This window comes from Caloenas nicobarica, chromosome 7 (assembly GCF_036013445.1).
Source record: "Caloenas nicobarica isolate bCalNic1 chromosome 7, bCalNic1.hap1, whole genome shotgun sequence".
NCBI classification, from domain to species: Eukaryota; Metazoa; Chordata; class Aves; order Columbiformes; family Columbidae; genus Caloenas; species Caloenas nicobarica.
In genome coordinates this window covers 20,239,695-20,377,133 of record NC_088251.1, presented here as the reverse complement: position 1 = coordinate 20,377,133, position 137,439 = coordinate 20,239,695, and the positions used below count along the sequence as shown (strand labels likewise).

Genomic DNA, 137,439 nt, shown 5'->3' with positions numbered 1-137,439 from the left:
ATGATCCTTCCTGCAGCAAGATTTCCATCTGAATTATTAGGAGATTTGCTTGATTAAGGACTACAAGATGTGGCTTTTGCTCCAAAACTTCAATTTGGTCTATTAGCATTGTGGGTTTTTCTCATTCAATTAGAAATACTAAATATATATTAAAAAAAATGAACACGACATGTACTGCATCTTACTGTTCTCTCGCAATAATTATAAACCTGTATCCAAAACACAGTGACATTTAGTACTTTTGTAAAGGAGCTAAATTAAAGCAAGTGGTGACCTTTTCCTACCGCCTGTAATAATCAAGTATGGCTCTACTGGCTTCCTAATCCCCCTCCATACCCTCCTTCCAGATTTCTCCTGGAACAGGGTATTAGAGGCTTGAAAGAAAACAAGGAATTGTGGTGAGGGAAGGGGAATGTGCTGTGGTGCTTGTGGGTGAATAAACAGTGCAATTGAAAATATTTTGATTAAATGGAGATGTGTATCTCAGAGCAGAAGAAAGCATGAGCTTATTCAACTTGCATTTTTATGAGGTGGTTTATTTCTGTTTATCATCACTGGGGGCTCCCTGAAGTTTGGTTACAATTAATTTTCAGGAGATGCTCTCATTTGCTCATCAATTATTCAGGAAATCAAGGTAGCCCAGCCATTTACACCCAGAAAGGAACCTCTGCCACAAACCTGCCAGTTACTGTAAGCAGCTCCTTTAAGAGAAAACTTCTGCAAAAACACAAGATACACAAGGAGTGCATCAGATCAAGCAGAAATACACATCTAAAGCAGAAAAGAAGCTGAAATTTTGAAAGATACTTTTAAAAACCCTTCTAATGAATATATATACACAGAGCCAAGGCAAATGATGGATCTTTTTCACGTGCCATCTCCTACAGATGTTTTTTCTCTAGCAATGAACCACACATATCAAACTCTACCTGCAACAGGGGAGATGCTGGGTCTGACTAGGGATCTACAATTCACTTACAAGGCCTTCTATATCACTTGTAGTTCTTTAATAGTTTCAAGTTGCTAGTCATATCGGTTCAACAGGTGGCAACTTCCATGCATGAATTATGGTTTCCAGTTCAAATTTTCCCATTTGAGTAGATGGAGAGACCCAGTTATTTGAACTCACAGATGTTGCAACAGACCATCTCCCTTGGAGCAGAGAGGGGGCTACAGTATAGTCAGCAAAGACAACAAAAGGTGAGCAAGCGTAGGCTTGAGTGACTTGGCAGAGTGCCACTCAAACACCACCAAGATGCCCTGCCAACTCTTTGTAGATATAGTACATATAGAAACCCTTCTGAAATTTTCCAGAAAGTTTCCACATGACTGACATCTTCTACAGGTCAAAAAAAAAAAAAAATAAAACAACAGACAGTTCATTATTTCACCTCTCTGTTCCCAAGCAGACCAAACAAGAACAAACACTGACCCATCAGCTTTTCTCACAATACAGAAATTGTCATTTATGGCCACCTCTGCATTTTTGTCCTTTGGATAAAGGATTTCATTCCTCTGTACCAGAATCTGTCAGCACACGCCAAACAACAGTGACGCATCTAAGTCTAAATACTCAGCACTATGTGCCTGAATACCTACAGCTGAGCAAGCTATTCATTTGGTAAGCCAAATCTGGAGCCTCATTCTGCTCACCCTCAAGAAATGCTCCATCATCATTCCACTGCTTAGGCTCTCGCTCTGCCATCCACAGAAAGCCTGGTGACTCGGAAGTGACTCTTGGGCAAAAGAAAATGGAAGGCACTACGAAACAGGAGTACAAGAAAAGAAGCTTCCTTAAAATTAGGAAAGATCTTTTTAAAAAAAAATATTTGAAGTGAGATAGCCATAGAGGAAAACTTCTTTCTTCTTCCTTCATGTTGCTTGAGTTCTGCTAGCATGGGAGGGAACTCACTCATCTTTAACATCAGTTGTAATGCAGGGTTTACTAGACTGAACGCCCTCATTCTGGTTGAGAAATAGTTCTCATTTCAGCCTTTCTTTACTTCCTTAAGTTTCTATCTGCTCTCTCCATGTCACTATGATGAGAGAAAGCTGAGTCCAGTCCCAAGCAATCATTTTGAGTATGTATTTCAACATTGTTGTGGTTAATTAACTTGTCAGATAGCAATCCAGGAGCAGTTGGATATATAGATCCCTCAGGCATGCTGCGTGTTTTGTCTTTGCTGTATCTCTAATTATAACCATAGTTGTGATTAAAATTCTGAAATTCACATTTTTACACCTCACTCTTTCTTTGCCAATCCTAACTTTCATTTCAGCCTCCTCTCTCTGGCTCTAGCAGTAAAGAAAACAGACATCAGTGCTGGGGAAAGCCTGCCAACACAGGAGTGAGCCAGCGCTGATCCCTCTTCCAGTAACACGTCCTGGCTGAGCATGTCCAGGCTAAAAAGCCATTACAGCCAAACTTACACATCCTCAAAAGCAGCTAGTCTCACTAAGTACTAAAATGAACAGCACTTTCATCAGAAGCTTCTTGAACAGACAGTCTTTAGATTAATGGAGACATTGGAAGCAGGTTTAAAACTAGCTTTTCCTTATACTAAAGGGCATTTCTCATGCTTAGTTGCACTAATAATACATAACCCATTGAAATGCTCTTCCTGTCAGAGACCTATTGGGGACCTTGCAGTGGGGGAATTCAGACCAACAAAGCTGAAAGAAAGAATAAAAAAAAAAAGAGAGAGAGGTAAGAAAAGGGGACAAGGCAACATCAAAAAGGACTTATGCAGGACTTAAGTATCTAATCCCAGACTCCCCTTGCATGGTTGCCTCCTAGCACTTGAGAAAACTCAATTTGACAGATACCTACTTTTACCACTTCACAATGCCCAGGTGCCCTGAGCTGCACCACTTTATACATCCATAACTGTCTCTGCTCAGATGGCGCAGAGGAGCTGAGCATCCATCCCTGCTTCCTCCTGCTCTGCACTCAGAGACAGGGCTTTAGCTCAGCCAGGTGGCAGGAATCACTCAGTCATCCGACACTTGGTTTCCAAGTCTCAGAGATGCAGACATATACCATGGTGGTTCCTGCCATCTTGTAAAACAGAGAATGAAGTGGGGTCCCCTTAATTAGTTATCACTCTGATGCTTAGCTTCTACCTGTGGGCAAGACAGTTGTGATTCTGAGCAGGATGTCTTTCTTACTAGGTGACAGCTGCATCCTCCATGAGGGAACACTCCCCATCCCACCAGCTGAAGCCATGACACTATTCAGGGAAGCACTCAGCATGCTCGGGGCACTCCAGGGCAAGCAGGGAGTCCTGGTTCTCTCTCTGTTGCCAGAAATGCTTGCATAGATCACTGCTGAAGTGCCAAACACAACTCATCTTGGGGGCAGGAACCACAGATCACAATTCCCATCTTCCTCATGAATGCCCTAAGTATTAACTTGCAGTCCTGCTGCTTTTTTGTCTCTTTATATTCATGCTTTCTCTCTTTTAATTAATTTTTGTTTGGTAGCACACATTCAAAAGGAGAGGGGAAAGGAGGTCTTCCAGGATAAGCGATTACCTTGAAAATAGGACATGTGGATTCAAATTCTCTCAGGTTAAGAAAGGAACTGAATATAAATTCCCTGATTTCTTTGCCAGGGCTGTAACCACCCATTGCCATGGGAACAGTGCACATCGGACACACCCAGCAAGCCATACCCTGTGCATTGAAGGAATGGACCTTGGAACAATCCCCAGGGAGAGCCAGGATCAGGCTCCTGCAGGAAGGCTTCTCCCTGAAGCTCAAAGCCCACAGTAGGACATTTCACTCGGGTAATTATCCAGGCAACTTCTTGCTAATCATATAGACTTTGCATAACCCTTTCCTCAGGCTTTCTGACTGCTAATCTAAAATGTTAAGGAAAAAAAAAACCAAAATCAGTGATTTTGTCTAAAAATTGGTATGGTAATAATGACACTTTCAGGATTGAGCCAATACGTACAAGTGCTACACTGACCTCATAGTGCAGGTAAAATGGTCTTATACCTGATTTAGTTACTTTTTTTGGCTGAAAAGTGCGTTTCCCTTCGTAACTTCTTTTCAAGTGATGCTAGTATCAGGTCTGAGTTACTTACAGCAAGTCAAACTGCAAAAAGGTTGTCTCGGGGCATGACCTTTCTGAAAAAAATGCCAACAGATGCTCACAAGCTGGGCTTAGATCACGTGCTGAATTTTGTAGGCTGCTTTGAAGGTGTCAAATGATGACCACTTCAGGCATCCATAGTAGAAGGCCTAAAGGCTGAAGAGGCTGTGACCTTGCCAGTTTTTTAAGCCCTACGTGCAAAAGATCAAAAGCAACTGAAATGACAATTATTGTGTTATGTCATGCTGATTCAATACACAAATATACGTATTTTCACTTCAGCTTTTCCTATGCTTTGAGGAAAGTGCAATTTACAATTAAAAACCATACAAACAAAAAACTATGAAATTAAATTTTCTGTGTCCAAAAGCCAAGTTTGTTCTGTTTTGCTGCTTTTCAATTCATTTACACTAACAGGATTTTTAGAAGTTCAACATACCACCGTTGTCCTGTAATGATATTTTTACAGTATGGTAAGATGTGTTGCCTTATTTTTCTCCTTGGCCCAGAGTACATAATTCAGCATTGCATGTTTCACGGTCTGAGTCATAAATGTTGAAATTGATTACACAGAGGCTTTGGAGCAGTCTCTCATTTTGCTTGCTTAAAGATCCACTGAAATTTGTTGAGACATTCACAATTCCCATGAAACCCAGGCTTCTAACTTGAAGCTTTTTATTTTTTCCCACACACTGTCAGGACAGTGACTCCAAGGACACAATACATGTTCAGAAATCACAAGAGCACTGAAAACCCCAGATATTCACTTCTCAGAAAATATGTGATGAACATTGCTTAAGCTGGCTTTCTTCTAGCAGCGAGCAGGTATTACCAGTACACACGCATATGCTAATTCTCAGTACGCTGCAACCTCCATGGCAGTTCCTGTTCCTCTGCCCACAAAGAATGTTGGTATTTTTTTGTCGTGGTTTAACCTGAGCTAGCAATACAACCATAAGAGCCTCTCACTCACCCCCTCCTCCACTCCCCCCCACAATAGGGGAGAGAATCAAAAAAGGGAAGGAAGAAACTTGGATTGAGATAAACACAGTTTAATAAAATAACGAAATACTAATACACTACTAGTAAATACATATATAAAATAGAAATAAAAGATACTCAAGGCAATTCTTCATGAACACACTTAGCAGCCAGACCCAGGAAATAGCACCTGGTCCCAAAGAGAGAAGGAAGAAGAAAAAAGACAGAAAGGCTCAGAGGCCTCTGCAAAATGGCAAAAGGCTGAGCTAAAACTCTCGATTCAAACTCCCCTGGCTGTGCCCCAGAGCAAGCAAGAGTGAGAGAGAGCGGAAGAACAACCCGGAAGGTCCTGACTCTTCTTAAATGATTAGTATGATGCTAATGGGATGGAATACTCTTATTGATCAGTCTGGATGTCAGTCAAACTCCATCCCATCTCTGCCCCCCCTTCCTCAATGCCTCACACCTATAAGCAGGGCACTCAGAGCATCCTTGGCTTTCAGACCAGAGCAATTAAAAACATTAGCGCTGTGCTGGGTGTTATCTTCTTGTTCTCAAACTAAGTCCAAATAACAAGTGTACTAGCTATGAAAAAGAAAGATTTCTAAATGCATGAAGAAAATTAACCCATTTTCAGTCAAAGCAGCACATTAATGGAGTTTCTGGATGCTGAAATTACCTCTTTTACAGAATCACAGAATGTTAGGGATTGGAAGGGACCTCAAAAGATCATCCAGTCCAATCTCCCTGCCGGAGCAGGAACACCCAGATGAGGTTACACAGGAAGGCGTCCAGGCGGGTTTTGAATGTCTCCAGAGAAGGAGAATCCACAACCTCCCTGGGCAGCCTGTTCCAGTGTTCCGTCACCCTCACTGAGAAGAAGTTTCTTCTCACATTTAAGTGGAACCTCTTGTGTTCCAGCTTGAACCCATTACCCCTTGTCTTACTGTTGGTTGTCACCGAGAAGAGCCTGGCTCCATCCTCATGACACCCACTCTTTATATATTTCTAAACATTAATGAGGTCACCCCTCAGTCTCCTCCAAGCTAAAGAGACCCAGCTCCCTCAGCCTTTCCTCATAAGGGAGATGCTCCACTCCCTTAATCACCTTCGTTGCCCTGCGCTGGACTCTCTCCAGCAGTTCCCCGTCCTTCTGGAACTGAGGGGCCCAGAACTGGACACAATATTCCAGATGAGGGCTCGCCAGGGCAGAGCAGAGGGGAAGGAGAACCTCTCTCGACCTACTAACCACCCCGCTTCTAATACACCCCGGGATGCCATTGGCCTTCTTGGCCACAAGGGCACAGTGCTGGCTCATGGTCATCCTGCTGTCCACCAGGACCCCCAGGTCTCTTTCCCCTACACTGCTCTCTAATAGGTCATTCCCCAACCTATACTGGAACCTGGGGTTGTTCCTGCCCAGATGTAAGACTCTACATTTTCCCCTATTATATTTCATTAAATTTTTCCCTGCCCAACTCTCTAGCCTGTCCAGATCTCGCTGGATGGCAGCACAGCCTTCTGGCGTGTCAGCCACTCCTCCCAGCTTGGTGTCATCAGCAAACTTGCTGATAGTACACTCAATTCCCTCATCCAAGTTGTTGATGAATCTATTGAATAATACTGGTCCCAGAACTGACCCTTGAGGCACTCCACTAGATACAGGCCTCCAACCAGACTCCGCCCCAGTGACCACGACTCTCTGGCTTCTCTCCTTCAGCCAGTTTGTGGTCCACCTCACTACCCGATCGTCCAGTCCACACTTCCTCAGTTTAGCTGTGAGGATGCTGTGGGAGACGGTGTCAAATGCTTTACTGAAGTCAAGGTAGACCACATCCACCGCTCTGCCTTCATGAATCCACCTTGTAATGTCTTCATAAAAGGCTATGAGGTTGGTCAAGCACGACCTCCCCTTGGTGGAGCCATGTTGACTGTCCCTGATGACCCTCTTATCCTTGATATGTCTTAAGATAGCACCAAGGATAAGGTGTTCCATCACTTTCCCAGGGATGGAGGTGAGGCTGACCGGTCTATAGTTGCCCGGGTCCTCCTTCTTGCCCTTTTTGAAGACCGGAGTGACATTTGCTTTCCTCCAGTCCTCAGGCACCTCTCCCATTTCCCAAGACTTGGCAAAGATGATGGAAAGTGGTCCAGCAATGACTTCAGCCAGCTCCCTCAGCACCCGCGGGTGCATCCCATCTGGACCCATGGATTTATGGATGTCCAGATTGCTTAACTGGTCCCTAACCCAGTCCTCATCAACTGAAGCAAACTCCTCCATTGCCCTGCCTTCTTCTGGGGCCTCAGGGGTACGGGGCTCCTCAGGACAGCCTCCGGCAGAGTAGACAGAGACAAAGAAGGCATTCAGTAATTCTGCCTTCTCTGTATCTTCTGTCACCAGGGCGCCCATCCCATTCATCAGTGGGCCTACATTGCCTCTGGTGTTAGTTTTATCTGCCATGCATTTGAAGAAGCTCTTTCTGTTGTCCTTCGCCCCTCTCGCCAGGTTTAACTCTAAGGAGGCCTCAGCTTTCCTAGTTGCCTCCCTACGTTCTTTAACAACAGCCTTATATTCTTCCCAAGTGGCTAACACCCCTTTTTGGTAGCAGAAGCATGCAGTTAGATCCTCCCAACCCTTTCTTCTCTAGGATAAACACCGCCCCTTCCCCCTTAGCTCTCTTCTTCTCTGTCATATGCTCAGGTTCCTCCTCAGTCTCCCATTTTAATGGCTCACCACTGAATTAATCTATTTGTCAATAACTGCACTTGTTCAAATATATATATATTGCTGGTCTTCCTACTGGAAGTAAGCCCAAATACAATATAGTGCAAGATGAAAGACATTAAAGTGCCTTTTTTTTTTTTTTTTTAAGAAGGGATTTTTTTTTTTCCTTGCCTATGGAACCAGTTGCGGCCAACTCAACAAGAGTAATTGGTGCCCCTGTTGAAGTCCACACAGAGATGGAGTAAATCTACTACAGGAAATGCAGGGCTGGTTGTTGTTCTTCATACAGATGTAACTAACTTGATCCTCTACACTAAATCAAATGCCAAAGCAGATGAACATTTGCTATTTGGGAACAGAGATCAGAACTGATACTCGTCTGACTTACCTAAGACACCCCCAGTGCAGGAGCTAGCTAACGTCTAGCTAGCATCTAACAGAAAGGGTGCAGCTCAAGATAATACGGCTAGAAGAAAAAGGGCACTAACATCACCTCCTTCAAATTCTTAATATGCTGCCTGGGGAAAAAGCCAGTGGAAGACTTTAGGAATTTCTAAACATGCTGACTATTGCAATAAGTGTGTTGTGTTACATACAATAGTGCAGATCTTCCATCTCTAAGTACTCTGCAAACTTTTTATGCAACGCTTAATCATTTTCTCTTCTGCAAGCTGACATGTACTGAAGCGGGTGCTCTGGGGCAGATCAAGGGAGCTGATGGAACAACCTCAGCAGCCCACTCATTAGACCTCCTACATGACCAGGACTGGGCAGGCTTTTCTGCACAGCATGTTCCTCTTCCCCAGCCTCAAAGGGCAGATTAGAATACACCTAATGAAGACGGAGAGGAAGCTTCAGCTAGAAGGAAAAAACCTGATTCGTACTTCACCGGGACATGGGTGTGATACATCCATCTTTTATTAAAACACAAGAAGGATAACAATGTTCTGCAGTTCAGGGCCAGAACACAACCCTTACCATAAATAGAGGGTTTCAACATATTTATTAGAAGGATCATCTTTTAAAGAGTTGCAAAACCCTCACTGTCCAGACCTAATGCCCTCTGACATGTAGGGAGACACATTTTTAAAATGCTTTGTCTTATCTCCTAATGAAGGACCATCCCACACATGCCCCATTATAGTTTGCTGTGTTGCAGCTTGCTTTGTGCATGTGTCACACCTCGCAACCCTCCCCTTATTTGCAGCACTATATTTCAATACTGCTCTGATCAATTGGCTCCGTGTAATAACCTTGAAACTTGCATCTTTGAAAAATTATACACCAAAACCACTCTGAAGATGAGAGTTTTCAGGTGGGCTGGAAAACACTCCTTGTCACAGATGAGACTCAGGAGTTTTTAATTTGCTTTCATGCAGTACAGTATCAGTGGGGAAAGAGAATAATGTTGGTATCAGATGGTAAATGAGGCGAAGTATTTTTGAAAAGACTGTATTCCACTCTCTCCCAATTGCACAACAGTTTCATGGGGAGCAGCACATACATAAGGCAAAGCAGTGCCCACCAGGAGAGAAGACATGTACATGCTGGTGTCAGGGCACAGCACAGTTGCCTGGTTGCTCCTGGTGCTGCATATTTGCTCTGCACATTTGCTTTGCTTGCATCTGCAGGGCTTGCTTTGCTTACTGCATGCTTTTGCAAAAGAGGAATGTTGCTGGTGGTAGAGATGTCTATACCATACAGTAAGGTGGGGAGGGATTTGCAGTGAAAATGAGTAAATACTGTTGTAAACCTTTTACACCTTCCACCCTAAGGCCTCAAAGCAATTCCCAGCTGCTGTGTACCCTCAGGGTCTCCCAAGGACACAGCAGTCCTGAGCACAGTGGATCCCACAGTGCTCCCAAAGTGGCTGCTCGACCCCACAGCACATGACTGTGAACCACTCTCTGGTGCTGAGCTGTTTTGGTTTTAGCTCTGGCAGGAAATAGTTCAGTTGCATTAGTGCAGAGTTATTCTGTTCCATGGGCAGCCTCCTAGTCTACTGTAGGAGTTTTAAAGGCTTACTAAGTAAATATCAGATTTCATATTGTTTCATCTACCATTTCCCACTCCAGTCCCAGGGCTAAGACCAAAAGCAGTGATAAAACTTTGCATTTCTGATCAGATTGCTGCCAGTCTCCTTTCCCACCTCTCCCCATGTTTCCAAGTAACAAGTGTTACTGTTTCCCTAGCAGTCACCCCAAGCCCACATCAGCACGAAGCCAAGTGAGACCATGGCATGTCTTCAGGAATAGGAGGAACACAAGTGAAAATGAGACCAAGGACACTCGCAATCAGGGAGAAGGTAGAAACTACTTGCCTGCTCCTGGATTTTAAGAGCCAGGTGCCAGGACAAAAGACTACAGAAAATGTCCTTTACAAATAGAGTAAATGAGAAAGGTCAGTGGTGACAAAGTGGCTAGAGACGGTAACGGTAGCTAATTGGATGGGGTGCTGCCTAGCTGTCTGAAACCCAAGGGTTTGTCTGTGAGATATTTTAATTTTCAGGTGCATCACCAGCCTTGTGTATTATGCTGATATAGTTCATACCATACAAAGATATTTATTTTCCCTTTCTTTTATTATGCATACCTTAAACACATCGTTCTGTTCTCCATTAGATCTTTTTTCTAGAAAAAGTAGGTGAAGGTAGGTAAAGGATAGAGCTGCAAAATCTTACATACCCACTATAAGTGGACACTTGTGAACTTAAAAATATTTTGCAGGTGGACAATTGTTTCAGTGCAAATTTTTTTCATTAGGAAAAACTGTTAGCATTTGAAATGGCCACTTCCAACATTTTCTTAATTGATTTTTTAGTTCAAAATTAAACAAAATTCCTGCTAGAGTCATTTTAGCTTGGCACCTCCAAGTCAGCATCTCTCCCCCTTTCTTAGCACATCTCTGTTCTTTCCCTGCTGGAGATAAGCTGGGGGATTTGCATGCTATTTTCTCACTGACTCATTTTCCAAATATGGCCATTGAACAAATACTATTTCTACAGGCAGCCATCCCCTTCAGATGCTTCATAAAGGAAACTACTCAATCAACAAAGTTAATTTTCACTCCCCCCTGAAGCAGCTACCCACTCCAGCAGATATTCAGAAACAGACTCAAACAGAGCTGGAAACCCACTCAGATTCAAATGTCTCTTGCCAATGTCCTCCTGCAGCTAAGGCTGAAATTAATACTTTATCTATAGTAGGAAGCAACGCAGAGAGCAAGACCATGTTCTGGTGCTTTAATTAGCTACACTGAAAGATTAATAGAGCAGTGACAAGCCCTGGTCCATTCTCACTATGTTTACAGTCAACCCACTTCTACTATAAATATTGTTTTCATGTTGAAACATTCAAAGGTGATATTAACCCTAACTAGGTGTCCCCTGTGTACAGCACAAATTACCGTGCTTCTGCAGTTGGCCCTATGGGACAGAAGAACTTGTCTCCCTGAGTTTTTCTGTTCCCGGAGCAGGTTCACGCTGGAAAGAGAGCAAAGACTTACCTGGGGATCCTGAGGAAATCCTGCAGCTGCGTTACTTCAGCTGAGGTATGGATGCCACTGGAGAGACCCTCAAAACTTCTTGAGTGGGGCCTGTTTTTACAAATCTGCAACCTGTGGCAATGCACAGAGCATTAATCACAGAGGAAAATACACAACACCACTCCTTTTACATCTTTTGTTTGCAGTAAGAAAAATAAGGTTCAATATTGCATATACTAAAAAAAGAACCTTGAGATTTAATCTAGTCTGCTTTACGTGAACATGGTGTTCGTGGAACAAGTCCAGACTTAAAGTGAGAAAACTTAGAACTAGGTTTTCCTCCAGAAGGGTCTTACCTTTTCCAAATTCTTGCTGCATGCAGTCTCGTCTCCCTGATCCTAATGTGTTGGCAAAGGCAGCAGAGAGGTTGACTTCGGTTTGAATTTCTTTGGGAGTTACACTTGCGGAGAAGGGGTACTGACACGCCTAAGCAGAATTTAGTGAGTGCGTTAGCTGGCCTTACATAAAGTTTGGAAGAAGACATAAAAATGAAAGTTTACTTTTAATGTTTAAGAAAAAAAAGAAAAGTTACAGTTATTCTCAGGCATAATATCAAGATAGGTTTTAAACAACTGAAGCAGGTCTCCACAGAGGCAGGAGGCACAGGGGGAAACAAACAAACCAACCAACCCACAACAAACAACAACAAAAAAAGAACAAAAACAGAAGAAAAAGCACTTGGTTATGGAGAAGGGGATTTCATGGGCAAAACAAACATCATGAAATGACTCAGAAATGCAACATCAGTGTAGAGCATGCATCCTTGCAGTTATGGAGTATAATATGAGAGAAGTGTGAATGAACATGATATGAAGGTAAAACCAACAGAAAAGCACTGTGAATAAAGATAGAAGGAAAGAGAACAAAAAGAGAAACTGATCTTTCTACCTACTATCTACTTACTGGGATTTAAAAAAAAAAAAAAAAAGTGTGTTCTTAATCAAGTGCAGCTAACCAGGCCACTTGTAGAATGAAGCTATTCACACACCTAAAATAACCCTCCTGTCTCTACAGCATTAGGAGCCTCACTACCCTAGGCACTGCAGAGCTCTACTTATATTACAGGTGTTGCCATTCAAGAGACAAAATTAGCCATCTCCCAGGGCTTTATCTCCTGGGTCTCTTCTGAACTGGAAGGCAGAGGGAGGCAAATCAACTAACTTGCCCCTGTCAGTCAGGGCAGAGGCTGGGGAGATGCTGCAGCTCCCTGAAAACCATCTGCACTTTCCTACCACCTCACACGAGGTGGGACAGGAATTTTCCAGAGTAGGGATGGTCTAGGGAGGATGCCCCATGCTTTGGTGTTGTGCTAATAAGGAAGGAGTGGTTAAAGAGTAAGACAGCTTTGCATTCAGAAGTTAGCAACTGCACATACCTGTGACACCAGGTTTAGCAGCAATTTCCATTCTGCTGGCAGCAGCACCAGGAAAGCTGGTTGCAAAGAAATTAACCACTGTAATTTCAGGCAGAGCTGTTGCTATTAAAAGGACAAAGACATTTTAATGATGAACAGAGAAAAATCTTGTGTAAGGCCTGTAAGTCAGCACCTGGTTTGATAGGAGACGTAACCTGAAAGGCTGGAAACTGGTAACACAATGCAGGTGGCATCTCAGATGGGACTTCTAGTGCAGAGAACAAACCAAATGGTCACTGTTGCTGATAAAATAAATGGCAAAAGCTCATTAGCTTCTGCTGCTTGAATGAATTGCTAACAGAAGATGGTGAGCAAAATCCTTCTGCAATTTAAACAAATATCTGTGACATGTATCATACATAATGAGTTTAAAAGGTGGAGGTCCAGCATATTCCTACCAATAGTTCCTAAATATGAGTAACTGCTTTGCTCTCTTTATTCCGCTTATTGCGGGAGAGTAGGCTATCAGGTCAATTTAGCTTAGTTTTTCTACATAACCACCTAGCGTAAATGCTATCAAAAGAGTCCAGCTGTATCACTGGTTGAAAGCAGAAGATCCCTGAGATTAAGGATGGTTTTAGAAATCTTTACCACATAAGAGAGCTAGAGCTGCTAAGTGGTGTTTGATGTGTCATCCTGCCTGGGTACGGAGTCATGCTATTGCACGAACACCAACTCCTAAAGGTCAGGGCTGAGGACAGACTGCCCACAGATAGAGTTTCCAAACCTTAAGATAACTCCTACACCTCCGCCCCGGCTATCACAGCTGATCTACAGCAGCTGTCTTCTGCATTTGAGCTTAGTTTTTGCCTAACCACTGTAAAGGTATTATTTACAGTTCAAAATCCTGACTTGGACACATCTGAACCCAGAGAGTGGCTGCTTGACTGATTATTAACAGTAGTAAATTCTACGCCGACAGCTTCTGGCTCAGCTATTGTCTTTGTACAGGAAAAAGACCAGATATTAATGAACATGGAGAACATCTAGAAAGCCTTTTTTTTAAAAAACAAAATTCTGCTTTCTTTGGCTTCTACTTTGATGTACAATACAGTGGGTTATTTTTAAAATATTCTGTAGTTTTTTCTATTTAATAAGACATTTTCTAATCACTGAACCCTCTTATTTGCTGCTGTCACATTCACAGTCTCTCCTTGCCGCTGACGGCCTCTCAGTGCTAAGGGAGAAGGTTGCCTTACGGCCTTCGAGTATTGGGTTTTACCATTACATTTAGAAAAGGAAATGTCTGGGGCTTTTGGGAAATTGTCAAAAAGTAACTTTTCTTTGAATGAAAAGCACAAACTCTCCATATGCATTTCACCCTTGAGAAAAGCACTGGGTGTGGGTGAAAGCTAAACAAGCTGTGATCCATCTGATTCTGGAGAGCCATGGGGGAACCTTTCCGTCCTACCTCTGTTTTCTCCATGTCCCACTCTGGAACGTGGGCCTAGTACCCACCCGCATTGCTCTGCTGATAGCAATCAGCTGTGCTGTGTTGCTGCTCCCCATTCTTATTCAGAATTGCTTTGGCATCTGGGCACTGCTGGCTTGCTCACATATGGAAGTCAGAGGAAATCTTACCACCTCTCTCTATGAATTTTGTAGAAGCAGAACTGGAGCATCTAAAGTGCTGCTTGGAGGGGATCTATGACACTGAGCATTCTTATTGCAACCTTCACAGCTCATCATTCACCAAAGTTGGATTTCTCCTCCTTTTCTAAATGTTACTGATGCATGTTTACCTTCAGCTCCTCGAATTCAAAATGTATATGTGCCTTGTGGTCTGTTGCATTAGAGGTGCTTGTACCCGTAGGCTTCTAGAGCTGTGTATGATTGACCCTGTACTGAAGTGGAAAAAACACGTTTGACTCACAGAATAGATGGAAACAACCATCGCCCTCTGTGGGGACTACATTTGGATAAGTTCTCTTAGCAGCAGGCGACAACCCGCTATGCTTTTACTCTTGGGATGTGGTATCTTTTCTTAGAAGCTATTAATAGTATGAAGCACTATCTAGTGCTTACTTTCTCACAGACATGTTTTATTTATATTCACAACTGTGCAATTCTTACCACATTATTTTCCACCACTACTGCTCCCAAATAAATATTCTTATTCCAGTGGTTGCTTGTGGGCAAATAAAAGCAGACTGGACAATATAGCTGCTTCACAATGGGTGGCTTTCCTTTCCCACGACCTATGCTCCCAAAGTATTTAGCGAAAAGAAACCTGCGAATCCACAGACTGAGTCTTGCACTACATTTCACAGCCCCAGTCTTAGGTTGATGGTGGTTTCTGGCTAGCAATGACTCAAGCTTGTACCTCACCTCAAACCCCACAGCCAGTGCCTATCTGCTGCCAGTTTCCACACTCATTGCACTGCCAATAGTTTGAACAGCGCTGTACCAACGCAGCAACGGTGCTGGCACTCAAGTGGTTGCCTCATTGCTGCTCTGTGGGGTGGCTGCCCGGTATTGCCTTGTGCTGGCACGCTGAGCAATTTCCTCCACACGGTGTTATCTTTGATGCTACATCTTTGGTAATTCTTGGCCCCACCTGCTGTTGTGCAATTGAAAGAGCTGAGAACTACGAGAGTTGAAGACTGAATTTCTTACAGGTCAACTTTGGCTTTAGCCAGCCTCCTCCTGTGACTAGCAGATGACCTCAGAGTGAAGAAAACTAGCACACAGCCCTCTCCGTTGGAAAGAGAAGTAGTCTCTACTACCACGTCCATCCCCTTCTCAAAATCCAGCATATGTTATGAGGAACTTAGAAGAATTTAGCATCTTTTCAGCTTCTTTAAGCAGTGATTATTGTACTTTCCTCATGTTGGGAAATGAGCCTATATTAAGGCTCATAGTGATAACGCATCTTAATCTGTTTCCTGATGAAAGAAATTTTTAATCCTGAGAATTTATTTGCCATAGAATAGGTCTTGGCCAGGAGCTGCAGGGAGAAATGAGTGTTTTGAGGCTGAATGCAGATGGTGAGCAGTTCACCATGTGTGGTCACTGAAAGGGTTTTTCTGGGCACTTTTCTCCAAAGCCAGGGGACAAACCTGAACAGATTTCAGCATGCATTCTGATTTCATGCTACTGTTACCTTGAAAACTTATCTTGCAGTTGCAGCTGAATGTAGTATTATTTCTTGAGCTAACTTTCTCCATTCTAGTTTCACCTATGACCACGTTGCCATGGCAAAGCACTCCTGCATGTGTATGTTTTAAATACACGACCTACAAAGCACTTTGGATTCCTTTGATGTGGTAGGCATCTATTTTCCAGGTGATTTCCTTGTTTCAGATACAATCTGTAAAACAACTGAAGAACATGTTACCAGTAGGCCAATTCATATTTCCACAACAGCATCACTAAAATCCTGTGTACACCTGTTGCATGTTACACATGTGAGCACTCTTTAAGCATTTGCCTTTTCATATGCCCAGGCATCTATGTAACATGTCTTTGGTTTCATGCTGTTATCATGCTGCAATATAATTCCTTGTGGTTTTCATAGTAAGTATAGAAAATGAAATTATTATAGCAGCCTTTGGTTGAAAACAAGAACAGTGCAGATTTGATCCTTCATAGTATAACTTCTCTAAGTTATAGCATTATTTATTTATTTATTCATTCTTGTATTAGCACAAATTTCCACTAGGCTGTCACAATGACCAAACATTTTTTATTTTATCTATCTGTGAATAAATAAAAAAATGTCAGGTTAGATTGGTAATGTCTGAACATGCACATTCATCCTCTGAAAGTATTAGCCAGAGACCCCTTCAAAATAGCAATTATTCAAAAATTGAAAAACAAGTTACATGTTCCTTACCTCAAGCAGATTAGCAACGTTCTTCCATTTATTGGGAAGGTACTCTGGGAGCACCTTTTCACTCTAAGAAGAAATATTCTGGCAATCAGCAGACATGAAAAGAGGGAGTAGGTTGACTGCTGCAAGTTACCGAACTATTTACCTGTACAGATCCATGCTTTTTTCCCCCTTCTTGTTCCAGGGATTTTCATTACCAGAGAGCAACAATTTGAGCTGAACATTTTCAGAAAGAGAAAGGTTACAGAAGAAGTCCATGAAATTGCTGTTTAACGTTATAATGCAACCAACACTGGAGATAAAGAATATGTATAAAAATGCAGGTGCTATTCTGAATGCTGTTTGTTTCCAAGGGGTACCCATTAGAAGTATATCCCTTTCTCCTTCCCTTTTAATGGATTCAGATACATTCTAGAACTCAGGGAAAATGAATGGTGTCCAGATAGTCAATTCTGGATGCTGTACCATAGAAAATCTATGGAACTATTTAATAGATGCAGTATAAAAGCTCAGACATACTCTATACACAATACTATATAGTAGGTTTTACAATAAATATTAGGAAATCCATTATTTTCAGCTACACTAGCACTTCTTAGATGTAAACTAGAACAAGGGACATTTTTTGCAATGATAAAATTGTTTTACATCAAGGCTGGTGACTGTCAAATTGTTCACATGAACCAGAATCAAGTTATTGTGTTGAATTTTGTGAGTCCTGTGGAATTACGCAAGTAGCCCCTTACATCCACAAGTAAATAATTTATTTCTTAACATGAGTCATGAATTACCTGTTTCAGAAGAGACCATTAGATCTGCTGTTCAAAGCCATTTTTCTGCTGGGAGCTCTTCATGAGTGATAAGCTGGTTCACAAATTTAATATAAACTAGCAAAGCACAGGAGCAGCAGAGAACTCCCTGAGCCTGCTTTTTAAGATCTTCAGAAATCTTGATGTGGGGTGCAGCGTAAGGACAAGATGAGCGTATAGAGTAGTCTCTCTACATTTGCATCACTTCTAGTAGTTTATAGGGAGAAGCATAGCAAGAAAACACCTTTAGGAAGTCATCAAGATTAAACGTACCACTTGCAGAAAGACATGAACAGAAAAATTAAAGGAAGAATACTGGCCAGTAACAAGCTCTGCCAGTTCCACAGATGTACTGCGTCATTAAAATCTGTAGAGGCTACTGGCAGCAGGACTGCAAGTCTGCAGGGGCACTGGTACATACATATCATGCATCTTCAATCACTGGTGGATTAAATTAAATCCAAGGAATTTAAAATGTCCCCAAAACTGGTGTTAAGTACAGCTTTTCTTAAGAAGAGGTTCATTATTGTAATTATTTTCCATATCTATAAATGCACTGTAGTTATTTGTGTACTGCAGGAAAGGACAGAACTTTACCTATAAATAGTTTAGAAAAGGCAGACAGAGTGTTTTTGAATATAAGAATGTTTTCTCTTCCTGTGTTAGTTTAGTGGGATAGATGCCAATGCTTTTATGAATTATGAATGCAACAGTCTTCTATCCAAATGAAGATGTTGGAAGTCTGCCACTGGAACGAGGTGCTCATATTACATACTGCCAGCACATTTCTGTTTCTTTAATGAAAACTAGATTACTAAATCACTTTTATTTTGAAAAACATTACTCTTGCCTAGAATGATGTTGCATAGCGTATTCTCCTCTAGAATAAAAGAGGAAAAAAATGATCAGGAGAGAAAACAATTTGAATCACAGTTCTAGCAGGGAAATTCATATCCTGTGCCCCTGATGTAAATAGCTGTTTATATACCACCTACCTTCCTCCTTCTATAAAACGTAATTCAGGTGTATGACTGATCAGGCATTTGTTACTAGTCCTGTGCATGTGTTTTGCCCCACAATGATTCTCTGTTTAGCTACCTGAAACAAAGTAATTCTTTAAAATAACTTAGTAACTTAATCGCCAACATTTTTAATGGGCATCTTGCTTAAGGAACCATTGCTCCCTAATTAGGAGCAGAATTTTACACTTAAATACGATTCAATTTCTGTTTTGTAAAGAATGTAGTGGCTTTTTTTTTTTTTATCCCAACAAATGTCTCTCAGTCTCAAGAACATTTTTAGAAGAAAGGAAAGTATTAGTCTATGACCTTTTACAAATCTGGAGGTCAAATATGCAACATGAGAAGGGTTCAAAGAATGCCAGCGAGACTGCAACTGCTTCTGCTGCGCAGGTTACAGAGCAGCCAGTGGTGCCACCTGACTGCTCCTTGCCTACCAGGAAACTGCAACGTTACTAACAAATCCCACGGAAAACACATTTCATTTAATCATATGTACATATTGCAATATACTATATATACCTTCACATTTTGTGTTCACAAGCAATCGTTATCTTCTTCTGCTAAAATCTAGAATTTTACAAGAGGATGTAAAATGCTATTTGTCTTGGGTCGTTTTAGTTTAATCGGCAATCCTTTCTGTCATTTCCAAATCTGAACTACATCTCAGATCTCATGTGGTGGTATTGCAAGTTTCACAGCAGCATCTCAGATAAAAGGTATGAGTTTTCTTGAATAACACCTCACCGTTGTTTTGTTTGCAATGACCCAGTATATAGTATGAAGACTGCTAGTTCACACAAAGGGCTCATTTATAATGTTATCTTCTAGCTTCCAATTTGCATACACATTTTGCATTACCCTAGAGTTAAAAAACCCCAACAACATAATAAAGGGTAATCAGAAGTGGACAGTAAAATAAATACTACTGAAACCATATTAACTCCGAAAAACATCAAAAAGGGAGAGAACAAAAAGGAAAAAAATAATCTGACATGACAAAAAGCAGTGAAATTAGGTTTTAAAAAAAAATGTGGCAAAAGCTCTACGGCATTGTTAAGCAAAGAAACGTACTTTTTAAAAAAAGCCTCAAATACACAGTCACACTGTGTAATCCACCTGCTTATATTTTACAACTGGGGTGCCGAATCCAGTCAACGTTAGTGTTAGGCAGGCTTTGCACCCATGAAAATTAATGATAACCCTCTCCACAACATTAACGAGAAAAAAAATAGGCCATGTGAGTACCTTATGATTTTTCTATAAGGCAAAATATTACTGCATTCCATCTCTACTGTGCATTTTTGTGAGTTGATAGTATGCTTGCATGATTAAGATATAAAGCTAGTAAATGTTTTAATTCAAATATTATTACAAACTAGAGAGAAATCAGATAAAACCATAGATTTTTTTTTTATTGCACAAAATAAATTATATAGAAACAATGCAACAAAACAACTCATATTGTAGGCTGCACAACAGATGTTACAACATGAATATATTTATTGCTTTGAGAAAGGAGCAATTCAGTGCTAGTAAGCAGATTAGTTATACTTCTTGCTCATCTAGATTTTTCATAAAATTAATCCAACTGGGCTAGAGGCATCTTGCAGCATACGGGTCAGACCAAATAGTCATTTGTTATCAGCTGTTATAAAGGTGCTGTGGACATCATTTGACATTAGCATGAAGCACTCAATTTAACACCACTGGCACTGAGCCGTACAGGTAGTTACATAATTAGAAAGATTATTACATGTCAGGTATTTTATACACAAGATTCTGCTTACAAATGTTGATGGAGCTTCAAAGAGGCACACCCCACTCTATACCACGAGGCAGGACCATGGAGTTTTGCCAAAAAACCCCTAGTACCAGCACTTCCCTCCCCTAATTGTAAAATTGCTCACTAGCGCTAACTCAAGAGCTGTCTCTGTTTTTCCAGGGCCGCACTCAGCTTCTAAGGATTTTAGCACAGATTAAACAAACAAACAAACATTCCTTTGGTAGAACTGGGTGAAATTTACAGTGCTTTTCTAAATACTTCAAAACACAACATATTTGGTTCTTTAAAAGATATAAGACTGCAATGCTGGTGTTGCACTCATAGCACAAATGGATTTAAGTTTTCAAAATGCTGCTTTGTAGACCCTGACATGTTAACCCCCAATGAATTAATATAGAAATTAGCTCTTCACAAAAATCATAAAAATGGACAATATTCAAATAATAAGCTACATCAAAACCTGATCACTAACAAATCTTTGTGAAGTGTGCACATTAATGAGATAGTGGCATTACACATGTTCATAGTCTGAGTGAAATTCTCTCTCAATTTTACAATTATGTAAGTATTTCCTCAACTGAGTTTATAACACTGAATTCTACTGTTAGCGTACACACTCAATGTTGCAAAACTTATTTACTTATGGGAAGGTTAATATAATAAGATTAAATTTAAACAATATTTATCACCCATGAAAGGAAATTCAGTGAGGAAGTGGGAACTCTGGGTCAAGTCTCAGCGACAAAGGTATTTAAACAAAGTAGCTCCATTGAAGTCAAGCTGAAGAGCTTAACTCAGCATCAGGCCCACAGAGTAAATCCCTGTAGAATGCCACTGAAATAAGTATGTAGATTTTGGAATGTACAATAATAACTACAAATAAATGCTTTTGCCACTCTGTTTAATAAGATTCTTTGCTTTACTGTTTTGGGTTTTTTTTTCTGAAACTGTCTTAATTCACTATGTCGAATCAAAATGCAGTTGAGTGAGGTTTCAAATAGCCAAAAAATATTACAAGAAACAGGTTATTCTGAATTTAAAAGTACTATTTGTACAAATGGTCAGAAACTTGAGTGACGCATGTTCCATGCATGTACCCACCAGTAGTTTCCTTTGGAGGAAAGTAAATATTAAACTTGACTAATCTGGCATACTTTTTCATCTGGGAAACTGTTTTTTAAATACTGTATGTAAAACTTTGTCATCATTTTGCAAAAATTTTTATAGGTATACTAAGATACAACTGAATAACCAAATATACCCCAAAACATCACTTAAAACACAAACACTGCAAAAGATTCTTAGTATTTTTTTATAATTATTATGAAGGAGAAATGTTATAAGGCTGGATGAAGCTAATATCAAAGATGAAAAACAGCACCACCAGTCTAATGTTTTTCAATCAGCTTTCTGATCAGATAGAAAATGTATTATCATACAGATACAACCGAGTAACTTAAGAAATGCATTTAGCCCAGTCGCACTAACTATACAGCTTCACACAGAAAACACATTCCATAAATCAACAGAAAATGCATTTGAGCACAAAAAATAAAAATATGTAAGTGATTCTCTAAGCAGCATTTTGTTTTTTATTTTTTTTTCCAAAACATTAACATAGATAGATATTGGACTGATTAAATATCTACAAGTGCTTTTCCTTTACAAAAATACATATATTCTTAATAGTAGGATAGACTGTCATTAACAATGACCTGTTTTTGTTTTTCACTTCAATTTGAATGATTTATAAGCTAAATTTTACAACCACAAAAAGGTTTATTTGTAATATGATGTTATCACTTTTGACAAAAAGCTTAACACATTTTACATTTTAAAACAAATTAGCAACATAACATCACAATATGTTCTATGAGCTCCTAAGTACTGTGAGGGCTGTTATATTAAGAACTGGTAACTACTGATCAAATGCAAGGAAGCATTAGAACATTATTACTGCTCACCATAGGCTCCTTTCTTATCATAACTTGGATCACAGCTTATATAAGGACACTTAGGCCCCCATCCCAAAAAAAATGTCCATTGAGAGTAATTCTACGTCACCTATTCAGTAGCCTGGAACACCCAACAATTCAGGCTTTGCATGAATTTAAAAAACCCACAAAATATTTTCCTTTCAATAGTTAAGTCTGCAATAAGGGAAAAAATGATGCATTGCTTCACGTTTATTCTAAGAAGCTTGTATTTGAGAAAAAAATACGATCAGTAAGGTTTTAGAATGAAATATTTCAGTCAGCTAAATAATTAAATTGTCCTATTACTTTCCAGTTTAGTTAATTACTATCCTGGAAAAGGAAATCAAGATACTGGGATTTCTTTATTCTTTCTATTTTATACTGCACAAGTAAAATATTCAACTTCTTGCTAATCAATAGTCTCACACCAAGGACAGCAATACCATTTACTAAAAAAATATCTATAAAAATTTGAAAAACATACTTAATATCTTCTCATTATCCTCCAATTCTGCCCTCTCCACCCTCCAAAATATCACTGAGCTACGACTAGAAACCCCAAAAGTCACTTGGTAACTATTTTGTGCTTTGGAAGGTTTACAGGACTGACAGCACACTGAAGTTTTTCTGAGTTCACAGGCCAGGTATAGCAGACCCATCAGCAATACAAGCCTTTGTGCTTTTCTTCGTGAACATGAGCTGTGACTCGAACAGCTACTCTAGGTCTGTTAACTCAACCTTTATGCTACTCCTGTTGGTTTTTTTCCTTTTCTGTTTTGCTTTGTAAACTGCTAGGTGTGCCTAATCGTTTGCTTTGGTGACCCAGACAGCTACCACCAGTTAAGTTCTGCTTGACCGATCCCAGGTGTAACGCTTGACTACCATACTCCAGAAAAGTGTCGATGCCTTAGTCCAAGTCAGTCTCTGGGTGGCTTTACCTTTGGTATTAAATAGGTCCCTTAAAACTATTAGGCAACCAGATTATCCAGAACAATAGTTTATTTTTTTGTAATATTTTTTTTTTAGTGAACAAACTAAATATCTGACAACAAAGAGTGATTTTAAAGCAATTAGTATGTGACATTTTTCAGTAAAAAGGAAACATTTTTCTTTTTACCGCATCAAAATCAGGAGACAACAGCAACAATGTCTGCTATACTCAATATAACACAAAACAGAATTTTAGGAGTAGAATACCATCATACCATATGTGCCTCGCACTTTGATAATAAATATCTTTATTATAACTTCATTTGTAATACGAACCTCAGTGTGTTAACTAGCAGCAGAAGTGCTTTACTCTTGCTGCAATTTTGTATATTGTATAGCAACCTACTCTCAACTTTCACTTTGCTTTCCACTCATTATCATGAGGAAAAAGGAAAATGCACAGTAACTATTTCTGTTCACATCATCCTGTCAACTGACACATTTTTAAACCTAGTTAGAAGGATTTGCTAAAAATATATGTAAAAGTTACTTCAAAGAAAAGTACGCCTAATGGTTCAGATAAAGATGCGAAGTCTAACTAAGCCTCTCTTTGGTTAGAATTAATGTGATTACAAAAACTTCCACTTCTAAACATCTCAAATTCCTGAATGTCTCCTCCATCCTGAGCCCACAGAACTGGGTCTTCCCACCTGTCTGCAGAGCTCCTCCCTTGCACTGCCACACTCCAGAACTGTACTCATCTAAATCACTTACTAGAGAAAGAAACAATGTCCTTACTCAACTGTAGTAGCAAGCTACCTGAATTCAAAAGATGATTTATGGCACATACTCTTGATGGAAGAATCTGTCAGGAATTCATCAATTAATCAACTTCCTATTCTGGAATCTGATGTTTTAATCCAACCTACAGACAGTGTAGACAGTAGTTTAAAAAAAAAAAAAAAGACATAAACAGGTAGATCTGCATATGAAGAAGTATGTATTACCATTATAATATCATCTTTTGGAGAACATTACTGTAGAAGGATGTGTCAGCTGAGGTCTGAAGACCAGACTACCCATATGTGATAAAACTAGTGGTAAATGAGCAGTTGGAAGATTTTCACATTTCTTTTAGGGTGAATCAATGCCCCTATGTCTTGGAATTCATCCTGGAACATGCCCCAGTAGGCTTCAATCCTTCCACAAACAAGTGTCTTCAGCTGAACACCTTGTGCAAGTATTACCTTGTTCGAATTGGTTATAAAGGATTCAAAATGCAGAACTCTGAAAACTTCGCTGAAATCCAAGAGAACTGCTTGATAAACTAAACCTATGAGCTGATCCCTCATGTGCAATTTCTCCTTTGTAACTCCTCAATGTTTCTACGTGTTAGACATGAAATAGGGTGGTGGGGTATGAGAACGTGCAAAGGATATGTAAGAACCCAGAAATACAGGATAGAGCATGCTTGAACAAACATTTTAACTGAGATAAATAATAACAACATGAAGTAAAACAAGAGGGGAATATCCTACAAGACACATGCATTTTAGATGAAATCAAATAGATGCCTTCAACCTTCCTAGGTTAAGTGAAGAAACTGGACCAAGCTCTTGATTTAAGCATTTCTGTGTATATATATTTGCTGTGGATAGGCATTTAAGTCTTTACTGCCTTTGGTCTTTTCCAGGATTAAAAATGAGTTGGATCAGTCCATGCAATTGACCAGTATTTTATGTACCCCTCCATAAACAAGAGTTCAATCTGTTTGAGACTTAAGCCTGGCTTTGAACAACTATCTGTTCTCTAGTATTTCTACCACATGTTCTACCTGGCTGAGGTGGATGGTATTCATTTTGTTGCAAGTCCTTCCAAGAATATTTTTTCTGGGAGGTGAATGCCTCTTGGCATCTTCAGTGACATGAAAATGTAAAAAAAACTACAAATGGAATAATACAACTCAATGATTGGTTCAATTAAAGGACTAAACCCTGGCCTATTTTTGTTATTTTAGAAAACAGCAGAAAAGGAAAAATTGTTTACTTCTCTCACAAAGTCATGTCTAACAATTATACATGGGGGAGATAAGATGGAACTCTGGACCATCACTTTGTCTGCAGTGGAGAACAAGAGCCTAACTTGTATCTAAAGGGAATGTGATCAATCTCTTTTCTCTTACAGATAAACTGGAACCGTTTTCAATAACTGCAGAAGAGAAAATTCAAGTCAAATTGTTGGAGCCTAAAAAAGACCAAGCTTCAGAATTCAAGGGTTCCTCATGCAGAAAATGAAATAATTTCAACATAAAATTATTTTCATACAGTTGCTACTGAGATAGGTCTTTTCAATTTGAAATTATCTAACAACACGTTTCTTTTTCTGCTTGTTTCCTATGAAAGAAAGCTTCTCAATACAGCATGTTTATGAAATATCCCTGCTGAAAATACTAGGACCATAGATAAAATACAGAAGCAAATATTACCCTGCCAAATGCTAATAATGGGCTTAAAAGGTATTCTGTATTAATAATCAGGCACTTTGCTTTATATAACATTTTAAGTAAAGTCAAAATAATACTTTTTAGAATTTTTTTTTTTTGCATAATAACTGCAAGCTGGCTGAGTATGCACAATATACCCAAATTCCAGAAGCTTTCATGTGAACAGTACCTACTATAGTGATGAGTCACTTAGATTATTGTAATAATCTAATTTGGTATTTCATCCAAATAAAAAAATATGTTTATGTGACTAGGCCCTTAGCTACAAGCAGTATAGTAATGCATGATGGAAGATACACTTCGTGATTAACCATCTAATTCCATATTGTTTAGAGATACTACAGGATCTCGCTTGTAAGTTCTCGCTTAACAGTTTGTTACTAGAAAAATGCAGCATACAGCTACGCTCAGCAAAAAGTTGCTTATGGTTTTCATTAATGAGTTACACCAGAGTTAAAAGCAGATACAAGTTTTTCACTTTCAGGGAAAAAAAAAAGCACCAAATGTGCTAAATAAGAAACAGCAAGATTAGGTAGTATTGTGGAATTTTTTAGGTCTTATTCCTCTGCAGCGAGGTACTGCCAATATGGGAAAGCCATAGAAACACAGTGGCAGCAACCCTTATTTTATATGCCCATTCTTTAGAACCATGCAGTGGTGACACTTTGTCATGGAAATGCTCAGAAAGACTGTATACAGTAACCTGCTCTAGGATGGCATATGGTGCAGTTTTAGTGGAATGCTTAGGTACTCATTACACTTTACCCCATCTTTGGCACACAGGAATCTGTACACGCGTTCTGATATTCCTATGCTGTTCAGATATTCTTAATTGGCACAAATGAATTAAATATGCATATCTGTAGACACATGGCACATACATATCATACAGAAGATAAATTTCCTGTAAAAAAGGCAATGCCTGTGTTATACAAGCTGCCCAGTTAAGATATGTACTTCACTGGCACTTCTCTGCTACAAGAACTATTAGTCTATAACAGCACTCGGGCACCGTGCCATCAAATCAGAAATGCATGAAGTGTAGGTGGTAGATCATATGCATTTAATGCCATGATTCTTGTCTGGGAACATTAAATCATATCTGTCAGTATCTCCCATGCTTAAAATGAAGATTTGCCTTCTGTAATCTAGCTTCAAGTTGCATCAAGAAAATACCATGAATTAAACCAATGTCCAACTCTGATCAAGAGAATTCATGGTTCTCTGAATTGTGAATACAGGAAGTCATTAAACAGTCAAATCTTCTATTAGTTGTCATTCAGAAGCAAATACAAAGTACTTCTGTTTCAGGGGTCCTGTCAGGTGGATGCAAACTTCTGTGTAAAGTAACTGAAAATGGATTAAAAATAATGTATTCTCTTTTTTAAAAAAGTGCAAACTTGTCAAAATGGCAAGTGCAATTGTTGAGAAAAAAATTGTCCCCTGAACCAAGAAGAAATTATGCTTAAGAGTACTACCGTTAGTTTTGTGATAAACTGAAACAGGCATTTTATCTCAAGTGAATCTACAGTGAAAATTCTGGTATAAAAACATGTGAAATATATAAAAACTGTAAGGTGTCATTTGTATGTGCATGTAAATATTTACAATTCATATCCTATTTCTACCATACAAAACAACTGCATATACTAAAGAGAACAATGATTGGCAATTAGAATGCATGCTCTGCTCTTCCAAGCTGCTCCATGAGGAGGACTTGTATTAATATATACACAAAGAAACTATTTTTCACTAGAGTCTCTGCAGAGAAGAGCCCTCCTTAATTGGAGTGTCTTCTTGTTTCTGTCAAGTAGCACGTCACAGCCTGGGTGGGCAAAAGGACAAGCGCTTCCTGCAGCCAGCACGTGCACCCCTTCCCATCTACCGCATGGGCAAACTAGTGCCTGTACCAGTCAGCACACTGTGCCTAAAGAAAGGAGTGGCAGGTTCCTGAACGCTTTGCTTCCCCAGGTTCACTGGCATCTGCACAATATGTGCAACCTTGACCTGCAATGGCAGGTTTCCTAAACAGACTGCTACTGACAGCACCTTTATTTCTGTACGTCATATGGGCTCTGGAGTGCAATTGTAGAATTCAACCCAACTATATTAGATTCCTCAAGTCATCAATGTTAGAACTCCTACTAACATTAAAGGGGCCAGATTTAATCCACAACATGCTTATTTCTCCTACAGAAACATACTAATGTACATGAACAAAAATTTACAAAGGAGCCTTGCATCTATCTTTTGTACTTGATCCCAAGATAGAATTTTCACTTTGTCTTATCTAAGTATGTTTAATTCACTCTATAGGTAGCTTCTGAAAAGTTGATTTGGTTCCTTTTTGCTGTATGCAGAAGGCATAAGAAAGTAAATAGTTATCTACAATACTAGGCATGTATTAAGTAGAAATTACATAAAGGTACTGAACTATAACTATCCCCACAAAAACTGAAATGAAAAACTCAACTGACTTTTAAGCAGAGCAAAGACAAAGGAAGACTACAGAAAACATATGCATTACTATGCTCCCTGCAACATTACCAGAAACCTCAATAAACATTCTATACTAGAACCATTACACCTGCAATACCTAAGGCAACAATCACTCTTTATCCGGCACTACCAGGTCTTAGGAAAAAGGACCTGAACAATTATTTTGGTCAGACTGCTAATCTTCAGTATTGCGTTACCTATAATTTTACGGAAATTATTTTATTATGTGACTTTAACTAATGAAAATTTCTATAATGGATTCTAAACTCCAGATAGTCACAAGAGAGATATAATCTAATTAAAGCCATACATTATTTTTGTCTTAGCATATTTTCACCTCCAACCAATCTTAAAAGGAAATGCTTTTTGGGCATTTTTTAATTGAAAGGCAATAATTATGTAAAATTTTGCCTCGGTTGTAAACTTACAGTGAAATTTATTTGTTCCATTTACATTATTTTAAACTTCATTATTATGAAGACTTTATTAGAAGAAATGTAATCTGACCAGAAGCTGTTTTCCAACAATAGCTAGTACCCCAAATTCCAATCTTCAGGGAAACCATAGAAAAGTGCAATCACAAAGGCTGCGATGCTTGTAAGCAATATTAGCAGAATCTATTTAGAAGATTTAAAATTGCTGCTTTGAATGACCATATTCTACATCTCTTGTTAAGGGTGAGTAATCTTCATTCACTGCAAAAGGACTGTTGCACACTCATGAGTGAGCTATACCTGGACCCATGAGAAGCTTATCAGGAAAAGGTAGTGGCCCAATGACCACTTTTCTAAATATATTTTCTATACAAAATATTTTCAAGGTATAATCCTTAGTTATTTGTACAGTACCCTATGATTTAAACAACAATATTCAGTAAAATAGTGTGTGAAACTGCAACACCACATGTAATGAGCACTCTGCCATTTTGCTAGTGTAATCAATATTAGGACCAGAAAATTTTTCTAACACGCAAGCAAAAATATTCCATAGTTTTTGAATTTTGACTGTACACTTCATGATTTTGGCTATGACTTGCAGCACACTTGTAAGATACACAAATATCTTATGCACATTTCAGTAGCAGAATGGCACTTGGCTTGCTCTAATAGAAACAACAGAGATGCAACTGACAGTTTTAAGAAAGACAAGGTCCTTATTTGCATGCTGAAAATCTGGTTGTGTCCCCCTAATCCAGGCACATCCATTCATTGTGCAATCTGTCGATGGGTAAACAAATAGTGCAGGATTCATCTCAGTGGGATCTGGCCCTTTGGTCTAACCGAAGTCAATTCTAGGTCGATACTGAAGTACCATAGGGTAAGACTAAAAACAAAAACAAGAGAAAAACAACAACAAAAACAGACAAGAAAACATGAAGATGTCATTCATAAAAATTACAAGGAAAATGCAATTACAGATTGCCTTAAGAATAACCAGAGCTTATCCCTAAGACATACGTACATGCCAATCAGTTTTATATACATGAATCCACTTCAAGAGTTAAATCCATACCTGTACTCCAAATCTATATTTAATCTCCAAGTCGGTTAGTTGTAGTTATTCATCATTAATATAAAATCCCTGTATCTGCTTTTATGTATTTCATTATTTATATGCTTTATGACATATATACTTTGTGCACTCAAACAGTTCCTCTTATTTCTGTGTTGCTGTGTTTGAGGAAAAACAATCTTGAAATTTTATACTTTCTAAAAGAAAGTCCATTTATGGATTATGTACTTTGTTTTACTTTTCTACGTACGGAGGCTCCATAGCTATACTAGTAGTCAGAACTAGTTAATGGGAGCCAGGCTACTCTGGTATTAAAAAGAAGAGAAAAAGAAAAAAAAAGAAAAAGAAAAAGAAACAGGTGAAATTGCTGTCAGCCGATTTTCAGAGAGATGAGGGCTAACTTTTCCCCCAAATCCAAACTCCTCAACTTCAGATCTAGTGATACATTTTTATTAGTTCTTACTGGAAAAAAAAATGGCAAATCAACTGTTTTGATCCCTGAATTGGACAAAATTGTTGAGGAACAGGTGGCAAGAGTGGGTGGGTTTTCAGAAAGTGCCATGGAATACCTGGGCACTTGTTGCTGGAAGTTCTGTTTTACTGAATGTCTTATTTATTCATTCTGTCAAGTCTGATGTTTTCCTCTTAACTTCATTAGGATACTGGATGTTTTTTATAGCATAAAAATCAGGAAAATCTTATTGTCTCACAACTGTATGGGCCTAACTACCTTTCCACCACAGGGGAGATGAACACAGCTAGTTGAAGTCTGGTTTTATTGCAAATTTGGAATTATAAAGAATTACTACAGAAGCTATTCTTAAAACCAGAAATATTTTACCGCATCCTTCAAATGCAATGCAGATGAACTTCAGTGACCAAACAACAAAGATACCACTGCAGAGACCTATATAGGTTAATACATTTTCCTTACCATGGTAGTGAAATGATCACTAGAACTAAATGTTGTCATACTTGCTGGGGATTTACAAAAAGCAGTGCAGTGAAATCAAAATATAAACCCAGACGTATTCAACAGTAGCAGGAACATTTAGGAGAGAAGACAGCGAGCACCATGTGTAGTCTGCGTGTGCAATTAACCAACACATATTTGCAGTATCATAAATTATTTGGCCTCTGATTTTTTTGCATGACTACCATATTATTTAAATGCTATTTCACGTTTTTCACTTTGGTTATATAAATTGTCTCTAAAAGTACTCTAATTGGAAGTGCACATAGGCAGAGACAGAGCAGTCACCTCACTGAAATTGCCATGTAAACCAGAGAGGCTCAGCATTTTTGCAAAGAGAATTACAAACCAACTGTATAAATAAAATGCACTATGCTGGAACAATTCTAAGTGGGCATGACTTCAGTAGGTCACTCCCATCCATTAACTTCTTCCTCAAGTAAAAATATTATTTCAAACTTCCAAAGTATCTTTTAGAAAGTAGTTCAAATCAAAATTCCCAGTGAGGAAACTGAAATATTGTTTCATATAGGTATGAACCAGTTTGATCAATGGAATTTAGAAATCAGCTGCAGTTTGCAGGTTCTGGATGTTTTGGTTTGTTATATTCTAGAGATGAGGCATTATTGCATCCCTAGTTTTAAAATACATGAAAGGAGTATAGTATTAGAAAAAAAATAACATTTCTTTATTCCATTAAAAAGAATAGAAGAATTGCCATCAAGAGATGAAACCAATGTTTCATTCACACTCTTCAGTTTTGATCCCTTGTCAGTGTCTGCCCAATGCTACTAGTTAGAGGGATGAGATAGGAAGAGGTAGATAATCCTTCCAGGTTGATGCAGGAATCAGCCTACAGAATTAGACCTCTCTATCAAAAAGATAAATAGCCTAATGTAAAGTAAAAGAAACCCGTAAACCTTTTGAATGGATTCTATTTATTCATTCAATAAAGCCTTCTTTGAATGAATGAAAATGCTTGGGCCTTGCTCATGGAGTTTTGGCTCTTTGTAGTGAGGAATTATAAAAACACAACAACTTGGATTACAATTGAAGTGCTAACAGGACCTTAATGACTGTAGTATGTACAGTCGTGAGTGCCTCTTACCTGATAAAAAGTGCCATCCTGTGAGCAGACTTGCGAAGATGAGCAGTTCTGACACCGAAACTGCGAAGGAGATGATTTTCTGATCAGATAAGAGGCATCCACAGCTGGACATACACATTCACCTTTTTTTGTTTGTTTGTTTTACATTTTCAAATGTAAAGCTTAAAATTAATTAACTTATTTAAAACAGGAAAGACTCCTCTAATGAATACATGGATATTTTTCCTTTACTACTCTACCTCTTGCAAGGTCCACGGGCATGGCAGTAATAGCTCATGGTGAATAGCACCAAAGATGGAGGTAATAGATTTACTTGATCTTCATCCAAAAGGAGAGATTGTTAATTAATTACCATCACAACCTCAGTGTTATAACAAGACCCAAAACAGTCAGGGAAAACAAAATCACAGAAGCCTAGATGTTACCAGATTTCTTACCAGCACAATGTAATTTTTACAGGTTTTAGTTGTCATGTCTGACTATATAAAGGAAAAGATGAGCACACACCTGACTATACTACGTGCATGTAAACACAACTTACAAATTTAATCAAGAGTTGTCAACTCTTATGTTTACTTAATGTTAAAAACGGTAGTTCTGAGATTTTTGAAAAATTTTAACCAGCACAAATAATGTCCTTTTTGTCAAGATGATAGTTACTGTTGCTTCCAGACCAATGCAACTGCCAAAAGTCCATTTGTAGGCAAGGCCTGCAGGATTAAACGTCATGAAAGAATTCCATTATCGCTAAAGTTGTTGCCTCAACATTTCCTAATAGTACAGCCAATGCTAACAAAAAGATAGGATGACAAGCCAAACACCCACTGGTTGCAAGGCAGTATTGGAAAAAATATTACTTAAGCTCCCTTATTGGTGCAATATTGGGGTTTCAGCAATCATCAAATTTCACTGCAATATTACTTTCAAATTTGATGAATACTTGCATATATATATATATACACTCTCCAATTCCTACAAAAATCTACCCTTTCCCCTCTCCTGCAGAATAAGGTAAAACTTTAAGAAACTTCTAAATTATTAACTCCACAGTGTGCTTAATCCTCTGTCTCTCTGTTCGTGCCCCGGTGCTTTTTATTCCAAGAAGTATGAAGCTTTTAAAAAAAAGAGAACAGAAAGTTTGGAATTTTCTACAGATCAGTGCATTAACATACATTAAGTGCTTAACCTTAGCTGCACTCCAATATAGCCTCCACTGGTAGACAAAGACCACAAATCTACATATACTACAAAGCAATAAAGAGTGAACAACCACCAACAGCCACACACAAATGAATGTATAAAAGAAAGAAGAAATGGAGATATGACTTATAACAAAACAAATATATATATATATGCAAGGCAATAAAAGGGCTCCTAAATCATACTGAATATCAGATCCAAAAGAAATGTCTTTTAATAAATTAAATATTGCAATTCTAAAACATGCTCATGCAGCTAGGAAAATCTGTTTAGCTGTGTTATCTGTATGTTAGTGTTATACAGCACATCTAAAAACCATGGGTGTAGTATTAACAGAAACAATAATAAAACAATTACATTCCTACAGTAATTATTCAGTGTCACTTTCAGTTTACTGACTGAATAAAACAGATTCTTAATAAAGAACTGCTGGATGCAGATTCCCCAACTACTGTAACTCAGAATGTCACTAAAAGCAATTTTGCAGAAAAAGAACATGTACTCGACTTTTCAGACGCTTGACTTAAAGCTCAGAGCAGAACTTGCATGTAAACTTTGTATACCTGCTCTTTTTAAGATTCAGAATCTACACAATATATGTGCTGCAGGATTTCACTCATAGAGTTTAACATAAGAAATCCAAAAACCATGCAAAAAGCATTTTTAAATAAGGGTTTTTTGAAGGGTCACAGAATATATTTTGGACAAACCTCTGAAAGCATGTATACTCTCTGCAATAAATACACCAAAACATCGTTTATTAATAATGTAACAGCATTTACGTTTTCGCCTCTTAGTCTCCATCTTGTCATATAGATGAATTCCATAGTATGATCCTTCCCCATGATTTCTCCATTGCATAGTACATCCAGCTTAAAATATAACAGAACAAACGGTAAGACAAAGGGATGAAAAATCTTAATGTCTAAATGTACTCTATCAACTACTATCATTATCAGCAATTCCATCAGACATGCATGTCGAACCTGAATAAATACAACATATGGACAAGAAACCATACTGCTATTTTTAATAGTAGTATTCCACTTCATTTTTTCACTTTTGTGTTTTCAATCAAGGTGTGGACAGAAGAAAGCCTGCTAAACTACGTAGGAAATCTTTAGTAGACAATCACTCCCTATATTTATCAATAGTACACCTTATCTGTTTGAAGAGAAAGCCTTGTGCTGTGTTTTGAAGGCATTCTTGCTCTGTCAGCACTCTTTCAAACCCAAAGATACAGAAGTACTGTAGTTTTTTTTTAAAATAAACTATAAAGTAATTTAAAAATTACTTTAAAAATAAATATAAAGTACAAGGAAAATGCATTTCTGAGTATACGAACATGAGTCTTCATTAACTGAAGGCAAAATAAAAAAAAAAAAAAAGTAATGATCTTGCTGTGAAAAATGACTGGTTTAAACTGTATTGTACCATCTTCTACTCTCCACTGAAAAATTCTTTCATTATTATAGCTATAATGCTTTTCTGGTTTTTAGAGGGAAAATAGTAAGCAGATACTACGTAACACAAGCCATCAAGGCACTAGAGAGAGATTGACATAACTAACAAAACTAAATGACAATGGAGTGGCTGATCAGCATGTCATGATGCTGTGACAAACTCCTGTGTACAGCTCTGCAATAACCTGTGTCCTAACCTAACTCAGCCCCTCCTCTGACAAAAGCTGGGATGCTGCCGTTTGTGCTGAAAGCAGTTCATGGAGTCATTGACTCCTTAAGGGAACGGGCTGAAGAAATGGTCTGTGCTGAGGTCAAAACTCCTGTATCCCTGGGAAGAAGGGGAGGCAGAAGTCTCACACTTCCCAACTCCATCCTGCATCACAACTTCTCTCATGTTAGGAAGTCCCCCTAGGGAATAGCCTTAGCCAAGATCAAATCGCTCATGGAGCAAAGACCCTCTCTCCATCAAATTCCACCTAATTCCACAGAAAGTACAAATAAGTATCTACATTTTGAAAGATTCAAATGGTATTGCTCCTCGCTTCATAATTACTGGATAGATTCTTACATCTAAAGAAAATGAAACTGCAGAGTATTTTGGTGTATCTCTCCTTTTTTCCAGTAGCTACTAGCCCAAAACTGTATTAAACGAGTTTTTTATGAGCCACATGGAAAGAGGAAGCATTTATTTTTTACATAAAAGTATCAAAGCCTAATGTACCTGTTCCTTCACAGGTGAGTAACAAACTGAAGTTGCTAGAAGTGTATGAGTCTTTGATCAGCAACTTTAGTCACTGTGATAAAACGATCACTTCTCATTAAAGGGTAGACAATATAACTTGGAATATTGAACACTACTTAGTGCTTGGGCTAAAAAAACATTCCTCAAGTTCAAATATGATTACATTTCATAAAAACCTAATACCTTGCAAGAAAACAAAAATATAAGCATTGTTCTTTCAAATGTACCTCATAAGAACTTGGAAGTTTTAATTTTAAGCTGAGAAACTTTTTGATCGTTCCCACAGTCACTCGAGTAGAACAGCGGATAAATTTCTTCATTAAACCCTAAAGCAACAGTAGCAAAACAAAAACCATGTTAGAAATTTTGGAGCATGTAAGCAATGCTTAGTGCAAGAACAGCTGCAAATCATATTTTTTTCAACCAATAACCAATTTTACTGCACTTTCTTCTAATTCATAATGGCACAATAGGCTCCTTTTTGCTCACTTTTTTTGCAAAATTTACATAATAAACAAGTTAACATAACCCATTTCTGGTTCTAAAGAAATCTCCAAAAGATACAGAAGGGAGGAAAAAAAAAGAAACCAAAACACCAAAACCACCAAAACCCCTAGAAAAACTTAAATAATCTAAGTGTCTGTGTTCGTAACATTAGGGTCAAACAGATGTTAAATTTCTTAGAATTTCTTCAGACCTTGAATGAAAAAGGAAGTAAAAACATCCTCAAATAACCTAGGTAAAACACAGAGAAGCTACGAACCTGAGACATGTTCTACTGGGTGTTTCGAAAAGATGGACCCCGTTTCAAAGATATAGTGATTTCTAATTGGGTCCATCTTTTTGAAACACCCTGTATTAGCAGAGATTCCGTGATCCAGAACCTAATGGTTTTGATTCTACAGGAAAGCTGCGCAAGGAAAGCTGGGCACCTGCGCAAGGGCATCGGTGTCAGATAAGGTTTAGAGCTTAGAAGATCTGAATCCCGGTCATTCAGCATATCTGAAAAGCAGCTTCACACTGGCATGGTAAGATAGCAATCCTCGAGGTACGAGGCAGCTCACCTACACACAGCTTTTAAGGTACCTCTGTGGTATGCTGTAACCTGTTGTGTAATGCAGTTATATACCATCAAGGCTGTAGACTACAAAACTATAATCCAATAAAAGAAAAAAAATCCACTGTCACAGATGGATTTCTGTATGGAATTGTATTTTTTTTTTTTACAAAATTCCAAGATGCATTCAAATGTTTCAAACAAAAGGACTAAACAAGTGTAGAAGTGGAGACAGGTCACCATGTTAAAGTTTCTTGTTAATTGTTATAAAATTATTTGGTTCCTGTAAGATGTTATTTTGCCAACAACTGCACAGATTATCTTTACTACTCACTTTGACTACATTATCTCCTGACTGCCCGTTGTTGCGTAAACAGTCGAGGCAGATAGCAATCTGTGGGTCACTCCTATGATAGTCTTTGTCTTCTTCATTTTCATCACACTCCTCATCTTCTTTGGGTTTATCAGCTTTTGGGCTTTCATCTGTAAAATATTAAGATCATATTACTTAAGTGTAAAACAATGAAGATTCACAGCAACAAACATATTTAAAGGGATACTTCATTTTCAAGAGCATGTTTTTCCTTCAAATTAACCTTATACAATTTTAATTCAGTGCATTCTTAAATTAATCCATTTATAAATCTCTGAAAACAAAGTTTTACTATTGAAATTTTAATGTAATATACGCAGACAACAGATTTCTATGCAAGAGAAAATAACTAGGCTGATGGACCACTAATGGTTATGGCTGTCTACTTCTGTTTGTGTCCGGTGATTAAAACCCTTCGAGATCAACCAACCATGCAAACCTACTCTATGGTGTGGTAGCTCACTATAAAAAATATTGCTTTTAAATAAACAGTGGAATAACTAATCCCAACACTTGTATATCAAAGTAACACGGGTGCTGAAGTCATATTAACCGTCTGTCACAATAAACCACTGGAGGTAAGTTCCTGAAGTGTTATCACAAAATAAACTAAGGGAAGACAAAACTTAACTTTCATCCACTTTTGACCTGGTCTAAATAATGTCATTGTAAAAACTGCACGTGTCTCTCTCCAGAAGGGTTTTATAACTGTAAAGTCATATACTTCCGTATTCCCCTTCAAAAATAAAAAAGTATAAGAAAAGAGGAATGGTCCCCCTATTTTTTGGCAGAGCACATATATCCTACACAATCATATATAGCATGTTATCTCTCTTCACTGATGGTGTTACATGTTCTATTGATTCCTTGTTTAAAAATCTAACTCTTTAGAAAATAATCTCTTACTGTTTTCAAAGATTTAGCATAGTTGAATACTTGAATCCTAAAACTAGCGAGTACATCTACATAAGGTCACAATGTATGCAAATAAAAACCATACAATGAACCATAAAATGGAGTAATTTTTATAGGTTTGGAAGACAGTATACAATAACCCTATTTATATACATTCATTGTAACGATTTTTTTCTGTATGCCCAACTTATTTATATTGATTTAAAACAAAGGTTGCTCTCTGTTGGAATAAAACATTATCACAAGTAACTTGAATAGGCTACTTTTGCATTTCCTGAGAAACTTTCAGATCAAATTCTGCTGTTTTCCCATGCTTACCACAAACTTCCCAAGTCATGTAGAAGAGTTAAGATGAGAAGATAGAATGAAAACTTTAACAATTATCAAGCTATACCTAGGTTTCTAGACACAGTAATTAGCTCACTCTATTCAATTTATGTATTCAAGATGAGTTTTAAACTACATTTATTGCTCTTCTTTCCTACAATTTTAAAGTATTTTAGAATTAAGATTTGTCCAGAAGTCCCCACTAGCTATTGACAAGTTTAGCTGAATGTGTATCATACATCCATCTCGTTCCTATCATCTTGCTATGAACAGAATTCACAGTATCAAACTACAATTTTTTTTTCTTTTTGTGAAAGTCCAGGAAGCAAACTTTTTCAATCAAGCAGGTGCAGTCTACCTGTCACAAGCATTTGCCTGAGAAGTGTCTGCCTATGATTGACAGATTCTTTGGCAATGAAAACACATCCACAACTCTCAACAGTTATTACTGGTGAGTAACGGAGGAAAATTTAGCTGTGCAGTTTGAAAAGTCTTGAAAGGCAAACCAACTTCAGAACTATGTAAAAGAACAAATTTCCAATCATAAAATCATTCCAGAAGCAGGCACAGACACAAAAAAGTCGCATCTTTCAAGGTAGTCTGACAGAAATTCAAATGCTCCTCCATGTAAATAGCACCAGACTATTTACTAAAAAAATCCTTGTAGATATTATCGATGTTTCTACAAGCAGCCTCCAGAAATTAATCAATGGTCCATTGAGGCATGTTATTAAAGTTCAACATGATAGAAGTTTAAAAAAAAAAAAAAAATTAATCTCACCAAAATGGACTCTGTTCTCCAAGTCAAAAGCATCAAGTCGGGAAAAACAAACCAACATCTCATCCAACTCTCCTCCTCTACCCTTTAGGTGTAGATCGGTGTCCCATTTTTTTTTTCTCATCTTCCTTGCAAACCTTGGAATTTACTTTCTATGTTTTTCTCAGCTATTCAACGTCAAACTGATCGCCAGAGAGTCAGTCAATGTAAAGCTGTTTGCCCTCTTCCTTCTCCAGTTCAGACTGGAGAGGACCAGTAAAGCTTTTTTTCTCTGTACCACAGCATGTTTCCAACCATCATCCATGAATTCTCACTAGCAACCACTCTCCTAAGTGGAGTCACCAAGGCCTGAGACGCGCTGTGTGATTTTTATTTTTGTTTTGTTTTTCTTCTGATATGTGAAAATTTTAAGTCCTGGGATTTTTTTTTACAGATCTTAGATGCCAAGGTTGAGAACTGTGCCATGACCTGTGGCACAGCACATAACTGACAGACTCTTTTAAACGAGACTGGCATGGTACTGACAACTGAAACAGTCCCTTCTTACTGAAATTATTCTCACCAAATAATTTATGCTAAGCGAAGGTTCTAAATACTTGTTTATGGCAGAAAATAATTTATATGTTCATAATTTGTCTCAATGAGTTATCACAACTTTCAAATGGTTTGTAGAGCCAAATTTCCATAGCCAAACGATACAGTCACTAACAGAGCTGGATACATCTGTAGCTACTTAAAAATACATTTTGAGAATTAGAGCCTTCCTCTGATTCACAAAACAATCCAGTCACTCAGTAACTGATCTCCATTAGGTTTACTATGAAATTACGGAAGGAAGGTAAGAACCAGAAGAATAAATTGGTTAAAAGTAAGTCACATTCTACAAATTTGAAAATTATATGTTATTTTTTCCTATCTATTTATATACCAGCAAATCATTTTCTAAACAGTCAACAAATGTCTCTATTTCATAAAAATATTATCTCATTATTTTTAAAACTAAATAGGTATATACTACACTGTATGTTGTAGTAAATTAATGTCATTTCTTATAAACTGTCCTGGAGTTCTTAATTTAATTACACAACAGAGAAAAGGACCTTGACCCTTGTAATGCAAATCAATAAAACTAGTAAGAAAGAAAATGAAATGTTATGAAGTTGAAAAGAAGATATTATAATCAAATAAGTGCAGAAGAGTATTCCAAGACATTTACTTGACAGTGATCCTTTACTAAAAATACCTATTCCTTAAGCTTAGCAGAGCCTTTCAAAAATTCTTAAAATCGCCCAAATCGAATAAGCTATGGTATCAAAACCTTGATGTCAAATTAAAGGGGCATAAAACCAGTTGGATGCCACCTCACTTAGCACATCAATAGTGAGTTGTCAAAGTTCATGGGTCAACTACCAAAAAAAAAAAAAAAAATTTGGAATCTATATAAAACAATTGTTGAGCATGTGTGGAAAACAGTTTTACTACTTGTCATAACTAATTCTTGACATCCTCCTACTTAACAGCTGGTTAAATTCAGTAACAGAAAATAATCTGTAAGAAACTCAAGTCGTATGGCATCTTACTGTATTAAGAAAATCAAGAAGTCAAGTAGAAAATTGCATGAGTGTTGAATGTGAGAGCTTAGGGAAATGCAAATAAAAACAACGGTTAAATAGCCAGTGTTTGTAAAACAACTGGTTAATGGATAAGCAGCAGTACATGAAGGCCCAGACTACATTTACACAGGTTTGTTATGAGTTTCTGTAGTATCTTGGAATGAAGTAAAAACAATGTGCATGCATAAGTGTTTGAAGAAACAGGACTTAACAAGTAGTGCTACTTAACATTCAGATTAAGAGAGGGAAAAAAATCATCACCTTGTCCATTTTCTTGAGGTTTGTTTTTCTTCCAAAATTCAATCTCTCGCTGCAGTTCCTCTAGTTAATATCAAAGAAGAGTAACATGAATGTTTAAATCAATATTACCAGTATATAATTAGAAATAGCCATGTTCCCTCCATCAAACCAAAAAGGTACCCAAAACCAAATCAGAGACTTACGTTCTCGAAGTCCAGGAACCAGCTTAAATATAATTTCCTCTAAGGTGTTATCAAGCCTTTCAAAGGGAAAAAAAATATTTCACATTAGGTAGAAACTAGCACTTTAAATAGTTTTAGCCTTTAAACAACAAAAACTTATGAATAATAAAGTGAATTGCCTATTTTTGGCAAATACAAGATCATGTAAAACCCAATTGATTTTAGCTTGAGAGACAACAGCATTAAACTTTATCTCAGCCAACCCTTAAATTGATTTATTTTAGAAATAACCAAGGAATTAATTTTTTAAATGTATAAAGACAAAAATGAAGCAAAACAGAAAAAAAATATACTCTAAAATTTTCATTGTTTTAATTTGTTACATGCAAACAACTGAGTTACTAAAAAGAACAAACTGGGAAAGTAGTATCCAATTTTAAGGTCCAGGTCATGAGTAGTAAGCATGAAAATTATAAACTCCATTATCATATTAAGTGTTCAAGTGCTTCGGTAATAAGACTGTTATAAAAAGCTGAACAGACTATTCCCTACTCATTACAACACAGGCAAACCAATCTTGGCAGGATAAAGAAGACCACAGAGCACCCATGCTGCTCTGGCCAGACAGTTCTCAGTACCCAACCTAATTCATTTAAACTATTTAAATCTGCCATGAGTTTGTCTACCAGACAACAGTACACAGCACAGGCATGTCCTCCGATATCCTCGTATTAGTGCCAGAAATAGCTATTACAGTTCCTTCCAGAGGACACAGAGCATATATCTTTGTTGTTGAAGCTAAAGTATTTTTCCCCCTTTCTCTGAATTTTACCTACTCTCCTATGCATTTAATTTCTCATTCACTTTCCAGTTCCTCCCGCTGTCTCATTTACCCTTTAGTTTCCTCTGCCTCTCACTGTTTCCTTTTCTTTTCTCTCCTCTGCCCTCCACGTCTTCTCTTGTGAACAGTAACTCCCGCTGTCCACAGCCTCAACAAAAACCCACGACAAAACAAAGTATTCAGTAATGCAGCCATAGAAATGAAGTATATATAAAAATTGCCTTAATTTTTAATCTCAATAATGATGCATCTCTCTATGTTAGCATACATACATGTATTTGTACATGTTATTGATAATACACTATAGGCCCGATATAAAACATATGACTGTTATCCATCTTTTGCTCACTAGCAGTCACAAAGGAGGCAGAAGGCTGAATGATTTTAATGTTGAGGAATGAATTTTAATAGATAACAATTATCTGATTATAATAAATACAGGAGCATTCCAGGTTCTATTCTTTACAGAAATGGTATTTGTAATTAAAAGTTTACAATTAGACTTATTACCCAATAATCTTGTTTTGAGTCTAATTCCCTGTTATCCATCAAAAACCAAAACAACAACAAAAAACAACCAAGACCTTCAGCAGGTAAAATAGACCTTCTCTAAATCAAAGCAGCACTCACGAGTTCTTTCTCACCGATAAGAAGAAAAGCAAAATCATTGGATATCAGAGCACTTATCTTCTGATAGATGACAATATAGGTCTACTTTTCCAAATGCTATGCTATCTCTTCTAGTCTCTCCTCTCAATATCTAATGCAACTAGACGGTAGTGCTTTTTATGAAGTTCCCACAGCAGAGCACTGGGAACTTGGGAACCTGCCTTGCAAATGGAATTAATTTCACATTGTAAGCAAGCTCCAATCTTCATAAATTACTCATTAAGAGAAAATAAACGAGGACTTCAAAAGAGAACATCACTACCTTAATTCAAAATCCCACTAATCATTCCTCAGGAAGGTGTAATACATACCCTTTTTTCTACTTTTTTTTTAAATTCCCACTTGTTGCTTCCTAATTTGTCTTCAATGGCCCAAAACAAAAGTGACTGGTAATGCTAACATAGGAAGAAAAACTGTACTTAGCAAATTGACAATGCTAGCAGTAAGAACTGGCTTCGTGCTCTAGTCAATGACTTCATTTTCTTTCAAAAACTAAACAAAAAGAGCTATTTTGTCCTTATGAAGTGTAAATACGAATTAATACTCTCAAAAATGCAGAAAAACCAACACATCCGATCTGTAAGTACAGGGAAACTAAACTTAAACTACAGGGAAAAATTATAGGAAATTATAAAAAGATTCTCAATTTTTGATGCATGTTACAGTGTTCCTATTATCCACATCTATGAGAACTCTAACAAAGATTACTATTTCTGTGGCTCACATCACATAACTCCAAAGTTGGTCTCAGTCATTTAATATACTTCCCTGTTAACACTGAAAAAAGAACATTTGTATTCGAGACACATCTCCTTCCACTCATACATCTTCCAACCTCCAAATCAGCATGTATAGAAAGAAGAACCAAGCATTTTTGTCAGCTTTGTATAGTTTGTTTTTTGACCTCTTCTACAATATTGAATGACTTATAAAATCAAAGCTGCTCTCTGATAGTTACTAATTATTTGGTGTAAAGCAAACTAAGATTATCACTCAGGAAAACTTGCATCCAAAGAAGCATGCTATCAACAAAAAAAGAACCCTGCCTTCATGGCATAACCACCTCAGACCCAACTGAATATTGCTGATGCAGAATTCCGCTCAATCAGGAAAGGGAATTCTAGAATTTAATGCTCTTCCTGGATTTTCCTTTGAGAGCTCCATGTTGAATTTCAGACTTAGGCTTATAGTTCTCACAGACCCTAAGTGCTGCCAACTAAAAGATACATCTAAAAATCTTGCATAATTACAAAGTTAGTAAGAATTGAGTCTATAAAGTAGTTTATAAAGTTTATCTCAAAGATCTCCGTTAAAAATACTACCCAGAGTGTTCAACACCATTCTGAGAAAATGACTTGAACATTCTTGAACAATGATTGAACTGGTCTCTACAGTCAGAGTATAAGATGTATTAAGTTATGCCAGCAACATCCAAAAAAGAGAATTCCATTACACTGCTCATATGCTCTTGTGATTATTAGTTTAGCAAATGTTTAAAACTGTTTCATAAAATACAAGCAGCAAACTAGTAGTTATATGCAATTTGTTGGCAAATAAACCCAACCCAAATAAACCCAATAATTGCAAAGAAAACAGCTCTTCTCACATTTCTGGCTTATGGTCTCAATTTTTCCCACCCTTCTATCAATTCCTCCTTAAAGCATATTATTATTTTACTAAACATCTACTAGATGTTTCAAAAAAAGCATTTTTCAGCTCCTATGAAATAGTCCTGTCAGAATAAAAAACATTTCTAAAATGCTTTTTTTTCTAGTTTATTAGGAGCCTTATGCACTCTGCATAGCAGCTTCTGTTCTAGCTGACACAGCACCTCAGACACTGACAGATCAGAAAAATATTAAAGGGAAACATCTGTATAAAACCTTTTAGCCCCCCCTTCCAAAAAACATTCAGATAACAAAGACTTAAGCTAACAACTGCCTTTACAGTTGCAGAATTTACTCTCTATCCTCTTGGTATATAGTAATAACTGAAGCATGGGAATTGCTCTGCACACACATCTGCATTATAAAAATCAAAGCAAAATATGGCAAACCACAGCGAACACAATGACATTAGGAAATACTACCATCCCTAGTAAATTGCAGATGTAAATATTTCCTTTAACATTGATGTAAAAATATTTCTTCCTAAATTCACATCAGTATTACAAACTAATAACAGTGGGGAGGTTTGGTGGGGGGAGGAAGTATTGGGAGTGAGGGCAGGGACTGGCTTCATCCTTTTAGGAAAGCATGAAGTTCTTCCACTTACGATGACATTTTTTGATCTCTCTGTACTGTACTTGTCAGATGGCCATCACCTTTGTTTTGACATAACATTACTAAAAGAGAATCCAGAATTTCCAGAAAAAAAAATTGCTTAAACAAAGATGTGTTATTGTGATACAAAAAATACAAACTCTCAAGAAAGGGCATTTTCAGTGTCAAAATTTATTTCACGAGTGTCTTTTCTTTAATCTGACAGCAGATTTCAATTTAGATTGGTAGATCTATGCCCTGGAAAGCATTCAGTTATCTGCATGATTCATTTTCTACAGTAAGAAGAAAAAAAGTTGCATGCAGTTTGGAACGCCCTAAATAATTTTAAAAAAAGAAAATCTATAATTTAATTTCATGTAAAGAATAAAAGCTATTTGGTTCATTTATTTGTTCAATAGAGGTATTTATAAATTTATTTTTATTTGTACAATATACCCAGCCTTTCTGTGTCTTTCCCTTACCTTTCATCCTTTTATTATATATGAAAAAACTCAGTTTACCATGTATTGGGAAATGAAAAATTGACAGAATCTATGGCCAAGAACTGTTGATATCTGTATTACACAAATAAGTAAAATAATTCATTCCCTTTCAGGATAAAGATATTAAGATTTTTTTTTCAATTATTATTTTTTGTTCTTCCATTTCAACAAATGTTGTGCAATATCACCTTACCTTAACATTTCTAGTGGATTGGTCTCATGCACTTGGTTGCCACACCTGGGACAGTCATTGCTGTCTTCAAAGTGCTGAACAATACAAGTCTTACAAACTGAGGGACAAAAAAAAAGGAGAGAAAAAAAGCACCTCAGACTAAGATCTAAATAATATTGCTTGAACATGACCTAATGATATCAGCAAACTACTTCATGCATCAAAGATAAAAGAGTGTTATTTTAAAACAAACAAATACAATGTATCTTATCTACTCGTTCCTCAAAGCCATAGCTAGCTCTGTTCTGCAAAGACACCGAGTTCAGCAGAACAGGTTAGACAAGCGCTGCTTTAAAGTATGCAGTATTTTTACTACTTATAACTCTCCCAGCACCATAAAATGCAAAGCCCATACCATGTAGCACATGTAAAGAGCAGATTCTGAGAAAGGGCATGCTGGGGAGCTCTGGCCCAGCAGAGTCAATCGTCACTTCAGATGATTTGAAAATGGCTTATGCACATTATTTTCTTTCCAACAGCATTGATGGTAACTCAAAATACTACTGTACATACTCTTTTAAGAGAAAAGTTCACAGAAATTGTATACAGGTTCAAAGTGGCTGTTTCCCTTTTGACATGGCTCCTTCAAAAGCAAAGACACAACTTACTGTAAACATTTAATACTTGAATCTTATAATGAAAAATCAGGATCATGACTATGGCAGGTATAACAAACCCAAAACAACAACATGAATTTAAAATCCAATAAACTGAAATTAAACTAGACAAGGTGCTACACTAGTGTTGCTTCCAAATGATTAATTGCAGACTGTAGATTTTACTGCCACTAATGAGAAAATGGAAGCCAAGATGATGAGAACAGATATGCCCACTATTATTATTGTGTTACAACATTCTGGATGGAGATAAACTCTATCTTCTGTTTATTATCACTTCAGCTAAACTGAAATGAGAACTGCAAATTCATCAGTAAATGGACTGAAAAAATAAATGGACTGCTGCAATTGCAATATACTTTCTGCTGAAACACTGTAATTTCTTTCATCAATTACCTAAAGAACTAAGAGTACCTCTAAAAAGCTGGTAAATCCTAATTATATGGCAATCTTTAAAGAATATTGAAATTCCTTTAACAAATGTCACTTAACAAGCGAAGCCTATATTTATCTTTGCCTTAGTATGCGCAGAAAAGTTACTACAAATCAGCTGATGCTGATAATGCACACGCATTAAACCTCCATGCAGGTGTTTTTTCCAACTGCTTTGAAACACTAACTTATGGACATCAACTTCATAGCTGTGGTTGAAATTACAATGAAGTTTCCACTTTCAATCTGACAGACAGACATCAGAGCTCGCTGGTTGGCTTTGGTGAGAGATCTCTCCAAACTAAATGGCTCTAGCAGTGCTGGGTGCAGGGCAGATTCCGATGGTCAGAATTTTTTTTTTTTCCATAAATAGGAAGAAGACATCTTCTCCATTAATAAAGGGTGAAGATATGATTTTCAACCATGTTAACTACTTCCATTCTTGACAATATTTCCTTTTCTAGAGTTACCTTATTCCTAAAAATCTCTGCATTGCTTAAATATACAAATTTAGATGCAGCTTAGCCACTATGTCTCCATATAGTCTTCTGTTTGAAATATTTTTAATGTTTTACAGTGATTACAATACATATTGCTATCAATTAAGGAGCCGCCTTCATCATCTGAGCTATGGCTTTCATTCACACGTAGAAGAAATTGGAAATTATTACTGTTCAGAAGAACTCTATGCCACAGGACGGATAACTAGCACACTTATTTAGTCAGATGATTGACTCCTCAAAACCTCCCAAATACTGAACACTGCTAAACATAAAGCCTGCTAAAATCCACAATAATGTAACTTGGATAAATACTTATAATATAAATTAATCTATGGAAACAGATTGAATTCCTCCATCTGAATATATCTATGTGCTTTCTTCATACCTTTTTTTGAGAGAAGATGGCACCCTTGGAAGCCATGTGCGGTCCAAGAAAAGGCCCTGTTTCCCTGAAAATAAGACCTACCTTGAAAATAAGCCCTAGCATGATTTTTCAGGATTTTTGAGGATGCTCGAAATATAAGCCCTACTCCAAAAAGAAGCCCTAGTTACAGTTCATTTAAAAAGTCAATTTAAATAGTGTCCAGGCAGCTATACATGTAAAAAGCAATAAGTTTTGGAGCAAATATTAATATAAAACCCTGTCTTACTTTGGGGGAAACAGGGGTTTAATGATTAATTAAGAGCTTAATCTGGCAGGTAAGAGAGGTCTTTAAGTAGAATATATACAGATAAAACATCATAAGGAATCAAGAATCTTAAGCCAGTCCTATATGGATGTATTCCTTACCCCAACAAATACAGAGATCTGGATCAAGTCTTTGTGTAGCCAGCTCAAATCATGAGGTCATCTTACACCATGAAAAACCCCTTGAAATTGTAAATCAATACTGTAGTAATCTAAAACTACTTTGCTTTTTCTCATGTAAAGCTATGGTGCTATGAGGATTTGCCTGTCAAAACTAAATGTGATTTACTAATAGGAAAGTAAAAGTAAAAAAATACATATAAATTCTAGCACTCAAGAATAATGAACTGATACGTGATACTCCTAGTAGGAGTAGGATCATCAAGCAGTATTTTAAGATATGATAGGTATAATCATCCTCTGTTATTCTCAATATAAAACACTGAACATTTTTCAAAGCCTATCACTTTGAAGTTTCAGAGAATGGGATGAAGTCTAAGTATTACGAGAAAAGGGCAGGAAAAAAAGGAATCTTGAAACACAATTAAATTACAGATATATTTAATTTACCACCTTGGGAGGGGGAGCCAGTGGGCAACGAAACCAAAAAACTAACACTTCTGGTACAGATTAACAAAATGATGTGCTTTCTCTTTACTGTAGGCCACAGTGTCTCAGCAAACAGACAAGAGAAAACAGCTTAACCAACATGCACACAGCTTGCAGAATTTTGAGGTATGTGCTACACACGCCAGTGGAAGGAGGACCCGAATTTCATGATTGTACTATGACACTTTGGATAAGCCACAATAAAAGTTAAATTCACATAAGTTGATTTACTACAGCTGATAGAAGTACTCGTGTGACATATGCAAGTTGGCTGGCAACTATAACATACTACACAATGCTATGTTTTCTGATACAGAGATATCTGGTTCACGTACACTTCCAGATCTTTGTAATCAGCTGAAAAATACAGATACAAGTGTGTGGACTGTGCTGTATGTCATTTTATGCATATCTACACACATAATCTTTCATGAGAAGACTCTTCTTAGGTCAATTTTTAAGTGCTTATTAACAAGGTACCTGAATAAAACTTCATATCGTGTTTTTAAGCAAAATATTCTACAGAAGAAAGTTTATTTAGTTACTGGACCAATTGTTTGTCAGAATTCATCCTTTGCATTCTTCCAAGGATCTCCTCTCTCAAAGTTAAACACTCTTTGATCCAGTGAGCAAAGGAGGGGCACAGGATATGCATAGCCAGCGGAACAGAAAACCCATCTCAGTGATGGCACAGAGATGTAACGAGTCGTTTGGTATGTTTAATGAAGTATTTCATTAGCTACCTTAAACCTGCTTTAAAAGCACTTACTTTTAGGGAAAGTGCATAAAAACAGGACAGAAAACTTGAATGTACCTAACCACCCTTCTCAGAAACTATACATGTGAGACTACTCCATTGTTAATTACCATTACCCAACACAGTCAGACTGGAATGCTTCCTGTTAAAAGGGAGAGATAATTTCATTAAGTAGTGATCAAGAAAGGATTTCTGGGTTAAAATTTTCTGTTTCAAAAATAAGAAAATAAGACAGGTCTGCTAACCCTTAAGACCTGCTGCATGCTATTGACTGAAGAAGGAGCACAAACACAGCACAGCTTGCTTGTCTGAGGATGGGAAGTTTTGCTGCAGTGAAGTTCTTTTGGGATCTCCTGGTGAAAGCATAAGTTTTTGGAGTATATAGTAAAATCTGAAAAACACTCTGCTTGCAAGATTATTGGTCTGATATTAAAAATTCCGTATCTGGTCCTTTTCTTTCACAGAAGGGCATTTCTAAAAGTTCCCAGACTGCATTGGTTGTCAATTTCTTATTGTAAACACTAGAGAGGCCAACTAGAGGAATGCACCAGTTGATCTGCTGTTCATAAACCGGGAAAAACGGTGACGAATACAGCTGCAGACGGCAGGTTGCCTTGCAGTGACCACAAGATGACTGAGTCCAGGATCTCAAGGAAGGATACAAATTGAAAGAGCAGAGTTAGGGTTCTGAATTTCAGGAGATGGGACTTCAGCTGGCTTAAGCAGCTGCTAGTCAGATTTCTCAAGGAGGCTATCATTAGAAAGAAAGGTACTTAGGTGAGCTGTCTGGATTTTTTTTAAAGAAAATGTATTTAGATCTCAAAAGCTAACCAGCTCATTGTACAGGGAATTTTGTCAGAAAAACTGCTTACTGCACAAGAACTGCTTGGTGCACAAGCTTCTTAATTAATATGCAAAAAGAGAGCATATTATAAGTGGAAACAAGTATGGGAAACAAAATGATGTAAAACTATTGCTCTGGCACTTAGGGACAAAATCAGGAAGGCCAAACAAAGCCCAGCCGTAGCTAAAATTGATGAGGGACATAAGGACATTCTGCAAGTAGGCTAGTAGCTGAAGGAAGCTCAGATAAAATGGGAGGCTGTTAATGAATGAGGGAAACAAGTTAAGGAATAGATTATATAGAAAGGTTTGAAGTCTTCAACATCTTTTTTGCCTTGGTGTTTACAGGCAGAGCCTGATCTCAGATCTCCAGGCATAGCAGCATGATTTGGGAAGGAGAAGGATGACCAGCAGCCAGAGAGCAGCCAGTTAGCACCTACTGAGAAAAGCTGGATGTATTCAAATCTCTAGGTTAGGTAGAATTTGCTAAGCTGGAAGCTTCTCACCATAATCATGGTGATTAAGGGACATGCCTGATGACTGGAAAAGGGTAGTATGTTATGCCCACCTTTAAGAAAGATTGGAAGGATGACCCTGGGAGCTATAGCTAAACAGTCTCCCTCAGCTACCTGGAAAGATGGCAGATCACGTCAGGTCCTTTGGAAACAATTTCCAAGTACACGAAGGACAAAAATGTAATCAGGAATAGGCAATACCGACTTAACAAAAGCGCATCATGGTTCAGGCTAATATGTGATCTAATAACAGCCTATACCATTTGAACAGCAGTTACGGCAGTGACGGAACCCAGCTCTTCTTGGTAGTAGCAAACAGTATAACAAGGGGCAATGATCACAAATTGTTGTTTGGTAGGACACTCAGAAACACTTCTTCACTAGGTAAACAGCTTAGCACTGGAAATGGTTCCTGAGAGAGGCTGTGGAGACTCCACACTTGGAGATTCACAACTCAACTATACAGAGCCATGGCTTGACCTGGTATAGTGTTGGCAACTAACCTGCCTTGTGCATGAAGTTGGTCTAGACAATGTCCAGATGTGCCTTCCAACCATTTCTATGACTGTGTAAACAGTCTGATATTTTTTAGAACACCAAAGAATGTTCCTGACGGAAGTTCATTTTCCAAGTTTTGTAAGCGCACGTGGTACTAAACAACAGAGCAACTCAGGAGACAGATAATGGGACACACTCTTTCTCTCACATCTAGCCTGCTTTGACCAGTAGTTCTTAAACATCCTTGACAATGGTGTAACAGACTAGAAAAACGGTCTCAGTCTATAAGATAAAACCATTCTGTTGCAAGTAGCAATAGAGAAACCAAGTACTGAAATTGCTGAATAATTAATTATTTTGCAGTAATAAAGCATTTCCTACCCAACAGAGACAGGAAAGTTTGTACTGCTATTGCCCAAGTTGCACTTATTCTTCCCCGTAAACGGTGGAGTTGTCTGTACAAAATTTCCAAAAATCCCATCAGAAATATCTCTTATTAAAAAAGTACACATTCCTCAGAGCAGAACTTTACTACTTAACATTTTCAGCAACACAGATGATGTGAATTAAGCACTGATTTGGTTACTATTGATCATATTAGTTCCTCTGTGATCACTAGAGAACATGTATGCCAACACATGCTTTTCATCTTAACCAGAGTAACACATTGTATTCCCAGTATCTAATGAATTTATGCTGCTTCTTATACCATTAATATCTGCAGATTTTCATCATTTCTGCAACACTATTTTGAATTACAGCAATTAGTAGTATAAGACAAATACCAAAAGACAGTTAAAACCATTGCATTTTGTGGTAACTATTTGGATATGACTGAAGAACCATACCTGTACCACAAAAAAAAACCCAAAACAAACCCAAAAGTTTAGCTGATATTAGACTTGGAAAAAGTCAGTTCAACATTACTTTTTCTCAAAAGCTAAACTAAAAACAACATTATTATAACAGTAAACAATATTATCTTTGTACTATGAACAACATATAGGAATGATATGTTCTAATTTCTATATTCTTGATATACTGGGACATAACACCATAAAGTAAAAATTAACAATTAAGACAGTAATGTCTGCAACAATACCACGCAGAAATGGCAGGAAATGCTAAGACAAGGCTTTTAACTGATTTTTAGTAAAGGTTTAAAAATAAGAAATATACCACAAAACATATTTTCCCTTACCCTTCTTTTAGAAGAATTCAAATTTTATTTGGAAATATGCCAAATTCTCAAAGTCCAAGCAAACCATCTTCTATTCGGGAATAAATGTAAAAAAAATCAAGCATGTCAGTAATTTAGCTTGTGGAAATATGATGTCTGATAGGACCATTTATATGTTTAATATAATGCATACACACTGATATTTTAGAAGTATCAGGAGCAAAAGAAAACCTGAATAATTTTCCCTGAGTCAGTTTCATTCAAAGAAATCTCCTCCCTAAATAAATATTTTGCCAACTATAAAGTATTTCTACGCATTGTGCCATGGAACACATTACAGAGATATGTAAGCCAGTACTGACCAAACTGGTGTATCCATCATGCACATTGCCAACTAATACACTGGCTTAAGTTTCAAAAGCATAATTATATTATCAAAATACCACACCTGACCTAATGATCTTATTTGAGATCGGCCAGGCCACAGTGATATGTTTTGTGCTAGAGCCTGCACAGTCAGCACTCGCTTTGGGGAAAAATATGGGAGACCTTTACTCCACAAGGTGTTAAGCAGAGTTGACGTGTCCTCCGGATGGCCCAAATGGCAGACCAGTGTCTAGGAAACCCCACCAGAAGCTGTATAGCATTTCACGCAACACTTCAAACACGTAATGCTTCAAGGAAGTATCACTTATGAAAGAGGGACATTTTGCAAAGCATTACTTACAGGTATGGAGGCATTCAGTTACTGTAGTTGGCTTGATCAGGTAGCCTTTACAGATATAGCAGGTGATATGAGGATTGAAATCTTTCACCAAGTGCTTCCTCTGAGTAGCCATTCGTGGGGCAGGAAATGCTGGCAGAGTGCTCGGGGCCAGAGGAGCAAGTCTGAGAAGTGTCGATGCCTGTGGTTCACAAGAGCTGCGGCGCTGCTCTGTGCAGCTGGACTTCTCCAGGCATTTGCTCTTAATTCGGGAGGTCTCACAGGGACATGGCTCATAACTCCAGCGCCAGGCAAGTCATTTTCCTACCTGTAACACACGTGGAAAGAGAGAGGTGTGTAAGCCTGGCATCACGCCATCGGTGACGATGCCCCAGAGGACAAGTGTCGCCATTAACTTGGCGGGGGCACCCAGACTATTATTTACATAACAGCGCTCGGCGGCCGAGGTCCGAGGCAGCGCCCCTGCCCCCGACAGGCTCCGGCCGCCAGCGGGACGAGCTGCCGGGCGCCGCGGGGCAGCGGCGACAGGTGCAGGGGCCGCTGCCCAGCCCCGCCGGGCTCCGCGAGCGCCCCGCTGGCCGCTCCCCCGCGGCGCGCCGCGTTCCGCAGGCCTCGGCGGGCCCCCGCGGGGCGGAGCCCTCCCCGGCCCCAGCGCCGCGCAGCCCCGCGGGAGCCCGCCGGCCGGAGAGGGCAGCGGGCGGCGCAGCTCGGCGGTGGCCGCGATCTCCCCGCAACGGCACCTGCGGCGCCTCCTGCCTCCCCGCCCCCCTGAAGCCCCTGCCGTACCTGGCGCAGCCCAGCGGCCTCGGGCGGGCAGCCACCCAGCGAAAGAGAAAGGGAAACAGCGTGCGCCGCCCGCCCTCTCCGAGCCCTCCCTCCTTCCCTCCCCGCCAGGCTGCCGTGGCCGGTCCCAGGGCGGGCGGGACGGGCGCGCAGGCGCTGCTCCCCGGCCGAGCCCTACTGCGCCACAGCGCGCAGTGCCGCTCCGGAGCGGGAGCCGCCGGGCGGCCCTGGGCGGCCCTGCCGCCGGGGCAGCGGGCACAGCGGAGGGGCCGGGGGGCCGGGGCCGTGGAGGTAGCGCGGGGGGCAGGCGGGAGCGGAGGCGCTGCCGGGCACAGGTAAGCGCAGGAGCGGTCGCAGCGCAGCCCGCGCCCCCAGCCCGCTCTGAGCAGCGCCTTACCCGCCCGGCTTCGGCCCGTAACTGTTTCTTAAAAATAACTTACGCTTCTGCCCTTGGAAGGGTGAAACTGAAACTCTTTTTTCCAATCCTTGCCGTCCCTCATCCCCCCAAGCTTTTAAAAGCAAATACTAAACCACTCGACTAAGTTAGGCCCAAATCCTGTAAACAGTTATACATGTGCATCCCTCTAACCAGGACCAACTCGCCGGAGAGCGATAAACACAAGTTAAAGCTGTCTTCATGGTTCAACACATCTGCTGCTTGCTCCCCTATTCTTTGAAATACACCGTCTTACCCGGAAATTATCCATAAAACTAAATCTGCCTTAATGGTATTTTTCTGTTGCACTATTTCTAAAATGTTTCTTCTACGCTCCCTTTAACAATAACAAAAATATAAGGAAGCATTTCCTATATTAGCTGCAATACCATCAAATTACCTGTGACTGTGCTAGGTCTTTGCTTTTCCATTCTGCATTTGAAATAAAGACTCATTTTGCGTTGGCCTGCCAGCGCAGTCTGCCTTTGATCCTTGGGTATGTGCTGCAACAGCAGAAGGCTTTAATAACTTTGGACTGCGTCTGCCATCCATTCTTACTCCTGGAATATTTACCCTCCAGTAGATCTCCATTTATATCAATTCAATTGCCAGACTGAGTCAGGTGCGTGAAGAATTTACAAGGCAGTGGTGAATGCACAAGAAACCTGACACAGAGTAATTCAACAGAATGTGCATAATTTTCCTGATAAAATGTCCATCTTGTATGAGATTGTTTATCCACAACATGAACAAAAGTTTATAACACTAAAAATCTTTTGAAGCAGCAAGTAGTACAGTTTAACAAAAGGTTGTGTTTTGATGGTTTTGGCCTTCTATTATTAGCCATTTTTTCCTTTATTACACCATAAAATACACACTGCCAAATAAAAGGTTAGGGAATGCTAAACTCTAACAAAGTTGAAAACATAGACTATATATCTCATTGGAATATTTTAATTAGTCACATTCTGTCAGTTTAGCAGAAGTTGACATTTTTCAGAATGAGCACAAGAGTGGCCCTGCTTGAATGTGGACTAAGCATTATACAGTGTTATTAAGCTTATATATGCATTTAAAACAAGCAGCTGCTGATGTTCTCCTGGGTGTTTCAAAATGACTGTGTTTGGCAAAATTTGTTTTAAAAATACAGTAGATTCTAAGTGAGATTTCAAAACATAGTTTATCAAGTGTCCCTATTGGAAAAAAAAAACAACAACAAACCCCTCAACGTTTTCTAAACAAATTTATAAGCTAGGCTCATGTTTACACAATAAGGGATACACAATGTTCTATCCAAGCACATTAAAAACACACAGTTACATAATTTTTTATACTGTGTAACCCATACAGTAGTAATTGCAGACCAGTTGTGATACTTGCAAACACACAGAGCTGATACAGATTGCCCCAAGCTATACTGAAGCCCTTCTTTTAAGGACTACCAGGTAGGTGACAGTGTACATGACAAATTCTTGCCTTGTCTCTCCACAATGTAGAAGCTCGCTCCTGCTGGTACCAAGCTGTATGTATGAGATGCTGAGTGCCCTTAACTCTCACTGAATATGATGAAAGTTGAGGCATTCAGCACCTCTCAAGACCATCAAATAAACCGTGCAGAAGCAGCTCTCATTTCATGATCAGATGAAAGTAGTATAAGAAAGATCCTTACTCCTACTTTATATCATGAGGAAGCAAATTATGTTAATAAATGCTTATGAATTAATTATAATTTCAAAGGTAGTTAACTCCTAGCATTGCATACAACAGGTTTATTTAAAAATATAGAGTGTTAGCATTTTGATCTACTTGTAGCAGTTAAAAGGTAACAGAGGAATAGTGTTTGAATCAAAGTGGTCATTTTCATATTATGAAACAGAATTAACAAAATAAACTGATTTAGAGTAAATATCATGTATTAGTGACAGCAAACATGGTATGACAGAGAGGGTGATTATAGTCCTCAACTCGATGAAAATACATCTGCTCTCATTTTTCCTTGTTTCTTAAACTTCTGACTTTTGTGTCAACTGACTCGTACACAGCAGTTTTCAGTGTCCTCTAATGCAGTAATTTTTTTAAAAAAAACTAAGTTTTTTTTAAAAGTTTTTCTAAGTTGTTTTTTTTTTAAAAAAAAAAACTAAGTCCTTTTTTACATGTATGACCTTGTCTAACATACAGAAAATAAAGCCTGCTTTCTAAGCATTATCAAAGTAGCAGAATAGTTTGTTGAAATCCTGGAAAAACTACTGGATCATCCTAATGTGAGACAGAGTAATTCTTTACATTTGATATGAATAAAATGGATCTTTTTAAGGAACAGCCAGGATGCACAAGAACTTGTGAACTCCAAGCATTTCATTAATTTTACTCATTAATACAGTTCCAACATTTTTGAGAAATACCAATGTTTTATGTCAGTTCTCAAGTAAATTCCAGACAGAAAATAAACATTGCTCAATACAGCCACGTTCTCAGTAACATTTGAAATGAGTGAATAATTTTAATTCTACAAGTAGATTCACATGAGTACAACCTTACATCCCATGTAGGAGTAGTTAGATTTATACAGTTCTAAAATTACATTTGGCCCTTTGAAGGCAACTGTGAGGCTGATGTGGCCCCCGGTGAAAATGAGTTTGACACCCCTGCTATAGAGCTACGCTGGAGTCTGTTTCTAGGCAAGTCACCAGTTGCCCTCCAGTTATCCTAAGAGTTACTTGTATTTTGTAGATGGAAAAATTACCGAGAAATATCTGGACTAGAAAAATCATGAAAAAAACACCTACTTTTCTCAACAGGTATTGTGGAGCAATCTGTGTGATACTTAGAGGGAAGCCACAGCACTCACCTTCCCTGAATACTGAGTCTCTAGACATCTGATGGAAATGCCATTTTATGAATTTTAAAATCTGGAAAACTTCACAGAATTGCTTAGGTTGTAAGAAGTCTCCTGAGATCATCTAGTCTAACCTGTCTGCTCAAGCAGGGTCAGCAGGAGCAGGTTATCCAGGACAGTGTCCAGTTGGGTTTTGAATATCTCCACAGATGGGAACCGCACCACCTCTCTGGGCAACCCGTCCCAGCTTTGACCACCCTCACAGTACGTAAATGTTTTCTTGTGATCAGATGAGGTTTTACGTGTTTCAATTTGTGCCTGTTACCTCTTGTCCTGTCAGTGGGCACTATTGAAAACAGTGACTTCTTCATCTTCATTCCCTCCCATCAAGTATTTTTTCATGCTGATAAGATCCCCCCAAGCCTTCGTTTCTCCCAGCTGAGCAGTCCCTGCACTCTCAGCCTCTCCTCATGTGAACGATGCTTCAGTCCCTTAATCATCTTTGTGGCCTTGTGCTGGACTTGCTTCCTATCTTTCTTGTACTGAGAAGCTCAGAACTGGACGCAGCACTCCAGCTGTTGCCTCATCAGTACTGAATAGAGAGGAAGATCACCTCCCTCAAACTGCTGGCAACTTAATTGAAATTACTGCATATTTACTCAGGTATGAAAAATAGATGAAATATAACCATTTTTGGATCTTTTACTTCCACTGTTAAATTCCCTATCCATTAGAACAGTATCTAGAATAGAACCACACGCTAATTGGGTTGGATGGGACCTTTGGACACCATCTGGTCCAATACCTCTGCTCAAAGCCGGTCTAACATTAAAGTTAAATCAGATTGCTCAGGGCTTTGTCCAAATAAAGTTTGAATATATCCAAGGATGACAGTTCTACAGCCTCTCTGGACAACCTGCCTTGACCCTTGGAAATCCTTATTGTGGATTTTTTTCCTTAGGTCTAGTTGAAATTTTCCTTGCTGCATCTTGTGTACTTTCCCACATATATTAATAATTTACTAGCAGCAAGTAAACTTAACTTTTACTGTCGTCGTCAATGTCTTTGCCCTTATATTGGGATCATGCGTCATATTTCTTTGCTTTTTAGGTAGAGTAGGAACATTGTTTATTGTATAAACGATATTACTCTGCTCAGTGTCAAGACTGTCTTTGATTTGATAGGAAATGATAGGAATTAGGCTATTCTTATCGCCATCTCTAATTTGTTAAAATGATCAGCAATGAGGTTTTGCTTTTCTACTGTGAGAGCTTTTCTTCATCCCTAGTGAGGTCCATATAAGATGCTGTATATTAGCACATAATAGCACTTCTGGGATATATACAGCATTTCTTTCTTTATGCTTACTCTTCTTTTATAGGCTAAAGCAGCAAAGCAGGTTGCAAAATGCTAACATCTGTATTATTATGCCAATAAGTAAACAAGACAAATGCATTCAAGATAGATTCAAGAGTAAGGTAGATTTGTGTCACAAAGCATTCCAACTTTGTTGAACTAATTCCAAGCAAATTTTAAAAAGACAAATTGTAAAGTTCCTACAGGTTTTACAATAATTTGCTGCTAGTAAAGGAGAAGAAATCAAATTAGTGGCTCTACCAAGGGAAAGATGAGCAGATCTGTATTTTTAAATATTTCCTTGGCACACTAAAATACTGATCAGCCATAGCACACGCTGTCTCTTCCCAGCTACAGAAACACAAAAAACAAGTAAGGAACAAGACCGTAGCAGTGGGAGAGGGAGATTTTCACTGCAAGACAAAAAAAAAAAAAAAAATCACAACTGTGAAATAAAATTGGCTAGAAATTGTGACTTGCATGAAGGAGACAATTTAACTTTAGCCACTTGTATGCAGAGGTTGAAGTGAAAAAACACCTGGCTTTAAACATATTATTATCTGACTATTATACTGAGGGAAGATCTTGTGATCAGCTTGGCTATCTCCCTGTGAATAACAGATTTAAGAACTGTGGTTACAGGCTTCTGAGGTACTGCAAATTTAAAAAAGCAATCTGTAGAAACTTCCCAGAGAAAGTGGGACAAACTTTTAAATATCACTGACCAAATTCTTGGTTCAGTTACTGTAGTGTCCAACTGTATGAAGTGTAATCAGCTGTTGCTTTCTGGTTTTTGTTTTGCTTTGGGTTTTTTTTGTTTGTTGTTTGTTTTTGTTTGTTTTTAAGCACAGTAAAGGTACAGTATAAGCTGCCATGTAGCCAAACTGATTCTCCCTGTGAAAATGACCTTATTGACATTATTTTGGCTTCAAAGGCGGTTCATCATTATGGTATAGAGCCTTGCATTGTGCCACAACAATATTTTTTATTCTCTTCAGGTGTAATTGATTTTTGGTGACAAGGTGGAGAGAGAGGGGTTTGCCTTTGAACCACCAGATATTGCTCACAGGGAGCAAAACAACAGCGGGTAGGATACAAGACCTGCAATCAGAAGGCTTTCAAGAATCCATTTGCCTCTGTGCTCAGTTTCAAAACGATGATGTGCAGTGGGGTTAGGAATTGTAGGCAACTAAAATAGTGGTGGTATCCTCAACCTCTTCTGGTTTTGTCTTACAGCAAACTATAGTTTCTATGCACTTTGGTCTTCTGTACTACATCACCTTTAGTTTCTTATAGGGTAGTGAATAAGATGTTTTGTGGTATGTGGTATGTTCTGTCCGTTGACGTGCAGTAGGCGTAATTTCATGGTTACCTGCAATTGTGGGAAACCACGGAGAATGACCAAATAGTCTCTTACAGTCCTATGTTTTATATAAATTTATAGCAATTCTGTATAAGTATTTAGAGCAAGTAACAGTCACACATTTTGGTAACAGCTAAAAGAAGATGCATAATTCGAAACAGCCCACCTTGGTTCTAAATCAGCTGCGCTCCATGCACCACAAAGATCTTGCATCTTCTGAATTACTTTTCTGGTCTCTTGCCAGTTATTTCACTTCCACTGCATAGTTTGTTAGACTTTCTCTGAACTCATGCAAATCACACCTGTGTTGCCTTTTCTATTATTTGTGATCTCTGGTACTTCTTGGCTACTTTGCCTCTATTGCTATCTGATTATATGCTTCTGCCAGTTCAGTTTCCTTTTACTCTGCACTCTACAATAGTATCACCTGCTTATTCTGTGGCTTTTCCAGAGAAAATCTACTTGGGAATTAATGTTCTTTCAAGTCTCCCTGCTACTGCACCATGGGGAAAAATGAAAAATAAATTAGTGACAATCAGAGCCACATTATCAGAAAAATTCAAGTGGTGTAACATGCACAGGCCAGCCTGAATATAGCAGTTGTCTGTGTGGGCAAGACTATGTCTCCTCCATAGATTTCCAGGATCTGCCCACTCTACGTATGTATACTTCCAGGGGAAAGGTACCTCTATACCAGTATAATCATAGATTTCAAGTTTTCTAATCAGGTCTCAATGAAAATGAAGTATATGCTTTTCCACAAGACATCCTAATGGCTATTCGTTATAACTCAATTACCTTTTTTTTTTCCCCAAATCCTTGTTTCTGTCAGCATTATATTGCTTCTTCCATTCTGCATATTATGTGTTATATATTATGTATTTTATACTTTTTATATATATATTACTTTTACTATTTTTTTCCCTGAAAATTTCAAAGCCACTTACATCAACATATACAGCTCAGATAAACAATAATGTGAAGTGTTCAAATACTCTTAGAAGAATGTCATCTTCCAGTCTCTGGGAAATGGAAAACTGTAAGAACCCTCCAGTGACTCCTGCTAAAATTGTTACTAACAGATTTTGTTTCTTACAGTTGAAAACTGGCAGGAATGCAAATCTAATTGTATCACACATGTCAAACAGCTTCACAATTATGCAATCTACTTGCACTGCAAATTAAAAACAAGACTTGCTACTAGATCTTAAATCAAAACAAATTTAAAACTCCAATAAGCTTGGCAAAAGCAATCCTCAAGAAATCTACTGATGCCCATTATGATGGCAGGGCCAGCAAACAAAGAGGCTTGAAAGGAAATAGAAATGTAGCAACCAAATTGCCTCATCTTTTACAAGACAAATTCATGACATTCACAATGTCTTTGGGAGTTAACTACTTCAATCGATTTTCAACAGAAGTTCTCTTTCCAGCTCTTTCAAGAATAAGATCTTTAACTTAACAACACAATGTTGGATGGACTCCATTTCATTTGAACTGCATGGGAAGACTCTCATTCATTGGAACCAACACGTCGTCTGCCAATTAAAACAGTAGGCTTCATTGGAGGAAACCTAACAAAGATACTTGTGAATTTCATTTTTAACTTGTAAAATAAATATTGAATGTTTTTCTGGATAAATTGAGAGAAAATAGAGGGCAGACCAAGATACTCCAACCTTAGCTTCACATCCTCATAGGATCGATTTTGTCAGCAATTTAGCATATATAGAGAGTCAAACTCTGTGCAGCAGCATGTTCCATATGATCCAGTCCATCCAATCATATGACCATTGCCACAGCTGAATTTGGCTTACTGAGTTAAGTAAAAGACATTATCTCTGCCTTTCCCTAAGATTAAGCAAAAAAAGTTCTTTACATATTTTGGACGTAACAGTTCACATTAACAAATTAGAGTTACTCCAGGTAACATTTTACTTAAAGCATTATCTTGAAATATTAACAGTTTTTATCCAATACGCTAATGGAAGCAGATTAAGCAAAACCGATACTTTTAATTGATTCTTCATTTGAATAATACGCCAGTTTTAGGGAGAGACAAGCTCAGGATTCTAGCCAGAAGCTATTCTCAAGTGAGCAATTGCTCCTCAGCCCATAACTTGGCATCACATGCCAATTCTGCAGTCACATTAGCTTAGGAAGCTGACAGTGCTGGTTTCCCAACTTCAGTCCCATGACGGCAGTAAATCATAAAAGTTTGCATATGCAGTGCCTGCATCTCACATTATTATCACCGAGTTTTCTAAAGAAAATATATATAAACCAGTTCTCCAGTATGCAAAAAGAAATGTTTGAATTTTTTTTTTGCAATTACAAAATCATGGCCTTCAGACTCTGCCTGCATGTAAACAGCATATTCTGGGTTGATGTGCATTTAATCAGATTGAGCACAAAATCAACCAAAATCTGTGAGACTATGTTTACCATCCTTGCATCTTGAGCTTCCTTTTTGTAATGCTTGGAAATCTGGGTTCAGCACGGTGCTAATGAGATCATATGGCTTTTAGCTGAGTATGCTACGGCAGTTTGGACTCTCTTTTTAGGGTCTGTACAAGAGCCGGGCTGAGTGCCTCCCAGAATACAAAGAATATACACAATCCTGCTTTCAAAAAGCTGTACTGTCTGCAGAAGTTCATGCTCACATTACTAATTTGTCCAGTCTCATCAACTAGACAGGATCATGAACTACTTTTGTAGAAAAAAATTATGGTAAGAAACATAGGCAGTTCTTCAGGAGTTTACATGCTTTTGAGTCTAAGAAATCGGTTCTTAAGCACAATAATACAGGCAAAGCCCTTCTAGTGATGCAGTTATTTGAGAAAAACAAAATCATGTCTGTTTGAGTCCTTAAATATCTAATGGCACTTACTGAAAATGCTCAAATGGGATCATTCTATTAATATTCTTGCTTTATATTTATAAAAACAGATCTTTATTTCCTCTTCAAAAAGCTGCCATCGAGCAAGAATCAGATTCTTGCTAAATACACTACATTCTCCTGCAGGGGTATCTATACTTAAATGGCAAGTGAACTCTGTTTATATTTCCTATTTAGCCCCCCATTCCATAAACACGAGCATTCATGCTTCACTGTGCGTGCCCACAGCCCATGCACGTCTACAGTCCAACTGATTAAAGTGTGTGACTATCAACTTGTATCAAGCTTAGTATGTAAGTCCAGGTAGCAGTGTACATATATATGTAACGGTTACCTCCTTATATTTTACAAAGGTGTATGAAATCAGCAGAGAGCATGCATCATTCTTTACTATTGTTTCATGCCTCACTGCTATTTCTAACTAATCTGTATTGCAAGATTTCCAAATCCTATAGTCACATCAAACACTAAGAGATGCTAAGATATGAGATTTATCTCAGATATAACACCTCAGCTTGAAGTTGCCAGCTGCCTTTTTTAACAGTATCAACACATTTTAAAAAATAACAAAAAAAAACTTTTCACTTTCAAAATTTTTCACAATTGCTAATGAACTGAGCTGCCTGTTAAATACATTTCAAAAAGGTTTTTCTGAAGTAGATGATAAATCATGATAAGGATATCATACAATATCTGACCTTTCTACGTTACTACAACCTGTATACACTTTGCTGAGTTTTTTTAGATGTGACTATTTTCTTCAGTGCTGTGTTAAGTTTCGGTTCTAGAGGCTTAAAGCTAGAAGGCTTCACCTGTCAATTTACATGGCAAATCTCACTCCATTCCCTAATCTAATATCCTTGGTAGGCATTTAAGAATAAAAGGCATAATACTCTTAAAATATTTCCCTTTATCACAAATGCTTAGATGGGTATATGAATTTTTGACAAGGTATTTGGCTTATGAGAACTTGTTGATACATATAACACATAGCCTGCTCCTGTCATCATCATGCTGTCTATTTTATAATTCACATTTAAGTACAAGACCTTAGTTACCACAGCACAGTAGGAATAAAATTAAGGAGATTTACATTTTCCTGCTGAGAAATCTGGAATGCTGTCTAGTGTTTTATCTTTCTGTCTTTTAAACTTGTCAGAAACACTGGTGCCATCATAACCCTCCATCAGTCAGCAACTAAAATACGTATTTTGGGGCTATGTCTTCCACTAAGCAGCAACTTACCAAAATCATGAGAGGAACTATTGTTACAAAATACATCAAAAAGAGATACCTTCAAATACAGACTACCAATTTACATTTTTATCTGATATATTTTAAATCTATTGTACAAATTTCTTCATTGCATCTGTTGGTCTCTGCATTTGTACCAGTGAAGCAATTTACACCCTACCCCTTTTACAAAAAAAAACCAACCCACACAAAAATAAAACCACCCAAAAACCAACAACCACCACCACAAAACAGTGAATAGTATAAAAAAATGCAAAAACAGTTGAAAACCCTCAAGGCGAAGTATTGAAACTGCTTCCTAATAATCTTATTTTATGTTAGTGTCCCTCAATAAGGACAAAGTAATGAATTTTAGTACAGAGGGACTCAATAACATTCCTGAAAACTACATTTTTGGTACAATTAATGTGGTGCTAACAAAGCCACATACCAAAGATTGTTACAGAGAAGAAAAATGGAAAGTACATAGTTTTGCTGCAGATAGATTACATACAGTCACTTTTTTGATGAAGGAAAAAGTAGCAACATAGTTTGCCTGGAGTCTAGGACCACCTGTCCAAATCTTTAGAAAGATGATTTTTACTTAGTAACAAGGCGAATATTATTAATTTTAGAAAAAAAACATCCTCACTATGAACATGACCTCTTAGAGACGTTATTGTCCAAACCAGTGGCACTGATGGAAACAGGAGCCAATTTAAATGGTACTTAATGCCCAAAGAATAATAAACTTGTAACCACTTACAAGAATACTGTATGTTATTTAGCATAGACAAAAGATGATGAAGATCCCTACTTCTTTGATAAGTGTCTCTTCTTCAAAGCCACATAATACAGTAACATTAATCACACAAGGTATATTGCAAATATTGACAATAAAGAGTGAAAGGTTACTGCTACTCTACCACATAATTTTCTCCCTCTGTTTACGATTTTATGATACAAAGTGCCTGAAGAGCCACTAAGATGATTAAGGTACTGGAATATCTGTCATAGGAGAAGAGGCTGAAAGAACTGAAGTTGTTTAGCCTTGCTCAGAGGGGTTCTTATCCATGTAAATAAATACCTGATGGGGGAAGTAAATAAGACAGAACATGAGACTTCTCAACAGAGAACTCCATCCTTGGCAACTTGTCTAATTGAGCCTGCTTTGAATAGAGGGGCTGAACTACACAGTCAATGAGGTGGCCTGGAAACTGGCTGAACTGCCAGTCTCAAAAGGTTGTGATCAGCAACACAAAGCCCAGCTGGAGCTCAGTCACTACTGAAGTACCCCAAGGGTTGATAGTGGGGCGAGTACTGCTCAACATCATCATTAATGACTTGGTAATGGGACAGAATGCATACTCAGCAATTTTTCAGATGATGCTAAACAGAGAGGAGCAGTTAATACACCAGATTTTTGTGCCACCACTCACAGGGACCACAAAAGGCTTGAGAAATGGACCTATGGGATTCTTATGAAGTTCAACAAAGGCAAGTGCAAAGTCCTGCATTTGCAAGGAGTAGCCCCCACGCCAGTATATGCTGGGGGCTGGCAGGCTTGAAAGTAGGTTCATAGTAGAGGACCTGGGTGTCCTGATGGACATGAAACTAAACATGAGTCAGCAATGCATCCTTGCAGTAAAGAAGACCAGCAGCCACCTGGGCTGCATTATGAAGAGTATTATCAGCAGGTCAAGGTGGTGAGACACATCTGGAATGCTGTGTCTAATTATGGATTCCTCAGTAAAAGAGACATGGACATATTGGAGCAAGTCTAGTGAAGGGCCACAAAGACGACTTGGGGATTGGCACATCTATCACACGAGGACACTGAGAGAGCTTGGAGTGTTTGGCCTGCAGGAAAGAAGGCTCAGGGGAGATTTTGATCATTGTCTATAAATTCTTGATGGAGGATAGAGGGAAGAGTAAACACCACCGAGCAAGAGTCTTCTCAGTGGTGCCCAGTGAAAGGACAAGAGGAAATGAACACATATTGAAATGCAGGAAACATTTAAACATCAGAAAAAAAAAAAAAGTTTTTATTGTGAAGTTAGTTGAATGCTGGAATTGTTTACCCAGAGCAGTTGCAGTCTCCACCCTCAGAGATTTTCAAAACCCAACCAGATAAGGTCCTGAGCAATCTGCTCTAGTCAACCTTGCTTTAAGCAGGGGCAGTGGACTAGGTGATTTCCAGAGATCCTTTCCAATCTCAATGATTCTGGGCTTCTGTGAAATACTAACCAGAATTACTCAATAGGTTTGGAATATGCTCACTACATGCAGTTCTAGGTTACCTGTGAACTGAAAGTGTTAGTAATTCCAGTTAATTCTGAACTGTAGCAGAGGTGTGTGCCATGGTGAATGCTGGGCTCTTGTCTCACAGCCATGACATCGATCCCTGGTAAGTGTGCAGCATGGATACCAGGGATACACTCAAGCATGCAATTGCTCTGTTGCCTCCTTGTCTTCATTGTCCTATCGGATCTATTGTGGTGAGCAGCACAATGTAAACTAAACAAAAGCTACTGGGTTTTGCTAAAGATCATTACAGATCAGTATCATTACATTACACAGCAGCTCTGTGTGCATTCCCATTTCTCTGCGACATGTCTAAAAACTTGACATGGAAAAAGCTTGCTTCTACAGGAGAACAAATCAGAAGAAAATCTAAAGGTTGAATTTAGTAAAGGACTAAACCAAAAGCTGATCAAAATAAATTTTTTGAAAGAGAAAAGCAGATCTACTTTTAATGTAGCTGACTCCCAGTAATTATGGAAGTGAACATATAGAATGTACAACAGCATAACCTAGCCACACAAGGGTCCAGGGCAAGCTGGGTCCCATTTACTGAAACACCTGACACTATTTTTATTGCTATTTAAGAAAGCTGACTAGATTACACTTAGTACAAATATATCCCTTCAGCTAATACACCTTCAGCTGCAGTGGAAACACACCCTTTGAGAGTCCATCTGGTCTAAAAAGCCTCCAATCTAAACTGTGTGAAGCAAATAATACATTACTGAGCATGTTTTACACAAAGAGTAAGATATTTCTAGCTGGTTTCCTAATAAATTTCTGATGTCAGTAACACAGAGAGACATGACTGCCTAGGAATTAAACCTCCAGCTCTTAAATTCCAATACAATGTGTTAATCACATCTTTATTCTTCATCTGAATGTTCATTTGACATGCATGTAAACCAGACATCTAATATCTGAGGTGAGAGATTTTATTTTGAAAAAAATTGCCATATTGAACACTTAACCTACATAGTACCTCATATTGCTGTTGATACTAGCTCCTGAAAATAATCAAGATATCTGCAGTCAGTTTTAGAACAGGATTGGTAAGGGATTAAAAGGTAAGTCTCGTATTTTCAGCATATGGAGGCAAGTATAACATTTTGCAAGCTAAAATACTTGAAGATAAAAAGCTGGATTCTTCAGAATTTCATACCTTATATAGTATGTGTCTGTGTATTTATAGATACGTAATTTTACAGACTTGCAAAACGGGACCAAAACAGGACATTGTGTCTTAATTGCATTTTTGCATTCAGTTTTAAGCAAGAGTAACCGACCACTTAAGATGACAAAGAACCAGACACATCAACTCATCTTTCCTTTTCATATTAACAAACATCTCATGAATGTGAATATCACTGTTTCCACAGCCTAGTCCCAGACAATAACTCCATGGCTTCCTGAAACAAGTTATTTTTATGTCTCTATGATGTAATTAAATGTAGTTTTACCTCTGCTGTGATGAAGAGGTTGTTGGTTAATACACATCTAGTACTGATAGAGTGTTTTACAGCTACACATTCATTATTAAAAACGAAATAAAAATGCACAGTTATGCTCATTTCCAAAGCAGCAGTTAATATGAACAATCACTGAAACAGAAATACTGTCTCACTTTGTATTTGTAATTAACTGAAAGTATTTTTGGTTGCAAATAAAATAACGTTATTACAGATTCAAGTGCACACACATATTATATTCTGCAGTGATGTTTAAAGAGAACATCTCCATCATTGCATTCACAGAATCACAGAAAGGTTAGGGTTGGAAGGGACCTCTGGAGACCATGTAGTCCAACCCACCTCCTAAGGCAGGTTCACCTAGAGTAGATTGCACAGGAATGTGTCTAGGTAGGTCTTGAATGTCTCCAGAGAAGACGACTCCACAACCTCTCTGGGCAGCCTGCTCCAGTGTTCTGGCACCCTCAGAGTAAAGAAGTTTCTCCTCATATTCAGATGGAACCTCCTGTGCTTCAGTCTGTGCCCGTTGCCCCTCATCCTATCATTGGGCACCACTGAAAGGAGTCTGGTCCCATCCTATGGACACCCATCCTTGAGATATTTATAAACATTGATGAGATTCCCTCCCAGCCTTCTCTTCTCCAGGATGAACGGACACAGCTCTCTCAGTCTCTCTTCATAAGAAAGGTGCTCTAGGCCCCTAATCATCTTCGTAGCCTGCTGCTGGACTCCCTCCAGTAGTTCCTTATCCTTCTTAGGATAGAACTGGATGCAGTACTCCAGATGCGGCCTCACCAGGGCAGAGTAGTGGGGGAGGAACAACCTCCCTTGACCTGCTGGTCACACTCTTCTTAATGCACCCCAGGATACTGTTGGCCTTCTTGGCCACAAGGACACATTGTTCACAGAATCACAGAATGTTAGGGATTGGAAGGGACCTTGAAAGATCATCTAGTTCAATCCCCCTGCTGGAGCAGGAACACCACATCCCTTCTAATATACCCCAGAATGCCATCATCTTTCTTGGCCACAAGGGCACAGTGCTGGCTCATGGTCATCCTGCTGTCCACCAGGACCCCCAGGTCCCTTTCCCCTGACTTGTGGTCAACCTGTTGTCGACCAGAACTCCCAAGTCCTTCTCTGCAGTGCTACTTTCTAGCAGGTCTACCCCTAACCTGTACTGGTGCCTGGTCCTCCCCAGGTGCAGGACCCTACACTTGCCCTTGTTAAACTTCATCAGATCCTTTTCTGCCCAGTCCTCCAGCCTGTCCAGGTCTCGCTGGATAGCAGCACAGCCTTCTGGTGTGTCAGCCCTTCCTCCCAGTTTGGTATCATCAACAAACTTGCTGAGGGTGCACTGAGTCTCTTCATCCAGGTCACTGATGAAAAGGTTGGACAGGACTGGACCTAACACTGACCCCTGGGGAACCCCACTAACTACAGGCCTCCAACCAGACTCTGCACCATTGATCACAACCCTCTGAGCTCTGCCATCCAGCCAGTTCATGATCCATCTCACCATGCATTCAGCCAGCCCGCACTTCTTGAGCTTGCCTATGAGGAGGTTGTGAGGGACGGTGTCAAAAACCTTGCTGAAGTCAAGGTAGACAATGTCCACTGTTCTTCCCCTTCTTTGCAGCATGGTTAGAAGTGTACTTGTAAACTACTCTTAATTCCACACATGCACAAGTACTGCACTCTCCCAATAACTAGGAGGGAAGATGTCAAATAAAGGATACTGCTGGCGTCCCCAGTGCATTGATAAGTGGGAGAACAAAGTGTCACTCCTCCTAACTCCTGTAAGCATTCCTATGTGGGAAAATTCTGGCACTACATTATCTAATAAAAATGTTCTAGAAGCATGTGAACACTATTAAAAACTAAAGTGGTCTTGTGGTCTACTGCTCTATTACACTTCTTAGTCATGAAGCCACAAAGATTGCATTATAATCCCATGGATGTTTCGTTATCTTTGGTTAGGTTGTGATGACCACTGCACAGGCAGAAATTGCTCATATAAAAATGCCAAATTTACATTACTTTTTCTAGTCCCTTCCTCACACCTCCCAAACCCAAGATGGTTAGATACTGTAAGTACCTTCTACTCTGTCTAAAGTAGTTTGACACTTCATAAGCATTCAAGCGAACTCTTTACTTCACAGTGGAGTCAGTGACTGACTCATGTCACTAATGACATGTTAGCAGAGATAAAGAAAGAATAAGATTTTCATGCAATATTCAAACGTTATGGAAAGGAAACTGCTCACATGAGGAATGCTAGACTGCTTACATCCCTACAGACTCCATGTCAACAAAAATAACAGCAACCTTTTTGCTCTATTCCCAAAACAGCAGTGCTAGTAAATCTGCAAAACTCTCAGCAGATTCCAGCAAAATTTCGGTTTCTCTAGAGACTAATGCCAAATATGATCTTTCAGATCTCATTTCTCTATAAAAGAAATGCATTATGTTAGACAGGAGTGGGTGGAAACATAAGACATTTAGGCAAAACATCCAAAAGACTCCTGCACAAGAAAATAAACACTCTTGTTTGAGAAAGTTGAGCATTATGCAATGCACAGAACTGTATAAGTAGTCTGTTTGCTGCAGTAAAAGGAATGAAACAGAGCACTTAATGACCTAAGTAGAAATTTGTGTCCAAGACAAACCTAAATTCTTAGTTTTCAATTCATTCAAATCTTGAGCAACTTCAGTGGGACACTCTGCTTAAATATATACCCTGAATATCTTTGATGTGTGGATTTCTTTGTCAGTGTTAGAAACATTCATCGTGTCCCCCATCATAGAAACTATGTGTTCAAAAGCACTACGGATATCTATAAAAGACTGTCTGCTTTGCTCCCGACAAATATTTTGTTATTCAAATGCTATCTATCGCTTTCTATAGTTTAAGTCTCAAATTCTTCCTAGGTCATCCTGCTAAATAACTGTACTGGGCCTGGCTAGGCTAGAGTTAACTTTCTCTATAGAAGCTCATATGGTGCTGTGTGTTAGATTTGTGACCAGAACAATGCTGATAACAGACTAATGCTCTGGCTGTTGCTGAACAGTGTTTGCACAGCATCAAGGCCTTCCCTCTTTCTCACTACCCACCATAAAGAAAATTGAGGGGTGCCCAATATGTTGCGAGAGGACACAACCTGGCAGATGACCTGAACTAACCAAAGAGATATTCCATGCCACATAATGTCATGCTCAGCCATAAAAATGGAAAAGAGGGGAGTTCAGGGAGGGAGAGGATGTGTTAAAAACATGTGACAGATGTTACGCATATTGTTTAACACACTGCTGGGAAAGGTTTCATTTATACGGCAATAAACACTGTGTAAGAAGCCATATAGAATAATGACATGATCTCATAACAGATATATATTTATATCAAGATATTAACGTTTTTTAAAAATGGGAATATACTAGATATAAATGATAGTATTTTTGGGTGCCATCTCATAGATACTTCTTGCTTTTACTGCATTCATAGTAAAGCACCATTTGTATTACTGAATATTCTTAATGGCCTCTCACTGAGCATGAAAATGCTGTATTACATCAAAAATAAAAAACCTCTTAGCAATAGATTTTCGTATAGAAATTTTAAGGATAAAATAGAAATAAAAATGTACAGGCTATAAGTTAGAAGTTGGGGCAAGCAATTTTCCCTATTGACTTCAGGGGGATTTGAACCTGCAGCTTTTGACTCATAAAATAAACACTGCATCACAGTCACACATATGAAAAATGCTATGTAAGGCAGAACTAGTGTAATCTAGTTCTTAAACTGAGTATCTCTTACAGGGGTTTAAAGATTACTGTACATCTGAGGCAAAGCTTGTTCTTGCACACCACTGGAATATAGTACAAAGATGACTTAAAGAATGTGGTTATTGACAAAGATGTTTATCAAATATAACAAAATATTCATTTTCTAGCAGTGGTATGAAAAAATCTGCTAAAATGAAGAGAAGAAGCCTGGAAGATTGGAATCCTGAGAATTTAGGATTCCTAAGCATCTGTTACTTCTACTTACACAACATACACCCTTCTGTTACCTCAGGGAAGCTAGGAGATACACTTTCACACAATATTTCTTTTCTCTAACCTTATTACTTGCAAAATTAATATGAGACACACACTCAAGTCTGGCGTTCTTCTTTCAGAAAGAACTCTTCTGGAACACTGATCTTGGACCGTTCTTCACTTTAGCTAGTTTGCTTTTATCAGTTGTTAAAACAACACATATTTTCTATGTTTATTATTAAAGAACATAAAAATATAAATGGAGAAGGATTTAATACAGAACAAATAGGGAACAGTATTTTTACAGAAAACTAAGCAGATATCTAACTACTTTAAGACCAAGATGTTATGCAAGTACAGTACATAGCTCTCCCTTGTACCCAAGGGCTATCTTTTGCAGAGCTACAGGGCTAGCTGTTGCTTTACTTCCCGTACACATTTTGAATACTACCGATCAAAAAAGAACCTAAAAGATCACTTAAAATTTAAATAACCAGGTATTTCACAAGGGACCCTGTCATACTTTTATAAAGTGCTGACAAACCACACTTGAAAACATCTCATCTGTCTAATACATCCTACCTCCTTGATACACATGCCTCCTCTTCCACTTTTACTGAATTAGCAATCTGAATTCTGGAGAATTTCAGGTAATTGCACGCAGAACATTCTCTGCCAGGGCTGTGCATAATTAAACATCCAAATCTTTACAGTAAAGGTTGTACAGTCAGTCTTTACTGTATACATAATAAGTCAAAAAAGACCACTGTGATCATCTAGTCTGAGCTGCACTAAAAGCAAACAAACAAAAAACCCCCCACACCACAAACCATAGGACTTATTTGTACTAATTCTTACCTGAAGTTCAACAGATTACTTTGACTAAATCATCCTTCTTAATTTTCAAAATTACCAGTGCCAAGCAATCTACCACAATTATTAGTAGTTCCAATTAGTAAAATAATAAGAATAATAATAAATCCTTAATTGTGGTCTGAATTAGTCTGGTTATTATTACTTCATTTGCTAAGCTACAGTCATTTGATTTTCTTTTAATCTTTAGGATTGAAGAATCTGGTTTTTGAATATCAGTTACTTTATCTCAACTGTTTCCATTTAGTTTACCAAAAATAATATTAAGAGATGGCTTGATTACTGGCTGGAAGTGCCACATTAGCTTTCCTTTTACTGAGCTGTGTCTCTGGTCTTTCATGATAAAGCATGTGTCCCACGTCCTGTATCATTCTTTTAGGTCTTCTATATTCCCTTTTCAATTTGTCTGCATCCTCCTTGAAGTGCAATTACCAGAACCAAGTTCAGTATATGAGTAGTGATCATAGCATTAACAAAAACAGAGCAATGTAATTTGACAACTGCTTGATATTCCCCTTGCCCATTCATCCAAGACTACCTTCATTCTTTTGTCTCCCCTTGACACTGGCAGCTGATGATACCATGACCCTTCAAAACTCTTTTAGAAGTCTGTGCTTTGGAAGGGAAGAATAAGGCACTGTGGAAATAGAACCTACAAACAGTTTCTACATTGTGATTTCTCTTTTGCTGTTTATCCTGTCCTTCCATTTTATCTTCTCAGATCTTCGAGGGATCTGGAACATGCCAATGGAAATGTATGAGACTTCTATTTGAACTCATCTTATGTCAGGGAGCTTAATTAAATTTACATGGAATATATTGATTTTAGAATGACCCCCATGGGTTGTTTTCTGCTGTTTCCCTTCATGAACACCTAAACACCGCACACTTATTTCTGCAGTTTCAAGTGAGGAAAGAGTTGGTGGGCTATGAATGCCCAGCCCTCCCCATATGCATTCTTTGGCTTCCTTCTCCTTTGTGATGCTTTTTTGATTCACAGTTAAGCTGTACTCTAGTCTAACATTTTAATCAAATGTCTATTGTAGGGAAATCATGATTATATCACCTTAAAAATATTGCCAGATTATATCTCCATTTCATTTCTGCTGATGCACTGGTCCTTATTCAAGGTTTTGTGTTACCTAGTTAAACCACTTTTGTAACGAGTTTCTCCTCTCTCTGGTCCCTGTCCTTTCTTCTGGTCACCCTGAACACAGAACTAACAAACTTCTAGCTGCAGCATTTTATACCAGCCGAAGTTGGTACTTAGCGACAGTGAAATCATAACTTGAATTTCAGTTCAGTGGGCACTAAATGGGCATTTCTATATAACAGTACCTAGGATATGGGCCTAGAAAACATATGGGGCAACTTTCCAGTCTTCTGACTGTCACTTACAAAGAGAAAACTTTTGAAATTGTACCAGTAAGTCCATCTATAGAAGATTAAAAATAATTAAGCTATTTCTCTTGGATTAGGTGACTGATTCCAGCCAGTCAGCTTGTAATGCAAGCATACCTGGTTTTAGCCTGATGAGCTTTTATGTAGCCAAATTCTGGAAATAATTACTAGACAAAAAAATGCAAATTGAATGCTACAGATGTGAAAAAAGCAGTTCATGTTTTCCAAATTTTAATAAGCTTTCTTGGGTTTTAAACATAATCTGATTTCAAGGGAAAGACCTTTTCTTTCTTGCTTTGTGCAAATTCACAGGTCTAAATTCAGATTTCCGCAATAAGTATAAAGGATTCAAATTGTGGCCCCTTAAATTAGCAGGAACGTTTGCCAGTGCCATCAGTGGAAATACGGAGTCAGAAATAGACCAAGGTATTCTCTGGGTGAATCCTGATACAGTGTTATTTAAACGTGTGAAAGATTTCAATATCTTCAGTAGTAAGAAAATGAATTGCCTTTTGCCTTCACATTGTGGAAATGGAAGAATGCATCTCAAGTATTTACATATAGTTTTCTTTCTGATATTATAAGGAGGAAAAAAATTATACTCAAAACATTCTTAACAGTGGCAAAAAAATCTAGTGCTAGAAAGTTGTCCTGACTTTGTGGCTAGTTTTCATATAAACGACTCTTCTTACGTATAAGACACTTCGACATTTGGATAAAGCATGAAAAATATCTGAGTAGATACCACATACAACAGAGTAGGAACTATGCTAGTCTGAACCTATTTAAACCTATTTTTTCTGGTAAGAAGTGATCATTCCCTGGCCAGCATAGACTCAGTGGACCTATTTCACGTGCTATACTCTATACTAAGTGAGGTTTATCTTCCAGAGCAGTCACCTGAATTCCAAAGATAATATCTAGAATTTCATACCAGAACTTGTACTCCAGATTCTTCTCCACAATCCTTCTGTGATTTCTTTTCAGTGTACACAAGTTTCTTCTTATTCTGAAATTTATCTTCTACCTGGAGTTTCAATCAGTTCTTTGTGCTTGTGAGATAAGCAGAAACATGCAAAGGAAGAAAAAGGAAAAAAAAAAAAAGAGACAATGAGAAAATAAAACCCTGAATACGAAACCTCGCTAACTCAGAAACAAGTGTTGCAGAGAAAAGCACAAGGATAAGACCTAAAAACCAAAAGACTGCAAACATATGTTTACACAGACAGCAACCTCAGTCCCCCAAAGTGAAATCATTTAGCACCTATTTGCTCACAGGAAAATTCTGAAAAAGACTCTTAGCTGTTAAGTCCACTCATATCTTGTGCAGATAATTCTAATGCAGTTCACTCCTGCAGGGACCTCCTAACTATGTAGGTACTTTGAACTGGTACCCTGCAAAGATCTGATCTATGGCCTTTCCTCCGTACAGCCTAAACATCTCCTCTTCCATCTGTGCATGGTCCCCCACCAAAAAAAGTACAATCTGCTAAAGTAACTATACTATCATACAGTTTTATTTTTATGTTGGTAGCACTCAAAAAAGTTCTGGAGCTCCTGCTCTATGCTGTGTTTCTGGGTATACTACAGTGACTAATTTTGGTACATGGTGAGATGAGCAGCAACTGCACAGTGAGCAGTTGGTTTCCTTGGCCTGTTTAGCTCTGTAGCTTATATGGAATCGCTGCTTTTGGTGACCTATTTGCTATAGGTCCAGGCACTGATGCATGCAGATCTGGTGACTTCCAAGTGAGTATTGCTCATGATAACATGTTAAAATGAGCAATCATGGAGTATCAAGTTTTTTTAGTCACTACTTAAAACCTGTGCAGCCCAAAAGATACATAGAGAGAAGTGATTAAAAAGAAAAGTTAGAATAGTTTAGCAGTGAAATTGACATATGAGATGCAATGTAACACTTCATGCAACTCCTGTCAGACATCTGACTGACTAGTCAAAATCATTACTGCCAACATTTTACCACTCACTTTTAGAGTAATACCACACTAAGTTGTCTGATCTACTCTGGCCTACCAAGAGCTCCTGCAGCACAAGCTCCTGAGACATCCAACAACAGAGGATGCTCAGCAATGTTTATGGTTTACTTACTAGTGGGAAAGCACAGGAATCAACATTTAACTGTCAATTACCACTTTCAATGAATGCGCAGTTTACTGCTGTGGACAAAGTAAATCTCACCCACTCCAATAAGCAGGATCAATAACATCCCACTCACTGAGGCATGAAAGAAGAGAAGGTGCTGCATTGTCCAGCTTTAAGAATTGTGGGCTTCTTTATTTTTCTACAGTTCCACTTGTTCTTTCCTAAACTCTGCCTGTCTCTTCCCACAAATACCACATTCAGAACACATCCATAAGATGACTGTCACAGCTTCCGAAATAACAGTTTGTTTGTTTTAGTAAAGTATTTTTAATGAATCTTGTTTGTTTTAATGACAAGAAAAGTTGCAGGCTGGGTGTACTAGCAGTGAGATATGTCTGTGCTGTAAGCTGACTAGAAACCATATTCTGGTGTTACCATGGCACTGAGCCACAGCTAATATACTGTGTCTTGATATTACACTAACCACAGGCACATATCTTCTCAGTTTCTTCAAGCACAAGCAGCAGGAGCTTATATCTGCTTAAAATCACATAGATGTCCCCAATGCCTATTTAGTTTGAGAAATAAAATAGCACCTTTGTACCTCCAAGCAGTACACCCAAATATGTTATAGACAAATACACCTGTATGACTAGTGCCTCTCCTTGAGCTCAATTTGTCTACTACATTTCTTTGTCTAAATATGCAACCTTTAGGCAAAAACAATCTCTCATACATCTCCCTGAAACCAAACTTGACAGAACTCCATATCTAGATAGGGCCTTCCAAGATTAGTACAACTTCAGTAAAAGTTACAGACTTCAAAAGAGTTGAAGAAAAAAAATCTGTGCCTTTGTATACATGAACTATAACATTGGTTTTAATACTATTAATTTATCTAGCATAAAAGGCAGTTGTTATTTTTTCTATTTTCCCCTAGGTGTTTGATATCATACACACGCATACCCGCTCATTCCTGTAGTATTTCAATGCTCCCCAAATAGTAAAAAAAAAAAAAAATCTTTTCCACAACCTATTCAACAAGACAACACTGCTAGCCATAATTTACAGATACAGAAGCAAGAGACATAGAAGTCTAGGTCCAAACTGTCCCAAGTACTTTTTAGTTCCATACAGCTGATGTAAGTTTTAAGGTTCAATTTTTCAAAATGCTCAGGACTCTTAACAGTAAACAGCTCAGTTTCACATCATTTTAGCTGTACTGGTGATGTCAGAACACTAGCAAATTTGGCTATGTGTGTCTCACAAATGTTAAAAAAATAATGGCCACCTGTGAACTCCTGACCTATATTACCTGCTCAGCATAAAATAGTCATTTCGCATCCAAGATGAGCAGAAACTAGTCCTCCAAGGCAGCGTTCAGCTTTCCTAACCTGAGACCATTCTTTGTCTTCCTGCATTCCTCTGCACCCATTCTACACTCTACTGCAGACAACTGCTACTGATAAATCCCCAAACACTTTATAACTGTGCAGTGAATAAGGGGCTGATGGGAAGAAAGCCTTTTAAGAATAGAATTGAAGAGCACTACAATGGATAAATTATGATCACACCAACAGCCTAAAATAAGAAATGTCCTAACATTTTAGCCATTTAGCCTTAAAATAGCTACATTAGAACAGTCTAATTTTTATACTTAACTGTGCCCAAAATACTGGAATCCTACTTCAGTCAGTATAAATCCATGCAGTGTGAGGTGTCAGCCGTCTGAATTCTGCACCTGCCAAACAGACCTCACATATATGAACAAACTGAATCAATACCAAACCAGCAAGCACTGAGGGGAAGAGATGTTCTTTGCCTCTTCTCTCTGCTATTTGCTTATAGCAGATAAAGGAAAAAAAAAAAAAAAAAAGAAAAAGGTTTAAGAAGTATGCTCTCTACTGGTATTGGACCTCTCCCCTCCCCTGAGCAGGGAACCCCTCCAGATCACTCAACATCCATCTCCCCATTTCCCTGTGCCCAGACTCTCCCTGAGGGTTTTCTGACTTCCTATAGCCTCTGCTACCTGCAAACAAAAGACACTTGCAATTCTCACTCCTCTGCAGAGCAGTCACCTTTTCTTTGTCCTTCATTATGTCTGTGACTCTAACAGTCCAAGCAGAGCTAACCTCTTCCTTTTTAATACTTGTATCGGGGTGCACATCGGGATTCAAGGAGGATAATGACAAGGAAAGTGCTACTCAACTACTTGGCTGCAGATGCTGTCTTTGGAAAATGCTGCTGCCAAACTCTCACCAGCCTCTTCTAAGAACATATATAAACTTAGATTTTTTTCTCAAAGGCTTATACTTAGATCAAACACTTCTATTTTCAAAAGAACAGGAAAAAATACTTTCATAATACAAGGGCAATAATTAAGCCAAATTTGAAGTTGTGGCTTAATGATATGGTTACAAAAAATTGTTTGACTGGCCAAAATGACAACTTTTCCCTAATCTTGTTCTTGGAATTATTTAAAACTCAACAATTTTATAAGCAATTCAAGACAAAGTCTATGGTAACTTAACTATGGTAAGTACAAGCAGTACTTGTGGTTAGGCTTTCCTCTGTCTACAGCCATGTTAAATATTGGCATGAAGTCAAATAGATCAACTGAAGTTTAAGTTACAGCGGTTTTCATCAGCTAAGGCTAAATTCTAAATTATTTGTATTTTTATGGATTCTACCTTGGATTCATGAGATCCAAGACACTTCCTTGGAAAATATACAGTAAAAATGACATGGTAAACTGCTATCATCACTGGTAAGAAATATAGGAAATTTCTTTTGTCAGCACATTGCCTGTCAATGTTATCACATATTAACTCCCCCACCCAAGGAGATGGAAACTGTAAATCCAAAGGCCCAGTGTTCAGCAGATCTTTGCAAATATTCTTTATATATTAGGGATGCTTGAGAAATCTAGGTATAGGACAGTTAGATGGGGAAAGCAGGGAAGGTTCTCTACTGTCAAGAAAGAAGTCAGATGCAGAGTCTGCACCTACTACTCCACAACCAGAGAACATCAAACTTGCTCCAGTAACTCATGTCCATGTGACCCAAACCCATTTCTAGTGCAGCAGCCTAGTAACTATCCAAGAAAGGAATACCAGAGATTACCTTACATAAATATTAGCAAACTGCTTTCTTAATGTGCACTGTTCTATTCATGCTGTTCTTCTGTCAATGTAATTGCACACATAGTAGCAGGACATCTAGGTGCCAGAATGAATTCCATGAGAACATTTTTCACCAGAAAATACCACCTCTCTCTTCTCAGTCCTGATCACTAAGTCAAACCTGGAAACAAGGATTCACAGATCTTGTAGATATGAAAAATGAGAGACTTAGTGGTGATACTGCCTCTACCGCATGATGACACTCCAGCTAAAGCCTTCAGTGTTCTGGTGGTAACGACCCATTCCCTTTATGCCCATGATGGAGCACTAACTCACAATTTCTCCCTATAATAATATTCCCTTTGCTTTACAGATGATAACCACACTATTTCCCACAAATTACCTACTTGATGGCCATAATTACAATAAACTCAATGCAGCTATTCCCAACTTGTCCTAAATATACAGTTAACTGAACAGCAGAGCCGATCTAATGGACCAGTTGTACCAGAAAAGGAAAGCACCACTCTGGAGCTTGTCCATTTAACACAGTGGCCCAGCAGAAAACTGGGTTTTATTAGTTTCTTGCTGGGTAAGCTAAACTTAATTTATTTTGGGGTTCAGTGACTGCCAGGGCTCAGTCAGCATTAGAAACAGTAGCAGTACTTCCCCTGTTCAGTAGTGGTGCCTACAGATGCCTTATGAAACCAAACTCTTGGTTCAAGGTTTGCTGCTGTTGTTTGAGACCTGAAGAAAGGATTGTATGCCCAAGAGTTCGTGTGGTTTTCCCTATTGTATTAGTTGATGTAAGAAGAGCTATTATACCTTGAGAAACCAGATGTTATAGAAAAGTGCCTCTGTTACGAGTTTGTCACTGGTTTAATCCAGCTTCATACTGAATTCACTGGGAAAGCTCCTCTGCAATTAATGGAAATTTTGAATTGTAGACTAATCCCATGTAAATTTAGGTTCTATATTTTCAGCAATTAATTCACAAAAGTTAAACATCAATAGCAGATTTTAAACACTTGCCTGTGTGAGGCACCAACTGCCACCGAGTACACTATTTCAAATAAATCCATTTGCATTCTGTGATCATTGTCCACACAAAACACTTGCAAATTTTGGTAAATACATATTTAGCATGAAAGCATGAAAATTTACTTTATTTATGATATATCAAAAGAGTTAAGATGGAAAGCTGGAAAATATTGGTTTGATTAAGCAGCTCTTCAAAATTACTTTGTATGCAGGGAAATTCTACAGCCAGAATCAACCAAGAGTACTTAGTCAAAATATCATTTATATCATATAAAGGATCTTTTGTCTCAGCAGCTAGTACTGATGATTCTTCAAAGAAGTAAATAACAATTTTATAAAACCATGAATGAAAGAAACATCTTTAACTTCATTCAATCCATACATTCACTATTTAAGAGCTGATCTTCCATTTGAAAAAAAGAACTGTGTTTTCATTATGAAATTAATCAAGAGCCTGGTTTCTTACATATTCCATTCTTCTTGAGGGAGGAAATAAATATAATTGCACTTGCTTTAATTACTGGTGGTGCTTCTCTAAGAATCACTCAAGACTTTTATCTCAAGATCATCTACTTTTTTGCGGTAGAGAGAATTTGTCTGTCTGTCAGGTCTGATCAGTAGTAACTAGCCCTGAAATCTATTTTCATAATATTAGGTTCATGCAAAAGGAATCACTGGCTTTGCATTGTTGAAATTTGTCCTTTGATATTGGAATACATTCATAAATAAATGTGGTTATGTTATACATAATTTTAATGAGCTTTTCTTGCTTTATGTTTCTTGCTACTGACATTACTTGCTGTTTATTTTGTATTTATTTTGGACTATGGAAATAATGTTAGACAAAAAGCAAATTTGAGCAATTTTCTTATTAAAGTTCAAAATGGGTCGTAAAGCAGTGGAGACAACTCGCAACGTCAACAGCGCATTTAGCCCAGGAACTGCTAATGAACGTACAGTGCAGTGGTGGTCCAAGAAGTTTTGTAAAGGAGATGAGAGCCTTGAAGATGAGGAGCGTAGTCGCTGGCCATCAGAAGTTGACAACGACCTATTGAGAGCAATCATCGAAGCTGATCCTCTTACAACTACACAAGAAGTTGACAAAGAACCATTGACCATTCTACGGTGGTTTGGCATTTGAAGCAAATTGGAAAGGTGAAAAAGCTCAATCAGTGGGTGCCTCATGAGCTGACTGAAAATAAAAAAATTCGTCATTTTTGAAGTGTCATCTTCTCTTACTCTATGCAAGGACAACAAACCATTTCTTGATCGAATTGTGACATGCAACAAAAAGTGGATTATATACAACAACCGGTGATGACCAGCTGAGTGGCTGGACTGAGAAGAACCTCCAAAGCACTTCCCAAAGCCAAACTTGCACCAAAAAAGGTCATGGTCACTGTTTGGTGGTCTGTTGCCGGTCTGATCCACTCCAGCTTTCTGAATCTGAAACCATTCCATCTGAGAAGTCTGCTCAGCAAATCGATGAGATGCACTGAAAACTACAATGTCTACAGCCAGCATTGGTCAACCAAAAGGGCCCAATTCTTCTCCACGACAACACCCAACTGCATGTTGCCCAACCAACGCTTCAAAAGTTGAATGAATTGGGCTATGAAGTTTTGCCTCACCCACCATATTCCCCTGACCACTCACCAACCAACTACCACTTCTTCAAGCATCTCGACAACTTTTTGCAAGGAAAGCACTTCCACAACCAGCAGGATGCAGAAAATGCCAAACCCCAAAGCACAGATTTTTATGCTACAGCAATAAACAAACTTATGGTGGCAAAAAATGTGTTGATTGTAATGGTTCCTGTTTTGATTAATAAAGATGTGTTTGAGCTTAGTTATAATGATTCAAAATTCGTGGTCCAAACCTGCAATTACTTTTGCACCAACCTGTATAATTTTTGGATTCTATTACTTTAATGTGCTTTGTTAGTACACAAAAATTTTAATAGATATAACACAATGCAAAACGTCATCTGAAAAATTCTGTCTAAGAAACTTACATAAACGGATAACACTGACACATTTTACATCACAAAAAAAAAGTGATAATTTATCTTTCAGGGACTTTGAACACATATTGGAATAATATAATAAACAGATTTTCCAATCTTAATTAATAAGGTGATATTTTACCAGTATCACTTAAAAGAAGAACCAGAACTAGGAAGCACAAGGTGAAATCTTCTGCTATCAAACGGAACTCCAGTGCCTTTTCTTTCTTCTATGCAGAGCTTCAGAATCAGGAAATTAATATCTTGTTATAGGTCACGTCATCAGTGTTATACTGTATAATTACGTCAGCGATTGCTACGGAGACTCAATGTCAAGACTTGGAGAGCTGCTTTGATGAATCAAGCCCTGCAAGGCCCGTAAGCGCTATCACAGTACTGACAAAGCTAAAATATGAATTATGACCATAGAAGTAATTTCAATCTGCAGGTACTTCCTTTCTGCATCACAGATTCGCAGACTATGAAAAATGCAGGGATTAGAAGAATGCCAAGACTGGAAATTGAGACTGTTACATAACAGGAACTTTTTCATGGGTTAGGACACTCAGTGAAAGCTACAAAATAACTGGGGCAGAATACATGTTACAGTTTATGTTCCTGTTTTAGGGCTTCTTTTTAGAAGCTCTTATTTACATAAATTATCCCCATTTTAAAATGACTGAAAACAAAAATGAAATCTCTATAGGCAGATGAAAACAAGAATTAATCCAAGCGAGTTCCCGTACACCCACACTACCTGTATTAATACATACTAAAATACCTTGATTTCTTATATGATGGTACAAACTCTCAAAAAATGTAAATGTTAATGCATATTAAAATGTTTCATTTTATAGTTCTGAAGAGAAATCTCAGCTATTTTACTTCTGCAAATTAATTTGTCAGCTGCAGCCACTGGGAAATAGACGTTACTCTCCCATCTATATGATCATACAACTACTAGTTCACAGCTCTTGCAAACTAAGTTGGGTATTTTCTTGTTTTGGTAAAATGGAATTCATTAGTACTGACTGAAATTGCTACAGAACAATTATATTAGTCCTGAAAACGTAATCCATAAACATTAATGCTTTTGAAGACCATTGCAAAGAGAAATTAATATAAATGTACCAGATGACACTACACTGAAAATCCATATATTTTCTATACTCTGATACAGTGCCAATGTGAAATCACCCTTATAATTATAAGGTGAAGATAAATTGCCTCCTTGTCATTGAGTTATAACCACGGCATTTGCTTACTCGTAGAAGAAGTCAATTGTAGCAATCTCACCTCTCAATAATCCGTGTAAGCAGCCTCTAACTCCACATCTCTCTGAAGGGAACCACGATAGCTCAGGTAGAAAAAGAACTGTATGATTCCAAGTCCAGAACTGAACAAATCTCTACTCAGGGTACCACAGAGTGTTTTGGCTACACAAGAAAATCACTATTTATTTATTTATTTTTAAGAAAGAACAAAACATTCTCAGAAAATTACAACCGACCTGTCCCTTATAGAAGTTCACCACATTTGAGAATTCCTGTGATATTTTTCCTGCTGAACTATGTTAAAACAAAACTGAAATATTATTTTTCTTAGGGCTTAATTTTGCTCTTTTGTTGGTATTCATGGTTTCCTCACAGGAGCTTCACATGAGTCACAAAAATGTGAATCTAGATTTGTTATTCTCTTTCATTCATACTGGTGTCTGTCTGGAGTCATATTTTACTTATAGTGTTGGGTTTTGGACAAACTTCTATTAAAACTGCAGAAGAATTGTTTTGTTTTGTTTTCTTTGCACTGGCATAGAAACACAGTAAAGATTCAGGCAAAAACATCTAAAATGAAAGCTTTTATTTATTACTTATTTCCATAGAGACCAGAAGCCAAATCAGTCAGGATATTGAAGTGCTGCAAATTTTACAAATACAGAATGAATGACAAGGTGTTCCCCAAGAGCTCATTATACAAAAACTAAGCTGTAACAGGTGAACTAAACAAGTGTGCAGGGTGGAGTTTGGAAGATGGGAATAATAAATGGGATGCAAGCAATTCTATGGCAATTACAAACTACGAGCCTCCCTGCTGGTATCAGATTGTACTCACTGATTCAGCTATCTGCTATCCATAAGCACAGAGACATAGTTTTCTGAGAAAGCAGGTAACTGCCAGAAAGTTGCCAGAAACAAGGTATCTTTGTCTGAAAATAATTTTGTAATGCTGCCATCAATAATATGCATAGAATGAATCATACTCATGAATGAGGGAAAAAACACAGCTTCACCATTTAGGTCCCAATCCTATTTCTTGGTACATCTCCCTGACTGATTTAGTGTGCAGGAAGGGTTCTTTTTAACAAGAATTTGCTGAGTAGAAGTGGTATGAGTACCAAGTGAGTTTCCTCCTTGTGGAAGAACCAATACTGATGATGTGCACAAGGGGTCACCAAAGGCATCCCACTTCTGTGTGGAGACCTGGTTCTTCAGCAGTCCCTGCTCCATGCCCATGTGGTACACTCTCTAAAACAACCACGGCAAACTCATCTGCCAGTGAAGACTCAACACAGGAAACAAGTTCTCGAACCATAACAGATTGCAGCAACTCAAAGCCTGGTGCCTCCCTCTTTGCGATGCATCAGTCAGCAATATGACAGTGTCTTAAGGAAGTGAAGATCCTCCTAATAACTTTTACTCTCATCTTTAACCTCTTCTGAGAAAGTAAGTCTTCCCATCTTTTCCTAGTTAGGCACTTTATAAAAATAGGATTATTATGGCAAATAAGCAGGTTTTGTTTTGTTTTTAATTTCAGCCAAACCTCCAAACACATATAAAACAATGACAAACAAAGGAAGAAAATCATTCCATTATAGGTAAGAAATGACCAATGCATAGTTGCAAATGAACAGTTTGGCCAGATGTTAGGAAACCTGCTGAGACATGCATGAATTGAACATTTAATAATGGGATAAATGGTTTCAGCTTTAGGTAACCAGTCAAAATTATTTGTTTCACATGTAAGAACTAATAGTGACAGCTATTGAGATCACAGTGCTCAAGTAACACTACATATCTTTAATTTTAGAAGTGTCCTACACTTAGCAGTGAATAATTTTTATTTCATAAGCAATAATTAAGACAGAGACAGTAACGCAGATATTTCCCACATGCACACATACAGCCAGATATACACAGTCTAGTTATAGCATGGTGGAGCTCACAGCCAGTGCTACACCTGCTCTGCTCATTAAGGGCTTCAGTCTCAAAAGTCTCCAAGTCTCTCAAGCTGGTACTTTTCATGGCACTACATTTACTGGAAAAACGTAAAGAGAAAAACACAATAATGAGTGGAATAAGCTTCATTGTAGGTAATGTCTGAGGCACTACCCACCAACATTCAAGAACAGATTAGCTACAACTCTAATATACAAATCAATATACCTTGGTATAGTATGAACTTTTTCTAACTATTTTCTTAATAGAAAATTTATTGAGATCAGTAATAGAAATTAAACTTCTTCCCAGACAACTGCATCAAATACTTTTAACTGAGGATTTGGGAGCAAACAACCCCCAGGCCACTGAGTACTTTGTGCAAAGTTTTCAGCAGTTGAAGAAAGGATTCTTTCCATCATGAACAGTATGTCTTTCTACAGGAATAGTTCAGAACTTTGCTTGGGACTGCTGCATCTGTCTAGAATGGGTCTTTAAAGCAAAACCTGTCAAAAGGAAGGAATCTATTATTTTTTTTTTTCCATTGGAATGTTAACTATTCATTTCAGTCGAGATACCTGGAAGGACATATGAAAATGCTGTTGGCACCAGTCTTTCAGAGCACACACTCTAAAAAGCAGGTGATAAACAATTTTTGAACAAAGTACTATTCATTTCAAATAAACATTATAACTTCACCTCCTTTTTTTTTTTTCTCTTTTTGATAAAAGGCAGTGCAAGATTTAATATTTATTCATAAATTTATTGTGCTAAGAACAAAGCTTATGTATCTCAACATAGCAAAAACAAGATACAAAGTTCAGACATTCCACTTTTATCTGCATTGTCCTCCACTGTTCTAAAAGTTCTGCTGTGCATCCTACAGTAATCTGCTTATCGATCCTAAAAATGGAGCTGCACAGAAGCAACCTTAAATCAATTCATTTTATCTCACTTTATTTTGCACATTCTGCAGGCTTAAAAGTGAAACCTAGAATTTTTCACTTCTACTTTGAAGCCCAGAGTGCATATAGAACGGGAGAAAACAGCTGGAGCAGTGGTGAGTCCACTTTCAGTATTATTTGTGTTACTGCTTTCAGCTGAGGTCTGGGCGCATAGAATGCCATACACACTGTATGTTCTATCTTCTTTGTAAGGAAACTAAATAAAACCACATAAATGCTATTTGACTGTTGATTTAAATGCACACATAAAGCAGTATTTTTTTCCTGTTTGTTAACTTGACCACCCAATATCCCTAACTTAAGAGAATCTCTTTGAATAACTGAGTTACTTAAATTTTACCACTAACATTCCCCTTTTAAGCATTTGGCTAAAATAAAGGGTATCAAATTGATACAGAAAGATGTTACCATTCAACCACTGAGCCAGGAAAACAGAAATTGAGTGTTTTAAAACTTTCACAGCTCACAAACTAGCCTCAGGAAGCCTAGTAGGTTTCTGACCGCTGTCTATACTTCTTACATCCTATTGCGTACCAGAAACTGACACTAACCTTTCACTATCTACAGCAATAACTATACTCCCCCACAGTTGTGTGTATGTGTATGTGATGATTCACTTGCTTTTATTCCGTGGAACTGATGATTCATTCAATCGTCTCCAGATCACATTAACATACTAAATATGCACATAAAGGAAGCAAAAATCAAGTTCTTAAACTTCGTTATGCTCTTTTTTTTTTTGAGAAAATAAGAAATCAAACATGTAGAGAGGAACCAGAACAGGTTATGTTTCTGCTCAAAGACAAGGTTTGGGAAACACACCCAACCCACGTGTAAAACGAACTGCCGTGTTTGACCGGCGGGCTGCGAGGTGAGCTCCCCGCCCTGCCCGGGCCGCTCCCTCTGCTCCAGTACCGGCTGCGGGAAGGCACGGCGGACCGGTGTCCCCAGCACCGCCCCCGCCACACTGAGGAGTTGTGCCTCTCCTCCGCCGGTGACACCTTACATAATAAGCCAAGCTAATCACGACGGAAGCGAGCCGAACTGCCACGGAGCATTAGCCGGTGATAATTGCCGGCAGGACCAGAACATCGCTAACTAGCCGCCCCGGCGCCTTGCTGGAAAAATCCTCCCCGGGGTGGAAACGGCTCCCGCAGCAGCCAGACGCGAAGCGCCCGTCAGCAGCCGCGCCGCGCGCCGTCCCCTTCAGGAAGCCGCGAGCATCGCGAACGGCATCAGCCTCTCCCGAGCGCACGCCGCCGTCCCCGCGGCCGCCAGCCCCGCCGCCCTGCCCGCGCCGCAGCCGGCTCCCTCCTTGGCGGAGAATTCGCGGAGAAAGTTACTCGGCGGCCCCTACCCCCGGCGGCCCCGCTCCCCGCCGCAGCGCAGTTCAAGAGCAATGTCACGTTCAACAACTTGTTATGACACATGATTTCCCGCCCCCCCCCCCCCCCGCACACATCCACACCCCGCCGCCTGCCTGCCCGGCGGCCCCCGTCCGCCTCTGCCGCCGGGCGGCTCGCCGGGCCCCTTACCTTCCCCCTCGAGAGGCCACGGGCACCCGGGGCGAGTGCGGGAGCGGGGCGCGTGTGGCAGCGCGGGCGGCGCCGGCTGGGCGGGCGGGGGGCGGGGAGGGCGGTTGGGCGGCGGGAGCGCGCGCCTCGCCGGAGGTGCTGGCGGGCGGCGGGGGAGGCTGCGGGGCGGCGCGGGGAGCGGGCGGGAGCGGCGCGGAAGGGAGAGCGGGGGGCGGAGGAGTTTCCCAGGGCTTGTTTACGCATTGCCGCCCCGCTCGGTGCACACACTTCACTCTCTGATTGGACACAAACTGGGGCACAGCCTGGCTCGGGCGCTGCCGGCCGGGCAGCGCGGCGACGCCCGGCGCCACTCGGCTCCAGCTGGAGCCCCCGCTGGGTCGCGCCGTGGCGGGACACGGGGCCGCTGCCGTCCACTCGCCCGTGCCCGCCGGGATGCGCCGGCACCCGCTGCCGCCAGCGGCCCTCCCTCGGAGGCTGCCCGTCCCCCGCGCATGCTCAGCGCTGTGGCGGGGGCGCGGAGGCGCATGCGCTCCCGCGGCTGCGCACGCTCACTGAGGCGGTGAGGCTGACGCGCGGCGGCTGCCCGCTCGGTGCCCTCACCTCCCGCCGGAGGTCGGCGGCGGTTTGGTTTCGGGGAGCGCGGCTCACCTGCCGGGGGGCTGCAAGAGCGGTGTCCGCCCGCCTCTGACGGAGGGAAGACGTATCGAGTTGTCCGCCGTGTGGCGGCCGCGGCTCCCGCGCTCCCCTGCACGCGTTATGTAACGGGCGGTGCGCTCCCGCGTTAGTGCCACCGCGTCTGCCGGGGCAACCGCTGGGCAGGAGCGGCTTCTCCTCGGGGCGGCTCTCCGCGGTGTTTCTATGTGGCTGCGTTCCCCAGACAAAGAGATGAATTCGCTCCTGCTGAAGAACCGGCGCCCGGCAGGTCGCGGGAGCAGCCGGGGAGCGCCGCTGCCCCTTTCGCGCCCGTCACCCGGCAGGTGCATCCTCGAGGGGCCGCGGATCAGGCCGAGCGCAGCCGTCCTAGAGGTTCCTGCAGATCATCACAAGAGCACTACATTACCAATCAATAATAAAAACGACCCTTTCACCTCGTGCTCTTAGCACATTGGATCAGGAGAACTACCAAGGCTGAGTGGTACATGAGCACAGCGTATCGGGTGCAGAACACACACCTTCAGCAAGGTTTACTGTTCTATGAACAACTGCTGCACAGAAATACCATATTATTCCTGTTCGTGTAGACAAAAAGGCCAGTGCAGTAATAGGTATTTTCTCCTTAGTTTATTTCTGCCATGACTCATAGTTAGTAATTTCCAGTGAAATAAATAATATTAACAAAGGAATTAATGAAAACATAACACAATTGTATGACATTACTCATGTATTCATTAACTCTAATTAAGCAACTCACTGTTCCTTGTACTCCCATCCCACAATCAACTGGCAATAAATGTAACATCGAAATATAAGCCATGAGAGCTCTTTGCAATAGGAACCCCTAATTTGCATTCTCAGTACACAGCACAGGGATTTCCCTAAATTTCAGATAGGAAAACTTGATTGAGAAAGCTTACTTGAGATTTAATAGTAAAGCACTCAACTTTCTCATGCTGGTAACAGAGTCAATATTCCCTGTAACCTGCTTTGTGTTGCTGAAGCTATTTCCCTGCAAGCCAGTAGAGCAGCTGGTCAGCAGTCAGGACTGCTGACATTTATAGCCAAGCATTCACCTGCAAGCTAGCACCTTTCACAAGTTCAACTTTCATTCTTAGATGGAAAGCAGGAGCGTGGTTTTGAAAGGTTCACTTTAATCTATCCATGATGCTTTCCAAGTAGCATTGCATTAAAAAAACCCAAACCAAACACCAACACCCCACCCCGCCATTACCTGGGGAAGTGTTCTCTTGTGCCTACTTACATCTTTTTCACTTTTAGCCACTTCAAGCCTTCCTGGGAGCACTTACCAGGATATCTGAGTTTAAGATGCATCTGACCAGGTTGCAGCATCACATTTAGAGATCAATGTGCACTGTCAGTAAATAGATATTCTGAGGCTTTGCTGGTCAGACTATTGTTCATCTTGACTGTCAGGTCAGCTGTTGTTTGTAATTGAGTTTGTGATAATCAGCTAGATTTTTGATAGAGCAGTACATTCCTTTGAGTTTATACTCAATGGAGGTCACACAATGCACAGAATATTTTTAGAGATTAAAAGAAACTTTACTGAAAATAAACTGCACTGTCAATACTTTCAGCTATTGCATCAGGCTCACTGAAAACTCAGACATCCCTGAATTGTCTTACTTGAGTTCTATCCTTAAATGTTTAGGGAGGGATGGAGGGGAGGGGTGTTGGTAAGTAAAACATCTGACTATAAGCTTTCATTGGCAGAAAATAATGAAATTCTGGATCATGAAAGAACAGCTCCAGAGAGAGACAGTGGTTCTCACTGGGATGTTTGTCTGAAAAAAAAAAAAAGGGCAGAAAAATAATATTCCTTCCTGTACATGAAGATACTTGAGCACTCCTTGATTTTACTGGAAAACAAATCCTGCAGTAAACCTTCTGAGAGCTCCCCTGTTTCTGGGAGGCATGATAGTACCAGATTGTAACACTTCGGAGGAGAGCTGTCAGTGGGGAACAACTGATGCCTACACTGGAGTCACAGAAGAAACCATACCAGAAGATACTTGAGGAATTGTTGCAAGTAGAAAATGTAGCTACCAATGATGGTCTAAACATGGCAGGGCAAATCTCAGAGCAGATTAGCTTTCTTCACTAAGACAGCAAGGAAAGCATACAATAAGTCCAACGCAAACCCCAATTCAGTATTAAGACTTATCTCACCAAATGTTCTCTGTCTATCTCAATTATGGATGTGGGTTCCCCCTTTCAAGGTTTTGTTCACAGCCAAGAGGGCCAGAGCTTTCAACATAAGTACATACATATAATACATAATTGTAAATTTAGATGAAAGCTTATCTTCCCACGCGTTTGCTTGGCTCCTAGGAGACACCAAATAGTAGGAGACTAACAATCAAAGCACAAGAGTTCGTACCACTTGCTCGGTTTGTCGGAATGTGAGACAAAGGTCTAAATCCATGAAGTGGCTACAGGCCCTCAACTACAGATTCCAGTTTTATTTTATATTTTAGATGATACTGAATTTTTAGTGTAAATAGCTTATACAGCTTCACAGTAGACTTTGCATATAGCAAAAAAAAAAAGGGGTTGTCTGGTTCGAGACTCAGTTTTCTAATTATATTTCTTTCACTTCCTCTGCTGATTTCTAGTGTAGTGAGGAGCCTTAAACTACTCCCTGGGGCTCTCTTCTTGATCCCAAGCTTTTCAACATGTAGATATTTCCTCAAGATGGTGACTTTTACAAGCTGTCAATTAGTTGTGACTGGAGCAACAGCCATATCTGAATCTCCTCTTCTGATGATGCACCTTTGGAGAACTACATAAATGTGGTTCTCAGCTGTAAAATATGTGGTTGGGAAATATTTTTTAAAACTAAAAATAAGCAAAAATCAACATGATTAACTTGTTTTTCAGCAGTTGCTACATTTAGCATTGTAAGTTAATTTACAAGTCATTAGCAGATTCTGCCTGTCAAATAAGCCCACATAATTTCCGCTGAAGGACAAGCTATAACCTTTTGATATACATTTATCTTTCAGATCCCTGGCTCTCAATTTCTGACTTAATATACATAAATCTCAGTGGGCGCCCTCCCTACCTGCTCAGGAATACTGCCAGAGTACATTTTTCCATTTCCAAAGCTTACATGGGAATCGAAATACATGGCTTTAAAATATCTAGCATTAATTATGCAGCTATCTTATGAGCTAAGACTTCTTGCTAGAGTGAGTGATGAATCCCTCTCTCCCTTTCATCCACAATTTGACTACTAAGCTCTCTTGTTCAGCAGAGTACTAGGGCACTCCATGACTACCTCAATTTGAAAAGAGAGCATCACCTCCTACTAACTCTGTATTTAGAATCAATATGCTATTTTAAATACTATATTATTTTACACTAGGACTTTGCATTTCAGTTTCATTAGCAGTACATGTTACTGTGTCATATGCAAAAGGCTTTCCGAGCAAGGTTATCAGGTATTCACTGGTCAGCTATAGGCACCCTCGGGTTTTAGTTTTACTGAGCACAGCTTAGTGTTACTTCAATTACAGAGGATCTCATAGCAACAGTGAGAATAAATTGTGAATTCTGCTTTTTAGTGGATATTTTCAACTTAAGTATTGTTTTATTTCTGTTGTATAAATACTGAAACACACTAACATATGAATTACATGGCAGAAAGCAAGTGTTCTCTTGCTTTGGGAGTAGACGGAGTTTTCACTCAGTTGCAGAGGGGAAGGAAGAGGTGTAAAAACACCTACTCAGCCTAGCTTCAGCTCCAGCAGGAAGAGGAGCTACCAGATAATCTGTCTTCTGTCAGATGGAATACCTGCCTAATTACAAAGTTGGTGCAGAGCCTACTGTGAGAAAATGCAAGAGTACTTTCTCCTCAGGAGAAAGCTGTTGAGGACAGTGGGTCAAATGGCATGTTTAATATCATTTATTGATGCATTGTAAATATGTGAATAACTGACAAATGCCATCTAGCTACCAGCCAGCATCTGGTACTAAAGACCAACATCTCCAGTGTGGGAGCAGATCATAAGCACAACTACAGCAACATCAAGACTAGACCCTCACCTGGGCTTTCAGCACTCCTGCAAAGGCAGCAGGAGTCTCTACAGACCTGCTCAAGCACTTTGAGGCAACTCACATATCGTTTCCAATCGCACCACTCCAAAAACTTTCTCTACTTCCTTCCATTTCACTATTTCTTTTTAAACTAAACCATCCTCTACAGCCTAGTATTATTACAAAGCATTTTAGTTTTAGTGTCAGAAAGGTGTTTCCCAGTAGCAGTTTGAATTTCATAATTTTATGCAACATGAACTAAGGTATAATTACATTACATGAGAGACTATGACAACATGTCATTTTGCAGGTGGGATAAAATACCTATGAGTGACTACAGGCAATCTCCCTCCAAAAGAGACAAGTGTATAGGCAGGTCGTCTCCTAGTAATGAGCTGTGTTGTTTCACACTGGGGAGTTCTGCTCATAGAGAATTGCAACAGTAGATTTTAATAGACGAAACTGTTACCATTGTTTGAGTGGGCTGGCAGGACAGGACTGATTCCTGTGCTCTGTGGCTGTTTCTGAGAAAGTCTCTCTCCTGTCAGTGAGGAGACAATCCCTTATCAACAGATTCAGAGCATAATAACTGAATGGAGCCAATCCTTTAGCAGCCCAGCAACCACACTAGACACTCTTATGCTGCTGAATGGGATGAATGAAGGAAAGGAGGATGGCAAAGTCTCCAGGAACACTTTTCCTCTTCATTTACAGATGAACTGATGCCCTGCACTTCCCTTCTGTAGCCTGTGGTGTGCAAAATAGCTCACCAGTCAGTTAAAAGAGGAAGCTGCTCAGGAGGAAGAGGAGGTTCAAAGCTAGATACCTGAATTCAGATCATGTGCATACCATACCATGTAAACATTTTTAGATTAAAGAAAAATTTTCCTGCACTGAGCCTTTATGTTCTTTTTATGATGTTGAATTTGTGTTATGTGGGTTTTTGTTTGCTTGTTTGAAGGTCCCTATAAACCATTTTTTTTTTTAGTTTCTAGAGTTTCTACTAAAACACCTGCAGTGGGTCTTGCTGGCAAGGTGAACAGTAAGATAAATTACAACCAATCACATTCATGTATTATACCAATTTCTAAGTTAGAATTCAAAATCCTTAAGATTACAAGTGTTTCATCTGGTATGTTTTGTCACGGTCCTCACTGGGACATCTGAACATGTTAGTAATAAAACAGCAAATTTATTTTTAAGTTTTATTTTTTGTCAGCTAGAATGTTGAAATAAAGATTTTTAAGAGGTAGAGAGAAAAGTGTTCTACTTAAGCAGTATTTCTTTTCAGTCTAGCCTGTGGACCTTGTTGAAAACAAGCAATTTGTAAGGGAGTTTTATGTGTTTAGGATGGAGCCGTTGAGGTCTCCATGCAGATAACTAGAGTTGTGGATATCTGAGATTTCCTTTACAATGGGATGCAACAGTACAAGGAGAAAAGGGATGCAACAGTACAAGAAGAAAAGGAAAAAAGATATGTGTGGCAAATCCATCCCACAGATCAGAGATCTTCCTTGAATTTCTTTAAAAACAAGCAGCCACTAAGAATTCCCACAGGATGGAGCACAGATGGATTGAAAAGTTCCTATGAGATGGAGCTTTTCTAATTATTAAGGCTCAACCTGTTCCCTAGCAAATACTTAGAATGACACAGCCCACATGGTATTTTATTAAAAAAAAATCTTTTTAGTACATGCTGAAATGCACTATATGAAACTGCATTTTTTGTGCCCCATAGCATGAATATATTTTATACATTTTTTTATCCCTTCTGTGTGTACCTGATAGCACCATCATTTGCAACACAGTAACATTCTTTACAAACTTCCTCCCAGATGGCAGGAATCTAGCACTTTTTAATCTTAAATTATTTTTAAAACTATTATAAAAAAACCATCTGAGCAGTCCAAACAGTTACTATTGAGAGCTTAAATTATTATTAGGCAATATATATATATTTAAAATGAGTCAGTGAAAGATTTACTTATCAGGCAGTAGTGCACTGGTGTATTTTCTTGGCAAACACAGAGAAGATTTTTAATGAAGAGATACAGAAGGAAAATTTGACAGACTGCTCTTTATACTTCTAATCAGAATGGTTACCAGGAGATTTTGGTTTATCAAATGCATAAAGTTCTCCCACTGTGTGAAATTTTTCACTCATTAAAACATGAAGATTCTCTAGCTGCAAATCCATGGAGAAAAAAAATACAGTGCTTTCATAATTTGATTGACATTCAAACCCAGGTACTGCATAGTTCCATAGTGGTATTCTGAGCACTATTTATTTTTATCTATTTTTATTTAATGAAGTACACCACCTCTTTGAGTTCTGCTATTTATGGGTGAGTTTATAGCAAACTGAAAGTGTTTCAGTCACATATCCAGTTGTTATTTCTCCTGACTTCACTCTGCTTAGGCAGGGCTGCCTCCAACCCGGGAGCTGCGCTACAGCTTCATGGTCAGCAATGAGAGTATTCACAGGTGGCTTTTATTTGTTCAAGGCAGACCTGTCAACACCTCGCACTGCTGTATTGAATACCTCACAGAAAGCCTTAAATATCCTGTCCTTTCAATTGATTTTCAACTTTGCATATGAAAATCTAGTATAAGTGTGGCTGCTGGGAAACATGGGGACACCCTGACATTCCTCAATAAACTGCACACAGGCAGTTGCCTGTGAGGTATTCAGAGAGAGCAGGAATAGAACTGCAGAAATACTCTGCCCATTGGACTAACGGAAAGAAGTTTCTTCCTAGAGGAGTGTGCCTGAGACAACCATCTCTCACCTCTGGGTAACTAGTCTGTAAAGACCAGGGGAATGAGGCCATGCAAAAGTACTTCTCTCATCACATATCCTCTTCCTGCTGTTTTTAAATATTACTTATCAAACTTGCTGGCTTACAAGGAGGGTTTTTTGTTTGGTTGGTTGGTGGGTTTTTTTGTTGTTGTTTTTTTTTTTTAGCAGGACTGTGGCCAGTTTTGTCTTACAGACCAATGCTGCCCCTTTTCCCAGTGCTCCCAGATGCCCATTTCCCCTCCCAGCCACAGCACATAAAGCATCACCTGTGCTGTTCTGCATCCCTTTCAACTCTCCCTCTTGGAGCTAAGCATATATCAGGGACTAGCTGACTAAACTGCCATTAATTGGGGTGGCATTAACTTAGGTCCTTCTCCTCTGACCAGTTGTTTTTCATGGAGCTTCATGTTCTCACAGGCTCTCTGTCAAATATAGGTGGAACTTGCCAGTAAATTCAAATATCATTGGGAAAGGAAGTCAGCAGATGGGCAAACTGCAGGACTGTAGGTCTTATTTCCTTCAAATACCCAGCTGAACTCCAAGTTAGATCTAGCCTTCAGAGGTTCTCTTAATACTAACCAAACACTTAGCTATAATGCTGGCTAAAAGCTCAAACTGCATTTTCAGTAACCTTACAATAAACATTTTTTAAATTCAAATTCAGAGTTTTGAGGAAGAGATTTAAGCAACCAAATTCACTGACATCCTTAGTGACAAATCAAGTTTAAATGCCCACCTGCTTCCATTAACATTGAAACTATTTACACACCCTCAAAACTGTAAATAAGAAGAATCTACAAGGTGAACTGGTGAAACAAAGACTTTATACCTCCAGATTTTATGTAATGGAAATTTCAAGATCTCATCTAAATTCCTGCCAAATACATGCACTGCTATAGAGTTAATTTGAATTTGGAATTTAAGGTGTTACTTCTTCACTAGTGTATAGCATGTTCGATAAAGACAGATTCATAGTCAGAGAGATGAAATGAGAAAGAGCAGCAGAGCATGAGGAAACAAGATTGAGGAAAAAAAGAGCAGTAGAAAGAGGACACATGTCAGGTGCCTGTGTAGTTTAAGTTCTCAGCTGCACTGGCATCTCTTCTGCCCATCGGAGAGCCAGCTGTGGGAACAGGGGCAGGAGTGGGTTTTTCATGCTGTTAAGAGATTACATTCAAACTCTGGAGTAGGAAGGGAAAAAAAACCCAACAACCACCACACACCACCAATACCATTTTTTGCCCACAAGATCTTGTGAATGAAATCTGCCAAAGATACTAAGTGACTTGCCAGGCTGGATGACTGTGTAACTACTGCAATTTCCTTCTTCCTCCCTCTATGTTTGGTTGATGTTTCTTTCCTCTGCTACATTCTGTCCAGTCCCACATATCCTTAGTTACTGACAGAAGTCACTAATTTTAAACATACTAATTAAGTGCTTTATAGAGAATCATGTAGACCAACCAGAGGGAAGGAGAAGCCTTCATAATTGCTTTGATATAGACATTGGTGGAAGAGTAAATAAAAACATGGATGCACAAACCATCAGGTGAACTGCACAGTGAGAAGGGAGTGGGTTCAGTCTACCTAGGATACTCTCCTTATTTGCAGTCTTATACCTCTATTTTGATGCTCTAATTCAAGGAGAAATTTTGGAAACACAAGCAGAAAGGGCACCAGTTAAGTATAAATGCAAGTTTTGCAGAAGGCTTTCATCCTTTAAAAACAGATATGTCTATGTATCTTCCTAAAAATAGAAGGGAAGCTACCAAATACCTTCAAAACCTATTAAAAAAGCCCTCATACGTTAAAAATGAGAAAGGAACTATCTTGCTCCTGACTGATTTTATTTCCTACTTGGAACTAAGTTTTCATAATCCTGTTGTTGCCACCACACAAAATAAGTGGGTCAGACCTGGTTTAGTAGCTGACGTACAAGTAAAGCTCCATCAAGCCTATTTGTATATAGACAGAAATACAATAAAATCAGAATTTTTAGACAAATATCAAATACAGATTTTTGATTGTTGATATTTTCAGTTTCAAATAGCTTCACCAATATTTTAAGATTTGCTTTTACAGATGGAGGTGAGCAAATTTAATTTCGCTGTCACTGCAGCACTTTGGACTTCATGTTTCAATGCTCAGATACCCCTAACTGGGCTCTCATTCAAAATGAAAATCCTGTATGATACAACCAAGTTTTAGTTTTTATTCAAGATTAGTTCTTTCAATTGTCAAGTATAATACTAGGCTCAAAAAATAGTCACAGTATCTGCTGAAGTAAATAATGGAATAGGATGGGTGTCTAAAAGAGAGCACACCCTGATCAGTAATAGCATTTAGTGAGATCTGACTGTTTATCATTTGATGTTTCAATATCTCCAAAGCCATAGAAACATGAACAAGCCTGGCCTGAGGCCCCCTCTCATTTTTCTATTTGGAACAGGAGTTCTTAATCCATTAGATGGAGCCCCTCAGTGATGTACAGACACCTCCAGTGTGGCCCCTGCTGCACCACACCAAGCAACTAGGAGAACTTGGTGGATTTTGTAAAAGACACCTTTATTATAAAAAAGAAGCACCAATCTTCTGTTTATTAGCACTTTGGTCTGCAAAGCTGCTTAAGAATGATAACTGAAGCTGGGTCTGTCCTTGCTGTGGTATCATGGCTGCCTCACTCAGTGAGGTGAAGGAAGAGGCACACTGATGTGACAAAGTACACTTACACTGGCATTAGCTATGCTAATCCTGTCTGGTAGATAGAAGACTTCTGTCTCCAGCACAGATTTTAGGCACATTTCATCAGCCCAAGTTTAATGCCTCTTGACAGCATGCCTACTTTAATGCCATCTTTCTTTTCAGAACATTTCACCCATCTTTCCTCAACAATATTTACCAGAGTTCCTAGGTAAGTAGACCTAGAGATGTGAAGGGTAATGGATTGTTAGCAAGAGAAGTCAGATACCTTTATCCAACAGATTTGATGCCCGTCCCACACAGTCAGCTAGAGGAATAGATTCAAGACTAGTGGTGATTAGGAGATGCAGTTTATAAAGACTTTATGCTTAGCCAAACTCTTGAGGCTGATCATAATTCCTTATAGCCATTACTGATGATTTGTCTTCTGAGAACAATCAATCCACTGTCAAACTTTTCCCAGTTGCAAGAGAGACATCAAACGAGAACTAGTATTTTTTTTTCCTCTTATTAGCAGTATAGTCCACATAGATAACAGCTTAGAGTTTGTTTGTTTTGTTTTTATGACTTATATAATAGCTCTGGCAATTTCAGTAAGTTCCAGCATCTTATTTCCTTCTCCCACAATCCCCAAACAAGCATCACTGCAGCACACACTGCTGGAAACCCATACCTCTCCTTTTCAGTCCCTGCAGCAGCTCCCAGTTTGTTCATCTTTACTCTCTGCAGGGGAGGTACCTTAGCTGCCTTACATTCATTCAGCAAAATGTGGAACAAATGTTCAGTGACAGCCTGTTGCACACCAGTTTAGTCGTGCTTAAAAAAGAAAGGCTACTGATAGCAGCTTTTGGAAATTCAGCATTTTGTATTTAAAGCTATTCAGCTTTACAGTAATGTGACTGTTCATTCTGCAGTTAGATCTCCAGACATGTGCAGCTTTATGTAAAGCAACATTACTGTATTTTTAAGACACTTGGGCTTTCCAGTAGGGTCCTTTGTGAGCTCCTAAGAAAGAAGTTTGTTCTAGATATTACAACAGGAAGGGTTAATAATGCAAATATCCCACTAACCTCAAAGTACTTTATGCTCAGCGTTCTCCAAGAAGTCACTAAGACTTCTGAAGATACAAAAAAAAATTTTTTTAAAAAATCACACCAATTTAAATCAATAATAGTTATAAATTTCTCTGGTGGATATGTATTTCTACTTGATGGAAAAGTCTTAAATGCTGCTTAAGCGCTTTATGGCCAGATCACATGTCTTTGACCACTAGTGAAACTGTGTTACTGCATTAAGGAAAGAGGCATTTGTGTTTGAAGGGAAAACCACAACCAATTTTTCAAAATTCAAATGCAGATTTGGAGATGCATTGTCCCAAATTTCCTTCTGTTTTCCTCCCAGGCTCTTCCTCTGCTCTTTGTTCACTTTCCTTTTTAGGACTCTAAGCAGCCACATTTTTTCAGATTTCTCTCTCCCCAGCACAGGTCTTAATTCACTGTTAGTTACTTTCCTCCTACACTTCTGTTGTCCTGCCATATCTTGGATGGATTATACATTTTCCTTGCATAGCACCTCCAGTTGCTGCATGGATTAAATCCCTCCATCTCTTCCCATGCAACTCGTGAGTGGTTCAGTGCAGGATGAAGACGAGTAGAAGCACCTTTCGTACAAGGCTCTTTGGCATCCCCATGCCTGATTTTCTGCCCTGGCTGCTGTAAGCAGACTGTGGGATACCCTGCATTGTTGCAGGCAGAATATCTGGCAAAGAGCTCCATTTTTCCTGGGGCTGAAGATGGCAGTGCAAACCTACTCCTATCCCTTTCTCTTAAAAGGCCTTCATAGATTCCACCCCCATCCACCCCCCTCCCCATCAAGTGTAGCTGCTTTCCCAGCAGACTATGCCAAAGGCAGCAGAATTCAGACCCCTCTCCTTGCTTAAAGAGCATCTCTGGAATTGCAAGAGAACATATCTTTCCAGTTGTTCTCCCTCCTCTTGTACTAATATTCCCATTGGCAGCCAGCTCTTTTAAGCCAGCCAGAAGAAATTCTTGTAAACAGAACAGGAGGTAAAGAGCTACAGAAGCCAAGAGCATACTTTTACACATAGTACTTAGTTTTATGAGAGCATTTGGGGGTCTTGCATCATTCCCTGCCTGTATTCAATTCCTGTGAAAATTTTTAAGCATCTTTGAAGACAGCTCTTAGCAGAGCCTTCCTTTTCAAGTTGTACATTAAACATAAGAAATGACATTTGGAGAACTCCTTTTGTATTTGGTTAGTCTCTAATCTTCTAAAAATAAGCCAATCAGATGCAAATCTATTTCCCAACCGCATATAATATGTCATCTTAATATAGACATCTCTCCAGGCAGTATGGTTTCCCTAACAGCAAAAAATAGAAAGCTGTCCTCATGGAGGCGGGGGGTGGAAATAATTCAACACTGCTGAAGTAATCCTATTGCACCACAGTCAAGAAGCCTTCAGATTCTAACTTGCCATTGAATCCCAATTGTCACCTGCAGTTGGTAGCAAATCTAACAGTGCACCTCTGAGAAGTGGCCCACTTTGGTGGTTTACCTCCATTTGCATCTGGTGTACTGGCAGCATTGTTGGAGGGACACAAGTTGTTACACTTCCAGTCCTTTGTGAACACAAAGGAACTATACACAGAATGAAAAAGTCTCAGCTCAACTTTCATCCATGCCCAGAGATTTAAGTGAAGCAAGAGATAGGTGACAGATCTTCAAAAAGTCCCCACCTACTAAAGAAAATCAGAAGAACCCAAGTGACTGCTAGCTGAACTTTCTTACCTTCCATCAGTACTGTAACCAGAAGGTGAACAACATAAAAGGGAAATGTTTTCTGTGTACAAGATTTCTTATGGTGATAGGCAAGAACAGTTTTGCTTCAGGTATAAATATTGTAAGTATAAAACTGAATATGTTCTCAGTTTTCCCTTTTAAGACTTTTCCTGAACAAGTAATAGTAGAAACACTAGTTTTGCGTATAGGAAAACTTCACAATTATCAGCTCTATAACACTGTAAGACATTGAACATTTTATAAGTATCATCTTTTCTTTGACTTGATTAATGAGATGAAAACACATTTAACATCTCAGGACAATAAGACCCAGTAGCTCAACATCAATCACAGTGGTCCACCAGTTATTTTATTTTCTTCAGAACTATTGGATTGCTGAACAACAGGATGAGAATTTAAATCAAGGTCATGCCAAAAGGATCATTTCATTCACAGTTTATGCAAAAAAGCAACAAATTATTCCCATCAAGACAACGATAATGCACAGAGTGCAGGAAGGAGTCCATATTTCTACCTTTGTTCATCCAAGAAGAACAAGGAAAAGTTTGGAATGTGCATTTCAGTCCGTCAAAAGCACTCAAAAAATGTTTGAGTCACCACAATGCCTGTGACCTGGAATGCCTACCACTTTTAAAATGTTGATTAAACTTCATTAGAAGTGAAAAAGCTGCACAATGTTGCAAGGGAGGGGGGAAGGAAGCACTAACAGGCCACTTTCCAAACAGATTTCCCAGAACCAGAGCAATTAATAAAGGGCCCTAGAAACGCTTTTTGTGCACTTCTATTTGTTATGTCACGAAGTGTCAACTACAAGCTTAATGAATCATAAAATGCAGCCTTTTTGTCGTTATTTCTTCATGCCTAATCCAGATATTTCTAACTACACAGGGTATTAGTAATGCACAGGCAGCATTTGGATCTAGCCTCCCCTTGACCAAGGTCACATATACAAAAAAAAAATAATTGTGAGTAGAGGAGCTAATGGAGCCTGGTTTGTTATGGATTTTGTCTGGGAGCTGAGGCCACTGGTAGCAAACCAGGTGTGAATTTAAGTTAAGATTTTCTTGGATTTGAGATACTCATGACCTAGCTCCTCTTGTGTCTTGTAAGAGTTGAGTCCTCAGTAGAGGGGCTTTCCCTTGTTAGGGACACTCCTAAAGCCTCTTTCCCTTCTGCGATGGGCTCTCGATTTTCATTAATTTGTATGACTATAAGTTGCTTGGAGACTGCTGCTACTCTCTAATTTGGTTAAAATTTGCTAGTGGGTTAAAAAGCTGCCACGGCAGGACAGACAGGTATATGTCCATGTCCAAATCACATGATTGCATATGCCTCGTTTCCTTAGAAAACCAGACTAAGAACTCTCAGACCCAGAAAAAGGAAATTACAGAGAAAGAGCAATTTAAACAAAAGATTGACAACAGCTAAAAAGCACCTCATAACTCCTGTTCACAGGAAGTCTACACACATGAATGAAAGTTCCTGAGGCAAATATTGTTCATAGATTAAAAACGTCTTAATGGCTCTCATTTCCCAAAATAGTTTCACTTTTTCATACAGTAAAAACAACTGAGCTACCAAAGGACATGCTTCATCATCATAATATAAGTAAAGCACTACATCGTGTTAAAGAAATGTTATCTAGTAAATGACATTTTTACTGTAGAAGCAAAAAGACATTAATAAAAAACGACTTAGAAATTAAGATGGACTTTTTCAGAGAGACTTAAGTACAAGAATTTCTGTTCAGACAAATAGGAGAATGAGGATTCAATCTTTTTTCTTTGATTTTTTTTTTTCAAGTTTTGTAAGCCATACCTTTCCTGCCCCCCCTACAGTATTTATCACTAGAAACATGATCAAAGCAAACTTTCAGAACATACCTCCTTGGTTCTGCAGAAGCTCTGCTTTGGAAAATTGTCTCCTTTGTTTCCCTTCCTTTTCCCTCCCCACAAGCTATTTTCAGTACTTCCAACTATTTATTAGTTATAACAAGTTAGCAAACCTGGAGGGTATCAGGTCTGCAATGAAGTAGAAAAAAGTCATAGATGAGGTTCTCTCCGGATAGCTTCATCATATGGATAACACAGGAATCATAGCACCCTGGGCACAGTGATGCAACTTGGAATTAACAATTTGATAATGTTTTTAAACAAATATGTTTCTGATGCAAACTTTAAATGGGCATCTCTTTCACAAGAGAGCTTTGTTTTTCTAGAAACATTTACACAGGTGATAGAGGACAGAGTTTTATGGCACCAGGAAGGCATGTTTGCCCTAAATTAACATCTGTAATGCTAATTATGGCATTACAGCAACACTTGTAGTCCTCTCTCAGCTTTACGCACACCTCCCATCCTTTCTTTTGCCTTTCCTTCTAGCTGTAGTTCTTGATCAGTTCTCCCCACGCCTTTTCTTCACCTCCTTCTCAACCACCACCATGGTGTAGAACAGCAGAACACTGGCAAAGAGTATTCAAAGCACCCAGCAGCTGGTGCAGATGCTCCATCATTCCTGCACTGGAACAGCAGCGCTGAGCAGTGCGATCCAAGCTACTGTAGACCTGCAGAAAGGGTGACACTTGGAATTTGCACACATGCCAGGATTTTGCATAGACTGAAAAAAGCTCACTGTTGTTTCCACTGAAGTGACCTTAGTTGAGTGATGCTCAAGGTAAATAAGTGTTCAGCTGTGGAACCCATCCCTGCCAGCTGTCACAGCTTTTCCCACTGCAGCTGCTGACATGACTGCCTGTGGTGCACAGGCATCATTCACCTGGGTGCAGTACAGCTCAAGGAGCTCAGTTTAAGGAGACTGTGCTGAGCACTGGTGCAGCTTAATAAACAGGAGGTAGTGCATTTGTGAATACTTAAGTTGGTAGACATTATATTTGATACTGGGAGAAGAGACTATAGAATCAAAAGTTAAGCAATCTGTGCTGTCAAAGGAGGGCATTACATTTTTATCCTTTCCTTGCTTCTGAATTAGCTGCCATCTCATACTAATTTTTAATTCTTTTCAAGTTTGCTCCTTGCAACATATGCTGGTTAAATTCAAGTCAAGGCTTTTGTATGGGTTTTTTTGTGTGTGGGTTTTGTTTTTTGTTTTTTTTTTTTTTTTTAATTAAACACTTTACCTTACAGGAAATACAGACCTCCTCTAGCAAATGTGTTTGGAATCTTGTTTTTTCCTGGTGGTTAACAGTACAATTCTTCTCACCAGCTGTCCAGGTATATGTAAATAGCTGGTTGTGAAGTTTGTTCAGAGAAGAGTTAGTGAAGTGCCAAGTTCCAGGAGTAACTTAAGTGCTTGTTATAAAGGCATCATTTTCTCACAACAATCTTGCTTTGTCTTTTTAGCAGACAAGCTGTACCAGTGGCCGTGAGTTTGTTTTTCTGACGGCCTCCTCTCCCAGGGAAACAAAATCCGTAGCAAGCAGCAGTGACTGCTATAATTGCCAAGAATACAAAAACGTACATATTCAGGACTGATCTACGAATAACCTTTGCCCCTCCTTGCCCCCAGCCCAGCCCATTATCTATGTTCTGCATCAGTTACATGCAAGCCTAGAAGCAACCAGACAATTCTGAAACCTGAGCAGCTTAAGTTATTTCAGTCCATCCGCACCAAGGAGCTCAATTCATCTCTGGTAATTACACTATGGTTAAAAAACAAACTTTCATTCAACTGAGCATGTACATTTTTCAAAATACACTCACTGGACTTGGAGTAACCCAGAAATAGCAAGGTATTAATGAAGACAAGAATTTTACTGCTCTCATATACAGGTTATTTGTAACTTATCACATTTGAATTATTTTCTCATCCCTAAATGGCAGCCTGCCAGATACCTCTACCTCTTGAACTGCTCCTTTGTATGCTAGATCCAATATAAGCATCAGCGTGCATTACTATTTCTATTTCTGCACTGAGCACCAGCTCATAAAGTGACAAATATGATAGCACAAAACTAAAATTTAATAGAGACCGCTGATGATCAGAACCACATTTTTCCTAGTGAGAAGTGAAAAGGTTTTGATGAGATCTAAACAGGGTATATTTCTTTGTCATGTGCAGCTTTGAGGATTTAGATGAGTACTGATCGGAATTTTCACCTTTTTTCCTTAATATGAGCTGTTAGGCATCTAGGCTCAGGATTCATTTTTTTTCTTGCTAGAAGGGAATATGCTCTAGATAGACTTCCTACATTCCCCACCTCCCTCTTGTGACCATATCTTAAGTTCACGTACAAAGAGTTTTTTACCATTATTCTACAATCAAATGTGCAGATGTGGGAATTGGGTCTCTCTTGAAATGGGAAAATATAAATCCATTTAGCCTTTAAAAATAAAAAAGTCTCCATTTTTACTTTATAGTTTGAACACTTCATAGTGCAAAGGGCTTACTTCTAGCTCAAGGTCCCACTCCGGAAAGTTTTTCTTCCCCAGAAATGTTTGCTTCCATTCAGCCATAAGAAGTCAGGATTCAAATCCTTCCTTTCCCCATTTTCCTCCTCCATTATACAGCAGAGCTGACAGTATCATCTCCATCAAGTGCGCCTCTTGAGTCTGCCTTCATAACAAAAGGCATTTTAAAAGGCATGTGGAAGAAAGTATAGTTTATGGTTCTTACTATAAGAGGATGATTGGCAAGAGAGGCAGCAACCATGCAAAGCAAGATTTCAGCAGGAATAGATCTTAAAGTATTTAAGCATTGAGTCCTCTATTTCATTCTAAGTGATCACCAGCAGGGGTATATCATCAAAACTGACCAGGTATGCAGCTAGATTTTGGAACAGCAGAACCTAATTTCTAATTGTAAGAAATTAATCTTTCCATCAATTATTTCATTTTAAACTGGAGTCACAGCAGGTAAGATGACAATATTAATTCCTGCTGCTGTCACCAAAAGCTGAGATTGTCAGGCAGAACTGATGAGCTGCTTAACAGTGGGGTTAACTGTTAATCCAGTGAACAAACTCAAATCTAAAAGAGTTAGTCCAATTTAAAGCCCAAATGTTGTCCCAGAAATTATACATATGCAGTTACATACGTATCTCTACAAACTAAAAGTACTATGTGTACATACAAACATACACACAAAAGGATAGCAACAGTAGCCTTGCACTTCCCGCCCACTCTTGTTTAGCTGTATCAAAATGCTCCGAGGAAACTGTTGGTATTTAGCATTACAACCAGCACAACTTTGGATAGCCTGTGTTTGTCTTCAGTTTGTCAATTGTTAAAGAAACTGGACACGAAGAGGCACTTGTTTGTGTGACTTCCCCCACTATATTCAGAGGTAGCTAACCTTGAATAATGGCCTAGCAAGAAGCAGGCTGCAATTTTACTGGCCCAAATATCTTGCTCAGGTTTTGTTCTCACTCCTCACCTTTCAGACAGCTCTTGCTTCAATCAGAGTTCCTACTTTCCTTTTGGAAGGAACTTCAGGAAGGGGCTGTTTTGGCTGGTGTTCAGCAGGCAGTCATATGATCTGCTGTAAGTCCTAAAGCAGAACTCCAAGATAATATTTCTTATTGCTGCAAGAGCTGTAACTTCACCATTTTTCAGAAGGCAAACAGCATCACTTTTGGAGATGTGCCATGTCCAGAACGCATACCACTGCCACCTACAGGAATATCAAGGAAGGATGCAGCTACAGTGCCAGAACTCTACGCAGGCACACAGTCACACCGTTGCTCCTTACTAGGATTTCAAGTCTAGCACTTTTGGCCCTGATTTTGAGGTTAAGCCAGAAAATGTTGTTACCACTCCAGAGACCTGCAGTCACAGTTACACTAGAGAGAAGGGTAACCTTAGTCCGTTGCATGAGTCAGCATTCACAAGGTCATTTACTTGCCAGGTATCTCAGGTAATTTCCTGCAGAGTACGGAAACGTCCTCTCTATGAAGCAAGGGTAACTTAAGCACTGGAGAAGTGATGTGTTGCTGTCACACTAGAAGCCTGCTACCTAAGCTGCTTTTCTGAGTCCCAAGGAGTCACCTTATTCCCTTCCCTGGTAGAACCATTATCTTTTATTTTCTGTCACAACTGGTCACTCTGGTGAGTTTGGTTTATGGTCACTTCATGACTTGAAGCTCATGCTGACTCCATATGGAATTAGACCAATATCAAATCTAATGTCTGATCAGATCAAAACTGAAGTCTGAAATGCACCTCAAAATTTAGAAAAAGTTTTCAAAGTAAGGCAAATGAGAAAAAAACCCCTATCAATGTCTATCCCACACAGCTGGAAGGCTCAAAAAGAGAGCCTTGAAGCATACTTTGCTTATGATGTGTCTTAGTTTTGTAGTCTTCAGTTCAGTGGATGTGTCTCTTCCTCACTCAAAAAGGCTGAATTGGAGTTCCGTGCAGATTTTTCTGCTAGCTTCAGGATTTTAGTTACCTTCCTAGAACCTGGAAGTAGCTGGGAAAGAACCCAGACTCTCACCTTTGAATTTTTTGGGGGAACCGGAGGGTGCTGAACTTGCTGATCAATATTGTTTAAGAAACTTTTAACTGTCATCATGATGAGTAAGAAACAAATTTTCACTGAGACTCAAAGTAGTGGAAGTAAAGCTCTAATTAATTTCAGGAGAGCACAGACAGTCAAGTTAGACAATTCTTTTTCAGGTTCAAAAGAAGAGAGACTGAAAAAGTCTTTGACTCATCTGTCATTTATGCTGCCCTAATATACATGGACTACAGAACTCCTTATGAGAGCAAACAGACTAAAGAGGAATTCTCAAAGCTCATTATACAGTACTTGCAAATGAGTCAAAGTGCCAAGTCTTTGATTTCTGGAGTTGCAAAACACTGGCTCAAATCCTGACCTCTAGCATAGAGTCTGCGTAACTAGGACATAGACTGAGGAAACCAACAGGAGAGAGTTTTTCCCCTCTGTCAGAGTTCAAGACAGCAAAGTCACTTTGCATTTAGCCATTCAGTAATTGCATCTCTGATAACTCTCAGACATGACTTTTCTCCACTACAATAGTGAGCATGGTTACATATCTGCAGTGTCTTACTGTTTTCTTTCCCTAGGATCTGCATGGCTCCACCTGGGTGTTCAGATTTAGGAAGATATACAGCATATTACATCTATCTGAAAAGATTAACATATCTTCTTATTTTTGTCTCTGACTTTAAGAACTCCCAAACCCTCAGCTCCCTGCTGCAACACTGCATATCAGCCCAGTCCCAATGAGCATTTGTTACACCCCTGGCCAGGAGGGCAGGAGCATTTTCTCTAGTCAGGCTAACACATGGGCAAATGCTAGAGCTATGCATCACAGGGACAGTAAAAAGGCACTTTTTTATGCACCTTGAATTCTGGTTAAGAAAAAAGCCAGCTAATATTACCATTTCCTTCTTTTTACTGTTTAAGGGTGGATGGGGAGGAAAGCGAAAAAAGAAACACTTTTCATCTGGAAGTGCTTTTCCACTGTGATGTCACCCAAACATGGAGGATTAAAACCCTCTGCTAATGTAGACTGGCATAAACCAATTGCCTTAGAACACTGTAGCTGCATTAGATCTGGCCCAAAGCTTCTTCAGCTGTCTTTTGATCATCAGATAATGTATCACTAGTTACTTTTGGCATCACTAGGACTCCTTTATTTGCTTCCCAGGAGGCAAAAAACTGACATGGAGTTACATGACTGAACAGGCATCCTCCATGTGATTTACTTCTTTGTGATCGTTGAGCACTCAATGTATGAGCTGTCTTTTTTTTTTAGCTTTGTCAGACCAAGCTGCCATAAAAGTCAACAGCTGAATCAAATTTTCTAATTCTGCAGCTAAAACCAGGAGGGAAGCCCTCCACAGTCTCAACAGGAAACAGTCTAAGGTAATAGCTTTGGTGTTTTTCTCAAGATGTACCAGCTGCAGGGTTCCTCTATTTGGGTTTGATTTTTATGTTTCCTTTTCTCCAGCTAAATAAACCCATACTGTGTGGGCTGTTTAGAGTGCTGGTAACATCATCAAGGCTGTCTCTCATCACTATGCTGGGAGCATACTAGATAGAAAGGTGTTTATCCATCTCAAAATGTCCCAGAAGAACTGGCAACTTACAGTTCAAGGGGGCAGAAATCATCCTTTTAGTAAAGCTCTGCAGTAGGTTCTCTAGACATCACCAGAGGTTTCCAAGAGGAGAGGAAGAGAGAGGGAGAAAGCACCAGCAAGCATATCATCAGTAGGGTTTAAGAATGTAGTCTCTCCTGGTTTGTGGAGGAAGACTGGTCTAAGAGTCCCTGGGATACTTTCTATCTCAGGTTTGTTTTGCTTTTTTGTTTTAAATGGATAAGGCCTAATTTATACCTTTACTCCACAGCTGAGGAGCTACAGGCTCTTCAAAGGTAAATCACAGTTCATTTTGTGGTGTTTTCTGTACAAGTAATTACACATGGAAGAAAAACAAGCCTCATGAATTATACATAGTTATTGGTTTGATTTCAAAACCTCTTGACATTGAGGGCATAAGTAATCTAATTACTCTTTTGTACAATAAACCTTTCCTTTCTTCTAATGAGGGTAGTGCATTTTAGTAATTATTTTGTTACCAAACCAGGCCACAAATTAAGTAAAACCTGATGTAGTTGATTGGCAACATTAACATGTTATTTCCATTTGATGTAAGCATATTAATGGTTAAGTTTAGAGACATTTTCTGCATGCTTCTCCATGATTTCTGCCTCCTCTTCCACAGCCAGAGCCATGAAACGAAGTGCCTTCCTATTGAGCAGGGCAGCAACTGTCCAGGAGACCTCATGCACTTACAGGATCTTGCTATCAACTTGTCTCCAAAGGACCTTTCTCCTGTAGCTCCCTGAAGGGAAAACAATGGTGATTTATCAGTCTGATCCTCATGATACTAGAGTCATCTGTCTTGCCTGCCTGTGAAGAAGAATGTATACCACAAGACACTTTTGTGGTCACAAAGAAAAGCTGATAACATATCACTGACCTTTGACTATAGTTCTTGCATCCTTTTCTGAGATAAGTAGCTCACTATAGGAGTCAGTTGCCAGGTTTTTCTTCCTTTAAATATGCAGTGGAACAAAAAACCCCACCCTCCCCTTGTTGTTACAGTTAGTACTTCCATAGCATCTCTTCTTTTTCTTTGAGGTCATAACTTTATTAAAAGTCTGAAAATACACATTGTTTTTTTCTGCTGCCTACAGCAGAGAATGCATTTTGTGTCATCTTCAGCCTTGGAATTCCCTTGTCTCCCACCAGTGCAAAGCAACTTTAATTTTGTCTCCTATTGCCAAGTAGAACAGAAAATAGATTGGTTGGCTGGTCTAACGAGATAAGGTATGTACCATAGGTTTAGAACTCTAAACTATGGGCTCAGAGACTTGAATTTTAGAAGATATCATGCAGTTTGGCACAGTTCAGAGTGCTTGGCTAAACTTGTGTTACAGGTGTTTTCAATGTGAGCGAGCAAAGGAGAGGGGGTCAAAGCTGAAGGAAGAAGCTGTGTTTTGTGTCTGGTGGGTCAGGAACACTGTGGGGACAGGACAGATTCCCAAGCAGACCAGATCACAGCTTGGCATGTAGCTGGACATGCTGCGGTGCCTAAGGACAGAGCTGATGACAGAGTTTAAGTTATGGGAACAGTGAAATTAAGACTTATTTTCTCTGACTATCCACCTTGCTTTGCAACAGTTCCATATGCCAGCCTAGCATTGCCCTCCCTTTGACATCAATGGTAAGTCTCTGTTGGGGGGCCTTTCCTATAGTACTGAGTGCATTTTAGAACTTTAAATTACAAGTGTAAACAAAAAGGAAACCCTCACGCAAATATTTTCTTTCTGAGCTTTGCAAAACAAAATGTTCAAAAGTTTCCTCTTTCTGCTTTACCTTTTTTTTTTATAAGTGCTAAAATATGCATATGTGATAATATAATTCATAGTGTTCCTGACTATAAAATTCTGTGTCAGCCCAAGTTGTGATTTTAACTTTCCTCCTGAATTGGCAAGGCTAAAAATTAAGTATTTTAACGAATCTATTTAGTCAAATACTCCACATCTACAATTCAGCATTGAAAGATATCTGTAGTTTTCTCACATTATCTTGTTTCACAGTAATTATCAGAATACAAGAAGAATTAGTGAATCACTCAGTTTACAAATTCGGCAGCCACACCAATAAACACGTAAAGCCTTGTTGTTAAATAAGTTAGCTCTGATTAAAGTATACAGCCTTTTTCACTACTAAAAACTACATATGCATGAACTCACACACACATACAGTTCTCTGTTGTCCTAAAAGCTCTGTGAGAAGAGTGCTGTAGGGAGCACATAACAAGTGAGCTGGAAATGCTTTAAGGGTTTCACAGATGTAAAAGCTGGGGACTGAGGCTGCACACTTCCACAAGATACAAACCACCACCGTGCCACTGTATAAAAACTAAAAGAAATTATGACTTGGATTCCTGTGCACAAAAACTTCAGGCAACCCCAATTTGTCTCGAACCCAGTACCTGAGCCACATCTCCAGCCAGAACCAGAAAGAAAAAAAAAATACAGAATAAGGCTCAAAATGCTTGATCCCACTATCCCCCAGATCCAGAATGGATGCACATTCAAACCACAAAGGAATCCGATTTATTTGACTAGCATCTCTTTGTTCAGTCCTCCTAATACACTGGCAGAAAGGGGAAGGTTTGAATTTCTGACCTCTCCCATCTTCCAGGGCCCCATAGACATTGGAAAGCTCATCCTGGACCACAGTCAACACCAATGCTGCACATAACTATTTTTGTGTTTATTTTTCCTCATCTAACCTGCAGCTTTTGTTCAGTTTTCCTACACAACAGAATGGCTTGATCAGCTACAGCTATGGGCATAAAGGGTGTTGAGTGGTAGGGCAATATGCTGTCCTGCCCTTAACAGAAGAACACTCTCAGCCTTCATTGCCCACTGAAACTTTCAAACAGGCATTTCTATCCCTGCCATTCTGCCCCATACACTTCAGAGATGGTTTTGCTAGTGTTTACAGAGCTCCTCAACCCCTTTTGAATTCTTCCTGATAGCTTCTCTTTTGCTTTAGTAGCAACACACAGCTGACAGCTGTTTGGCACCTGGATATGGTTGTCTTTGCCCCCCCATGCAGTGGTTGCTGCCCACCATCCTGGGGGGCCTGGCTGCTTGTCTCCTTCACCATCTATTTGCACACCCCAAAAGGCATTTACACCTCCCTGTAGCAGGGACCAGCTTTATCCTCACAACCAGGCAGCACCTGATGCAACAGGACCCCAGGCAGCAACAACAGCTCAGTAATCCCAGCCCTACCCAAGGAACATCAGAGCTTCTCATGGATGAGGCTCTTAACACAGAAAAAGAAACATCTAGATCTTTAATCAAGTAGGTCACTGGAGGTTGTTTGAATTCATCATCCTTCGGACAGAGATTTCAATGCCTAACATGTTCAAAGGCCACAAGACCTACTTCTCACTGGAGCTCTCCAGCTGAAGGTGGAGTTGAAATTATAAATTCACTTCAGTAAATATTTTGTTGAGAAATTTCTCCTTGGGAAGAGGAAGTTGGTAGAAAAAGCTTTCATGAATTCAGTCCAGATTTAGGATGCAACAGTGACCAAAGAAGGAAAAATAAGAAAGTGAAAATACTTGAAAATTGCCAAACAAGTGCCAAAACAAAGTAAACTCTGCTTTTGAGTCAAGTGAAACATTCAACAGGTAAGGAGATCTCTTCCTTATTTTACTGAGAAAACAAATCTAAGCAAATTTCATTTTGAGCTAACCAAACATATTTTTCTTGGATATTCCAGCTTAGCCACTGATCCAAAAGCCCCTGCTTATTTAGGCAGCTCTAATTGCAACCCATTCCCTTGGCTTGTTTCTAGAAGCAAGGGCTCTGAGGAGGTTTTTGCTTATGCTCAAAGGTGAGAGTTTCATAGGCTCAACTATAGGAGAAACTGCATTGATTAAAGAGAAAAACACCTCAACGTGCAATTTAAGAATGCAGATTTAAGTTATCCTAGCTGTAGAACCTATTTCAGCTGCATGGACCTTCAGGAGGCCAGGTATTCCTTCAGTGCCTACAGCATTTGTAGAGTTGAATGAAAGTTAAATGTTTGAGTAATCATTTCTCAGCAATAGAAAATAACAACTTTCGAAGTAATATTGACACCTGGTGTGTGTGCAGTTTTGTATGTTTGTTTTAAGGTAGTTGATCAAAAGCAGGGGAGTAACTCGTTGTTTCCACAACCCAAGTTTTATTGGCAGAAACAATTCTCATCAAGGAACTGTGTGAAGTCCTATATCCTTGAAAGTCTGTCCTTTCAGAATTAAGACGCTGATTTAATAACTCAAAAAATTGTTGGTTTGTCTGAATTTTTGCCCTGCTACCTTATTGAAGTCTATTTGTAAAAAAACATGCACTTGTTCCAATGTAAGGCTACAAAACCAAGTCTGGAATAGCAAAAGCTGCTAACATTAAAAAGATGTTTGGAGACCATGAAATTTATCAGTCACCATGAGAAGAAGTGGTGCTGGTGTTGTCATGCATTACCAAGGCTTTTTGCTGCAAATTACGTTAGGATGAGTGATAATTATTCTGACTTTGGAAAACAAAGAAGGTGCTTTTAACAGCTGCTTCAGACACTGTTCTCACTCCAACCTGTAGGACTAGCAAAGATTTGACAACAATAATTCTACATAAATGACACCTGTTGAATTGATAATTTTATTGCAGCTTCTGTCTTCTGACCCTAATCCTGTGTCATGTTTTTGTTGCCAGCAGTAAACAGATACACTAATTAGCACCAATAAATAAAAGTTTACCTTTGGCTGTTGGTCCAACAGCAACTAAGTGCAGTGACTATAAGAAAATCTTAAATAAAAGTCAGCCCTTGGAATGGATAAGTCAACTCTTCTGTTTCTATTTTTACCTCTTATAAAATATGTTCACTTGTGCATCTAGTGCTGGATTGTGTGGAATAATAAAAGAAATTTGGTCTTGAATGCAAATCTCAGATCTAAAAGAATACTGGACTGACCATTACTGAAGATTCCTTTTTAAACCTTCACCATCCTACCACAGAAGTTCACTGCACCCACACTTGTGCCCTGTAGATCTGCTCTTGTACTCTCAGCTATATCAGCTGGTGCTTGGGAGAGCAAGCCTGTTATTCTGAGGTGGCAGCTTTCCCAATTTCTGCTCACCTTAGCATGGTTTGAATGCATTCCCTTTCCCTCTGCAATTTTGGGCTTTGGTTTCTGAGGTTAGGGAAGAAGGGCATGTCAGCTGGACTGCTGTAAATTGATTTAAGAAGTTAGCTGAAGTATCACTTTTCTCCTCCTTTCACTTTTTGCTTCAAGTTGAAACATGATTAAAAAAGACATGACAACACAAGCCATATTTTGTATTAAATATTACCAACAGATGAACTTCCAGCTGTCACAAACAACACTTAGCATCATCTTTCCCAATAAAACTGCTCATGATTACAGCCTTAGTATTTGTTTTCTAACCAGATTCTGAAATATTTAAGAGCTGCTGTTTTGGTGACTATTCCTGGCATTAAGTGTAGACCCTGGGATCGCTGCATAAAAAAAAAAAACAACACACCACAAACAAAAAAACCCACCCAACGAACAATGTAGACCTGAATTTACATAGTAGTGAGTTTTAGAGGTAAAATGACTGGTCACAGAAGGCTGCTTTGCATCTTCCCTCTTGCTTCAGTTTCAGGGGGTGTCAACACAAGCCTGCAATGCCGTGATGTACTTTAGAATGCATTTACAGCCATGTTATTTTTAGGGAATTGCTGTTGGGTATTAAGTGAAGTTCTCCCCTCCAGCCAGTACTGGCTGCTCTATTTAAGGGAAGGGGATGCTGTGAGCTTCAGTTCCAGTTCTCCTGTGCTGCCCTGCTTGCACTCCCAGCTTCTGTTCTTTGTTTTATGCCCTGCAACTTGTTTCTAAATTTGAGATCTACCTGATTATTCTGAACTACTGAATAAGAAGTTTGCATACCTGTCACAAAGGGTGCAGGAGGAAAAGTATTGGAATGAAAACACAGAATGAAACATGGAAATGCCATTGGAGAACACTAAAACTTTTTATAAGGACAACATAGGAAAAGCAGCAACTATTGTTTTGCTAGCATAAGGACTTTCTCCTTCAAATAGCTACAGATACCACGCGTGAAGTTTTGTCTTACATGGAAATGGAAGAGAAACTCTGCATCTTTGCTGTCAGCATGGGCCATGACCCTGCAAACATGTAAGTACTCATACTCCCAGAGCGGATGAAGCTAGGCAGAGCTACGGTCCTTCCATGACAAACTATCACTCCTATGGCTTGACTTTCCTGCTTTATCACTCCATGGAGTGCCTGGCACAAATCAGCAATTTTTTTCTGGCAGCCCTTATTTTACAACTGTGACATGTAGAAGGCAGAGGAAACCACCTTCTCAGCATCCCAGTAACTAGAATTCAGAGGAGCTAATGATAACACAATCCTGATGCTTGCTTGGAGGTCAGTGCTGCCTGCAGATAGCTGCATTATTATTATTGCTATTGACACCATTGCAGTGACTATCCTTAGTGCACTGTAAGACAATTACTTCACTTGCTAAAGGGTAAGCCCTTTCCTCTCATCCTTTTGCACATCACCAAACAACTACATAGGAAAAATAAGCAGAGGTCATCAGCACAAACCCCCTTAGAACAAGTTTACTTCTATAATTTTATGCTTTAACTGTTGTTGACTTTACTGGAAGGGTCGAATGCCAAAACAACACGCAGATCACCATACGATGTAGTTATTTATTTGTATTACTTTAATACCTGAAAGACTCAGACAAAAATTCCTGTTGCAATGCCCAAGGCCTTGTTTGAGGAACTTACCCACCTGTCAGCTAAGTGTTATTTCTGAAGGAAGGCATGGTTATTATGTGCAGCAGGTTCAAGTTAAAGTAAATTCAATAGTCTGGGACTTTATGTGGCTGTAGCTGTGTTAATGAATTGGTGCAGCAGAGGATTGAGATCACAGGAAAAGCGTGTTTATAGGGAAGCAAAGGGCAGAGTCCAGAGAGTAATCACAGCAGTCAAATGAGATTTAATTACTTCAGCAAAGTACGCATTTTAGGTGGTTTATGCTCCCTCTTTTCTACTAAAACTTATAGTAAACCATGAGGTAGATGCATAGTGCAGTTGTAGCAGGAGAATATGGAAAAAATATTTCCTTTTCAGGACCATGTCAAACTTTTCATTGTTAGTTGTCTCCATTTTCTTTTCATTTTCCACTGCAGTCATCTTCCTTCTTGCCTGCTCATCTCTGCAAGTTCATACAGTACCTTAAGTGGAACATCTGCTTATCACTCATTCACTATCTTTCTGCTTATTTGTTCAGGGTTCTGATGGAAGCAGGGCTCAAAAAAGAGGGGAAAAAAGTCATTTTAGTTTATGGAATGAATCACCCCAGCTGGGAACATCTCAGTTCCTTCCATAAGAAGGAATCACTTCGGAGTATACCACCTCAGCATATAGCCAAGTATGCAGTTATTTGTACTGGTTGGAATCTCATATCAACATTTAAACAAAGAATGAGTGCCAAACATCACATGTAAATAACACTAAATGCTTTACATTTCTTGTCCTATCTCTTTAGAAGTATTTAATTGATAAAAGTACTTTCTCTTGTTCATATTTTTGTATTTTATGTTTATTGCAATACTTTTCCTTGTCAGGAAAGCAACTGTTGTTTGCACAGAAAAGAAAAGCTATTAGAAACAATTTATCCACATGAGCATTTATCTAGGTATTTGTATGGCCCCTGGCTACAGGAATGTGCTCTTATACAATAGGATTTAGCAATCTGCAAACAGATTTAACAAGTACCAACTGAGAGCTCCCTAAGCAAACTTCCAGACATGACAAATCAAATACACAATTCAAAAATAGAAACTCAGTATAAGTTTGATGTAGTTCTATGGAAAAAAGATTCCTCCGTTTCATTACATAAACCCCTGAAGAGTGAAGGAACGGAGGAAACTTCTTGATAAATGGGCATAAAATTTCAATCCTGTAATAATTCAGTGACTCAAGAACTCACCTGAGACACCATGTACCCGAGTTCACAACCTTACCATGTCCTATTCCGACAAGAGCTTTGAACCTGCTTCTCTCTGGCCAGGGAAAAATGTCCTAATCAGTAGCTATTTGCTACTCTGCCTTTATATTCTGCTAGGGGTGAGAATTTAAGGAAGACTAAGTTTCCATGAAAAGATGAGATTAATCTGTTTTAGTGAATCAATATTTTTATATAGAGAGCCAATATATATATAAAAAAAATCCTTATCAGTTCTACTCCCAATGACATTAAGGGATTTTGGCACTGGGTGTGCAGATGGAAGCTCTGCTTTCCAGGCATCTTTCAGCAGCTGCAGGCTGGCAGGGCAGCCCCCTCCAGCAAGAGGAGGTCTCTGCTCTGCAGAAAGCCTCTGTGAGAGGGATGAATAGCTGGGAGGGTACTAAATGAAATTTACTGTGGACAGAGGGGAAAACAAAAAGCATTCAAAGTGAAATTGCCACACATGCAGCAGCAGAACCTAAAGCATGATCAATAGAGGCACAAGGAGGTGAATAAGGTTCCATTGGGTCAACCTGGAGTTATTGGAAAACTAGAGTCTTCAGGGAAGGCTTGGACTCAGGATTTTATAATAAAATGAGAGCAGAAGAAAATGAAAAATTATTTGAAATAGAAGGAGAGAAATTGCAGCACCTTTCATATTAAAGAAGCAAGAAAACAAGGAGTAGTAAAAGCCAATGAGTAACACTTATGTTTACATTAATGATAAAGTTGTCTTAAAAAGATCATCAAAACAATAAGAGCAGCCTGTGCATCATTTTTTGTGAAGATTTATGACCTTACATCATAAAGGTGACTCCCAAGCTCCTGTCTGCCTTGAATTGGGCATTGAAATAGCTCCATGTCATTACCATAAAAATTACTTTTCATTTTACCTGAAAACAAACCGGGCTGGCTTTTACTGCAACAGAAAATACTGGAATTAGTCTTGCAGTACTTCAAAGGTCGGGCAAGAATTTTTATCCCATCTTACTCAGGAGCCAACAACTTGGGATAATAAAAGTTTATCATCACTCTAAGTGTCACATTTTTTATACCACAGCTTATTCACATGATAATAGCAAGAAAACTTTATTAAAAGATCACCAACAATTACTGTTGGAGTCAAAGAGGGGGATCCATAATCCACACTGTAACACACACTTGAACCTGTTATTGGCTGCTATATAGTTAGCAACAATTACACTTCCCTGAGTTGAAGGAGTCAGGCTGTCATATCAGTACAGCCTGCTGCATAAGCTGGAACTAAAGCAATGAGATCTGTCCAGGTGGATATTGACTGTTAAGCTCAGAAGACATAACCCAGAATTATGGGACATATGTAAACTTAAGATAACCATTACTGTGTTCCCAGTCAGCCACAGAAAGGCTGTAGGCATCCAGACCAAAGCAATGCCATGAGAAGGATTTCACCCTGACAAAGTGAGCTCTCAGAGTACTAAGTAGCTGTGCGTCACACTTTTGTTTTTCCACCATAACTCTGAACATCTCTTTTCCTATGTTTGTTATATGGCAAGTATAAAGGCACAAATTTGGTTCATTATGCGATGTCTCTGATACAAGACAAATAATTGCAAAACATTTTCTGCTAGAACAAATTGCCAGAATATTTTCCACATTGCAAATCCCTGTATCCTCTAAACTCTGAAGCCTGTCTCTTGAAAATGAGAAAAATTCCCAGGAAGGTTTGTCCCAAGGCAGATATCAGCATGGAAAGTCTCAGCCCAAGCAGCTGATTATAGTTTTCTTAAAATTAATTTTGAGGTACCTTAAAGCTGCCACTTGCGCACTAATCCTTTGTGAGCCAGTTTGCACAAATTCACCCCTTTCCTACCATATCTCTACCATCCACAGAGAATAGCTCTATGCTATTCCTGTTTCCTCTACCTATCACATCTGGTCTATGCCAAGTTATCAAAACCCCTGTAACATCATGAGATTTAAGATCAGAAAGAACAGGATGAAGTGTTCTCACTAAAGAAATAGGGACAGGTCAAATCTGTGATTAAGAGTCTTAAGTTAAATATTTTCATAGCCAGTTGTTCACTGTTTCAAATGACTCATCCTTAAGATGATGAATCACTACGTCTTACAAACAAGTTGAGGGGAACCTAAACCACAGTTTTTACATCATGAGTAGCAAGGTGACTTCTCTGATAGCTACTGTGACATCTCTCTTCTTCCCCCCCTCCCATTTTAGACAGCTGCCTACCATAGTCTTCACAGTAAAGTTCTCTCTCCTCCACTTTTTCCTCTTTTACCACACTCAAACCTCATTTTAAGAAGTATGGGCAAGTGCTTTCTTTCAGGAAACACCACCACATAGCAAACCACATTGCTCATCCCAAGGTAATGCTTGGACGTACGCTTTGTACAGCTGACAGCCTTGATCCAGAACCTCTCCATGCCCATCCAAGAAGATCAAGATACCCCTGAGAAGTCTCATTTAACTTCCAAGAACAATTTCGGAGCTGGATCGATGTTATATACTTTTTTAAATTGAATTTTTAAGAGGACTGACCCAGACTGCTTAATGCCCTGGTAACCAAAGCACATTGATCCATGGCAATCTCTTCAGTGTTGTTCTGTCTAGGTTCCTACACCCAACTAAGCAGCTGAGCACCTTCCAGGCTGGCATTAGAAAACACAGCTAAGGTCTGTCACATGCTGTTTATTCCCATCTCCCCCCCGCCCAAGACATGTAGTAGAATACCTTGTTTTGGTAGTTCCTCCTCCCCCTCAAACATATATACTGCTATATGTTTGTGTTATAGGTTGGAAGATATATGCCCTGTTATTCATATTTTTGTTGAAAGCTGCAGTGACTGCTAGTTTGCAGAAGAACATGTTTCACTGTCTTGAAGACTGTCCCATGAAAGATTCATCTTCTTTGCAAACTTGCATGTGAAAATGCACTTACTGACCATGGGAGACCTGGAGGTTTGGCTAAAAATTCACTGGGATGCCAGTGCAGACAATAAGTTACCTGAAACTGTCCAAGACAGAAACCCCTATCCAGTGCTAACGCTAAAGGTGCTACAGGCATAGCTGCTCTGTGGCAAAGACACAGGAGCTACCTCTGCACCACCTCCACTGCTGCCTCCAGTGCTGTGGGACAATGCAGATGCACAGAACCAGGTGAGTTTCACAACAGAAGCAACATCCATGGAGGGCAACACCCAGTTCAGCCAGTGTGCTGCTTGCAGCCCTCCCAATAGCTCCACTGCTTTTGGAGTCCAGAGGAACAGTCATGCTTCACAGAGCTGCCCTCTGTGAAGTCTAGAGCATAATCAGTGATAGCTGAGCATGTGGGTGTGGAGTCATTAGCTGTGCACTCTGCTGCATGAAGCAGACGTATTCTTTAAGAACAAAATAAGGGTATCTGCATCTGTACCCATCACAGAACAGGAGCCCCATTCAATTCCTGAAGGACAGAAGAGGAACTATTACACTATGAGTTTCGCATGCTAAAAATGAGGGTCTGCAGAAGCTTACAGAAGCATCAGTAGGTAAAGCGTTGGTGCAGCAAGAGGATCACTGCCACCCTCAGCTGGTGTTGGAGAGGTCTCACTTGCTATGCAGTGCACTGAGATATTTTATTCACAACAACAGGCCCATTTAATAGGGTTGCTGCTGTACCAGATGACAAGGTTGCATAACTTCTCAACCTCAGAGGCTGCTATTCAAGCTCTGTTACAGTTTGGTGCTGCTCTGGGAAAGCCTGAGCCATTTTCTACAGTGGGCTATTAACAGAAGTTCCTCTCCCTCTTTCACTGCTGGCTAGGATGCAGGGTCCTCCTGACCATGCTCTTCTCTCCTGAGAAATTCTGCGGAGCCAAGCAGGGACAGAACTTCAATTTTTCTGCCCTAGGAAGCCAACACCAGCAGACCTCACCTGCTTTCCAACAGCACTGAGAAACAAGAGCATTTTCAGCACAACAACTAAAATCCCTTTTCCCCCCCAACTCCTCAGCTTTCAGTATCATTTCCTTGCATTGAGCTAATAATAGAATATTCACTTGCCAAAGTCTTTTCAAATTAAACTGAACTGATTCCCCCCTCCCAAAGCCATCCATGACATCTTTCTACTTCACACAACAGCACCACAGGGGACTAGCTCTGCTCTTCTAAGATACCCTTTAAGGCATCTCCCTGCAGATGATTGAATCTGAACTCCAGAGGTCTTCAGGCACAACCTACAGTGGCAGAAAATTAAACTACCAAGCAATACTGTATTGGTTGAGTATGGACCTGCAGAATTTCCTGGCCTAAAGCCAAAGCTGCATAGGCCCTGTCAAAGATGAAAGCAGAGGTTTATTCACTCAGTGGTCAAAGCTGAGGATGGATTCAAAGACTGTTTGAAAAGTAAAAATTCAGTTTCTGGTAGGGAAACAAAAAGAGGAATACCACCACCATGTTGCCATTGAAATGAGTATGCCCAGTAGGTGTACCCAATAGGCAAGTACCTACACAAGGCACAGACCACTAAGAATCAGCCCCATAATCCCTTAGCTCCCCCTTTCCAGAAGTGAGACCACAGATACACTCTTTTCAAAGCTCCAATATGTACAACCAGTTCCACCAGTAGATATTCCCTTCCCCTGAGCATCTAGGCAAATTTACTTAAGTAAAAGCAAAACATAACCCCCTCCCTCTCTTCCTCTTGTCCTGGCTATTACATTTCATGTGGAGCCACAAGTTTCTCTGACCTCTCTTCGCTCTCCAAATCCTGAAAGCAGGTGATGATTTCAATAGAGTCCCACCAGGACCCCAGAACTGAGCTTCCTTCCAAGGGAGCTACCAAAGATGCTATATATGATACAGGTTTCTGTGTAGGCCAGTGGTTCTCCTTCAAGAAGTCAGACCCCAAAGATCTGCAGTCAGACAGAAAGTCTCATTTCAAAGGGCCATGCTGGTCTGCCAAACCAGCTTCCTCAGAGCAGAGTACATCAGCTGGTGTGATTTTCTGCCAGCCTGCACAAGAAAAACCCCCAGAGCAGCATTTGATGTCTTCCTCTGCAGAGGAAGCACACCCCTCCAGATATTTCTTACCCTCATTATTCACAAGGATCCCTGACCAGTTACATTGTTATTTCTGCAGGTCGACACATTCATTTCTCCCCCACTTTGTACTCTCATGGGAGGTACGCCTCCCGGGAGCACTGGACTTGCTTGCCTAGTTCATAAGTGCTTCCAGTTGATTCCCCTGCTCACATTGCTCCACCTATTCCAGTGCTTTGTAAATGGCTTTCTGCCTGCTTATTTTTGGTAAGCACATCACCGGATCATTCTTATAGACCTCCTATGGATATGCAATGTTTGGAGATGATGATAGAGAAGTAGCTGAATGAAAGTGGGAGGAGGGGGGTCTCTATTTCCTGATTTAATTTTTTTGTGACAGAGTCCAACATCCCACTCTGCTACAGAGCTTTCCATTGCAAGACCTCAAAGCAGTGATTTTTGACTTAGAAACACCTGTGAGAAGAAAGCAGTTAAGGTAACAGAGAGCCTCATCTTCCCCTTTCTGCCACAGCTTCAGCCTGTGGCAAGACTCTGAACACTTTCTTGTTTCCTTGTTCAGCTCCACTTTACATATGCCTCTCCAGAAAGACAGCAGAGAGTGGTAGTGTCAGCTGCAGAGGATGCTTTCTTTTCACAATGCATGTTTAGCATGAGCCTTGGAGCAGTAAAGGCAGATCCTCCTCCCCACACTTACTTCAGGAGCCAATGCCTGATCAGACCGAGGCTGTATTTAATGTGTGTTTTTCCTCTAACAAATATCTCTAAAGCCATCTACCACTTGTTACCAGTGCTGCCAAGCTGAGTCACTTTTATTACTATCTTAAAGGGTAGGTGGAAGATCATGTGGATCTTTACTGCTTCAATAAAAAGAATTTCATTACAAGCTACTGTTGCCTTTTTGTTCTCTGTTCAGCATATGTGACAATGCCATCTGACATAGTCAAGATTAATATTCATTTCAGGAAAATAGGTGTTTTATAGCCTTGACACAGACAAATTGCATTTCCATGAAGAAAATGAATGTGTGGGATAAAACAAAACAGCTTCCAGCACTGGTCTTCTAAAGTAATTGATTTTGATTGGAACTTGCTTCTACAGAGCTGCCTTCGGAGGTGCCGGCAAGAGGAGAGCTCCATCCTGGAACTGCAGGCGCTCTTCCTCTGCAATGTTTGCTGGGCAGGCACCAAAACATGGATCCACAGCTTCCATATCTCAGACCTGCCAGGAGATCTGGCATATGAGCAGAGCAAATGTAGCTGGTGGGATACCAGACTAAATGACAAGAAAGTGTGCTTTCTTTGCAGAGAAGAAAGAGTGAGGAGAAGGCACTCTTGTTTCACTATGAGACTCCCTGCTCCCAGCATGAAGCTTGCTGCTTACACCAGTCTAGCCCTGGCTGTCACCCCACCCTGGTTTAGACTCTCAGCCGCCTTTACTTTGTAACAGATCAGCCTGGAGTAAGCAGCTCTGCGGACAAGGACAGCCTCAGATGGTCACGCTGTGTTAGACATTACATGTCTCTGTATGACCAGGTCATATACAGAAAAGAGAACAGAAGATGACAAAAGAGGGAGGAGGGAAAGGTTCCTGCAGAGATATGAGGAGGGAAAGATTCCTGCTGAGGGATATGGCATTGAATGCCTAATAGTTGCTGCCCAGTTTTCTTCAGAAAAAAGGGCATCCCTCACTACAATGCTTGCATGAGTGCATGCGGTATTCTAGCTCATCTTTTGCTTGTTTTTAATTCAAGTTAGCAGGTGAATACATGCTTACAGGACAACCACATCCCAGTCTAAGGCAGCCTACATTAGGGCTGAATTCAGGCACACCACACCTGCCAGGGTGCCTTCAGAGTCACAATCTTCACATGCCAGCATCAATGGGGTGATCATGCCTGGGGTAGACTGTCTAGACTTTCCTGCCCTGGGGTACATGCAACCCTGCCAAAGCCATACTGAGACTGTTTAATCCTATTAAAGCATAAGCTGAGAGTACATGATACTCACTAAAAGAAAAAACCTTGCTTTGTTCCCACGATCTAAACTCCACAGCAGCAGATGCTGTGGGATAACCCACTGTTATCGATCTCTGCAGGCAGAGCTTGCCATCCCCTGTCTCACTGCCTGCAGAGATCCCACAGCACTGCTCTTTGCTCCCCTCTGAAGACACAGGTCTAGGATCCGTACGCAGCACAAGTGCCAGGGCTGGAGCACATGTATTTCCAAAGGGAATTGGCAAATATGAGGGCCCAGCTAGTCCTCCGGCTGCTGCTTTGCAAGCACACAGAGCCATCCAGTTGTTACTGTCCTCACACAGGCCTTCTCACTATCAGAGTACAAAACAGACAAAAACAGGCATGTCATCTTTTACCCCCCTCAATTTTCCTAAATCTCTCCCTCTTGCTGCTAACTCTGCAAGCAAACACTAAAATGACAAGACGCAACCTCCGAGGCTAAGGCGGTGGGGAAGAAAAAAATTGGATGGTTGTATAAGTCATCAAATAAAGCTTATCAGGGACAGTAACCATTTATCAAAACTAGAAAAAAGTCTAGGAATACAGGCTGTGTAAACTCATCCAGATTTTTTTGTGATGAAGGTGCAGGAATTCCATAGCATATGGAGAGATCTCTTGCAGCACTCAGCCCAAGCACAGGATTCAAGATTTCTAATGCTTTTAGCTGTCCCAACTATTAAGTTTAACAGATTAAATCAAATATCTGAAAAATGAAAACATTTTCCCCTTCCAAACCTGCTTATTTTTAAGATACTTGTGCTGCAGTGCAGCACACCGAGTTGATGAGGTATCAACTTACTAAGGAAGCAATGAAATCAGCATTGTTACTTTTATTCATTCCACCTATAATGAGCTGAAGCAATTCCTCCCACTCTCCTGCCATTCAGAAAGACATAGCCATATGTATCCAGGTAACCACTGCTGGCACCGCAGAGCTCGCTGCAGATGTGTGCCCAGGGACACATCACCCAGGAGCTCATGAAAGGGCCAAGAAGGAAGGGGCCAAACCTGAAGTGGTAACACTCCTGAACCTACAGAAGCCAACAGGCCTTTTTGCCCATCTTCCCCAGAGAAGCCTGGTGAGGGTGTCCAGATACTCTGGACCCCCAACAAACAAACACACACCACAGAAAGAAGCAGGATGGCAACAGCAACAAGGGGAGGAGAGACAAACACATGTAACCAAGAATTAAACGTTTTGCATTCCTTCATGCATATTTCCTGTCTTATTTCTCAGCATCCCCAAGTACAAGAGCATTGCCTCCCTGTCTTTTGATAGCAAAAAAACCCCTGGCCCCGGTAATAACCGTAAAACCTGTTATTTAAGAGACTACAAGCTGATCCAGCTTCCACCCCACAACAATCAACTGATCTGTCATTCTCCCACCTTGATGCTTCCCTCAGGTAACTCCCCTCTAGATCTCCATTAAGTGTATTAGTTCACTGTGCTGCTGAAGAAATGGTCACCACAGATCTTCCCATACTGTCTGCATTCACTAGCAGTTTACGTAAACAAAGCAGAAGTCATCCATTCCTAAATGCAGGAATTTGTTTTTTTTAAAGTAGCATTGTCTAAAGAAAAAAAACCAACCAAAAACCATGAATATAACTTTTTTTTTCCCACAAAAATAAAAACAAACCCCAAACATTACACAACACTTCCTCCACACAGCCAATAGTGATTTTTCAGAGCTTGTGTAGCCAGTTATTTCTTAAGAAGGTGCTTTATATGCTCTCCGAGGCAGTATTCATACTATTCCACATATCCTTGCTGTTGCTATGGAAATCATTCCTCTGTAAGCCGATGTGCAAATGCAGGTCTCATTGCTGAGAACAGAGGCTAAAGGTGTGCATGAGTCAAACTATTTGCTGTGCATTATTCCTCTGCAGCCTCGCTGCTGCTGGAGGACAGGAAGGAGGAAGAATTGGTGTCTATAACGAGAGCACCTGCAATGAGGAGCTCTGGAGAGAGTTAGCAAGGTATTAGCAGTACTCGATAGTCACAGGAAGGCTCTGGCTGAGAACTGCAGCCAAGCTTGATTTACTCATCCAGCTCACCTGCTCCAGGTGCCACAGAAGGGAGAGGATTCAGGTCCAGGAGGTACAAAGCATCATTCATGACATTTTTAAAGATTTGAGGGGGAAAAGGAAGTCACAATGCACCATCATGGATGCAAGGCAGACAGCATCCTGCCCTATCTCTAGACCTGTAGCCACTCAGAAAGGTCAGTGACAAAATTAGGCTTTTGATAAGGACTTGCTGTTGGCTACAGAGAGCCAGAGAATGCAGAGCTGCCTGGAGAGCCATCTGACTCTCATGAAGCAGCAAGGCCAAACGGGAAACACACCCACAAAAATCAAGCTCCTTTGTATCTGCCATGTTTGGCAACTCTCTTAAATGCTGTTTTCATGCTCCTTAAAACCTAAGGATAAGTACCAAGGTGGATACTGGAGCGCTCTCTGTCAAAACACAATTTGATGCCAGCAGCTACTTTTCAGTAACAACCTCTGCCCTCTCACAGAGTAACAGAATCAGAGAAACCTGCTGCCTCCAGGACTCATTGACCCTTTACCATCAGCGGAGATGAAGCCCTTGGAGGAGAGGGCACACGCAGCCAGTTGCAGAGCTCCCCCATGCCCCACTCCAGTCAGACATGAGCATCTCCCTGTGTGGGAGTTTGTGGGGACATTTCAGCTTCCAGAATAGACGAGAACACCCCACTCACATTTCTTTCGCCCTGCCCTGAAATACTTGGCACTACTTTTCATAGATGTACTGCAGTAAGTAGTATGTCTCACAGCAGCCCCTGTGCCTTGGTGGTTTCCTGGTTCAGTGTCCTATATCCCTCCTGCAGGCTTCGGGGGGAACCAGGATCAGGGAGTGAACAAAGGGTATTCAGTGCTCAGGTTTATAGTAGCTTTTTAAGAGAGGCAGGTTGTGGGGGGTTTTGTTTGTTTTGTGGTTTTTTGAGAAATATTAGAGGGACCATCTGAGGGTTCAGAGGCTTTTTTGTTTGTTGTGGGTTTTTTGTGTGGTGTTTTTTTTTTTTTTAGGAACTAGAAGAATGCAGTAGAGAAAGGCAGTTTCATAAAAAAAAACATCAAAAAAGCAAACGTATTTTTTTCCTCCAGCCTACTGAAATAACTGCTCCTGCAGAAGTGATCCATCACAAACACAGAAAGTTTTTATTCACATCTCTTGCTCTACAAGAAACAGAGGTGTCATAACCATCCTCTCTTCTTATCTTCTCTCCTAGACACGAGTGAACTCTTAAAGCATAGCAAACTTAGAGTTACAGATTCAGAGAAGTTAGTTAAGTTTTTACCCAAGGTGGTTTTGTTTTTGGTTTTTTTTTGGTGGGTTTTTTGGTGGTTTTTTTTGGTTATTAGCCCTGGGGAAAGGCAACTAATTGAAGAACAGAATCCAAACAAAATCTGATCATGTACATAAGATCTCAGATCACACAAACAATAGTCTCAAAACACAATTCCTTTGAGGTACCATTATATATGACAATTAAACACAAGCACAGTAAACAGACTACAGCATATTACTGTAAACAAGACAAGCAGATCTCCCTCAGCCATAGCCCAAAATAAAGGCAGCACTTACTTCAGTTCAGGGCTAGGAAGAAGGCTGCTGCTACCCAAAGCTGCTCCACTCCAGCTTACTTTCCCACCTAGGGCTGAACTAGGCTCCTCTTCTCTCTTATTAGCTACCTGCCAGGTGGTCAGCTGGTTAGTGGTCCTTAGCAGAAACACCTGCTAGTCCAGCACAGCTTGTTAGCAGAGTGCAGGGATGGCTGGGATTTGAAGCAAAAGAATACAGTTGATGATTTTTTATAAAGTTTGTTGTAATTCTAACTGTCCATGAGCTGTAATAGGCACTTTTATGTTGTCTTTCTGGTTAAAACCAGCTGCATTCAGGCTCAATCAATACCGTTCTAGTATTCTAATAAACTGTTACACCATTTAACGAAAATGCAATAACATGCAAATACCAGTGTTTCCAATTGCTTTAAGAAGATATAGTATGAATGTGAATAAATTACATCAAATCACGCTGACATAGAGAAGTATTTTGTGATTTATAAGTACCTACCTTATGTAAATTAATACCACACAATTCTGCAGCTTTGTGGATAGATGTCTTTTGTGTCATGGTATGAACACAGATACAATGCCTCAAAGGCTTCCAAATATGTGGGTGGGACTTGGAAAATACAAATGACATAAGAAACTAAAGGGTTTTATTTCATGAATATCCTAGTATGCTAGAATATGGTATCAGAGATTAGAATTTATGGATTAGAGATTCACTTTCACTGTCTTGTTAGAAAGGGTGTAAAAGAAACAGCAAAGGAATAGTAGAGGAATAGCAAAGAGCAATGTATACCTTTGCATTTATTTTACTTAATCACCATTCCTTTTATTTTTAGTATAATGGTATTCATGATGAGTCATGTTGTGAGTGTAAATTCAAGAAATGTAACTGTGAATGGATTTGGTACTATCTGTTTATGATATTCAAAAATGCAGACACAATGCCACCATCAGAGGGACTGGGAAGGATTCTTCTCATGTACATGAAAGCCAAAACTTCAGATCCTCTATAAATTTGAACTCTGAACAAGTTCCTGAATTTGCTAAGTCATTAGGGTTATTTCTCCCTTCTCAGATGCATCATTTTGCATATACTGCTTCTTTGTTGGCATCCAGTTCAGAGGATCAGTTTGAGCTAAAACACTCCATAAAAATATTTAATACTTTTCTGTAAAAGGTGTGAATTTAGAAATCCAGAACAATTAAGTTATAGATTGGCTCCAGTAGTTTTCTAATATCATTTCTTCAACAACAGAAACCCAGACCAAAACCCTAGTCAAACTCAAAGACAAAATTCTTGCAAATGCTAAGAAAACTTAACCTTTGCAGGGACTGCTCCTTCATGAAACGAAAGATTAAATTAGTACATGAAGAGAAGATGCATATCTAAGAAGAGCATCAGAAAGTGGAGAAAAGGCATTACTGCCTCAAAGTTGTGCTAACTTTTCGTTTTCCCTGGGGACAGATACTGTTTTTCTGCTTTGCATCAGAAAAAGCTCATTCAGCTATGGCAAAATTAACCAAAAAGGACTTTTACCTCTCACCTCTCAGTAATCACTGCACCTTAATTTACGTATGTGGTGACGAGGGACACAAAATATACTTGCCAGTGCCAAATTCTTGAATTAAACTGCAAGGAAGAAGGAGGGCTTGCCAGCATTTGAGAAGCAGGATCCTGTACATCACCCTCCATATGGGGTGCACTCTCAGGTACCAAAAGCTCTTGGCTCCAATTAACTCCCAGAGGAGTCTGGTGGCTCAGCACCAGGCAAGGGATCTCAGTGCGTTTTCAGGATGAGGCTATTTCCCCACTTGATAACAAACATTTCAGTGCCTATTTCTACTGATTCTATACACATAAATACACCCTGGTATATCTCGTCATTGACACATCAGACCAAAACTGGTGCTCTCTTGGCTGAGCATTGTGCAACTTGGCTTCACTTGACCAGCAACACACCCTGAGATACAGATATAGGAAGGATATTTTCATCTGACTAGACTGTTAGTGAAACCAAATGCTATTCAGCTTTCTCTGCCACTCCCTTTTGTTGCTGGATTTATTTAGGGGAACATTTGTCCTGTAAACAAGAAAGAAATCATGTGTTTGCTCTGGTCATTTGAAAATAACCCCAGAAGCTTTTAAAGCTTGATAGTATATAATGTAACAAATCCTGTCCTTTCACAGGAGCAGAACTAGGCTCTAGTGTTTTTTCTGTTAGAAAGCAAAGAAAGCAAGTGATATTTCCTTCTCTTCTGTATGCACCTTTGGCCATGTGTTCAAATCTCTGACCATCAAATATAGATTTAGAACTGGAGAAAGATAAAAAATCACATGTGATTATCAGATGCATCAATTCAATTGATTTGGGGAGGCAATATGCAACCTACCACGTCAAGAGGAACTCTCCCAATTACTTGGCTGCTGAATATGGGGAAATCCCTGCCAAGTTGTGGCTGTGCACACAACAGAGTTGTTCCAAATATTTTCACTAAGTCTAGCATATCCAGGATGTGTCTGAACATGATACACGATCAGGTCAACAATGTCACCCACTTGTGTTCGGACTAAAGTGACCTGAAGGCTCTGGGCCCCATGAGACGCAGAAAGACACATTCATTGGCACAGCGTGTATCCCTAACAGGGCCGACGCGTGGGATACACTGCACTTTCTGGTCACTGGTCTGCACTGGCATCCCTACACGCTGTAATAGTTTCTCTGTGTGCTTTGCTGCTCATCAGGCTGTTTGTGGCATCTCGGTGTATCTCAACAAAACTATTCTTAACAAAAATCAGATTTTTGTAAGATTTCAAGACTCAGAAAATTGGTTGATTCATGGAAATGTTCTTTCAGATCAGTTCTACAGTGTTAGTCAGTAGAAAGGCATGTTCTGTCCAGAAGACTGATTCAGGATTACTTGAAGAAAGGCATTTCAAAGCAATCCAGCAGAAACTTCACTTTGGTCACCAGCACCTCAGTTCCCTTTATTCATCAGCAGAATAGATCCTCCTCATGTTTTCGCTGGATGATCCTACACATCAGTACAAAAGGCAAGCTGCCTTAGGAAGCACAGTCTTGCAGGGACTCTGGAACAGGACATGAGTGTCCCTTGTCCTGCTGTGACCTGGAATCAAACCTGATTTAAATGCAAAGTCATAGATGGCGCTACTATGGTTACACTTCCTCTCTTGCAGTGAGACACAGCGGCAGGTACCTGGTTCTGGTATATCTATAACGTTAAAAAATGGTAACTTGATACAAAGGAGGCATCAGGAGGGGTCAGAACTTACTGCTCAGTAGCAGCAGTTCCTGGTCTAGGGGTACAGTTCCAGCTGATGTTAGGATGATAGCTCAGTATCCCAGCTGCAGTGGAGACTACACAATGTCCCCATGTGACATGAAAGATGACACTGTCCACAGCACGCAATTTTAACCATTAGACGTTTGTTATGAATACCTAGCAGCTGCAGCTGAGAATAGTTACTAGTGTGAAGGGCTTGCATTCCCTGCACAGACAGAGTAGAAGGGAGAGTCAGCAGCTGCTGAGGTTATTAGTCCTCAGCCCAAACTCTGCAAGCTTCTGATCCCACGTGTTTTCCCGAGACTTAGTGGCTCCATGAACGTGTAGCTGCAGAGGTGGCGGTGCATGTGCTCTGACAGGGAAGTGTGCTCACAGCTCCATGTTCAGCTCCTCAGGATGGCTGAGTTTGTCCACTTCTAACTGATGCTTCTAACACTTAATTTATGCCTCTTTCTCACTTGGGAATATTATGACTAATAAATTCTTCGTGTCATTTTTTTAAATGATACTATTAGCAGCTATTCCCTTACATCCCTCTTGCTCCAGCCATCTTAATGAGGTAGGAAGTATGCTAAGCCGGAAGAGTCCACTACACTATTTCAGCCTAGCAATAATCTCACAGATGACGGTTCCTGCGAGCTGGGAAGAGATGATTTTGGAAACTCATCCATGATTATAACAAGCAGCACTTGATGAATTTTTCAGAGAAACTGTTTCCATTTCTCTCTTCTGAGCAGAACTGGTATTAATAACTGGTTCCTGTCAGATGGGAAGTCTTACGGTTGAGTTTTTGTGTTTACTTGACTTTGGACAAATATTGTCCTGAAAGAGAGGTGAAAAGCCTTGACACAGATAAAACCTGCGCACTTCCACATGGTGGTGTTTGTGGTCATTTTATTGCATCTGGCATTGCCTTCTATATGGATGCTCTGATTTGTGTGACAGTTCTTCATGAGCACCTCACTGGCTGGCAGCACACAGCCAGCAGGACATAAGTGAAATAAATTTGATGTGTGCTGGTCAAAGAGAGGCTAAAATGGTTGTTTTTCATTTTAAGTGAACTGGGGCAACCAGGGTCAAGTTCAAAATAAATATGGCACAACCTTCTGTAAAGATACTGAAGGTAGCACCTATTTTGTGGTTACTGGGTTTTTGAAAAGCATTATAGACTAATTTCTGATTTGGGGATTTCTGCTTTTGACTGATGGTGTTCTTATGTAGCAATGGAATAGCTCAAGGGGTTCTTCTGTTAGTATCATCTCTGTGTTGGACATATTAGCTTCAGACAGCTGGTTTTTAGCCAACTTAAGGTAAGAGTTGATTATGGGAGAAGCTTCAAACTGATCTAGGACACCTCAGGAGACTATGGCTTTTTAGGCCATAGTCTTCAACTCATATAGGTTATGAACTAGAGTGCTTACTACCTGGAAAGAGAAGTAGAGAAAATAGAAACTTACCAGTTCCTTCCAAAAACTTTGAATTATTTACTTGAATGAAATGCCGGAAGTACAACAATTTAAAGTGAGTTGAAACATCCAATCAAACATGTTTGTAAATTCTGAATTTGAAGTAGGTTTTAAACAAGATGTTTTTGATTACTCTGACAAGCACAGAATTATAGCTTCTTCCAACAGGTCTAAAGCCATTAAACATGCAGTATCTATAGCATAATAACGCAAAATAAAATACAGGTTATGCCTGGGATAACACTTCTCTCCACAGTGAATAGTTCATTAGGACTTGTTATGTTTCAATAACCTATACCCATTAATTCACTTACATTTTATAGACTCTATACATAGATTGAATTTATGTAATTTGTGCTTGTAGCTATTTCTGTCAAGATGAAATTGGCAGATCCTTATGCTGTGATGAGCGTTCTGTATTTCAAATGTCTGTCACCAGCTGGCCAAAACCATCAGCTCATCAAGGAACCGATCTGCCTCTGTTACTGGCTTGTGCACAAGGACATGACTTGCGGTTTGCAACAGAAAACTCATGATAACTGTAGAAACAAAGCAGAGTGGGTTTTCCCCTACCTTTCTCTCTCAGCCAGTGGCAAGCCTGTATGTCCTGTCCTTATGTGTCCTTGAGGCCTCTCTGGGCGCAATGACACTGCCCAAGTGGTTCAGCAAATATGGGGAAGGGTTAGGGTACAACGTGCTGCAATGTGTTATGGCTCTGGGGCTGTATGACCACATGGTGCCTTTACCAGCAAGGACGCTGCCTGTCTTAAGCTCACGGCCTGCATGGCTGGTGTGGTGACTGCTGGGGGACCCTCCATCTGCACCAGCATTGAATCTGTCTCCAGGGCACTCCAGCGTATGAACTGAATCTGATCCCACCAAGGGATGGACTGCAGGACTCCAAGTAGAGATGCAAGGGAAATTTGCTAAAAAAGAAACGCCACCAGCATATTAAATAACTTATAAAAACAAACCCTAAGAGAAGCGTGTCATGGTCTGTCTGAAAGTATGCTTATAAAAGAAGACTACAAAAAAATTAGGAAATGGCACCTGACAGAACAACAAAGTTTTAGCGGGAATTGTTAAAAAAACCAAACATCTCTCAAGATAAATTTTATTCCTTAGCAAGTTTTGGGAGCATGTGAATCCAGATTTGAGTTCAGCCTGGAAGTAATCCTATGATCATTTAATGATGAATAGTGCATGTTTTCAGATCAAAAGTCAACAGAATGTAGCATAAGCTTTTATTATTCCCCAAGAAATGCTGTGATCACTGAAGTAACTGCTTAAAGAAACTGCATGCCTAAGAGAAAGTACTCATTAAGCTTTTTTTTTTCCCCCAATAAAAGATTAGATCTTGTATCTGCTACCTCACTCTATTTTCTCAAGCTCTATTTTCTTGATAGCCATCTCACATATTGCCTGCTTTCATATATATGGAAAAGCCAACTGTTCATGCCCATTCATTGGCCTGATTCCTCCTCAAACAAGTGCCTATGCTGAAAGAACAGGGTGAGGTTGCTTATCCAGAATATGTGGAGTGGCACTTGGTCTTTAAATCCAAAAAGGCAGTCACAATGAGAAGTGATCTTTCTGCGAGACTGGAAGTACACCTCTTCCTCTGGCTCTTAAACTGCTGGTGTGATCCGAAGCCAGATGTAAGTGCCATCCACAGAGAAGCCACCTGAGTGAAAAGCAGGTCAACAAGGTGAGTCACCTGTTGTCACCTGTTCCAGCCTTGACTAAGCCTCTAGCACTCTTTACCACTGATGAGAAACAGGAATAACCATGTGAGATAAAAGCACCAAAGACGAAACAGAAGTTCAAATGCTTCTTTTTTTACAATAACTAGAAACCACCACCTATTTTCATGAAGTTTTTATTGATTCTTCTGCCACAATGCGATAACACTTTAAAATAACTTCTTAAGGGTAAACACTAACTTGTTGCTAGGACAGTGAGGAGCCTTCACTGGATTTCAAAATCTACTGTTTATAGTTTGCCAGTCACCTGTATATCTCTGGGAAGACCTATGCTACCATGGAAAGGGTGAAATAAGAAAAATTCCTGCATAGCAATGCTTTTTTAGGATAAGCCAACATGCACATCTTGGTACGGTGATTCACTGTGGGGACCTGAGAAGCAAGGAGAGGTCAGAGTCCAAAACAACACAATAGTCTGCCTAACACTGGTGTCCTTGGGATAGCTATGCCCGTCATGACTAGATTAACATGGTGCAGTAATTTAGCTTAGTCATAGAATTCATCTGTTCAGTTGCATATTTATAGGTTTATGCTTTTAAAAAAAATCTATAGACACCACATAGACTGTTTCCACCCAGGTGTCACCTTGTTATGCACATGGAAGTGCAATCAAGCCATGAACCTGCAAAGTTACCTGATTCTTTTTCCAAGCTGGCACCTAAGTCCCCCATGACTTCTGATAGCTATCCAATTGCTAAGTCCACTATGCTTGGTGTTATTTTCAGTAAGAAATGGGTCCATTAGTTTCTGAATGTATTAGAAACAGTTTTCAGAAGTGTACATTTCACTGGAGTGTTCTGTGCCAAGTCTATGCAACAGTCCATCAATGCAAAATGCTTTATGTGTGTCAGGAAGACCAGCACTTCACTGCAAGTATGGAATGACTATGGGATTGCTTCAAAACTGCCCAGCCTTGGCATTTACATGTGGCAGAGGTTACACCATTTTCCAGCTCTTAGTCTGAAGTTCAAAACTTTCCCTGTAATTTTTTTTTTTTTTAAATAAAAATGTGATATAAATGTCAATGAAACACTATCACTCTGTGAAAGCCACTACCACATGCCCCTGCCGTTATTCTTTAACAATAATAAGCAAGGAAATATCTATCTTTTTCCCATATTCTGAAGGCTCTATTAATATAGGCAGCTGAGATCTGCCCAAGTAGCAAATAATCATATTAATTAATGAACATGTGAAACAAAATACAAAGAAAACATACCCTTGAAAAGACTATTCACGTGTTTGTGAGTGCCTGTAACTCCAAGAGAGACAAACGAGAGATGCACGTACAAAAGGGATAACACATTCACCACGCTGGATGGAAAAATGCCAGCCCAGAACAGAGTGGAATGCATAGAGGGATTTAAAGCAGGATTACAGATGCCTGTGGCAACTGCTCTCAATAAATTATAGTTAGATCAAAGAAAAAGAGAATGCTTTGATAAGAGATTAACAAGTGCCATTCTCAAACATACAGCTGTAATTAAAAAAATAAATAAACTACTTTTTAACCCCTTATAAAGTATTATGTTTTTTTCTAGTTTTATTTATGAATTACTTCTGGCACCCAGGGATAAAGGCAGCTTTTTCAATGTCTTCATTCTGTTACAACCAGCCACCAAATAAACACTATGCATGTTGCACGCACCAAGAATTCTGATACGGGACATTGGCTTGGAGAGGGGAATAGTGGTGTCAATTTTAGAAAGACTAGGTGACATGTTACAGCAAAATGGTGAAGAGAGAATCAGACAGCAAGCCTGCTGCTTTCCTTGAGTTGCTAGCTAAGTACTTATCGACTTGTAATAAAGAAGAGCAAAATTGAATTTATTTTCATCTGTTTTCTAGAACTGTTGCTTGCCCTAGACCATAATGAACACGTGCACACTACTGCTTCAGCAGCTCAGTAAAAAAAAAAAAAGTAGTTCGTTGAAACGTCAGTGGAAAATTGAGTAGTAAAAATCATAAGTTACTACAAACATGAATATACTTCCGTCATCGTATAAGAAATGTGACAGTTACTTTTTTTTGTTGTTGTTAATCTACAGCTAAGCATGGGAAGATGCATTCTGACTGTTCCCTTTCAGCATCAGAAAAGCAGGCGACTGAACATGTGTTCTTCAGTAGCTCTGGGACTGCAGAAGTATTTGCAGGTGCTTGATGCTAACTTCAGAGTAGAAAGGAGAGGACTTCTCCGAATTTCAGAATTTTAATGCTGTCTAGAAATTCTTTCTTTGGAAAAATAATCTTCATATAACTATTCTTCATTTCTGAAAAAATTGTTCAGACAGTTAAAGTCAAATCCGGCACTACAGCCTTATGATTTCATATCCAGGAACTGCTTCACCTGCACATTTTTCATCTGAAGATAAAATCTACCATTTTGTCCCACTAGTTCCTGGCTGTGCACATCAGAAGTAGAAAGTCCTTCGCACTTGCAAAGTGCATTTAGTAGTTGACTTGACTTTCTCAGTCAACTGGCACTGACCATTCTAATATTTTACGTGGAATTAATTTGCTTGGCTCAACAGGCTGGAGGTCTGTTTCATTGCTATATGTGTTTCTGTGAATGATATTGTAATGCCCTGAGACCTCATTCTGCCAAACATTAATTTCTGATGAGACAATGTTTTCATCCTCTCATCAACAATTTATGGTTGATACAGATCATGGTGCTCTTTGTCCCTTAAAAATCCTTAGTGAAAGCAACATCATTTCTGCCCTTATCAGCACTAACCTATACAATTTTCCATGAAATCTGAGGCATTAAGCTGAAGGAAGCACGGGTGCATGTGCTTGGGATTCATTTCTTCGAGTTTTACTAGAGGTGGTAGCACAAATTCAATGTTTGAAGTCACTGTGTTTGTGCTTCTGGGACAGAGGCTGCACATGGCAGTAGCCTGCAAAAATTAAATGACCATTGTAGGACACGGCTTACACCAATAGTGTTCCTATTGCTGGGTAGATGTTCAAAGCACATGGCAGTGCTTTATTATGGCCCTTTTCAAAATATATTTTTTTCTCCCGTTGCTCATTTATTGATTGACTGACTTCTGATCAAAGCAACAATTCTTATATCTTCCATCTCTGCAGGTCTCTGGGTCACCTGGTAGGAATTTCTGATAAGAAGTGACAAACGTCATATACCTCTGAAGTGAATATTTTTTTTCCCCTCAAGAAAGACAGAATATTTTTCTTTTGATTTCTATGCTCAATCACTAAGAGGAGAAATTGCAAGGAGAACCACAAATTCATCTGTACCTGGCTACAAACTCAGCAGTCTATCATGCCAAGCAAGCATGACAAACTGTAAGAGTTTGACAGTGATCATGAGTTTGACCTTTGACAATTAAGGCCCAAGAACATTGGAAAGGAGAGAAAATGTTTTCCTACACCTATTTGGGCTGGAAATCAGACAAAGTTGTTGTCAGTCTGAGATGTGCTATACCTCCTCGCTTCAGGAAAGCTGGGAACTCTGTGGAATTTAGACAAACATGCAATGCTTCAGCATTTCTCTTCCACTTTCTGCCAAAACTAAGAATTGTGGAGAGACTGTATGAAGAAAACAAAATAACTAGCCAAAACTGTGCTGTTTCACAAGTTGCAGTTTCTTGTCAAGGGTCTGGGTGATTTCTTATTTCCTCCAGACCAGTTCTCCCA

General features: G+C 39.4%; 1 protein-coding gene across 3 annotated transcripts; it reads right to left on the bottom strand.

Annotated features, from left to right (window-relative positions):
- Positions 1-19,900: 19,900 nt before the first annotated feature.
- On the bottom strand, positions 19,901-87,466 carry PCGF5 (polycomb group ring finger 5). Of its 3 annotated transcripts, XM_065638952.1 has the most exons (11): positions 87,452-87,466; positions 74,397-74,514; positions 52,475-52,778; positions 45,067-45,163; positions 40,621-40,676; positions 40,439-40,498; positions 36,506-36,654; positions 35,342-35,440; positions 33,692-33,781; positions 31,710-31,769; positions 19,901-29,439 (listed from the first exon to the last, which is right to left on the bottom strand). In XM_065638952.1, the coding sequence occupies exons 3-11, from the start codon at positions 52,584-52,586 to the stop codon at positions 29,392-29,394; spliced, it is 771 nt and encodes a 256-aa protein (XP_065495024.1). In that variant the 5' UTR covers positions 52,587-52,778; positions 74,397-74,514; positions 87,452-87,466; the 3' UTR covers positions 19,901-29,391. The 3 variants fall into 3 exon arrangements, with proteins under 3 accessions (XP_065495024.1, XP_065495026.1, XP_065495025.1); XM_065638954.1 differs by lacking the exon at positions 31,710-31,769; XM_065638953.1 differs by lacking the exons at positions 74,397-74,514; positions 87,452-87,466 and adding an exon at positions 53,258-53,332.
- Between the last annotated feature and the right edge of the window lie 49,973 nt (positions 87,467-137,439).

Excerpts from the sequence above, each read along its gene's own strand:
- PCGF5 (XM_065638952.1), bottom strand. The coding sequence starts at position 52,586 with ATGGCTACTCAGAGGAAGCACTTGGTGAAAGATTTCAATCCTCATATC. Across the intron at positions 35,441-36,505 it reads CAGGAGATAATGTAGTCAAA|GGTTTAATGAAGAAATTTAT; the intron begins GTGAGTAGTAAA and ends CTGTTGCTTTAG. Across the intron at positions 33,782-35,341 it reads AACTTCCAAGTTCTTATGAG|CTGGATGTACTATGCAATGG; the intron begins GTACATTTGAAA and ends TTATATTTTAAG.